We start from the raw sequence: 121,896 nt of genomic DNA, 5'->3' as shown, positions 1-121,896 counted from the left end.
TCCTAATAATCCAGCCATGTGGGGACCATAATGCCTTGGGGAGGGGCGTTGCCTAGGCTTGAACTCAGGGCCTGGGCACTGTCCCTATCTTTTTCACTCAAGGCTAGTGCTCTAACACTTGAGCCACACATAGCTCCACTTCCGGCTTCTTTTTGCTGGTTAATTGGAGATCAGAATCCCGTGGACTTTTCTGCCTTGGACTAGCTTTGAACCCTGATCCTCAGATCTCAGCTTCCTAAATAGCTAGAATTACAGGTGTGAGCTACCAGTGCCTGGCTCATGATGATTGAGAGGAAGCTGAGTCTCACCCTGACGGAGTCCCTGTGGTGTGCCAAGCCATTAATAGGGACAACTTGGCAGTGTCCCGGCTCCTTTCAGCTCCCACAGCAGATGCCGGGAGCACCTGATTACTCCAGGGCTAAGAAACGACCAGAGAGGGCAACTCCTCCTGTAGGACCACACAGCAGCTGCTGAGGGCCAACTTTGTCTCACTTTGATCTCAGGAACCGTGTCAGGCTGGACACTGCTGCCGTCCCTCTGAGCAGGTGCTGTTCCAGGAATGGTTTTGGTGGAGACTGGCACAGGTGTGGAAGACTGAGTTTTCTGTCCTCTTCTCTCTTCTCCCCAGACACCCCCTAAAGTCCTGAGGAAAGGGAGTGAGCAAGACCCTCATACCAGGTCTCTGCCTGAACCCCCAGTCCTACCAAGAGCCCCAGAAAGTGGTTCGAAGACAGCCAGTCCCCCCCTTGCCCACGTGTACTGTGATGACAGGAAGGTCTGGTAGGAAACCATCAAGCCACTCGCCAAGAAAGCATCTCCAGAGCTGTAGAGACTCCAAAGAAGACAGTGGGACAAGGTGGGGCTCTAAGAAATTTCCAGAAATGGACTGGGAAGGTGGCTTAGTGGTAGAGTGCTTGCCTCAGATGCATGAAGCCCTGGGATCGATTCCTCAGCACCACATACACAGAAAAAGCTGGAAGTAGCACTGTGGCTCAAGTGGTAGAGCGCTAGCCTTGAGCAAAAGAAGTTCCTGGACAGTGCCCAGGCCCCGAGTTCAAGCCCCAGCCAGCTGCCCAGCCTGCGACACTGCAGAGGTGAGGCACAGCCCCACGACCGAAGAGGGGACAGGGGCTGAGCAGTCTGACCTCAGGAATCAAATGTCCAGCCTTTGTAGAAATCCTCTGATACATGATGGGACAGACACATGTGGTTCTGAGAGATTCTGGTGGGTTCTAGTAGGTTCTCATGAACCTCCCTCAGCTTCTTTGCCTGTATTGATCATTTTGGGTGGCCCCGATGATGTTATAAATATCTGAGAGTCCTGAGCAGTAGGAAAAGCCCCTCACCCCTGAAGAATTGGAGAGGGAGCTGCTGTTTGGGGCCAGGTCTGAGTGGGGAGCCCCCCCCCCCAGAGATCATTTTTCCTCAGAGCACGTGGGGGCAGAAGTTGATGGGTTCCAGTTGTTCCAGGATTGGGGGGGGGGAGGGCCTGGCAAGCCCTGGTGGGCGGGGAGGAGGTGGGTGTGGACTGTAGTCAAGGCTGGGCCCGCCTCTCCTCCTTCTCCTTCCCTCTCCTGCCCAGTCACACTCACAGTCCCGCTGCGCAGAGCTGCCTGACCATGGCGGTGATGGTGGCCGCGGACCCCGTGCTCCCCGCCTTCATGCTCTGCAGCACGCTGCTGGTCATCAAGATGTACGTGGTGGCCGTCATCACCGGCCAAGTGAGGCTGAGGAAGAAGGTAGGTGGTGCTTCCCGGCCCCTGGTGCGGGGGAAGCAGGGGCTCTGCAGAAAGCCAGGGAACCGCAGGAAACAAGGCCCCAGCTGCTTGGAGCTTCCTCACTGGCTTGGGACCAAGCTCCAAGCACCTTGGGTCTAAGAGCCTAGCCCGGCACTCACTGCCCGGGCCTCCAGGTTATGTCTGGGATGCCTGCAGATTTGGGTGGTCCTGCAGGGCTTCTGGGAAGCACAGAACTTGAGCACTGATCTGCCCAGTCCCGGCAGGGAGATTCAAGATCTGGGTGGAGAAGAAAGCGGAGGAAATCTCCCAGTGGAAATTCCCAGCTCCCAGCAGATGCTGCTCCGAAAGCCAGACAGCCTCAGGGGCCAGGGCTGGGTACAGGCCCCTTTGGGGGGCAGAACAGGGGGGGGAGGAGGGGGAGAGAGGACACCCTCTCCCCACTCCAGGCTCTGAACCCAAACAACAGTGAAGAGGCCAAGACTGAGCCAGGGTGGATGCACAGCCCCCGGCCACACTCCAGGCTGTCTGCCGAGCACGCTGGAGGCAGAGAGGCCCCAGGCCACCTGTGCTCTGCCCTCCCCGGGGATTTGAATAGAGGAGCCCCCATCCGTAAACTGCACGTGGGCCCTGGGGTGGGGCTCTTGCGTGCAAGCCTGGCTCAGCCAGGTATGGGCAAGATTTTGGGTTGGGCAGTGCCCAGGACAGCATGCCTGGAGGCCACTTCTGAATCTCCCACTTTGGCCTGACCTGGTATGTGGGTACAGAGCAGGGGTCCCAGCTCAGCCCTGAGCGGGGAGCAGGAGTGGAAAGAAAGGAGCCAGGTTCCCGTGGGTTTGCAGAGGGGAATTTATACAGGTCCCACAGTGTGCTTTGAACCCAAGTTGTCCAGTTCCTGAGCCCACAGCCTGTGCCAGTGCCTGGTGCTATCCTGTCGCTTTTTCTGCTCAAGGCTGGTGCTCTACCACTTGAGCCACAGCTCCGCTTTTACTTTTTCAGTGGTTAATTGAAGATAAGAGTCTTGTGGCCTTATCTGCCCTAGCTGGTTTTGAACTGTGATCCTCACTCAGAATCCCAGTCTCCTGAGTAGCTAGGATTACGGGTGTAAGCCCCCAGCACCTGGCTTTGTCCTTGATTCCCTGGGGGGCTCCTGGCGTCAGTCACGCCTCCTCCCGCTTCTGCTCCCGCACTCAGTAGCAGTGCGGGGAGAGGCTGGGGACCCGCGGGGCAGATCTCTGGCTTTTCCACCCTCCAGACTTGGGTGCGACCTTGGGTAAGTGTGAGTTCCGTGTCCCCCTCCATAAGCCCCCTCAGCAGGGCCCGAGGTCAGTGCTTAAGCACCCCACAAATCGTGGTCCGGTTCTCCGTCTCTGAAACTGACATAAGCAGGTGCGGCTTCTGGTCCCTTCCTGGTTGTGCGACCCGAGGCGTGGGCCCTTCCCCTGCAGCTGTCCACCCAGCCCGGCCAACAACTAGACTCAGGTTCAGCCTCAGGCCAGCAGCCCTGTGGACTCTAAAGGCAGCCCCTGTGCTGAGGCAAAAGCCAGGGTGATTGTTGGGGAGGAATTGTGGCCTGGGGGTTCTCATCTCTATGCGGGCAGGGCTGCCCTGACCTCTGTCCCCAGGGGGCCCTCGGGGCTTCCTGGTGCACAGCCCCGGCAGGAGCTCTCCCTGGCAAACTACTGAGCAATTCCCAGGCAATTCCCACCTCAAACCAGCACTTCCTCAGAGCCGGCGGGACTGAGCATTTGCACTGTGAGATCAGCACCAGGCAGAGTTGAGGAGGCTCATCAACATGGGCTAAATTGGGGAGAGGCTGCCCTGGGGATCAGCCACTGTGAACTGTGATCTTCAAATAGAGCCTGCACCTCAGGGCCCCTCTCACCAACAGTAACCCCTGGCTGATGTGTTTCAGGCTTTTGCCAACCCCGAGGACGCCCTGAGACACGGAGGCCCTCAGTTCTGCCGCAGTGACCCGGATGTAGAACGGTGCCTCAGGCAAGTACTGGAAGGTTGCTCTTGACCGGAAACTGGCCCTGTCTTCTGAACGTGGAGGGATTCTAGGGGGCAGGGAACAGCCGAGGGTCTCAGGGCCCAATGCCTCAGATTGTTTTAATTTATTCATTGCGTTGGTCTTGGAAAAGCACAATGTGCTCGTGACTCAGAATCACAAAGTTGGCAAAGGGAATTGGGTGAAAAGCCGGTTTCCCTCCTGCCTCCAACTCCAAGTTCTAGCCAGGACAAGGGTGCAGGGCCCTTGCTGGGACCAGTGTCTTGGGCCTCCTGTCCCCCCCTCCTCCCCCCCCTCCCCGCAAGGCCCTGTGCATCCAGACAGAGAAGGGCTCACCCACACCCATTGCTGCCGGAGCACAGACACTTCATTCCCGCCACAGGGCACTGGGGCTGTTGAATTTCCCCTGTTGCTCTGATGAGCGGTCGGCCCCAGCTGCGCTCCGGGCCTCTCCGTTGTGGATAGACCACAGCGGCACCGCTGCCATCCATCGTGTACGTGTGCACAGGATGCAGAACTATCACCCCAACCCCCACGCACAAGTCTATCCCCCCCAGGAGACGCTGAACTGTTTGTCCACATCCTGGCCAGCTCAGCGTGTGGTCATATTTCTGGCGCATCATTGCCAGCAGAGCTTTAGATTTCTTTCTCCTCTCCATCCTTTGTTTTTGCTTTTTTTTTTTTTGGTGTCAGCACTGGGACTTGAACTCAGGGCCTGGATGATGTCCCTGAGCTTTTTCACTCAAGGTTAGTATTCTACCACTTTAGCCACAACTCCACTTCCAGCTTTTTACTGATTAATTGCCGCAGATCCCAGCCTCTGAAGTAGCTTGGATTACAGACTTGAGGCACCAGTGCCCAGATTTTTATTTTATTTTTTTTGTGAGAGCATTGTGGATGGAGAGATTATGTAGCCCAAGCTGGTGGTATGAAATTTATTGTTTATTACTGATGGAGCCCAGGCTGCTTCAGCCTCCTGAGTCTATCACCGTACCTGGCTTGTGGTTTTGTTTTTGTTTTTGTTTTTTTGTCAGTCATGGGGCTTGAACTCTGGGCCTGGGCGCTGTCCCTCAGCTCTTCAGCTCAAGGCAAGCGCTCTACCACTTGAGCCACAGCGCCACTTCCAGTTTTCTGAGTGGTTTATTGGGAATAAGAGTCTCACAGACTTTCCTGCCTGGGCTGACTTTGAACCGTGATCCTCAGATCTCAGCCTTCTGAGTAGCTAGGATGACAGGTGGGAGCCACTGGCGCTGGGCTGCTGGCTTGTGTTTCTTTTATTATTTATTCTGAGGGAAGTCAAACATCTTTTCATATGTCCACCATTCCGCAGACAATCAAAAACAGTTTTTCTTAGCTGGCTGCTGGTAGCTCTCACCTGTCATCCCAGCTACTCAGGAGGCTGGAATCTGAAGATCGAGGCTTGAAGCCAGCCTGAGCAGGAACGTCTGTGACCACACTCATCTCCAATGAACCACCAAAAAGTTGGAAGTGGAGCTGTGGCTTAAGTGTTAAAATGCTAGCATTGAGCACAATAACACCCAAGTCCAGAGTTCAAGCCCTAGGACTGGAACACAAACACACACACACACACACACACACACACACACACACACACACACACACACACACACACACGTCTTAAAAAAATAGCTGAGAACTGGTGGTGTGGCTTTGTGGCAGACACTTTTCTAACATGTACGAAGCCCCAATTCCACCCTCAACATACACAGAAAGTTTTTACTGGCTGTGCAGAGTTCTTCAGAGGCTAAATACGAATGTGATTGGAAGGGCAATACTGGGGTTTGAACCCAGGGCCTCCTTGGCTGCTATGTGAGCCACGCCCCCCATGCTTGGGCCGGCCCCCGACCCCTGCTTGTTCTTTCCATAACTGGGCTCGGTCTGCCAGTCTTGGCCGTTCCTGCTGTGGTTTTCCAGCCGGCAGCAGGAGGAGGGGGTGCTCTCAGGGACAGTTGTCAGGTTTGGGGGGTGGAGGATGGGAAGCTGTGCAGGGGTGAGGCATGAGGCAAACCTGCCACACAGTTCTCAACACGTCCTGTGTGTGCGTCACTGGCAGACAAGGGTGGGACACTGTCGCTTTAATAACAGAAAAATCTCTTCTGAAAAGGAAGGCTGTGGGGTTTTCCTTATGTTTGTCTTAACCATCCACAATAATATACAAACTTGCGGCTGAAAAAGTTACAGTGATGTGTCATAGGGAGTGAAGCTTCATGCAATCCAACCTCTTCTGTGTGTGTGTGTGTGTGTGTGTGTGTGTGTGTGTGTGTGTGTGTGTGTGTGTATGCACACATACACGTGTCTGCATGTTTGCTCAAGGCTGGCACTCTACCATTTGAGCCACAGCTCCATCTCTGGCTTTTTATTTGCTGGTTAATTGGAGGCGCTCAGATTTGTCTGCTCAGGCTGGCTTCGAACCAGGATCCTCAGATCTTAGCCTCCTGGGTAGCTAGAACAACAGATATAAACCATTGGCACCTGGCTTCCAGCCCCTTCTAACCTACCCTCAGTATATGTGGCTTAGCTTGAGCTGCACTCCTCCACCATCCATGTCCCCAGATAGTATATTTAACAAGCACCTACTATGCACAAACACCTACTATGCGCCTTGTATGTGTGAGCAGCTCCTATGTGCCAAGCGCTCACTGTGCTTTTGCAAACAGAAAGCCTTTCCCAACTCCCTCCCCCCAGAGGTAACGTTTGTGGCTGCCTCCGCCCTGGCCCTGGTTTCTGGAAGATGGTGGGCAAGAGACGTAGCCGCCCCAACCCCTCCACTGCAGCCACCAACAGTGCGTTTTGGCTCCTTCCAGGCCCACAAGAGACGACAGACCTGTGTGGGGCTGAGATATTTCCAGCCACAGTATATCATTTCTCACCCCAGTAACCCGTCTCCTCTCAATGTGCTTCATTTTACAAAGATCTCACCGAACACTCTTGATGTCCACGCAGGGAGGACTCACGGGGTACCTAGTAGGTACAGGGGTGGGGTATACCCAGCCTCCTGGGCTCTTCTGTCACCTGACTTCACAGACCAGCATGGAAAGTTGAGGGCACAGAACTGCAAGAAGGGCGGGAACTGGTGGTCACGTCTGTAATCCTAGCCATTCAGAAGGTGCAGAGCTGAGGACTGCAGTTCAACACTGACCCGCACAGGAAAGTCCCTGAGACTCTGATCTCCAGTTAACCACCAAATAATGAAAAATCTGGAAGTAGAGCTGTGGCCTGAGTGGTAGAGCTCTAGCCTTAAGCAAAAAACACTAAGAGACAGCACCTAGGCCCTGAGAGCAAGCCTCAGTACCTGCACACACACACACACACACACACACACACACAAGCCTCAGTACCTGCAGACACACACACACACACACAGACACACACACAGACACACACACACATGAGCCAAGCTACCTTCTTCCTGTGCATTGACCAAAGTCTGTGTGGGAAGTTCACGAGGGGTGAAACCCCTCCCCACACAGCCCAGGAAGGAATCCTCACTCCTCCTTTGAAAAATGTCTGTTTGGAGCCCATAGCCTCAGCCTGAGGAAGCTGCTTTGTCCAAATAGATTTGGGCCCCCAAAATGCTGGTCCCTGGGACATCATCTCACCCCGCAGGATGACTTTGTAGGTGATGAACTCCACCCCAGAGCTGGAGAAAGACTTTTCCAGGGCCTCAGGGCTCTTGAGTGACACAGCAGAGCCGGGGACCCCAAACCTCTGGTTTATTTGGTCTGGGCAGCTGAGTTCAACCACTCTCAGTGAAATTGGCACTCACAGCTGGACCAGGCCTGGCCTGGCGCTAGCATGAAAGGGAAGGGTTTGTTTGTTTATTTGGGGTTTTTCTTGCCTGTTTTGTTTTTGTTTTTGTTTTTTTGATGCAGGTACTGGACTTCAACTCAGGGCTTCACACTTTTTTTGGTCAGTCATGGGGCTTGAACTCTGGGCCTGGGCGCTGTCCCTTAGCTCTTCAGCTCAAGGCAAATGCTCTACCACTTGAGCCACAGCACCACTTCTGGCTTTCTGGAGTTTTTTTTTTTTTTTTTTTTTTTTTTGGGTCCGGTAGTGGGGCCTGAACTCTGGGCCTGGGCGCTGTCCCTCAGCTCTTCAGCTCAAGGCTAGTGCTCTACCACTTGAGCCACAGCGCCACTTCCGGCTTTTTTCTTATGTGGTGCTGAGGAATCGAACCCAGGGCCTCAGGCATGCAAGGCAAGCACTACTACCACTGAGCCATCTTCCCAGCCCATTTCTGGAGTTTTTTGAAGATAAAAGTCTCTAGGAGTTTCCTGCCCAGGCTGGCTTTGAACCTCAATCCTCAGATCTCAGCCTCCCGAGTAACTAGGATTACTGGTGTGAGCCACCAGCGCCCAGTAGGGCTTCACACTCTTGCTTGGCTATTTTGTTCAAGGCTGGTGCTCTTACCATTTAAATAACAGTTCCCACTTCCAGGTTTTTGCTGGTTAATTGGAGATAAGCATCTCATGGACTTTCCTGCCCAGGCTGGCTTTGAACTGTGATCCTCAGATCTCAAGCCTCCTGAGTAGCTAGGATGACAGGCATGAGCCACCACACTAGGGGGAATGAATTTAAGAACTGCACTGGTGCTATCCCAATACCACCCTGAGGAGGGCGCTGAGGTCCATAGAGGAAGAAGCAAGCCATGGGTCAGAATCCCCCAGCTCATGCCAGTGAGCTGTGTCAGATCACTGCAAGAGAGTGTCAGGCCTGGCTACTCACAGGACCCGGGCCTCTACTGGGGTGATTTTACCCTACCCTCTGCCTGTGCCCCAGGGCAGCTGGCCTTCCCTGAGCTCAAGGGCACGGCCCAGCTGGCTAGAGAGCCGAGGGGCTGCAGAAGTGGGCCAAACAGGTGGGGCGGGGGTTAGCGCGGCCCTGGGCCTGGGGTGGCACCGGTGGCGTTTCCCCCCTGCTGTCACTTGTTGTTTCCAGTGTCACAATGTCTCTGGAAGGCCCCGGGCAGGCCGGGTGAGGCAGGAAGCCATGCAAGTCCGGTCTAGTGGGAGCTGGCTCTGGGTGGCTTCTCCCTTAAACACACTTTTCATTGGAATGACACATTGCACCCAAGCGTCTCCCGAGGACGTGACTCCATCCGGGTCTGTAATTTATTATTTTTTTTTTTCTTTTAAATCCTGGAAGTGGGGTCAGAGAGAGGGGAAGGTGTTTTGTTTTGGCAACATCCTGATTTCCCTGGGGCTTCCCATGCCTGGCACCAGACACACACACACACACACACACACACACACACACACACACACACACACACACGGGCAGGAAGTCCATAGCACACACACACACACACACACACACACACACACACACACACACACACACACACACACGGGCAGGAAGTCCATAGCAGAGCCCTGGCCTCCAGTTGGCCAGCCTCTATGGCATCTTCTAAGAAGCTGCTGGAGCTGGGGAGTGACCAGCCTCCACACCCCAGCGCCTGCCCAGCCCCTCATTCCTTCTCAGCACCCCGGTGTCCCCAACTTCTTTCCCTTCCCTGCTCTGTAATTGGCCTTGCAGTGTATTCTGCGATTCTCTCAGCTTTATTGGGTGCGGGAACATGTACCAAGGCTTGAGTCAGGGCCTCACACTCAACTCACAGCTGGTGCTCTGCCATGTGAGCCACGCCTCCAGTCTGGCTTTTTGCTGGTTAGTTTGGAGATAGAGTCTTGCAGACCTTTCTGCAAAGGAGGTGGCAGGATACAGCTGTGAGCCTCCAGTGCCCGGCTGCTGATTCACGTAGGGCTGTGACAATAGATTTGCTTAGTTTTAGCTTTAGTTTTGCCAGTCCTGGGACTTGACCTTCAGGCCTAGGTGCTGTTCCTGAGCTTTTTTGCTCAAGGCTGGCGATCAACCACTTTGAGCCTCCGCTCCACTTCTGGTTTTCTGGTGGTTGATTGGGGATAAGAGTCTCACAGACTTTCTGCCTAAGCTGGCTTTGAACCTTGATCCTCAGATCTCAGCCTCCTGAACAGGATTACAGATGTGAGCCAGCAGCACCTGGCTTCTTTTTTTATTTTATTTCTTTGGGTCCAGTCATGGGGTCTGAACTCTGGGTCTGGGCGCTGTCCCTCAGCTCTTCAGCTCAAGACTAGCGCTCTACCACTTGAGCCACAGCACCACTTCCGGCTTTTTTCTTTTTGCTTATGTGGTGCTGAGGAATCGAACCCAGGGCCTCAGGCATGCAAGGCAAGCGCTCTACCTCTGAGCCACCTTCCCAGCCCGGCTTCTTCTTCTTTTTTTTTTAATGTGGTTAGTTGGAGCCAAGTCTCCCATGGGCTTTTCTGCCCAGGCTGCCTTTGAACCATGGTATTCTTTTCCTTCAGTGACTCCAGAGGAGTCATGAACGGAACTAGCTATTTGAGGAATCACCTTGGATTCCCCTTTACCTTCCTGGAGGTCTGTATCCCAGGATCCCCTCAGGCCTTGAACTGGAGAAGCCTCAGGCCTCCCTGCAGCCAGCTGAGGCCCCATGACTGGGCCATGGGGTCAAAGTTCAGGACCAAAGAGAAGGATGATCTATCATCTTGGTCTTAGAAAAACAAGAGTGGCAGCTGCAGACCCCAAAAGAGACCTGGACCCCACTGTAGGGGGGAGGGGCGGGGGTTGACTTCTGTTTCCTTCACCTGCACCACAACGCCTGCACACTGGAGCACGTGGCTCACAATTCTGGTGTTTCTACCCCAGGACCTTTGCATGGGTGAGCTGCTCAGTGAAAAGCTCTTCCTTTATTTGTCTGGCTCCTCACCATTCAGTCTGGTACTAACGCCCCCTTCCCTGATTGCCAATGCCCCAATCACGCTGCAGAGCCTCACAGAACTGGGGCTCAGGTGCTTTAAGCCCTACTCTGCTCTGCCCACTCTTTCTTTCACTCTTGTTGCATGCTGAGACCCTTGCTTAAGACTCATCTTGTCAGCTGGGCACCAGTGGCTCACACCTTTAATCCTACTTACACAGGAGACTGAGATCTGAGGACCATGGTTCAAATCAAAGCCAGCCCAGGCAGGAAAGTCCGTGAGACTCTTTATCTCCAATGAACCACCAGAAAGCCAGGAGTGGGGGGCTGGGAAGGTGGCTCAGTGGTAGAGTGCTTGCCTCCCATGCACAAGGCCCTGGGTTCAATTCCTCAGTACCACATAAGCAGAAAAAGCTGGAAGTGGTGCTGTAGCTCAAGTGGTAGAGCGCTAGCCTTGAGCTGAAGAGCTGAGGGACAGCGCCCAGCCCAGAGTTCAAGCCCCACCACCGACAAATAACTAACTAACTAAATAAATAAAATAAACTTACAGAAGAAACCCAGGAGTGGAGCTGTGGCTCAAGTGGTAGAGCACTAGCCTTGACCCAAAAGGCCAGGGGTAGTGTTCGGCCCTGAATTTAAGCCCCAGGATTGTCATGTGCGCACGCGCAGACACACACACACACACACACACACACACACACACACACACACACACACACACACACACCTTACCTGTGGCAGGCAGACAAAGTCCCTCAGTGGCGTGCATTGCTAGTGACTGTCCGCAGCCTGGCTGAGGCCTGTCCTTGGGGGAGGGCGAGGCTCAGCTGGGTTTGTTGATTTCACTATGGAAGGCAGCCATCCGTGGCGTAGGCCGCGGCTCGGTGTCTGGTTCGCAGAGCACAGACTGTCCCCAGGCTCATGGAAATTGTGGGGGAATTTCAACAACTAGTGGGGAGAGCTTGCTTTCTTGGTCATTTATTTACAACAAGCTTATACTCAGCTGCCCCCCGCTCCCCCACACACACTTGGCATCTTTAAACAAAACAAGGAGCAGGAAGGAAGGGCTTGGCAGGCTGGGCCCTGGCCCGTCCCAGCAGGTGGAGGCTGGTTGATCAGCCCTCTGTTGCTTAGACTTTGGGGCAGAGGGACACGGAGGCTCAGCCTGCTGCGTCAGCTCAGATCTCTGCAACGCCACTCCTGAAGAACCCCCGCACACTGGAGTCCCCCAGCTGTCCCTCCACCACGGTAAGAAAACCCAAGGCCAGCCAGGCACCGGTGGCTCACGCCTGTAATCCCAGCTACTCAGGAGGCTGAGATCTGAGAATTGCAATTCAGAGACAGCCTGGGGAAGGAAAGGAAAGTCTGTGAGACTTTTATTTTTATTTATTAATTTATTTATTTATTGAACTCTGGGCCTGGGTGCTGTCCCTCAGCTCTTCAGCTCAAGGCTAGCGCTCTACCACTTGAGCCACAGCGCCACTTCACCACTTCCAGTTTTCTGGTGGTTCATTGGAGATAAGAGTCTCACAGAGTTTCCTGCCTGGGCTGGCTTTGAACTGAGATCCTCAGATCTCAGCCTCCTGAGTAGCTAGGATGACAGGCGTGAGCCACCAGCGCCCGGCTCATGAGATTCTCATCTCCAATAAACCACTAGAAAACAGGAAGTAGTGCTGTGGATAAAGTGGCAGAGTGCTTGCCTTGAGCTGAAGAGCTGAGGGACAGTGCCCAGGCCCAGAGTTCAAGCCCTGTGACCCACCAAAAAAGAAAGAAAAGAGTCCTGAGTTCAAGCCCCAGAACTGGCACAAATGCAAAGCCCGCTGCTGGTGCTCCATGATCACAGGTGCCTGCATCAGAAGCAAGGCTTCACCGTTCTCTGCTCTCAAGTACTTCCTTTTCCTAGACCTGAATAAGTGGTCCCCTCCCCGTAGGTTGGGGGGCCCCCAGGCAGAGCCCTAGCCATCCTCACAGCATCAGGAGACTTGATGCAACTGACCGCACCCCTCTCTGTCCCCTAGAGCTCACCGGAACGACATGGAGACTATCTACCCCTTCCTCTTCCTGGGCCTGGTCTACTGTTTCCTGGGGCCGTCACCCCTGGCCGCCTGGCTGCACTTCCTTGGCTTCTTCATGGGCCGCGTGGTGCACACCATCGCCTACCTGGGCAAGCTGCGGGCGCCCATCCGCTCTGTGGCCTACACGCTGGCCCAGCTGCCCTGCGTCTCCATGGCCCTGCAGATCCTCTGGGAGGCAGCCCGCCGCCTGTGACCCCAGCGGACAGGGCTGTCCCTGAGGGCCCAGAGTCGCTTCCAGACACCAAGGAGCTCTTGGGATGGCTCAGGCCTGGCCTGCTTTCCTGGCTGACCACTCTGTGTGTGCCTGTGTGTGTACATGTGTATGTGTGTGTCTGCACACACACGTGTTCAGACAGCATGTATATGTATTTCTGAGCCCTTTGGAGACTGAAGTCAAGTGGCTGACTGGAAACTACTTAAGAGACCATTTCTCAAGATGAATAGAAAACCCTTCTACTGGACCAGCACTGGTGGCTCACGCCTGTAATCCCAGCCACTCAGGAGGCTGAAATTGGAGGAGCATCCCAGGCAGGAGAGTCCCAGAAACTTATTTCTAATTAACCAGCAAAAGGCTGGAAGTGGAACTATGGATCAAGTCATAGAGCACCAGCCTTGAGCAGAGTAAAGCAACTGAAGGACAGTGCCCAGGCCCTGAGTTTAAGCCCAGTACCGCACTCACAAAATAAACCCTTCAGCTCCAATAACTGCACCGAAGTCATCATTTCCTGTCTGTCCTTCACAGAAAAGCAAGGGCGGAAGACTCTGTTTAGGGTTCTTTAGCTCAACTCTCATCTAATCCACATGTCTCAGACCCACCAGAGATTCTGGCCCACCCTGTCAAGAGGCCATGTGGTTCTGGTTTTTATTTGGTTTGTTATTGAGGCAGGATCTAGCTGTGCAGCCCAGGCTGGCTTCAAACTCACCCCCCTGCCTCAGCCTCCCGAGAGCTGGGATTACAGGTATGCATCACCAAGCCCAGCCCCTGTGTTAGTCCCACCTCTGGAGATGGGACGGGGTCAGCAAGGGAGTTTGCGGGCTCTTTTATGGAGGAGGCTCCTGAGATGGGCGGACCTGTGGCTTGTGCTCCCCATGGGTCCTTCTGGTCCTTTGGTCCCCAATCCTCCAGGTCCTCTTCTTGGGCTCCGTGTGGGAGGGAAGGACTGACTGTCAGCCAGGACCCAAGGCTGTGAGGAACCAGCCACTAAACTGAGCAGCAGAGCCAGGCGCTGGTGGCTCACACCTCTCATCCTAGCTACTCAAGAGGCTGAGATCTGAGGAGCACGGTTCAAAGCCAGCTCCAGGCAGGAAAGTCCGTGAGACTCTTATCTCCAATGAGACACAAGAAAACTGGAAGTGGTCCTGTGGCTCAAGTGGTAAAGCGCTCGCCTTGAGCTGAAGAGCTGAGGGACAGCGCCCAGGCCCAGAGTTCAAGCCTCATGACTGACAGAGAGAAAAAAATGAGCAGCAGAGGTGAGAAATGGCCATGTCTGTCCCCGTGGGGGAGGGTGCATGCTTGGGGGTGTCCTGAGGACCCCCTCCCATGCTGAATCATTAAATCACAGTATCTGATTACCTCTGCCTCCTGGGCTTTGCCTTCCTCCTGTCCACCGGGCCTTTGGGGGCGACTTGCTGATGCAGCTTCTAAGTTTGCACCACCGCAGGCTGCTGCAGCACGCCGGCCTCCAGCAGGGGGCGTTCCGGACCGGCACTGCTGCTGGGCAGACCCTGAATGCTCCGATCCTGCTCCATCCCCCGCCAGGCTTCCCTCCTCACCCCTCACCGGGCCTCCAACACCCCGGGCTGCTGTTAGCAGATTTTTGTCTGTGTGTGTATGTGTGTTCTCCCCTGCCAGTCCTGGGACTTGAACTCAGGGCCTCCAGCTCTTGCTTGGCTTTTTTTTGCCCAAGGCTGACTCTACTACTTGGGCCACAGCTCTACAGCTAGCTTTTCGCTGGTTAATTCAAGACAATAATCTTTTCTGCCCAAGCTGACTTCAAACTGGGGATCCTCAGAGCTTAGTCTCCTGAGTCGCTAGGACGGCGGGTGTGAGCCATGGCAGATTCATTTTTAGAGCCAGGGATGTAGCCCGGAGTCTGGGGCCAGAGGTCAAACTATGGGGCCGGGTCTGTGTCCACATGTCACCAGAAGAAGCAAAGTGAGCTTCTCCTCAGGCTCTAGGCACTGGCTTCAGGCAGATTGGAGGTGGGGAAAGGGAGATTTGCAAAGTGTGATCCAGCAGATCACTGTCCCAGTTCTAGGGGTTCAGAGGGGATCGCACACAGGGTCCCCTGAGGCCGCTGCCCCGCCGCTTCCTCCTCCTCACAGGTGACTGCCCTCTCTGGGAAGTGGTCATCCTGCCAGGCCCTGCTGCCCCTCCCCCTGAAGCGGTTTCTGTTCCCGGTTATAAAGATGTTATCCACCAGTGCGGTGCTGGAGGCAGATCCAGAACGAAGGCAGGGAGGCCAGGCCAGGCTCCCCTGCTGTTAGTTAATTTATGGGGCCAAACTAAGGAGTTGATGCTTTTAGCCAAAAACACTTTTGGGGGATTTTGTTCTACTCTGAGGTTTGAACTCTGGGCCTCATACTTGCTTAGGCAGGAGCTCTACCACTTAAACTACACCCCTTCGCTTTTTATTGCTTTAGGGTTTTCTTTTTTCCTAACAATATTTCACGTGCTTGAATGAGACTGGCCTCAGACTACAATCCTCCCATCTACAGCTTCCTGCATAGCTTGGATGACAGGCGTGAACTACCACGCCCAGCTTATTTGTGGAGATGGGAATCTCACAGGCTTTTTGCCTGGATGGGCCTGGAACTGCGACCCTCCAGATCTCTATGTTTGGGAGAAGCTAGGGTTATAGGCATGAGCCACCATCCTCAGCCACAAAAGCAGTTTCTTCTTTGTTTGTTTGTTTGTTTTTGGGTTTGAGATGTGGACTGTTGATGTTTTCAGAACAACTGTTCCAGACTGCTTTGAACTCAATAAGCCTTAAAAAAAATGTTTTTTCTTCTCTTGTTATTAGAAAGGTGATGTAGAGAGGGGGGTCACAGTTCACAAAAGCAGCAGTTTCTGGGCGCCTGTAAGAGGGACACGGAGGCTCTGGAAGTGCAGGATCTGTGCTGTGACCTGGCACTCCCGGGCTCTGAAATATCTGTTCCTCTCTTAGCCCCAGTGCCGCTCTGTCCCCAGAACACGTGGCGGCTGTGTCTCTGCAGACTAGAAAGTCTGGCTGGGCTGTGTGTGGAGCTGGCACTGGGCAGCACTGCCCCCTGGTGGCAGCAGGATGCCTATGTTCTTAGTCTGCAGAAGCCAATTTGGAGCGCGGGGTATGTGTGTGAGGTACAAAACAACAACAAAATCCAGGAAGCTTATTTCCAGTGCTTTTTGCAGAACACTGGGTTGGATATAGTGTTTATATTTTCCCCCACTGAATCCCTTTGAAAATTCGTAAGGGAGATGTGCTTTTTACACGAGAAAGTAAGATCTGAGAGGAAGAGGAGGGGACTTGCAGGGATCTCTGGGCTGAGGTGGATGAAGGCCTGGGGGTGGAAGCAGCTTAGAGCTGGGACCACCTAGGGGCAAACTTGGCCTGTGTTCATGTACTTTTGACTCTTCTCTCCTGGTGAAGATGAGGCTTGGCGGGGTGGGGGGGTGGAGGGGGTGTTGCATGCACCCTGCTCAGAACCTGACTGGTACCTGGCGCAGGCATCCGTTGCCATGGCAACCTCACAAGCTGGGATGATGGAATCCCCTCCCTCAGCCCCCAGGCGCATCACCCCTTGCTCACCTACTGGGGAGGTAAACTTCAGCCCTTGGAGCTCCTGTTGGGGAGCAGGGGCTATAGTCTGTGATGCCAGGTTCTCCAGGGGGCTTGACGCTGGCCCTGAGCGATGGGGATGTGCAGAGGAAAGTTAGAATGGATCCTGTGATCTCCTGTTTTCTCCCTGGGAGAAAACACGCCTGTAAGCCCAGCACCATCCTAGCTACTACTCAGGAGGCTGAGATCCCAGGATCATAGTTTGAAGCCAACCGACACAGGAAAGTCCATGAGTTTCTTATTTCCAATTGGCCATCAAAATGCTGGAGCTGGAGCTGTGGCTTTAGTGGTAGGGTATCAACTTTGAGTGGAGAAAGTCAAAAGGAAAGTGCCCTGGCGCTGAGTTCAAGCATACCAAAAGGAAACTGCCCAGCGGTTCCTTACACGTTGGCACCTGTGCTAGACCTCTGCACACTGCGCTTCTCCTCTTAGCCGGTTTCTCAGAGTATTTGAACCAACAGCCAGAATGTGCGCCTTTCTCCCAGCTGTTGGGACATTTGCCAAACACCAGAGCCATTTTCACACTGTGATCTCTGCAGGTGGCTTGGGGTGTGCTTGCTTCGTTGTCTTTCAAAAGGAGTCTGGATCAGGCTGGGAGACCACGGTGGGAGGGAGGGAACGGGCCAGGGTGGTCTGTGGTGACCCCAGGAATTCAGCGTGGGTGAGACAGTGACTCTGCATCGCCCCCTAGGCGTGGGTAGCGGAAGTACAGGAACGAGAAGCACCATTGTGGGTGGTGGTTTGTTTTTGTTTTTGTTTTTGTTTTTTGGGTCCGGTAGTGGGGCCTGAACTCTGGGCCTGGGCGCTGTCCCTCAGCTCTTCAGCTCGAGGCTAGCGCTCTACCACTTGAGCCACAGAGCCACTTCTGGCTTTTTTCTTTTTGCTTATGTGGTGCTGAGGAATCGAACCCAGGGCCTTAGGCATGCAAGGCAAGCGCTCTACCACTGAGCCACCTTCCCAGCCCCCCCCCCTTTTTTTAAACCGATTGGAATTTGAACTCAGAGCCTTGGAGGTGGCTTGCCTTGCTTACAGGGCTCGCACAATACCACTTGAGCTACTCCTGATTATTCTTATGGAGATGGAGTTTTCTGCCTTGTCCGACTGTTACACCTCCATCCTACAGATCTCAGCCTCCTGAGTGTGAGTCACTATTGTCTGCAGGAGATTTAGGGTTTTGTTTTGTTTTGTTTTATTGTTTGTTTGGTTTTTGGTTGGTTATAGGGCCTGAACTCGGGGCCTGGGCGCTGTCCCTCGGCTCTTCAGCTCAAGGCTAGTGCTCTACCACTTGAGCCATAGCGCCAATTCCGGCTTTTTTCTTTTTGTTTATGTGGTGCTGGGGAATCGAACCCAGGGCCTCAGGCATGCAAGGCAAGCGCTCTACCACTGAGCCGCCTTCCCAGCCCTGTGCTGTGTTTTTTTGATGCCAGTACTGGGGCTTAAACTCAGGACCTCACCTGTCACTTGACTCTTGTTCAAAGCTGGTGCTCTACCACTTGAACCACAGCTTCCACTCCCAGCTTTTTTTTGGAATTAATTGGACATAGGAATCTCACAGACTTTTCTGCCTGGGCTGGCTTCGAACCCAAATCCTCAGCTCTACATAGCTAGGACTACAGGTGTGAGCCACCAGTGCCTGGCTTGTTTCTCTAGTTTTAACTTTCCCGAGCGTGTCTTGAGACCGGTTTGCTGTAAGAATAAAGGCGGACACACCAGGCCCTTTCCCAGGCTCCCTTGGCCAAATGAGCCCACGGCAGCAGAGAGAAGTGTCCTAGCTCTCCAGGCCTGAGCAGAGGCCGTGGGTACCTTGACCCGATGGAAAAGCAACACCCCGGGCCAGGTGCCCAGGACGCTGCCCACACAGCCTGCAGCCGGAGCTCCCACCCCAATGGCCATGTTTGGATATTTTCTGTCTGGTAGAGACGGTGGCCACATATGTGAACAATTAGCCGGTTTATTTTCTCAAGAGCATGGGGGTGGGGGGGGGGGGAGGAAGTTGCATTGACAGCCTGGCAGCCCCAAGGCTGAACCAGCGCCGCCGTGGGAACAGGACCCTGGGCTGCTTCTAAAGTTGGCATTCCTAGGCCCTAACTAAGAAGCTCCCACACGGGGACTCCCATCTCTGCACTGCACTGGAGTTCTTCATGGCACCAGCAGAAAGGTCAAATGCAGCAGAAAGGCCTGGGACTTCGCTGGTGGGCCGCCCCTCAGCAGGGCCGGCCTGAGCCTGCAGAGGCCTCTGGGACCCCTCAGCAGCGGCTGGTGTCCGGGAATGCAGTCACACATCCTGACGCCTGCCCGCTCCCCACTCCAGGCTTGGGGGGCTCACAGGGGATTCTACTGGAAAACCTACACAGGTGTGGGAGGCAGCAGGCCCTCCAGGCTGTCAGTGAGCCAGGCCCAGGGCCCAAGGAGCTCCTAGAGGCTGGTTAGACCCCCCCCCTCCCCCAGTCCTAGCCCCATCTCCATTTCTGTCACCACAGCCTGTGAGATTATTTTTATTTTTTTATTTATAATTATTGTTTTGGTGCCAGTCCTGGGGCTGGAACTCAAAGCCTGGGCGCCATCCCTGAGCTTTTATGCTCAAGGCTAGCGCTCTACCACTTGAGCCATAGCTCCACTTCTGGCTTTTTCCGTAATTAACTGGAGATAAGAGTCTCGTGGGCTTCCCTGCCCAGGCTGGCTTCAGACCACAATCCTCAGATCTCAGCCTCCTGAGTCGCTAGGATGACAGGCGTGAGCCACTGGTGCCCAGCTCTCTCTGAGGCTTTTTTTTTTTAAGGTTTTATTTCTTCAAGACAAAAGCTTCGTGGCCTTAACACACAAAGTGAGTGGGGTCCTCAGTGGGCTCCTGTGCCATCTTCCGGTCCAGACCCTCAGGGGTCACAGACAACCATCTCGTTGCCTAGATGTCCGGGCCCCACAAGCCTCAGGAGGCTGGGCTGGTGACAAGGGCCAGGAGAGCCTGGACAGCCTGTTCTGGGCACAGGGGCTGGAGCCAGCCACGCCCGGTGCATGTCTCCCTCTTCTCTGCCGTCCTCAGGCTGGGGAGGCAGCGCTGGTCCCGGCAAGCTGGCTGTCAGTTCACCGTGGGCACCTGGCTGTGGTGCAGGCTGAATTCCTTGGCTTTGAGACGCAGGCTGGCGATGCTGCTGGCCATGCTGGCCCCCGGGGTGGCCGGGCCCGAGCCCCCAGGGCTGTAGGGCGGCACAGAGCTGGGGATGATACAAACAGGACTATGGCTGCCTGGCTGTCTCTGATGGTCCATATCCCACTTGAGCCCCCAGCGGGGCTGCAGGGGGGGGAGGGGGCCGGGATCGGAAGCAACCGGAGTGATGCTGGCTCAAAGGACCCCTCCCTCTTTCTGTGCTGGCACTGAGGCTTGAACTCAGGGCCTCTTGTTCTCCTTTTGCTATTTTGGTCAAGACTGGTGCTCAATCCCTGGAGCCACAGCTCCATTTTTGGCCCTTTGGTGGCTGGCTGGAGATAAAAACGTCATCGACTTCTCTGCCTGCGGGCTGACTTCGTACTGGTGCTCAGATCCTAGACTCTTGGGTAGCCAGGATTACAGGCGTGAGCTGCCAGCCCTGGGCACCCCTCCCCCCTTTTATTTGCTGGCTTTCCTGGCTGGACTGCGGTCCTCCTGAGAACAGAGCCTGCCGCCCTCCCACGCTCCTCGCCTGCCTGCAGGACGTAGGTGGCGTAGGTGGGATGAACACACCTGTCCAGGTAAGAGCAGGGCCGGGGAGATGCTTGCAAGAATGACTGAGTTCTCACAAGCCCACCACACTGCTTCCTGCAGCCCTGGGGGGGGCGCTGCACCCCTGGGGTTGTGATTTGGGGGCTCCCCCCATCTTCTCTGCATCACCGCCTTCCTTTCTGCCTGGCCACTTGGGTGCCTTCTCAGCTAGAATGTGAGGCCCTCGCCTGGAGGGCGGATGAGGGCCTTGGGAACATCCCCATGGGTGCTGACACCCTCCACCCAGGCCCCGCCCAGCACTTGCCCCGCCCCTGCCCCAGGCCCCGCCCCTGTACCCGGCCCCGCCCAGCACTGGGCCCCGCCCCTGCCCTAGACCCCGCCCCTGTAGCCCCGGCCCCGCCCAGCACTGGGCCCAGCCCCCGCCCCTGTTCCCCCTGGCCCCGCCCAGCACTGGGCCCCGCCCCTGCCCCAGACCCCCGCCCCTGTCCACTCACCGCCTCTCCATCGCGCGCGCTCCCCGCTCACCTGTAGGGGGACGACGCTGGCCAGGAGAGGTAATCGGGACTCAGGCCGGTGGGCCGGGGCGCCACGGGCTGCTCGATGGCGGCCTCCTGGCTGTAGGATTTGAGCAGCGAGGCAGAGCGGTTGGCCAGCATGGCACGTTCATTCCGGCGGAACTTGGCCCTGCGGTTCTGGAACCAGACCTAGAGCGGCAGGTGTGGTGAGCCGGGCTCAGCCAGACTGGGAAGGGGAGGGGGGGTCCCGGCCCTGCACTAACCCTGGGCCTAAAACCAGAGAACACTGCTTGGGAAAAGTCTTTGTGCTAGACACTGGGGCATTTCACAAAAATACTTCTGGTGGAACTGGGGATCAAACTCAAGGCCTGGTGTTTGCAAGTTCAGCACGCTACCAACCTGAGCCATGCCTCCAGCCTGGTTTTCGCGTTGGTCATTTTTGAGGTAAGGTCTTGCTTTTTGCCCAGGGGAGCCTCGATTGTGATTCTATTTGTGCTTCACCACCTAGCTAGGGATAACAGGTGTGTGCTGCCTAACCAGCCACTGGTTGAGATGGAGTCTCTCAAACTGTTCTGCCCCTGGCTGGTTTTGAAAAATGATTCCTGGTTCTCCAACTCTCAGGTAGCTAGGATTACAGACAGGCTTGAGCCATGTGCTCTGACCAGGACCTCACACCTGTAATCCTAACTACTCAAGAGGCTGAGGAGCAAGGTTCCAAGCCAGCCTGGGCAGGAAAGTCCATAAAACTCTTACCTCCAATGAACCAGTAAAAAGGTGGAAGTGGAAAGAATGTCTCTGTAGTAGAGACCTAACCAGCCTTAATGAAAAAGCTAAGGGACAGCACCCAGGCCTTGCATTCAAGTCCTAGTACTGGCAAAAACCAAAGCCAAGCCGGGCGCTGGTGGCTCACGCCTGTAATCCTAGCTACTCAGGAGGCTGAGATCTGAGGATCGTGGTTCAAAGCCAGCCCGGGCAGGAAAGACCGTGAGACTCCTATCTCCAATAAACCAACAGAAAACCGGAAGTGGTGCTGTAGCTCAAGTGGTAGAGCGCTCACCTTGAGCTGAAGAGCTGAGGGACAGCACCCAGGCCCAGAGTTCAAGCCCCATGACCGACAAAAAAACAAAAAAACCAAAGCCAAAAACCTCCCTGTGAAGGACTGGGTATTTACTGCAGGGAGGAACCTGAACACAGAAAGGTAAAGTAACCTGCCCCAGATCACACAGCTAGTTTGTAGCCAGGCTGGGCTTCGAACTTCAGCACTCCTGCTTTTTCACAACCTGGGTGAATGGCGGCGGCCTGGCAGGGCACAGGCTCCCACAGGTGACCCTGGATGGGCGGCGCTCACCTGGACGCGGGCCTCGCTGAGGTTGACGCGCCGGGCCAGCTCCTCACGCACGAAGGCGTCGGGGTAGTGTGTGCGCTCGAACACACGCTCCAGCGCCTGCAGCTGGCTGCTGTTGAACGTCGTGCGGTTCCGCCGCTGCTTCTTCTTCCGTTTGGCCGAGCTGCCGCGGCTGGGGCTGAGACATTCACCTGCGGAGAGGCATAGGGGTCAGTGTGGCGGCCGGCGGCCCTGGTGTCTGCAGGATCACTGTCCACCGCCACTCAGCAGATTCCACCGTGGCTTTCCAGTGTCTTCTGCTGCAGACGCATTTGGAGCCAGACCTGCAACACCCCTATACTCGTCCCCTCCCTCATGGACTGGTCCACCCATCCATCTGTCCCTCTGTCCATCCATCTATCCACTTACCCTTCCATCCATTTTTCTGGGGGGTGGGTCATTACCAGGGCTTGAACTCAAGGCACTCTACAACCAAAGCCACAGCTCCATGTCTGACTTTTTTGGTAGTTAAAGAGGGTCACAGAGTTTCCTGCCTAGGCTGGCTTCAAACAGTAATCTTCTGATCTCAGCCTCCTGAGTATCCAGGGGTGAACCACGGGCACCCACGCACACAGCCATCCATGCTTTGAGGCATATACACTGTATTACTGGTGCCTGGTACGTTCTCTTGAATAGTAACAATCATTACCATGCTGAGCAGTCGTGCTCACAGGTGTCCACTAGATGGCGCTGCCGCCCTCATGTGCATAGGTGCACACAGAAGCTCAGGACACAGGGTTTGGCCCAAGATCGAGCCTCCAGTGCAGTCCCAGGGCAGCGCCACACAGGACAGCCTTTGGCGTGCATGGTGCCCCGGTGCCAGCGCCCTGCTGGGGACAGGACAGTCATTCTGAGTTCATCACCAGGCCGAGTCTGATGTTGCAGTGCTTTGGGTTCTGTGCTATGCCAGGGGCTGGCCAGGGCTCAGAGGGACACAGGGCAAGGAGAAGGGCCCCTTTCCAGAGGAGGGTGCTTGAGCTGGGGCTGAGGGTCATAGCCAAGAGCCTGAGAGCAGTGGCCAGGAAGCTGCCGGGGCTCAGCCTGCGGCAGGTGGTGCAGAGCGCAGGTCTGGGAAGCAGAACCCCACAGAGCCCTGGCAAAGGCATGGTGCCCGCTTTTCCCGGGACATCACCTGGGCCTGTCCCTCCCAGAGCACCATGGACACATGAAATGTATCCAGTGACTCACACCTGTAATCTCAGCTACAAGTAAGGCTGAGGTGGGGGGGGGGATTAAAGTTCAAGGGCAGCTAGGCAGGAAAAGCTTGTGAGATTACCATCTCTACTGAGATCCCAGTGTGGTAGCACAAGCCTGTATCCTACCTACTATGGGGAGCCCGAAAAAGGTGGATTGTGGTGCAGGCAGGTGCTTGGCTGCCAAGGGAGATCTGATCTCAAAAATATCCAGCACAGAGCCTGACTGGTGTGGCTCTGTCATCCTAGCCACTCAGGAGGCTGAGACCTGAGGATCATGGCTTGAAGCCAGCCCAGCCAGGAAAAGTCCAAGAGATTGTCATCTGCAATTAACCACAAAAAGCTGGAAGTGGAGCTGTGGCTCAAGTGGTAGAGTGCCAGCCTTGGGAAAAAGAATAGGGGTGGTACCCAGGCCTGGGGGTATCACCAAGCCCTAGTGCCAGCACGCGCGCGCGCGCGCACACACACACACACACACACACACACACACACACACACACACACACACAGAGCACAAAAAAGGAGGCAGGAGGTATGGCTCCACAGCGAGTGTGCCTGCCCAGCAAATACAAGACCCTGAGATCAAACCCCGAGTTCAGGGCTGGGAAGGTGGCTCAGTGGTAGAGCGCTTGCCTTGCATGTATGAGGCTCAGGGTTTGATTCCTCAGCAGCACATAAACAGAAAAAGTGGTGCTGAGTGCTAGCCTTGAGCTGAAGAGCGAGGGACAGCACCCAGACCCAGAGTTCAAGTCCCAGGACTGACAAAAACAAACAAAAGAAACCCCAGGGCTGCCTAAATAAATAAATAAATGCCCAGGGGCAAAACTGCAGATATGTCACCCTCCCCGCTGCCTCCACTCTTCATTGCCCCTCCTCTGGGAAGTCTTCCCTTATTCCCCCAGTCCCCATGGAACACCCCCTTCCTCATGTACCTGCTTTTCTTACTTAAAAGGCAGAGTGATAAACCTGCATATCAAGGCAAAGCACCAAGCCCCACGCCCCATGGTTCACCAGATCACAAGTGCAAATCTAAAAGCCTGCCTGGCAGGATTCGTGCCGTGCACGCAGGGGCCTCCGCTGGCCTGTTTTTCTTCCCTGATATTCGATTTCCTTCCACCTTGGTTCAGCAATGCATTCTCAGGAATATTTCTCCAAAAGACATCTCCCTCCCTCCCTCCTTGTTCTGTATTTGCTCTTTTCTTTTTTAACTGGTGCCTAGAAGTTGAACTCAGGACCTGATCCTCAGTGGACTTTCTTGCTCACAGTTGGTTCTCTACCACCTGAACCGTGCCTCCAGCCCAGCATTTTGCTGGTTTCTTGGAAATGGAGTCTCATGGATTTGCCTACCCAGGCCAGTTTGGAACCGTGATCCTCCAGATCTCAGGCTCCTGAGCAACAAAAATGGTGGCATGAGCCACCAGGGCCTAGCTTAGTACTGGCTTTTGTCCCAACAACTTCTGGAACTTCTAGACCACCTCAGGCCTGGCAATGGGTACTGCTCGATTGCTTTTGCTTACTTATTTTAAGGTGCTGAGGATGGAACTCGAGGCCCTCACTCATATGAGGGCTGCACCCAGCCACGGCGCTACAATCCCAGCCCAGAGTCAGGGAGGGGGTGCTATGGTTCACAGTAGAGGTCGGGGTGCTGCTAATGATCCTCCAACACGCAGGGCAGGCCCCTATCACAGGTTATATGCTCCAGAATAACAGCAGGGAGGCGGGAGGACCGAGGCTGGCACCCCTAGTTTAGTGTGGTGAGCCTTTGGGGAATTCTTGCAAACACGGCAGAGGCGGGAGGGCTGGGCAGGGAGGGCCGGGCAGGGAGGGCTGGGCAGGGAGGGCCGGGCAGGGCTCGGGGGGCCTGCAGGGTGGGCCTTCCCCCCGGGCAGTGCGAGATGGATGAGCATGAAGTGAAGATGGAGGCTGGAGGTTGGAAGATGGAGGATGGAGCCCCGTGTCCCTCCCCAGCACGGAAGAAACCTGTGCTGGGCACCAAAAACTGGGGGCTGCAGGGGGGGGTATAAAGAGCCAGAAAGCAGAGATGGAAGCTTCTAGAAGTCCAGCCACTCCAGACCTGCCCTCCTTCAGGCAGTGCTGCTTGGGCACACGCCCAACGCAGTAGGCATTTCAGCCAAAAAAGGAGAGTTTTTCGGGAAATTTCTGAGCAATTCCAAACCCTGGGGGGTTGAAAGCCATTTTGCACTGTCCCCCCCTCCGCCCCCCCCCCCCCGTCCCCACGCAGGGGAGGAATCCCTGGCTGTGGTGCTGGCCGCTGTTCCCCCCACACCCAAGACCCTGAACAACACTGAATGGTGTTCACAGACACTCCCTGGCCAGCCCCTTCCAGAGAAGATGCTATGTCAGCGTTTGTGTGCACATTCACATGCATGTGCGCACGCGCCAGTCCTGGGGCTTGAACTCAGGGCCTGGGTGCTGTCCTTGAGCTTTTTTGGCCTGCTCTGTCCAAGCAAGCCTGAGCCTCAAAGTCTCTTTTTTGTTCAATAAAGGCTCCTCCTTTCTTGGAGATTAAAAAAAAGTCCAGGGCTGGGAAGGTGGGTTAGTGGTCGAGTGATTGCCTGCATGTATGAAGCCCTGGGTTCCATTCCTTAGTACTACATACACAGAAAAAGCCAGAAGTGGCGCTGTGGCTCAAATAGTAGAGTGCTAACCTTGAGCCAGAGAAGCTCAGGGACAGTGCCCAGGCCCTAAATTTGAGCCCCAGGACTGGCAAACAACAACAAAAAACAAAAAACAACAACCAAAGTCCAATGCTGGGCATTGGTGGCTCACGCCTGTAATGCTAGCTACTCAGGAGGCTGAGATAAGAGGATCATAGTTGGAGGCCAGCCCAGGCAGGAAAGTCTGTGAGCTTCTTATCTCTAATTAATCAGTAAAAAGCTGGAAGTGGCTGAAGTGGTAGGGTGCCAGCCTTGAGTAAAAAAAACCCATGTGATAGTATGAGGTCCTGAGTTCAAGCCCCACCAGCACTACCAACAAACAAGAGTCTGAAACCTCTTCTATTTGAACCAGACATTGAGACCCCAGGAGACCTGGTGAGGAAGGGAATGCATTCAGAGGGAAGACGCTTGCGGCCGGCACCCTCTCCCGTACACCCCCATGACATCAGCCCCAATTTCATCCTCCTGTCAAAACGGCCAGTGTATAATTTTCTGCCATGAAATTATTTCACACTCACCATTTATTTGGCCAACTGCAAGCTAAAGACATTTAAAAGCTCTGTTCTAGGACAAATGATCAAGAGTCCCCCTCACACCCCCCCCCACCCCTGGTTTCTCTTATTTCGAGTAATTAAGGGTCTAAATAGTCTGGAGGGAATTAACTGTAAATTCTTCTGAAGACAAATAAACTCAGCCTCTTCCAGCCTGTCTTTCTCAAGCTGTGGAGAAACACTGTTTGTTTTTGCTTCAAATAGAGTCAGTTTGCTCCTGACCCCAGGGGCCGGGGCCAGATCCAACCCAAATAAATAGCTTTTATTAATTAGCATTAATTCTAACCAAATAAGCAGTCTCTTCCCCCCCCCCCCCCGCCCCCCAGGTGCAGTTGATCGAGGCCAACCCCTGCTCCCTGGGACCCGGCTGAGGATTTCACAAATTAACACTGGGCTTTGTCAGAGGCTGCAGGAGTATTTATGGCTGGGGACACGGCTGGAAGGCAGGACTGGGCAGGCGCAGGCAGTGCGGCCTGGTCCTGGGCATGCAGGGTTGGCCTCTTGAGTCAGTCACTAGCACAGTGGCATGGCGCACGCATGCGCACACAGGGTTCTGGGCCACCTCCCCCAGAAAGTCCTCCCCGCAACCACTCAAACTCCCAGAGTCCTGTGCGCTCCAGGTTAGAGCTCTGACCCATAGCAGGGCAAGCGTGGCCAGGCAAGCAGTGGGCTGGAATGGCTTTTCTGTCTCCTTGGCACAGGTAAACCAAACCATTGAATGAATGAATGAATGAATGAATGAATGAGGACTCGGGTGTCTGCCCTGCTGTCCAGAGCAAGTTCCTCCTTGTGATGGGTGGGGTGGGAGGAGGCTGGCCACTGCAGTCACAGCCGGAGCAGCAGTGGACACCTGACATCTGAACCCCCTCTCCCCCAATGGGGAAAGACCAGATGGGGGCTGGGGGGCGGGGGCAGCCCAGCAGGTTAAGATCCCAGGTTCAGGGGCCACTGCTGCCTGGGACAGAGTCAGGAGCCCAGTGTGAAAGACGCTTCAGCCAGTTTGGGGTGGTCTTGGAGGCTGGCAGGAGCTGGGGTCCCTCGTGTCCCCCCAGAGCCCCATGCGGTGCCCCAGTCTCTATGAGGTCAGGGGCCTCATTCTTTTTTTGTTTGTTTTTGTTTTTGGGTCCGGTCATGGGGCCTGAACTCTGGGCCTGGGCACTGTCCCTCAGCTCTTCAGCTCAAGGCTAGCGCTCTACCAGTTGAGCCACAGCGCCACTTCCGGCTTTTTTCTTTTTGCTTATGTGGTGCTGAGGAATCGAACCCAGGGCCTCAGGCATGCAAGGTAGGCGCTCTACCACTGAGCCACCTTCCCAGCCTCAGGGGCCTCATTCTTAAAGGCATGGGATATTTCCATGGGCCACTAGATGCCCAGGAACCCCCAAGGAAGAGGCCAGCGTGTCTTTAGCAGGGAATAGTCACCCCTGCCCACCTCAGAGCCTTTGCACATGCTGCTGCCTCATTTGGGCACTCTTCCCCAGCCCACTGCTCTTCTTTACTAATGCTTACTGGACCTTCAGGGCCACAATTGGGGGCCTCTTCTTGGGGGGTATGCATATGTTTATAGATCGATGATCCCAGCTACTTAGGAAACAGGGATAGGAGGATTGGTATTGGAGACCAGCTGGAGCAAAAACATTACCAAGACCCTGTCTCAAAGAACAAGCCAGGCTTAGTGGCGTATACCTGTATAGCAATCCCAGCTAGTCAGGAGGCAGAAATAGCAATATCTCAGTCCTCCTTGTCACAAAGGGGAAACACACACACACACACACACACACACACACAAAGAACCTATCTGAAAAATCACTGAAGAAAGGGCTGGCAGAGTGGCCTATATAGGAAGCACCTGCCTAGCAACTGTGGGGGCCTGAGTTCAAACCCCAGTATTTCCAAAAATAAGTAACTATTGGAAGCTGGGTGCTGGTGGCTCACGCCTGTAATCCTAGCTACTCAGGAGGCTGAGATCTGAAGATGGCGGTTCAAAGGCAGCCCGGGTGGGGGGGGAAGGGGGGGGTAGGGAAATATCTCCAATTAACAACTCAAAACTTGGAAGTGGAGTTGTGGCTCAAATGGTAGAGGGTTAGCTTTGAGCACAAAAAGATTCAGGGACAGCATCCAGGCCCTGAGTTCAAGCCCCATAATTAACAATTAAATGCATTAATAACTATTGAGGTGGTGCTCACACACCAAATACCCTGGACATACTAGAAATCATTTCCCTGCACGCTTGAAGCCCGTGAATTACATCTCAATAAAGTTACATAGAACAGAAGGGAACAGAAAGAAATCTGGGGTGGAGAGGAAATCAACGAAACTCTCCTTCCCCGCCCTCCCCCCCCTGCAGATCACCAGCGCTCAAGGCTGGGTAGAGCTGGAAGGGGTGACAGCAGGGAAACCAGGGGGTTTCAGACGGGGCGGGGCTCCTCATGGTGGGGGAAGCCAGAGCCCCACTCAGGGAACATTGCCAGGACATAGGCAGCGCTCCACCACTTGCACCACAGCACCACTTCCGGTATTCTAGTGGTTAATTGGAGATAAAGACTTTCTTGCTTGGGCTGGCTTCTAACCATGATCCTCAGATTTCAGCCTCCCAAATAGCTAGGATTATAGGCGTGAGCCACTGGTGGGGGCAAAGGTCCCTCAAGGGCAGCCGGGAAGGCCACAGCCCCAGGCGCCCAGGTCCCCCCTGACCGCGGCCCTCCTGCACCAAGACCAGGGCTCAAGGTTCCAGGAGCCTCTGGCCACATTGTGGTCAGCCCTGACTCCAGTCCCGAGACCCCCAGCCCCAAGATCCAGACAACAGGGTGCAGGGCTAGTGGGGAGCAGAGTCACCGGGAGGGAAAGGAGCAGAGCTTCTCCAAATCCCGCTGGAGAAGGGGTTCACGCCTGTCCGGCTGGTTGTAATCGAAGGCCGATGGCCAAGTGCCAGATTCATTGTAGAACCCCCGAGGTAATGAGGGGCAGGAGTCTGCCTCTCGCAACCATTTCCAGACCAGTGAGGTTGCTGCTTTGGACCAGTTTTCAGGTTTTTCGTTTTTAGGGTGTCTGGGTCTCTCCCAGGCTGCAGCCAGCAGGGAGAGGGCTGGCCACAAAGGTGTGTGTGTGTGTGTGTGTGTGTGTTTTAGGGTGTCTGGGTCTCTCCCAGGCTGCAGCCAGCAGGGAGAGGGCTGGCCACAAAGGGTGTGTGTGTGTGTGTGTGTGTGTGTGTGTGTGTGTGTGTGTGTGTGTGTGTGTGTGTGTGTGTGTGTGTGTGTGTGTGTGTGTGTGTGTGTGTGTGTGTGTGTGTGTGTGTGTGTGTGTGTGTGTGTGTGTGTGTGTGTGTGTGTGTGTGTGTGTGTGTCCTAGACTTGAATTCAAGACTGCTCTTTTTTTTTTCTTTCTTTTTGCCAATCCTGGGCCTTGAACTCGGAGCCTGGGTGCTGTCCCTGAGCCTCTCTGTGCTAGCACTCTACCTACCACTTGAGCCACAGCGCCACTTCCAGTTTTTTCTGTTATGTGGTACTGAGGATTCGAACCTAGGGCTTCATGCATGTAAGGCAAGCACTCTACTACTGAGCCACCTTCCCAGCCCCTCTTTTTAAAAATTTTTTGGGGGGCTGCTAGAGCTTGAACTCAGGGTGGTCTCTGTCCTTCAGCCTTTTCACTCAAGGCTGGTGCTCTGCTACTTGAGCCATAGCTCCACTTCCAGCCTTTTGGTGATAAGGGTCTCAGGGACTTCCCCCCTGCCCACGCTTTGAACCACAATCCTCAGATCTAAGCCTCCTGAGTAGCTAGGATTACAGGTGTGAGCCACCAGGGCCCAGCTCACACCCACTTTTGACTGCCTCTTTAGCCACACAAGGCTAATAGCTGCCTCACTTAATCTGGGATTTCTAAACCTGCCTGTTTCCCAAGGAGTTCATCCTACATAGCTCATCCCCCCCCCCAGCACTTTCCACAGCCCCACTTGATTGAACAGGTAGACCCACATAAGTCTGAAAGGGGATTCCCCAGGCCCAGGGAGGTGGCTGCCTGAACTCCAGCTTCTCCACTGAGCAACCCTGAGGAAGTTAGCGGCTCTCTATACCCAGCTTTCCCTGATAGCAGCTGGGGCAAAAGCAAGGTCCGCCTTATCATAGGCTGATAGAATTAAATGAATGAATGTAGCCAAGTGCTGGGGCTCACACCTATAATCCTAGTGATTTAGGAAGCTGAGATCTGAAGACCCTGGTTCAAAGCCAACCTGGAAGATAAAGTCTGTGTGACTCCATCCCCAAAATAATCAGCAAAAGCCAAGCTGGAGGTAAAGCGTCAGTCTAGTAAGCAGGCTGAGGAAGCGTGAGTCCCTGAGTTCAAGTCCCAGTTGTAGTAGCAGCAGGAGCAGGAGGAGAAGAGGAAAAGAGAAGGAGAAAGAGAAGGAGGAGGAGGGGGGAGGAGGAGAAGAAGGAAGAAAGAATGCAAGTAAAATTCTTAAAACTGTCTGGGACATGGTGCCAAGACCAATGAATGGTCCAGATCCCATGTAAGCAAACCTCTTTAAACCGGAGTGTCTCTCTTTTTTTTTTTTTTTTTTTTTTTGCTAGTCATGGGGCCTGAACTCTGGGCCTGAGCCTGGGCGCTGTCAGCTCTTCAGCTCAAGGCTAGCGCTCTACCACTTGAGCCACAGCGCCGCTTCCGGCTTTTTCTGCTTATGTGGTGCTGGGGAATCGAACCCAGGGCCTCAGGCATGCGAGGCAAGCGCTCTACCACTGAGCCACCGTCCCAGCCCGCAGAGAGTTTCTGTGTAGTGGAAAACTGCACTGTGGAGAAGCAGCAGCCTCCTTCCGCGCCTGGCACAAGGAGGTCTCCTGACTAAGTGGCGCTGTCAGTGCGGCCTCTCCCTGGTCTCCCCAGCCGCCGGTCCCGGCACTCCCGGTGGGGACGGGCTCTGCAGACAGCCGTGCTTTCCTGCCCCACAGCACATGGGGGAGTGGCCCTGGCTGGGCTGGTGCCCCCACACCTCGGTCACCTTTGTGAGGACGAGGCAGGCTGATTTCCCTTGGACAGGCAAAGCCTCCTAATGGGTGACCCCCACATGCGCTGGCCTCCAAGGGGCTGGGGCCCCTCCATCTCATCTAGGGTCTCCCACACACCCTGGTGGGCTTGGTCCACCTGGGTGAGGGGGTCCTGGGGGCCCCGGGGCGTGAAGAGCAGGGCGCCTGGGGCGCAGGCGGGGGTGCTGTGAGGCTGGACCCTGGCACTCTGGAGGGTGACGGCCCCCACCCCGCGGTTCCGCCCCGTCTGGCCTCCGGGCGGCCCCACACCCGCCTTGGGGGAAGTTCTGACTCACTGCTACGAAAACGCCTCATGCACAAACTTAAAAATCAAACTGGGGAGGGGGGTCCCCAGCCTCTGGGGTAGGGGCTGCGTCTCCACAGGGCAGGGGTCCCTGGCCCCGTGCATGCCTGGGCTGGGCCGTCCAGGATGAGACACAGGGGGTGCGGGGCGCATGGGGTGTGGGGTGCGGGGCGCAGGGGGTGAGGGACGGGTGCGGGGCTCAGAGGGTGGGGGCGCATGGGGTGCAAGGGTGTGGAACGCATGGGGTGAGGGCGCTTGGGGTGCAAGGCTGAGGGATGCATGGGTGAGCGGGATCGGGGTGCGGGGCGCAGGGGGTGCGGGATGCAACATGGGGTGAGGGGTGGGGACTCAGAGGGTGGGGACGCATGGGGTGAGGGACCGGGTGCGGGGCTCAGAGGGTGGGGGCACACGGGGTGAGGGACAGGGTGCGGGGCTCAGATGGTGGGGGCGCATGGGGTGAGGGACCGGGTGCGGGGCGCAGGGGCGCGGGTCACCGGGGGTGCGGGGTGCCCGCCGCCCCGCCGGCCCCGCCCCGCCATGTGCGCGCCAGCCCGTGCGTGCGAGCGCGCCCGTCGGGGCGGCCAGAGCGGCGCCGCCGCACATCTGGTTCCCGGCGGCCGCTGGCGCCGGCCTCGCCGCAGACCCGCGGCCCAGACGCGCTCGCGTTAATGGCCCGGCGCGCCCAGCCCCGGGGAGTCGCCCGCCCTCGCCACCGGCTGCCCGGGCGCAGGCCGACCCCCACCGAGGCCGGGCGCTGCCAGGCGGGGAAACTGAGGCTGCCCCCCCCCCCGCCTCCGTTAATAACTACAGACCTGGGGCCCAAGGTTCAAGTTGGAACATTGCGGCCGCCCACGTGGGGCGCCCCCCTCCGGCTCTTTCCTGGGGACCCTCTGGGGACGGGAGGCTCTGCAGGGCAGCCTGGGAATGTGGGGCCTCCAGCCACAGGAAAGATGGTTGCTTGGGGATCCCTTACCTCCCCTCCATATCCAGCCCAGCAGCAGGGCACTCAGGGCCACCCTCGATTCTTTGTTACTGGGGGTGGGTGGGCTTGAACTCGGGGCCTTGTCCTGGCTCACTGGAGTCCAGCCACACCTTCCCCCCTGTTTTCTAGCTGGTTAAGTGGAGGAGTCTTATGGACTATTCTCCATGATCCTCTGGACCTCGGCCTCCTGAATAGGAAAGATTACAGGTGTGAGTCACGGGTGCCTGGCTTCTTGCTTGCTTGCTTCCTCCTCCATCACTTGATTTTTTTTGGGGGGGGGGGGCGGAACACAAGGTCTCACTATAGAGTCCAGACTGGCCTCAAACTCACACTCTTCCTGCCTTGGCCTTCCTAGTGCTGGGATTACAGGCACGTGTTAGCCTGTGAATGGGACAAGTGTCTTTCCGTGTTCTGTCAGGTAGGACTAATTCTGTTTTGGGGAGGGGTTCTTGGTATCTCTAGGAACAGCCCCTCCCACTAGGCTGGAGTAAACAATCGTAGATTTGGGCTGTCCAGCAGCAGCATCAGGTGGAGGCCCCAGCCTTCCACTGCCTTGAGCTAAACACTGGTCCTTGCATGGAATTTGTCCATGGCATGGCCCTCTGTCCCCTCCTCTCTGTGGAGGGGGCTTTACTGGGAGGTGTGCCCACATCAAAGGCTCTCACCCACCCTTACACGGATAAGGAAAGTCTCCCTGCCCCCAGCTGCTTACACAAAGGCCTGTGTAGAACTTTCCTATTAATACCCCTTGAATTCACATGGACTGCCTGTTAACTGGGCCTGTCAGAAACTCTGGATTTTAGAACAAAACCACTTTCAAAGGCTTGGGGCCTGCAGGTAATAATCTTTCCCATGGTCACAGTGAACATGTCAGACATCCAAATGGGCAGGGAGAGAGGCCTTTTTACTTTCCAGCCACGTCCTGCATTAAAGGTTCCAAGCTGGTGGAGCCCCCCCCCCCCCCCCGCCTCCCAGCAAGGATGTAGGGGCCTGGGATTGGAACTCAAGCCACCCAAGGAGAGGGTCGGCTTCTCAGACCCTTGCTTTCCTCCCCAGAGGGCTCCATGTAGAAGAAGCCAAGCTGCAGTCTGGTCAAGAGGGATCTGGAGCCAGTGACAGAAAACCCAGGAGGAAACCACTTCCATCTGTCTGTCTGTCTTTTGTCTGAACAACAGAACAACAGAGCTCGTAGCCAGGTACCAGTGGCTCACGCCTGTCATCCTAGCTACTCAGTGAGGTTTGAAGCCAGCCAGGACAGGAAAGTCCATAAGACTCTTATCTCCAATTAACCACCAAAAAGCCAGAAGTGGAGGTGTGGCTCAAGAGATAGCACTCCAGGCTAGAGCAGAAAAGCCAAGGGAGAGCATCCAGGTCTTGATTTCCAGCCCCCATCCAATATGAAAGGAGTGAGACTCAGCCACAAGACAATTCTCACAGACTGCGCCTGTATGACTCTGTAGGCTGGTTGAGGGCCTCTTGCTGGAGATACCAAGGGCACAGTCTTGGGGTATCAGGTAGCTGAGCTCCAGCTCTACAGCTGTGGACTCCTCACTCCAAATGAGCCTGTTTTTCCTCTGCAGGGTGGCTACAGAGGTAAGTAGGCTCAGCAGGGTCCAGAAGGGAGAAGTCTGCAGGTGGGCGGGGCATCTCGCTTCCCAGCCTTTTCATTGGAGCCTGGCCTGCCCCGCCCCCCAGAAGAGTTCCACATCCAGACTCTCATTATTCCTAAGAGGAGCCTGGGCTGGCCGCTTGGTGATCAGCCTGGAGGACCGACTGGCCAAAGCCATCCAGCCATTGAGGGGAACCAGCAGGATTCAAAGCAAACCAAGTGCACTTCATACTGAAGTCTGGACTGCTCTAGAAGCTCAGAGCAGAACTGGAAGAAAAAGGGGACAGGAAGTCTGAGCCTGGAGTGACAGGAATGCGCTAAAGGCCACAGGGGTGTCTCCCTGTGCTAGAACACCAGCACCCCCGAAACCTCAGTACATGCCAGGCCTCGTGAGACCAAATCTGGAAGCTCCACATATGGAGAGGCTTCGTGTGAAGCACTAACTGTGATTCAGGGCCGTTCAGGAGATCCTTCTCTCCCAGTTGTGAGCAATATCAGGGCCAGGAGGCCCCCTGAGGCCAGCCAGGGTCCCTGCAAGGGTCCAGAGAAGCCACACCCCACACCCATTTCAGCCAATCCGCACCCAGATTCTCTCTGTCACTGTGATTGGTTCAGAGCTGGGCAGGGACCCAATCAAAAGTACAGTGAGACTTTTGCTGGGACTTCACACCTCAAATCTGCAGTGAAGGGCTGGGAAGGTGGCTCAGTGGTAGAGCGCTTGCCTTGCATGCCTGAGACCCTGGGTTCGATTCCTCAGCACCACATAAGCAAAAAGAAAAAAGCCGGAAGTGGCGCTGTGTCTCAAGTGGTAGAGCGCTAGCCTTGAGCTGAAGAGCTGAGGGACAGCGCCCAGGCCCAGAGTTCAGGCCCCACGACCGGACCCCCAAAAAAAAAATCTGCAGCGAGGGCAGCACAGATGCGCCCTCTCCTCTGCTCCCAGCCCCGCCCCTGCCACATGGGTCTGTGGGTCGCTAGCCCAGCTAGGCCAACAGGTGGCATTTTGCAGGCTGCTTGAGGGGTGGGGGCTCCCCTAACAATCCTGCCTTGGGAGACCCCAATTAGGGGCACTCTGGAGTGGACTTGAACCCCACCTCTGCTGAGTGGGTGCTGGCTGGGTAGCTTTGGGGTGATGACACCCCACTTATAATGGCAAGCTTCCCAAGGCTGAGAGGAGGATGTCTCCCAGTGTCTGCCCAGGAAAGGGGGAGCGGGAGGGGGAATCTCGAGTGCTTCTCACTGAAATGCGGGAATGTGGACCTCCTTTCATCAAGGGGGGGGACGCCTGGTGTGGGAGCCCTTAGTGGGAGCTGATTCGCTGCGGTAGTGAAGGGAGGGACTCTCAGGAGGAGGGTGACTTCACCCTTCACGTTCAGGGTGCCTTGGCAGGCCCTGTTACAGCGAGTGGAGGGGACGGTGAAGCCAACGGCTTGATGGAGCCCGGAAAGCCAAGCCCAACCCAACTATCCCTCACCCTGCCCTCCACCCACGCTCTTGTCGGTCTGCTGTGCCAAAGGCTGTGTGGGTTGAGGATACCCGAGCTGTCCCCTGAGGAAGGGCAGAGGCTTGTCGAGAGGGGTGTAGACCCCCCAAAATCTCGGCCCTGACAGTGGGGTAAACAGCTCCGCCCCAGGGTGGGCTGGGGTGGAGAGACGGAGTTTTTCCTTAATATGGGCCTAAGTACTGAGAAGTTGCGGGTCCTTGGGGATCTGCAGTTGCCAAGGATATGGCGTCATCATCACCCCACTTTCCAGAAGAAGCAATTGAGGCTGGGAGGTCATAGCCCCTTGGGGAGAGGGGGGAGAGGACACTGATTCCCTGGCAGAGCCCCGGACCTCCCCTTCCAGGGACACCTCTGGCAAGTGATGGCCACAGCTCCAAATCAGGGGTATGCCTGTCCCCGTGGGAAATCAGAAAGGAAAATTCTAGATGTGGAGGGCAGCCCCCTCCCCCACACCACCACTGATGGGCGGTGAAGAAGGTGGTGAGCGGTCACACAGCAACAAAGCTGCCAGCGACTCCCCCAGGCCTGAGTCCCGTGGGGGGCGGGTGGCCTCACCCCGGCTCTCCAGAGCAGAGCTGGTCCCCTCTGGCCAGGGCCCCCCCCCATCCCGTCTGGCCCACCCGCCCTCAGACCTCCCCCCCTTCACTCAGAGTCCATCTGGTTCTAGTTTGGGGTGGAGGGCGGGCGGAGGTTTATGGAGAAGCTGAGAGCTGGCACCCAAACCCAGATGTTCACCCCTTTCCTCGGTGCCCCCCAGCTCTGTGCCTTTCCCTCCTCTGGCAGGACCTAGGAGGCTCCTGATCAGCAAACCCCAGCGCCGCTTCGCATTGGGGGGATCTTGCTTTGACACTGAGGTCCTGGGTAAAGGAGGACCATGCAGGACGGCACAGAAGCTACGCCTGGCTGTCTGGGAGCGTGTGCGCATGTGTGGGCCTGGGCGTCCCAGGCCTGGAGTCTGGCAGGCTGGAGGCGAGCACGCATGTGCCGACCTAGTCTGCACCAGGCCCCGGAGTCTGCACATGTGAAAGTCAGGCGTGTTATCCACAGATCTCCTAGAAGTTGCAATTAATCTCTAATTTGAATTTTTAACCTCAAACACCACATTATAAAAATAGTTGTGCTGTGTTTTAGTGATGGTGTTGGTCACGAAATTAGACATGGTTACTTGGGAAATAGAGCACGCTGCCTCCTTTCTGCACAGGGGCGGCGGCAGTGGTGGGGTCCAGCCGCAGCCAGGCTGGGCTGTGGACAGGGGTGTCTGTCTTGGGGGATTTGGGCCACCAGGCAATCATCAGGGCAGGTGCAGAGCAGCTGGATCCTGAGGGCTGGGAACACTGAGGCAGAGAGTCAGCTGTGTGTGTGTGTGCGCGCACATGTGTGTGCACTTGTGTGTGTGCATATGCGCGCGCACCAGAGCCCTAAGCTTTTTTGCTCAAAGCTAGCACTCTGCCACTTGAGCCACAGCTCCACTTCCAGCTTTTTGCTGGTTAATTGGAGTTAAGAGTCTAACAGACCTTCCTGCACTGGCTGGCCTTGAACTATAATCCTCAGATCCTAGCCGCCTGTGTAGCTGACAGGCGTGAACCTCCTGGGCCTGGCAGCTTGTCCCCCTTTGAATACCAGCAAAGCCCCAGCACCAGCTCTGTGGGACATGGAATTCTGATCCACTCTCTGCTCCTAGGAGCCACTCCAGAGTAGCTCTCCATCTGGGAAGGAAGTCTCCCCTCCTCCCAGCAATAAAGCAAGCCACCACCCCTGGTGGGGCCCCCACCCACCTCCTCATCCTCTCCTCCCAACAGCCAAAGGCCCCAGGGGCAGCGCCCAAGCCCACACCCACACCCACTTTGCCAAGGCGGAATGGGAGGCTCGGGGAGAGAAATGGTTTCCCCAGATCACTCAGCAAGCAAGACAGAGGTGGAGGCCAGAATCTCGTAGCCCAGCCAGACCACACCCATCACGTCCCACCCCCAGAACGGTTGGCCCTCCCACCCCAGAGGACCCAAGGGAACTATCTGGGGCTGATTCTCAGTTCTTTCTGGCTGCATTGGGACAGCTGGGAGGGCCCTCCGTCCCTGCCCAAGGATTTTGCCTGCTGCCTGCCTGAGCCAGGAACAGCCCTGCTCCAGTGTGGGGAACCTTCTCACTCAGCCTCCTCTGAAGGAGGCGGGGCTGAAGGAGGCGGGGCTGGAGGAGGCGGGGAGAGGGCAGAAGGGGCTCAGCCTGAGGCTCCAACCAGCAGAAAGGGGGACAAGAGGAGTACAGGAGGGGCAAAAAGAGAAACTGAGGCCTGGAAGGTGGCTCACTGGTAGAGTGATTGCCTAGCATGCATGAGGCCCTGGGTTCGATTCTTCAGTACCACATACACAGAAAAAGCCAGAAGTGGTGCTATGGCTCAAGTGGTAGAGTGCTAGACTTGAGCAAAAGAAGCTCAGGCACAAAGCACAGACCCTGAGTTCAAGTCCCCAGGACTGGCAAAAAAGAAAAGAAAAGAAACTAGCTCAAGTCTCAACTTCCCAATCTGGAAAACGGATCCATAGACTGTCTATATAGCCAGGTGCTGGTGGCTCACTCCTGTAATCCTAGCTACTCAGGAGGCTGAGATCTGAGGGTGGCAAAGTGGTACAGCATAAAGAGGCTCAGGGACAGCACCCAGGCCCTGAGTTCAAGCCCCATAGGGGATGGATACAGGATCTGCAGCCTGACTGGCCAGGACAGCCTTCCTCCTCGCGTTAATGATGTTTCTACCCGAGTCACTGTAGACTTGTAACACTCGATCCTGGCGTTAGGTAGTAAGTTCATCACCAGCCATGGTTGCTCAGGGCCTCTGTGCACATGCTCCTCCGCTACCCTCCCAGATAGGTGCAGTGGGTCTCGCAGACAGGGGTGGGTGAGCCTGCCCTGCCTCTGGCTGGAGTCGGCTCCTAGGCCTCCCCACTCCCAACTCAAGATCTGGGCTTCCTGAAGTAGTTCAGACCTCAGACTGAGGTAGACCAGCCCAGATGGCCGGGTAGCGGTGAGTGAGACAAGGATATCCCAGGAAGCTCGGGACTACAAGGACACAACTTTGGTCCCCACACCAGCCGCTGGCTCCCCACATGCTGGGAGACCCTTGCTTATAGCAAGGGCTCCTGGGGAGAGGCTGATGACCCCAGGACCTCCTGTTCCAGCTCCATTCTGCAGTTCCGTTTCCTCTAGGAGGCAGACAAGCTAGGGGTCATAGGCCCTCAGAGTAACCAGGACAGCTCCTTCACTCTAGCCCTACCTGTCCCTGCGTCCTGCAGGGACCCATGATGCCACTCCCCACTTTCCACACCTTGACAGAGAGACTAGAAAGTGGTCCCCTTAGCTGGGCACCAGTGGCTCAGGCCTGTCATCCTAGCTACTCAGGAGACTGAGATTGGAGGATTCCAGTTCAAAACCAGCCTGGGCAGAAAAGCCCAAGAGACTCTTATCTGTACTTAGCCAGTAAAAACAAAGCAACAACAACAAAAACAGAAGCGGAGGTATGTGGCTCAAGTGGAAAAGCTCCAGCCTTCAGCAAAAAAAAAAAAAAAAAAAAATTGAGGCTAAAAGACAATACCCGGGCCCCAAGTTCAAGCCCCAGTACCAACACAAGAAACGAAAAGAAAAAGTGGCTTTTTATCTCCCAATTCCATCCAGACATGAAATTTCCAACCCCTGCCACGGGATTCTTTAAACAAGCCTGCTTTCGGCTGACATTAGAGCCCTGCCTTTTCTTTTTTTCCTTCCCTGTGAAACAAGAGCAGTCCATTTTTACTTCTTGTCTCCGGCAATTTCCCGCTTGGAGCCCTGACAGTCTCCTGGCTTGGCTATGGTGGCCAGCGAGCTGACGCTGCTGGAGGATCTGGCCTTCCAATTAAAACATCATGTCGCTAGGAAACACAGTTTCACCCCATCCCTGCCCCACAAACACAGAAGGACCCAGAGTCCCCTCCCTGATTAGATCAAGGTCAACTCAGGTGGATGCAAGAAAAAAGGAGCCCAGATTCTGGCCCTGTGGCCCTCTGAATGTGGGATCACTGAGTCTTCCCGGGGTGACCCAGGGGATGGTGTCAACTTTCTGGGCTTCTGTTTTCTCAGCTATGATAGGATAATGCTGTTCCTCACTCATAAGATCCTATATGGGAGCACTAGGAGAATGAATGAATGGATGAATGAATGAGTCCCACCAGCTTTCTTAGAGGTAGAGAATGGAGCCTATCTTGGTAGGAAGGGGGAACATGGAGTAAAATGTTAGTCTCTTAGAATAAGGCAAGAAAGCCAGGCACCAGTGGCTCACGCCTGTCATTCTATCTTCTCAGGAGGCTGAGATCTGAGACTCGTGGTTCAAAGACCATCCCAGGCAGCAAAGTCTGTGAGATTCTTATCGCCAATAAACCACCAGAAAACCAGAAGTGGCGCTGTGGCTCAAGTGGTAGAGCGCTTGCCTTGAGCTGAAGAGCTGAGGGACAGCGCCCAGCCTAGAGTTCAAGCCCCAGGACCGGAAAAAAAAAAAAGAAGGCAAGATGTCTTCGAGATGCGTTCTCTGGTTTTCGCTGCGGTCTGGAATGTAGCCCTTCCTCCTCCAGGTTTGAACTGTGAGACCAGACTTTGGGTTCCAGGAGGCACCAGGCCTGCGCAGCTCTGACCTGGAAAGTCTGCAGCTTGAGGCCTCTCCGGCTTCCAAGGAGTGGGGGTCACAGACAGGGCTTTGCAGAGCCGCCAGCCTCCACGTGGGCAGGGAGAGGTCCCCCTCTCTCATATAAGCACCCCTTGGCTGGGAGTCCTCCAAGGGCTGGACTGTGTCTCATCACCTCTGAGCCTTGGGCTGCAGGGTCATTCAAAGTGTATTGTAGGGTTGGGAAGGTGGCTCCGTGGGTAGAGTGCTTGCCTCGCATGCATGAGGCCCTGGGTTTGATTCCTCAGCCCAGCATCAGCAGAAAAAAAGCCAGAAGTGGTTCTGTGGCTCAAGTGGTAGAGCGCTAGTCTTGAGCTGAAGAGCTGAGGGACAGCGCCCAGGCCCAGAGTTCAGGCCCCAGGACAGACAAAAAAAAAAAGTATATTGTAGCCCGACACTGGTGGCTGATGCCTGTCATGCTAGCTCCTCAGGAGGCTGAGATTTGAGAACTGAAGTTCTAAGTCAGCGAAAAGCCAGAAATGGAACTGTGGCTCAAGTGGTAGAGAGCCAGCCTTGAGTGTAAAAAGCTAAGGGCCTTGAATTCAAGCCCCCACCACCATCAGCATGGGTGCATTTGCATGTGCGTGCGCGCACACACACACACACACACACACACACACACACACACACACACACACACACACACACACACACACATATGCAAAAAAAAGTGTGTCCTGGACTCTGGGTCTAAGAAGAAGCCTGGCTTCTCCACTGGCTGTGTGACTTGGAGCCAGTCACTAAACCTCTCTGTGAAAACTCTCTTTCAGAGTACTTCTACCTGCCAAGCATTCTGCAACTACTCCTTCTCACACCTCACAAACCTCCCTGCGGGGGCCCGATCCTCCTCCCTGCATGGGGAGCACAGAAGAGGGACATGCCAATGTCACATGGCTGGTCTGGGACCAGCCAGGCCTGTGCCACGCTTACAGTGGAGAGCTGCAATCCAGGGACACGTCCTTTGCATTTCTGAGTGCAAAGTGTTTCAGAGGAAACACTGAGGCAGAGAAAGAAAAGGAGGAGATCCTGGGGCCCACGGGAGCCGGCCAGGGCCTTGGCGCACAGAGGGGCCCCCAAACCTGCGCCCTGCACGCCGGGCTGCCACGGCCCATCTTGAGAGCATTAGGGGCCTCTGTGGACAGCTGTTTTGTGTTACGTGTTATTTGTTAGTCTAATGAGACGAGGTGCGCCGGCTTTCAAGACGCGGTCTGCGTGCTGCGGGGGTTTTATATGGCGGCAGGGAGCCCACGAGGCCCCTGCCAGGCCCGCCCGCCCGGCGGCGCCCGCTTTGATTCTGACGTTCGCAACCATCGGCGTGGTAATTCCAGCTCTGGTTAAATGTCATTTTTAATAACGCCATCTCTGGGGTGTGCATGTCTGTGCCCACAGCAAAAAAGGAAGGCTAGCCACGGGGGAGGTGGGGGAAGGGGGGAGGGGACCGCAGCTGAGAGGCCAGGCAGGGAGGTGGGGGGAGGGGGTGCTGAGGACAATCTGGGGAGAGATGGCTGTCTCCTGGGGGGGGGACAGTGGATGTCCAACCAAAAGTGGCCTCTCCAGGGGAGCTGGGAGGTGTGACGAGCAAAATGGGGGTAGGATAGGCAGGAAGGGTGGGCAGGAGGCCAGAAGATCTTTCCAGAGTGGCAGAGATCCTCCGCTCCGGAGTGAGGTTCCTGGCTGGCCCAGCTCCTCCCTGGCTCTGTGATGCTGGAGTCAGACTCGCCCCTCAGGATGCCCCTCACCCCGTGGGCACAGTCTGAGTGCCACACAGCGAAGGCCCACAGCTTCCCCCTGCACCGCACAGCGCGGCTTCCAGCCCGGCCAGGCTTCCCGGGCCTTGGGGCCTGGCCCCGCCTCTCCTGTACACTCAGTCCTTCTGGATTCTCCAGATCTTCCCAGCCTTATTTCCACGGGGCATCTGCCGGGTCCCTCCCCACAGGGTGGTTTCCTACTTGGGTAAACTGAGGGCAAGGGGGTGCAGCCTCAGCTCTGGGAGAGGCTTCAGCAGAACACAGAAAACACCCCGTGGGCATCAGACGTGCTGTCCAGCTGTGGGCCCCGAGGGATGCAATCCTCGGGCCTAGAAACCAGCATTTCAACCAGCTTCACAGGGCTAACTCTGCGACTCCCAGGGCCTCAAAACCATGGCAGAGCCGGGCACCGCGGCTCACACCTGTAACCCAAACATCTGAGGATCAAGGTTTGAAGCCAAGCAGGTCGGACAAATCTGAGAGACTCCTATCTCCAATGAACCAGCCAAAAGTGGGAAGTGGAGCTGTGTGCAGTGGTAGAATGCCAGGCTTGAGTGAAAATGCCCTGAGTTCAAGCCCCAGGACCAATACAAAATAAATAAAACAAAGCAGAAATAAACAGTCCACCCTTCATTTACACACGAGGAACGCAGGCCTAGCAAGGTGGGCTGGGCAAGCAAGGGGAGAGCCCCGATTTCGTGACTCCTAGTCTGGGGTCCCACTTGCTCCTCTTGAGCAGTGACGTCACAGATGTGGCACCTCCCACAACCCCAGCCACGGAAGCTCTGGTTCCATCCTGGGTGGAGCTGCCCCAGCCCTCCCTGCTTCACACCCAGGACCACCAAAGATGACAGCCCTCGCCCAGCAGTCCCCTGCCCAAGCCCAGCCTTCTGGGCTTCTTGGCTTCTCTACAAGTCATATCCCCCTCCGAGACGCTCCCATCGTACCCCCAAAACTGGAAGGTGCCGGCTGCCATCTCCCCCCTCCCAGCCCCAGAAACACAAATCCATCACAAAGAAAGACCCAAAATAATGTCTTCCAGAGCCTGCCTCATTTTTAGGATACAATAAAAGCTATCATTACCCGTAAAGGGCCTCGTGTGGGCCGGGTCCTGTCAGCGCCGAGGCCCCGGGAGCCCGGCTGGGAAGGAACAGCTTCCCAGATGTGGAACCGTGGGACCCGACAGCGCACACACTGGCGCCTGTGCCCGCCTAGCTCCAAGGTCGGCTTGAATGGAAGCAGCGCCGGGGGTGACCCGGACGGCTCTCCCTGCTGAGCCTGCCACCGTCTGCCTGGGACGTGGAAGTAGTTCTGTCCCTCCCCCCCATGAGTGCCCCCTCCCCCACCCCCTGTCACCTCCCTTACCTGCTGAAAGCTGGTGATGCCCTGTCTCTGGGCCAGGGCTCAGCATAGCCTGGAAGTTGGCTCCTGGGTGCCCCGCTATCTCCTGCACATGGCTGGGTGTGTCCACTTGGCCACTCCCCGGCTGTCCTGGCCGCCCTGGTCTCCAAGAGCCTCGGTGTGATCTTCCAGGCCGGGCTGGAGCTTCGTGATGAGGGAGGGTGTGTATGTGTGTGTGTGTGTGTGTGTGTGTGTGTGTGTGTGTGTATGTGTGTGTGTGTCTGTGCCTGACACAGGGTGGGACTCTGTGACCCCACCAACAGCCTATGACAGGCTCACCCTGACTTGACCTACCTCAGCTTCCAGACTCTTCCTTTGCTCTGAAATTACCACACTAAAGATGTGTGTGTGTGTGTGTGTGTGTGTGTGTGTGTGTGTGTGTGTGTGTGTCAGGCAGGACTAGGGTTTAAACTCAGGGCCTAGGCACTGTCCCTGAGCTTTGTCACTCAAGGCTGGCTCTCACCACTTGAGCCACAGTTCCACTTCCAGTTTTTCCCTGTAGGTGTAAAAGACTTTCCTGCTTGGGCTGGCTTTGAACCACAGTCCTCAGATCTCAGACTTCTGAGTGGCTGGGATTACAGATGTGAACCACTGGTACCCAGCAAGCTAACTCTTCTTAAATCACCCGCCTGAGTCTGCTTCTAGCCAGAATCTGCCCTTGTCCCAGGTCTGGGACTCCATGAAACTCTGCCAAATTCTGTCTTGTCCAGCCTGACCTCAGGGCCCTGCACAGGACAAAGCCACCAAAGCCCCTGCCTTCTTGTCTCAGATGTAGAGGGAGATGTAGAGGGCCCATCCCCTGCCTCTCTACCCTCCCTCATTCCCAAGCCCAGCAGGGTGTTCCCCAACCACCAGGAAGGGGAGGCCTGCTCCCACTTCCCCCAACTCTGCTGCCGCGGGGGACCCTGGGCTGCACGGCAGAGAAAGGCCGTCCTGGCTCCCAGCTGTGGGGCCTCAGGCAAGTTGCTTTACCTCTCTAAGCCTCTAAACAACAGGACAGAAATCGCCAGCACTGCCTGGCTGAGGAGTTACGGCTTGCACCTTAGAAGCAAGAGACCCTTTTTTTTGTCAGTCATGGGGTTTGAACTCTGGGCTGGGCGCTGTCCCTGACCTCTTCAGCTCAAGGCTAGCGCTCTACCACTTGAGCCACAGCACCATTTCCAGTTTTCTGGTGGTTCATTGGAGATAAAGAGTCTCATGGACTTTCCTGCCCAGGCTGGCTTTGAACCTCGGTCTTCAGCTCTCAGCCTTCTGAGTAGCTAGGATGACAGGCGTGAGCCACCAACAATGCCCAGTCGCAGAGACCCTTTATGAGCTTCTACTCTATGCCCCGTGGTCCCAGCAGGCCACAACCACTCAGAGCTGGCCAGGAGGGAAGTCAGTGAATGGCCACACTGAGGTTCTTTTTAGGTCTCCAGGTGAGCACACACAGGTGTTGTCACTGATGCTCCTAAAGACAGAAGAGCAGAAGGTGGAGGGGAAGGGAGTCAGCCACCTTTCAATGCCTGGTTCTGGAGACCCTCTTGTTTGTTACACCATCTCCATCAGAGCCCCGCTCCTGTCCTGAAGGCCAGCTTTTGTTGATGCCCTGTTTCAAACTCAGTTATGAGAAATCCAGTTAAAACCTGCAGCCAGAGCCGAGTGCTGAGGCTCACGCCTATAATCCTAGTTACTTGAGAGGTGGAGATCAGGAGATGGAGGCTGCCCGGCATCCCAGCTATAGGGGAGGTGCCGTGTCTGGGCTCTGTGCCGGTTACCCCTAGGGATACAGGGAAGCACAAACAGGAGGATCCCAGTCCAGGACAGCCTGGGCAAAACTGAGACCCTATGTCAAAAATAAACAAGGCCAGTGTCAGTGATTCATGCCTGTAGTCCTAGCTACTGAGGGGGCTGAGATCTGAGGATCGAGGTTCAAAGCCAGCCCGGGCAGGAGAGTGTGTGAGACTCTTATCTCTAATTAACCACCAGAAAACCAGGAGTGGCACTGTGGTTGAAAGGTCTAGAGCACTAGCCCTGAGTAAAAAAGCTAAGGGACAGCACCCAGGCCCTGAGTTCAGTTAATTAATTAAGTAGCCAAGTGATTGTAGCTTATGCCTGTAATCCTAGCTACTCAAGAGGCTGAGATCTGAGGATTGCAGATAGCAGTTCAAAGCCACTCAGGCAGAAAAGTCCATGAGACTCTTACTCCATTTAACCAGCAAAAAGCCATAAACGGGAGCATGACTCAAGTGGCAGAATACCAGCCTTAAGGGCAAAAGCTAAGGGACTGAGTTCCAGACCCAGTGCTGGCAAAATAAATAAATAGCCAAGGTAGTGCTGCGCTGATGGCTCACACCTATCATCTTAGCTACCCAGGGCCTGAGATCTGAGAATCAAAGCTCAAAGCCAGCCTAGGCAGATAAATGTGAGAAACTCTTAAGTGGATATATAGTTCAAGTGGTAGAGCACCAGTTGTGCTGGGAAAAGTTAAGAGAGATTGAGAGGTCCCAAGTTCAAGCATGCACACATACTATCATGTACACACACACACACACACACACACACACACACACACACACACACAGTCAAAAGGGGGCTCGAGCGTAGCTCAAGTGGTAGAGTCCTGCTAGCATAGCCAACCATGAGGCCCTAATTCAATCCCTATTTCTGCAAAAAAGAAAGAGAGAGAGAGGAAGGAAAGAAAGGAAGAAAGAAAGAAAAAGGAAGAAAGAAAGAAAGAAAGAAAGGAAGAAAGGAAGAAAGAAAGAAAGAAAGGAAGGAAGGAAGGAAGGAAGGAAGGAAGGAAGGAAGAAAAAGAACGAAAGTGAATTATTATATGGTCCAGTAATTCCACTTCTGGAAACATATTCCAAAGAATTAAAAGCAGTTATTTGCACACGGTGCTGACAGCCATACATGCTGACACCAATGTTGTTTATAATTGGTAACAACTCAAATACCTACCGCTAAGTAGGTAAATGAACACAGGTACGTTACATCAACGCAATGGAACATCACACAACCTTCAAAAGGAAAGAAATGTGGATGCAGGCTCCATCGACAAACCTTAGACATTATGCTACATAAAATATGCCAGACCCAAAAAGCCAGAGTATAATTTCACATATATGAATGACCACGATTAGTCAGTTCACAGACAGGAAGCAGAAGGGGGAATGCTGGGTGGGGAGAGGGGAGACAGGTTTGGGAGGACGTGATTTCAGGAGATGGGTGATGGCGGTAATGCTTATGTAACAATGTGAACATGTTCAATGCCACTGATTTGTACTCTTAGCAGAGGAAGGAAGGAAGGAAGGAAGGAAGGAAGGAAGGAAAGAAGGAAGGAAGGAAGGAAGGAAGGAAGGAAGGAAGGAAAGAAGGAAGGAAGGAAGGAAGGAAGGAAGGAAGGAAGGAAGGAAGGGAGGAAGGGAGGAAGGGAGGGAGGAAAAGAGGGAGGGAAAGAGGGAGGGAAAGAGGGAGGGAAAGAAGGAGGGGGAGGAATCTCTTCAGGAACTACCACGACCTCCTGAAGTGCATCCTGGGCTTTTCCCAAGCAGGTTCCAACCCTGTGCCATGCACAAGGGCTTCCCTGGCTGGGGGCCTCACCCCTGCCTGGCTCCAGGGGCTGTGTTTATTTGCACAGTGTGTCCACGTTCCGGTTTCCGCCCTGCCCACAGGAGGGAATGCTTTAAAGAAACTCTGGATTATTAATGTGGTTTCTTTTGTTGTAAGTCACTGAAAAAGGCAGCGGACGAGGGTTTATTTTCCTATCGCGGTTGGCGTATTTCAGCGCCCAGGCACAGCTCTTGGCGTTTGATTTGGGAGGAACCCGAGACCCTCAGTTTGTTTTGAGTCACCGGTGAAGCCACAGCGGCCAGGGCCAGAGGAGGGGGCGGGAGCGGATACTGGGAAGCCTTTGGCAGGAGGGTGGGACTGGATGGAGGAGCAAGATGTTAAAACAAAAGCCACGGGGGTGACCCTGGTTTTCTGAACTAGCTACACTGGCAGACTGAAAAAGCATCCCTTTTCTACTTCATTTGTTTCTCCAGCAACTTTTCTTTTTCTACGAGAAGGCCGCTCATCTCTCTGCCAGTCTCTCTTGTTGTACCTCAGAAGGGCCCCAGAAGTCACTGGAAAACCCACTTCCAAGTGTGCGTGGGACCTCACTGTCAGAAACCCAAGATGGGGAGATAGCACCCTTGTGACCCGAGTCCTGGTACCGCAGGATCTGGCTACTGTGTACAGGCACACATGCGTGTGGCAATGGAACCCAGGCCAGGGTCACCAGCCTGGGCCCCCTCTTGTCTCTTTTTCTTCCTGTCCCTCCCCCTGCAGCGTCTTCCTCTCTCCCCACCTCGATCTTACTCGTCAGAGGTAAACCAGGGCCTCCCTTACCCGGGGGGACCTGGTCCTCATCCCCAAGGAACTGTGAGCTACGAGGCACCCTGCTCTCGCTTCGCCCCTGGCTGCGCTGAACCTTTCCATTGGGGCCTTCAACCCACACCTCCCAGGGCACGTGAGCCAGCCGATTATCACCAGAGGTGGACAGGGCAGCCTGGCACCTGTGCCTCGGGGAAGGTGGGTACGGGGTAAGGGAGTGTGCCTTCCCTGAGCATGGCACATGCAGGCTGGCACAGCGAGGTCAGGTGTCCCCGGCACTCACAGGATCCTGTCTTAGGGGTCTAGATTTGTGATTATAGTTTTTGTCCATACTGGGGCTTGAACTCAGGGCCTTGTACTCTTGCTTAGATTTGCCACACAACCCTGGAGCTCTATCACTTGAGTCACAGCTCCACTTCTGGCTGTGTGTGTGTGTGTGTGTGTGTGTGTGTGTGTGTGTGTGTGTGTGTGTGTGTGTGTGTGTGTGTGTGTGTGTGTGTGTGTGTGTGTGTGTGTGTGTGTGTGTGGTTAGAAATAATAGTTTCACAAGCTTTCCTGCCCCAGCTGGCTTCAAACCTTGATCCTCGGATCTCAGCCTCCTGGGTAGTTAGGATTACTGTCGTGGGCCACCAGTGCCTGACTAAAACCAGTCAGGTGACTGAGCTGCCATCCCCTCCATCTGTCCTGAGAAGCTGAGACTCCCAGCCAGCCTGGGACCCTGAGGTGCAGAAAGAGGGTTCCCTGGGGATAGGGAAACTGCCGGCCCTTCCTTTCTCACCACAGATGTTTTGGAGCGCATAAAATAATCAGGTGGCACTTCTTCCTAGTCCCCACTGTAGGGGACAGGGTGGTGGCTTCAGACCACGCCAGCTCTCAGGACTTGGGTGAGCTGCCGACCCTGGCCCTCCAGGCTGCACCATCTTCTCCCCACCCCCCACGCCTTCCTACCCAGGCCTCAGGACTCTGTGATCCTGTTAGTTTTTTTCTTTTTTTAAACAGCCACTTGGGTGGATTGTTTGTTTTAAAAGCCCCTTCCTGATGACCTTTAACCTCTGCAGGGACGAGAGGCCTGGGGGAGGCTCAGCACCTAGGAGGGGCTCCCTGGGCAGACTAGGGGTGCCCCCCCCCAGCAGCCTCCCTCCAAGAGCCCAGCCCGGTAGTGGCTGCGGGGGGGGGGGTGCACGGGGAGGGAGGAGGACCGAGTTTGAAGTCGACTCTGTGATTCAGTCCCTTTGTCCCTCCGAAAGCCTCAGTTTCCCCGGCTGTAACATGCCAACACTTGCATTAGACCTTCTTCCAAGCTATGCGGGAATGGAGAGGCCGGGGCTGCCCTGGGCCCAAGGGTGGCCGCTTCCCCCGCGGTCACGGGGGTGGGCCTGACCAGGAGCCGGGCCGAGAGCTCCGACGGCGCGGTCCGCGCAGCCGGGAAGCCTGCCGGCGTCCGGTGCCCTGGGGCGGCGCCCGGTAGGTGCCCCGCCGGGGCCGCGTGGCCCCCGCGCCTCCCCGGGCCCCGCCGGCCCGCGCCGGCTGCGGGCTCCGGTCCCGCGCGCCCCGGCCCGCCGCACTCACCGTCCTGCGGCGCCGCCTCGCTGCCGCTGCTGCCCCCGGACGGCTCCCGCGCGGCGCCCGCCCTCGCGCGGGCCCGGGCCGCGGGCTGCGCCGCCAGCCGCCCCGCCGCCTCCTCCAGGTCCAGGAGGTGGCTCACCGAGAAGTTGGTGCGCGCCTGGGCGCAGTCGCCGGGCCCCGGCGCGGGCGCGGGCGCGGGCGGCCCCGGCCCCGGCCCCGGCTGGTCGGGCGCGAAGGCGGCGGCCGCGCCGTCCATGCCGCCCCGCGCGTCCCGGCCGCCCGGCCCCGCCGGCCCCGCGCTGACGCCCGTCGGGGGTCAAGCTCGTCCTCCTCCCGCGCCGCGGGCGGGACGCACGGACGCACGGACGGACCGCCAGCTCCGCGCTGCGGCTCGGCCTCGCGCCGGCCTCCGGTCCCCACCGCCCCGCCCGGCCGCGGGGAGGGGGCCGCGTCCCCGGCGGGGCGGGGCGGAGCCCGGGGCGCGGGGGTCCTCCCCCCTCGCAATTTAGTGGGTGGGCAACTCCCGCAAGGAGGGTCCTGGGCCGCCGTAGGGGCTGCAGGTGGGGGCGACCCGGAGAGGGCGCCCCGGGACCGACCCGGCCGGAGCCCCAGCACCACCTCCGTCCTGATGGACAGTCCAGGGCCCCCCGGACCACCGGGTGCCGCACCCGGCCTCGGGCTCCCCCCTGCAGACCGCCAAGCCCACCTACCCGAAAAAGGGCAAAGGCTGTCTCTTGGGGCCAGACGCACGCCTGTCATCCTGGCTACCCGGGAGGCTGAGATCTGAGGATCACAGTTCAAAGCCAACCTGAGTAAGAAAGTCCATGAAACTCCTATCTCTGATTATCCAGCAAAAAGCTGGAAGCGGAGCTGTGGCTCAAGTGGTAGAGTACTAGCCTTGAGCAAAAGAAAAAAACAAACTCTGGGACAGCATCCAGGCCCTGAGTTCAAGCCCCGGAACTGATCACACACACACACTATCTCTTCTGTCCCATCCTCCCTCCCCCCCCCCCACTGGATGACACCTCTGTACCCCTCAGACCTCCTAATGGAAAAACAAGCTGGGAGCTGGGTGTTGTCGTGAAGAATTCCTAGTATACACAGGAAGGGACAACCAGACTGACAGGTGACGGGGAGAGAGGGACAGACATTGTTTTTGTTTTCCAAGGAAAGCCAAGAAACGACACACAGGGTGAGCTGAGCTGAGCCTCAGCCCTCAGCTGCCCGGGGTCTCAGCCAGCTGCTGGCCAATCTTTGACCCATGCTGTTACCACACAGGCTATACTCATAGCACCCAAACTGGGAACTAGGGGCTCATGTCACTAGTCAGCTACACAGGAGAGGAGACTGAGATCTTACCTACACAGGAGATTGAGATCGAAGATCATGGTTCAAAGCCAGTCTGGGCAGGAAAGGCCATGAGACTCAAGATATGTCTCCATTGAACCAGAAAAAAAAAAACAGAAGTGGAGCTGTGGCTCAGTGGTAGAGTACTAGCCTTGAGCAAAAAAACCCAGAGACAGGGCTGGGAAGGTGGCTCAGTGGTAGAGTGTTTGCCTTGCACACATGAGGCCCTGGGTTCGATTCCTCAGCACCACATAAGCAGGAAAAAAAAAGCCGGAAGTGGCACTGTGGCTCAAGTGGTAGAGTGCTAGCCTTGAGCTGAAGAGCTGAGGGACAGTGCCCAGCCCAGAGTTCAGGCCCCACGACCAAAAAACAAAAACAAAAAAGATCCTTTACTGTCAGCCACACGAGGACCAGGCCATTAGCCCATTCCACAAATGGGGAGACAGCCTAAGAACAGGTGGGCTCAGCCTGTGGCCCCCAGGAACCTGGTGAGAGGAGTTAGCTGAGCAGGCAGAACTCACAAAGGCTCCTTAGATGGAATCCTACTCATGGCTGCATGCTGTAAACGGTGACGGGCAACGGGCAACAGTGCTCTGTAAACATTGTGTCAGGCTGCCGGTGTTGTGATCCTCCCAGGCCTGGATCTATAATGTGGGACACAGAGCACAGCTGGAGGGGGCATGCTCTCCAAACCTGTCCAAGCCTCAGTTTCCCTCTTGGCCCAGATCCTCAGCTATACAATGACTGGCTCAGTGCTGGGCCAACATTATAGTCAGCCTTCTAGATACACAGGATTCCACCAATCATGCCTCGTGCCAGTGGCTCACACCTATAGTCCTAGCTACTCAGGAGGCTGAGATCTGAGGATTAAGCCTCCTATGAGCCACCAAAAGGCCAAAAGTGGAGCTGTGATCAAGAGGTAGAGCACTAGCCTTGAGCAGAAAAGCTAATCGAGGGTGCAAGGCCTTGAGCCCAGTACACACACACACACACACACACACACACACACACACACACACACACACACACACACACACACACACACACACACACACACGTTGCAAATGAGTCTCCCAGCTTAATTGGGAGACAGGATGGTTTTTATTATTTATAACTTATCTCACCAGGGTGGGGTGGGAAGTGTTCCCAGCCTGCCCCAACCAGGTAGGTGCTAAATTATGAAACCCCAGGTCTGATGGACAGTCAAACTCCCTGGGGGAAACCCACTTCCTTAGTCCGCTGATGGCTGATCTTTTGGAGCTGAAATATGACCATTTTTACGATCAAAGAGATCAGAGTTCCAAAGCAGGGTGCAAGAATGGAAGAAGTGGGGGGGGGGGCCTTCCACTTTGCCTCTCCCTCAGACTTAACTGGTCTCCTAAAGTTTTTTTAGACCTGCAAAGATTTACACGCCTTTCTGCTGGGAGCTTTAAATTAGCCCTGATCCGTCCTGCCCTGCCCCGGCACTAAGTCATTGAGAAATGAACCGGCCTCGCTTAATCGCTCCGGCGGCCTCTGAAAGAGGGGAGTTCCTAATGACTTTTTTTTTTTTTTTTGAAGTAGAGGTCAAGGTTTTTTAAATAAAACAATCTGTATTAATGCGATTTCCTTTTAAGCTGTAGCACTAGGTTTTTTTCTGAAATAAGACACAGCGTGGGGAGGGGCATGCTTGTCCTCCCGCCAGACAACGCACCTCTAATGAGATACATTTATTTAAAAGTCTGTATATCATCACCTTGTCAGGGCCTCCCCCGCCCCGGCCCTGGCGCTCTGTCTTCATTTGTGTTGAGTTAGCGCGGCTGCAGGTCTGACCCTTTGGTTGGGTACTGGCTCTCTCCAGGGCCCCTGGGGGACCTCAGGGCAGCCTTTGATGACTGCTTTTGTCCCCCAAACAGCCTCCGTCCCATATAATCACTCACATTTTTTTTATGCCAGTACTGGGGCTTGAACTCAGGGCCTGGGCTCTGCCCCTCAGCTTTTTCCCTCAAGACTGGCACTCTACCACTTGAGCCACAGCTCCATCTCCTGATCACCCACAACTTTTTTTTTTTGTCAGTCATGGGGCTTGAACTCTGGGCCTGGGCACTGTCCCTCAGCTCTTCAGCTCAAGGTGATCGCTCTATCACTTGAGCCACAGCACCACTTCCAGTTTTCTAGTGGTTTATTGGCGATAAGAGTCTCACAGAGGGGCTGGGAAGGTGGCTCAGTGGTAGAGTGCTTGCCTTGCATGCCTGAGGCCCTGGGTTCGATTCCTCGGCACCACATAAGCAAAAAAGACTGGAGGTGGCACTGTGGCTCAAGTGGTAGAGCTCTAGCCTTGAGCTGAAGAGCTGAGGGACAGCGCCCAGGCCCAGAGTTCAGGCCCCACTATCGGACCCAAAAAAAAAAAAAAAAAAAAAAGAGTCTCACAGAGTTTCCTACCCGGGCTAGCTTTGAACCATGATCCTCAGATCTTAGCTTCCTGAGTAGCTAGGATTACAGGCGTGAGCCACCGGCACCTGGCCATCACCCACATTTTACTATGTCTTGTCCCATTCAAGCCTTCCACCCATGTCCTCCCGCCCTGCCTACCTCTGCCACTTAGCTGTGGCTCCTCCAGATTCTTGGAGGACCCCCCTTCTCAGCCCATGAGGAAGGATGGCTCAGAGGTCCTATCTGTAATTCTACCACCCACAGATCTGAGTTCAAGTCTGCAAGATGTGGATAAGAAGGGTGGGGTGGGTGGGTGCCTGTCTCTGCCTGTCTGGCCTCTGACCTATGGTGCACAGCCACTGAACCAGGATCTGGTCCAGATCTGCCGGGCAGGACCCAGCCTGCTTCTCTCTCTTCATCCAGGGCACAGATTCCCCTGCAAAAGCCCATGCAGGGGCTGGGAAGGTGGCTCAGTGGTAAAATGCTTGCCTTGCATGCATGAGGCCCTGGGTTCGATTCTTCAGCACCACATAAACAGAAAAAGTCAGAAGTGGCACTGTGGCTCAAATGGTAGAGCTCTAGCTTTGAGCTAAAGAGCTGAGGGACGGCGCCCAGGCCCAGAGTTCAAGTCCAATGATCAACAATAACAACAAAGAAGCCCGTGCAGGGCTCCGACTGGGCACGAGGGACTGAGTTGAAGCAGACAGTTGTGGTCATGGAGCTGATTTTGAGAAAGAAGTAGGAGCAAGAAGACCAGGGCCCTGGAAGCCAGGTAACAGGAAGGACTTCCCGGGTATGTGGGAGACGTGGCTCAACTCCTCTGCCTTGAAGAACACACAGAATAGTAGGCAGAAGGTGGCCAGGCTTCAGTGCAGCCGGGCAGGAGGCCCACCCGATGGGAGTGAGCATGGGGCAGCCCCTGGCCTCCTCCGCTGGCGACAGCTTTTGGGTGTTTCTGCTTCTGTTTTCATTTGTGCTTTTGTTGTTTTTGCTTTTCTAGTTTTTGCTTTTGCTTTGGTCTGGCTTCTGTTTTTTTCTCTTTGCTTTTGTCTTTACCACTCTCCCCTCCATACCAGAGAGTGCAAAGGATTTTTTTTTTTTTAAACTACTTCGGATCCACCAAGATGACGGGACATCATTTCATGAATATATACCTAGTTCATTCCTCTACCTGCCCTGGGCTGGGTCAGGGTCCGTCCAGTCAGGGGCCTGGGGACTGAAGAGGCCTCGACTTCAGCCACCCTGTCAGAGCAGGGCCAGAATGGGCCACAGCCCAGGTCACAGGGGAGGAACTGGGCTTTTGGAGGCATGTTGGCACCCTGGTGGTGGGGACTTGGCCCAGGTTTGGGCCATGAGTCTGGGACCTGGGAAGAAACCAGCAAGTGTGAAGCCAGGGCCAGAGTCATGGTGGGAAAGTGGCTGAGAAGAGGTTAAGGCTGAAGACCTCTCTGCTCCTTTCCAGGCCCAGAAAAGGCCTCCCACGATGGAACCCCATCCTGCAGGGGCCAAGAGAGACTGTCTCTTCCCATCTACTCCTGCCCAGTGCAAGGCCCACATTATCCTCTACCCACAGCCCAGGGGGAGGAGCTTGCCTGAGCCCTGCCAACACCCTCTGGGAGCTGACTACCCATCACCCACCCTGCAGCCTCCTCAGATCCAAGCACAAGTGTGGAACACGCTGATGCCAAGCGACGTCACCTTAATCAGAGGGACCCACACCACACACCGAGACAGCATGTAGATAGTCCCGACCAAATCCCACTCCGCCATCTGTGCATCCCTGGTGACCTCCCCTCACACTAGGAACAAGTGACTTGATACCCACGGGCAATGAGAGGTCTCACCTGCCGAGGAAGTAGGGGCAAGATGCCTGGTAAGTGCAAAAGGCTTCTTGCCTTGGATATGGAGCTGTGGCTCACGTGGTAGAGCACTCGCCTTGAGCTGAAGAGCTCTGGGACAACGCCTAAACAAAACAAAAAAAAAAAAAACACAAACTGCTGCCTGGGCATGTTGGTTTCTAGAACTTTCTGGGACTTACTCTTTCCATCTGTAAAATGGTCCTGGGCTTCCCAGCCACACAACCAGCCCCCACAGCCCGCCTGGCCCTGTAGCCCTCTATTTTCTTACGGGCCTCCGTGTCCCGGCCTCTGTCTCCTTCACTGTGGGGATTGGGGGCCTGCCTGCCTTGGTTGGCTCTCGCCCATCTAGTCTGCCAAGAATCCTGTACCCTGGGGAACCAGGTCTCCATGGCTCTACCATATTCCCTGCTGTAGTCTCCAGCTAGAAAGGGGGGGGGGAGCTAGCAAAGCCTGCATATTGGATCCAGATGTGGTCTCTCTCCCAGCCGCTCCAGCAATTTAATTAAGTCCCCCCCCCCAGCAGGAGGGACTTTTAATGATCAGATTCCCCTCCTGGGCAGCGGCTCTCTGGCCCATTCCGTCTCCCTGATGGATGGATGGCCAGCCACGGGATTTTCCTGTCCTGCCCGCAGCCTCATCAGGCAGGGCCAGAAGGCTTGGAGGAGTCTCCCCTGGAGCACAAAGGCCCTGGGCCCCATGCCTGCCTTCCCCTTCCCTAAAGAGGCTGAGCCCTCCACTGGCTTTTGGCAAAGTGACTGACTGGGCTGGGCTGCAGGCCCCTCCCCTGATCTCTGGCCCTGGAGCTGGCCTGCCAGGGCCTGAGGCCAAGTAGGTACTGGCAGGGTCTCTATCTTGGGGTCCAGGACTCCGGCCTAATCAATTACCAGAGATGGGGCAGGTATAGGCCCCTGTGGGCCTCCTGGGCATGAGGATGCTCACCTGCTAAGCTCTCAGCAGGACCCTGGCTTCTGTGGGATCTTCAGTGCCTCAGTCCATCTCCTTGAGCAGATGGGCATTGTGGCTGAGTGAGGCCCAGGGCCAAGCCCGGTCCTAGACTCCCTTCTGGGGTTCTTCACACCTCCCCATCCTCCTAGGTGTCTGGGGCCTAGCGCCTCCCCTTTCCAGGGAGCAGCTGGCCAGGTGGGGACTGTGATGGGAGGTGACACACAGCTAGGGCCACGGTGTCCTCTGAGGCTCCAGCTGCCCACTGGGGGCTCAGCCCGGAGCTGCTCCCTGAGCCCCCTGCCAAGCCCGGCTGCAGGAGCCACAGCAGAGGGGACAGCTGTGAGGACTGGGCGGTGGGGGGAGGTTCAGGACAGCCACTGGGCTCACAGAGCTTCTTGGGCCCCTTCCCAGGCCAAGCCAATGGCCTGCCACTCAGCCCAGCCTCTGGTGCCTCAATTTCCCCTGTGAGCCTACAGAGGGAGCTCATGACTCAGGGCTCTCTCTTTCCACACAGGACTCTGAACAAGCTGGAACTTGTGGTCAGTGACTCAGTCCGGACGGTTTAGAGGTGGGGGGGGGTCAGAGGGACGGGAGGAAGGCAAGGGAAGGGGGATGGTTCTGGAGAGGTGCAGGCAGGAGAGGGCAGGGGGTGGCGGCTCTCTGCTGCTCGCCTCGCAGCCCAGACCTGGTCACAGTGGGGAGAGAAGCTGCCCAGAGCCAGACAGCGCACTGCACTGCACGGAGCGGCCACCAAACGGAAGGACAGGAGGGCTAAGAGACAGAAAAGCAGAAGGAAGTGGGGGGAGGGAAAGGAGAGGGAGGGAGAGAAAGGAAGGAAGGAGGGAGAGAGGGAAGGAGAGTGGGAGACATAAAACATGACTTCTCAATCAGGCACTGGTAGCTCACACCTGTAATCCTAGGTACTCAGAAGGCTGAGATCTGAGAATCCTGACTTGAAATGGGCCCAGGCAGGAAAGTCTATGGGACACTTCTCTCCAATTAATCAGCAAAAAGCCAGAAGTAGAGCTATGGCTCAAGTGGTAGAGTTCCAGCCTTGAGTAAAAAGGCTAAGGGACAGAACCCAGGCACTGAGTTCAAGCCTCAGCCCCCCCTCCTGACACACCCACACATCCCCAAGGCCTCTCCACAAATTCCCCCTTAAAAAAAAAAAAAACCTCCTAAGTGACACACCTGAGCCCACTCACCCGGGGGAGGGGGAGGAGGGCCTGGATAACACCTGCCCCTGAAGCTGCACACCTGGGCCCGGTGAGAGGGAGAGGCGCTTGTGGTTATGTGTGTGAGAAGCTGGGAGAGTGTGGAGGCCCTCTGTGTGAGAGAGAGCGAGCCTGGGGTAGCATGAGGACGAGTATCTTGAGTGTGACATGTGTGGGACATAGCACATGCATTGGGAGAGTGTGAGGGCATGAGAGGGTCTGTGTGTGAGCCAGCAGTGTGTGTGCGTGTGTATAAGCGTGTGTGTGTCAGAGGACCCCATGATAAAAGCCCACTGGGAAGTGGCCTCCAGGAGAGATGGGAGCTGGGGCACCTGGTCCACCCTCCCTGGGGCAACCCTCCCTCCTCCTGCTCGCTCTCTCTCCCTCCCTCCGGGCCTCAGTCTCCTGGGCTGTGACGTGGGTCCTGCTTGGGGCCGTGCTTGGGGACCTGGGCATGGCCACTGTGGCGGCTGAGGCTCTCCATGGCTGCCCGTGGAAACCTGAGCACCCCCGCTACTAGGGAGAGAGGCTGCAACAGCGGGCTCACCGGAAGTAACCCGAGTCCCTCGCCTGAGTCTGGAGACAGAGGACACCTGTGGGGACACACCTGGACCCCACCTTTGGTGTGTGTGTGCGTGGGGAGCACCACAACTGGTCTGTCTCAGCATGGGGTCCTCAAAACTGACCCCCACCATGAGTGCCCACTGTACCCCCAAAACAAAACCTGGGCTGGTACAATGGGAACTGTAATTTGTACATTTTTCTTTGTCTCATGAAGTCCTATCTGTTCGTTTTTATGGAGGCTGCCCATCTCTCCTTATGTTTTGGGTTGTTTGGGGTATTTTTTTCAGTTTGTCACGTCTTGTGACTCTCCCGTGCAATCCTTTGTTCCTGTTTTCAATGGTGTTTTCGCCTGCTTCTTGTTGATGTTGACAGTTCTTTATATAGTGAGGTCTCCCGGCTCTGAGTACTGAGTAGCCAGACTGACTCCCTTTCTTCCTGGGGAGAAGGTGCTCTGGGTGTTTGACCCCTACTCAGCTGTGGAACTCTGGGGCTGACCGGCAGGATGGCGGCTCACTGGCCAGTTGAGGGCAGAGGCAAAGGAAAGAGAGAAGGATCAGAGCTCAATCAGAGGCTCTGAGGGACAGAGCCTTAATGGGAGGCAGATGGAGGAAATCAGGCTCCGGTTGCTGACAGGAGGGAGGTCAAGGGGCTCAGCACTTTCTAAAGCTAGGAGCCTGGGTGAGGGGCAGTTCTGGCTCCATGGCATGGTGCCCAAAAGGGCAGTGAGGGGTCAGAGGTCAGCTCCTCCCTACTGAGCATCCAGGTCTTCTCCAGCCCAGAGCCAGAGGAGAAGAGAGGAGAAAAGAAAGGACTCTATAAATGCAAGCCTGGTCTGGACCACAGTCCTCCTATTTGCATTTTCCCAAAGAGCTGGGAGATGACAGATTTGTATGGGCTGAGAAGGGATTTTGAGAACTTTTTTGCCTAGGCAAACAAGTCATCTAGAGTTAACGATTATGGAAAGATACGGGTAGTCCCTCGGCAAGCATGATGCCATTCTACCTAAGGGGCTTGGGCAGGGGGCGATGATGTGGTTTTGTGGAAGTGTGGGAGGGGTCCTGGAACCCCACCCCCACAGAACCGAGAACTGGCCGTGGTGGAGCAGCTTTTCCTGCCCTGCACCCACCTTCTAGGTAATGCCGGGGAGGCTGGGCGGCCGCACACTCCGCTGGGCACTGCGGTGGCGGGAGGCTGCCCGGATGCCAGCTTGGGTCCGCCTCGGTCCGCCTGTGGCGCGCTGATGGCCGTGCGCGCGCGCGCCTGTCTCAGGGCCTGGGCCGACGGCTCACGGCAGGCGCTCTACCACTTGACCCACTCCTCCACTTCTGGCTTCTTTTGGGCCTGGAGTTTAACTGGAGGTAAGACTCTCGCGGACTTCCTTGCTCGGGCTGGCTTCGAACCGCGGTCGTCCTGAGCGGCTGGGATTGCAGGCGTGCCCCGGCGCCCGGCCGGCAGCGCTGGTCCCGGGTGGGGGCGATCGCCCCATTTTACAGACCAGGAAGTGAAGGCGGGGCCCGGGCGGCGTGCCCGGGGGTGAGGGGTGGTCGTCATCAGCCGCGGCCTGCAGGGCGGGCCGAGGCCGGAGCCGGGCATCCGGAGGAGCGCGGGCCGGGCCTGGCGCCGGGGCTGGGTCGCCTCCTCCGGGGAGCCGGGGCCGTGGCGGAGCCGCGCGTTGGGGGCCGAGCCGCCCCGGGACGCCCAGGCTGGTCTTGGTCCTCCGGGCCGCGCGGGGGCGCCGTGGCGCACGCGCTCGAGCCCGGTCGGCGCGGACCGGAAGTGAGATGCTGAGATGCAGGCCACTTCCGGTACGGAAGGCGGCCCGGGCGGTGCGGCGGCTGGGGCTCCGGGACTGGGACCGCGGCTCCGTAGGGGACCCCGCGGGGCCGCGAGCAGCCAGCGTGTCGTCACGATGCCTTTCCTGCACGGCTTCCGGAGGATCATCTTCGAGTACCAGCCGCTGGTGGATGCCATCCTGGGCGCCCTGGGCATCCTGGACCCCGAGCGGCAGGAGCCCCCGGACGGGTGCGTCGCTGGGCCCGCCCGCGGGCCCGGCCCCTCCGCCCCTCGAGGCCCGCGGGCGCCGGCGGTGCTGGGTCGGGTCCGCCTGCAGCTGCGGAGACCGCGGCCGGGCGCCGGGGCGGATCCCGAGGGCCCCGGTTCTGGTCGCAGAGCTCTGCGGGGCTGAGCTTTCCGTGGCGGCCTTGCAGGCCTGTGCTCGGGCTGTTCGGGGCTGGGGAGCGGGGGTTCCCGGTGGAGAGCAGAGCCGGGGGTCATCAGCAGGCTCTCCCCGCTCCCTCTGAGGCCCCCCTGAAAGGAGTCGGCGGCTGGTGCTGAACCCCGGAGGCTGCCCCGGCTGCCCCGCTTATCGGCCTGCCCGGCGGCCTGCAGAGATGCTTCCTAGCTGTGCGTTTTGTGTCTTCATGCCGGGACACCTCTAGGGCGGACGCAGAAGGGGAGGACTCGGGTCAGCGGATAGGTGAAGCCAGGGGTGGGTGCGACTGTGGGAAGGGGCATATTGGGAGTTTCACCGAGCAGGATGCAAGCTTTGGGAGCTGTCCAGGGCCTCATCTTTTAGGGAGAAAAGCAGCAGTTCCTAGCAGGTGGTGCTGGCCAGGAAGGGCCCAGAGGCTTGGGGCTGCGTGGGGAGGGACCATCCTGTACATTGGTCGCTTGAAAGGTGAGGGAAGGGAGGCGGCTTCTGGGCAAGCCTGGATTCCTCAAAGGAGTGAGGATGGGTGTGTGGTATGCTGTGTGTCGTGGTACGGGGCTTGGACTCGGGGCCAGGGCACCACCCCTTAGCTTTTTCACTCAGGGCTGGTGCTATGTCATTTGAACCACAGCTCCACTTCTGGCATTTTGGTGGTTAATTGGAGGTAATAGTCTCCCAGACTTCTATCCAGGCTGGCTTTGAATTGAGGTCTTCAGATCTCAGCCTCTTGGGTAGCTGGGATTACAGGCGTGTAGCACCAGCTTCTGGCAAGGTCATCTCTCTAGAAAGGAGCACCAGGCTCAGGTTCTGGCTTCTGGCCTCCAAGGCTCTGAAGTCCTATCCCAGATCGGAGACTTTGTATCATTGCAGTGAGCAGGCGTGCTGGGCAGTGTGGTCTCTGTCTCAGAGCCTGCCAGAGGAGTGGCCTCCTTTCCAATTAGATGTCCCAGGAAAAAGTGTCCCAGTCCCACAGAGCCCAGGCCTTGTGTCTGTGGGTGGGTTCAGCGGAGCCCAGGCCTTGTGTCTGTGGGTGGGCTCAGGGGAGCCCAGGCCTTGTGTCTGTGGGTGGGCTCAGGGGAGCCCAGGCCTTGTGTCTGTGGGTGGGTTCAGCAGGTACCAGCGCCCACCCACTTGTGTGCAGCCAGACTGCTTCCCTGTCCTAGGCCCAGTTATGCTGCCAGTGAGGAGAGCCGAATCCTGGTCCTCACCGAGCTTCTGGAGAAGAAGGCCCACTCCCCCTTCTACCAGGAAGGCGTGAGCAATGCCCTGCTGAAGATGGCGGAGCTGGGGCTGATGCGGGCAGCAGACGTGCTCCTGAGGAATGGAGCCAACCTCAACTTCGAAGGTCAGTGGGAGGAGCCCAGGGCCGGCCTCTGCTTCTACTGTCCTCTTCGAGGCTGGATGATAACTAGAGAAAGAATCCTCCCCGGGTGGCCTCCCACTGCCAAGGCCTGCATGGCTGTTCGCCTGCGTGCCCGCGTGACACTGCCGCTTCTCTGTGTCCTGAGTTAACATTGCCAGGGTACCGGGCCAGTCCCGCTCACATCAGCAGCAGAGGTGATTTTCTCCCACTTGGAGCCACCCGATGGGTTTGTCCGTGCCACCGAGGGGGATGGGTGGACCGCCTAGGCAGCAGGCCTGTCAGCTTCTGCGGTCCTCTCTGGCTTTCACCAGGGAGAGGCGAGGGAGGCGAGACAGACAGCACTGCTTGCAAGAAAATGGGGGTCCGGACTGACCCCATGTACAGCTGGTATGTCTTGCCGGCCCCTCAGGACAGGCTCGGAGCTGCCGGGCTTCTCAGGGGCCCAGCAGCTGAGGAGGGCACATCCTGAAGCCCATCCCTTGACCGCCTGGCCGGGTCTCCAGAACCTGGCTGTTACCCCAGAGCCAGGAGGGCGGCCTTGCAGGCCAGACCAGCCTGGCTACAAAACGGGACTAAGCCAGAGCCCAGCAGCATGGCCAGCCCTGCCCAGCCTCTCTGCGTGCCCTCTGCAGTCCTGGAGCGGGATGGGCTGTTTTATTGCCCCCACGAAACAGAAGTGGCAACCAAGGCCCACATGCGTTAAGTGGGGAGCACTTCTAGCCGGGGAGGGCTCTTTCTGCCTCCAGAAGGTGTGTCGGGGGGGGGGGGGTGTCCTAAAGCAAGCCGCCTGTCCCCTCAGACCCTGTGACCTACTACACTGCCCTGCACATCGCCGTCCTGAGGAACCAGCCTGACATGGTGGAGCTGCTGGTCCGCCACGGGGCCGACATCAACCGGAGGGACCGGGTAAGAGCCAGCAGCCTGCTTGGGGCGTGCTAGGGTCCTGAGCAGCCCTGCCAGCTCCACACCACACCAACCTGGCTGGTGCTGTCCTGCCTCAGATCCACGAGAGCAGCCCCTTGGACCTGGCCAGCGAGGAGCCCGAGCGCCTGCCCTGCCTGCGGCGCCTCCTGCAGCTGGGCGCAGACGTCAACGCGGCTGACAAGCATGGTGGGTGTTCTGGGAAGGCGGAGGGGCCGGGGCCGGGGCCGAGCTGGGGCATTGCGTAAGCAAACTCCTGGGAGGCCAGCTTGATGCCAGCACCCCCCCCGCCCCCTCCCCACCAAGGGCCCAGATAAGTCTAGGGGCTTTGGGGGGCGGTGCACTCATTGTCCTGCGCTTCCCTCTGGCCGCCCGCAGGGGTGGCTAAGTGCACCCAGCCTCTGTGGGTTCCTGTTGAGACCTAGCTTAGGTCTTGGGCATCTTGGGGTGCGGGGAAGTGGTGCCATGCTGGACTGCCCCACTTCCTAGGGCACCCTCAGCCCTAGGAAGTCCATTTCAAGGGTCCAGTCCCACCTCCACTTGGTGGTCGCTGGCCTCCCACCCCTTTCCTTCCCTTCCTCCCTCCCTCTCTCTCAGGGAAGACTGCTCTGCTTCACGCTCTGGCCAGCAGCGACGGCGTGCAGGTCCACAACACAGACAACATCCGGCTCCTACTGGAAGGAGGTGAGGCTCGGCACCTCATCCTTTCGGCAGGGAGGGGGACCTGGGGGCTGCCCCCTCCAGCTTTGCCTGGCTGGGGCTGAAGGCCGCCCCCACCTTGTGCTAATGGTTCCTCCCAGGGGCAGACGTCAAGGCCACCACCAAAGACGGGGACACGGTGTTCACCTGTATCATCTTCCTGCTGGGCGAGACCGTGGGCGGGGACAAGGACGAGGTCCGCCTCATCAACCGCTTCTGCCTGCAAGTCACGCAGCTGCTGCTGGCCCACGGGGCTGACCCCAGCGAGTGTCCAGCCCACGAGTCCCTCACGTACATCTGCCTCAAGAGCTTCCGGCTGCACCTCCCGCTGCTGCGCTTCCTGCTGGAGTCGGGAGCTGCCTACAACTGCTCCCTGCACGGCGCCGGCTGCTGGTCCGGCTTCCACCTGGTCTTCGAGCGGCTCTGTGCCCCCCTGGGCTGCGCGGAGGAGGAGAGCTGTGGGGAGCTCCTGCGCAAAGCGGAGACTGTGCTGGACCTCATGGTGACAAACTCCCCAAAGCTGCGGCTGCCGGCCAGCTTTGACATCCACCCGGTAGGCAGCCTGGCGGGGCAGGTGCAGGCCCTGCACGCCTCCCTGCGGCAGCTGGAGCGCCACCCGCCACCCCTCAAGCACCTGTGCCGGGTGTCCATCCGGCTGCACCTGCAGCCCTGGCCTGTGGACACCAAGGTCAAAGCGCTGCCCTTGCCCGACCGGCTCAAGTGGTATCTTCTGAGCGCACACAGTGGCGCAGGAGAGGACGACAGCTGACCAGTCTTGGGGTGGCCTGTGCAGCTACAGCGGCTGCCAGCGGACTTAAGCCATGCCAGCCTCTGGGGGGCCTGGGATCTGGGCCACATGGGTGCGTCTTCCAGGGCAACTGTTGCCCCTCCCCTACAGCAGCACCCCAGGTTTCAGGCCACACCGGAGGGAGGCAGGTGTTGGGTGCAGGTGCAGGACGGTGCCAGTTGGCTTGTCCTGTGGGGGAGGCACCACTGGGTGGCGCCTAGCCAAGGCCCCTGTCATCACAGGTTCAGTCACAAAGTGCTTTTGGTGAGCTGGGGAAAGGCATTAAGGGCCAGGGGCAGGCCTTCCCCATGCTCAAGGCCAGCCATGGGCTGGGCGCCTTGCCACCCCCCCCCCCCAGGAGCACCAGGCTGTGGCAGGGTCTCTTGTGCAGGCCCAGCCTGGGTCTGGGGGACCATGCCTTCTAAGAAGCAATCATGAGTGTACCAGGACAGGCCTGGCCCAGGCTGGGCTTTGGAAGGACTCCTTTGGAGCAAGCCAAGCCTGGAAGGGGCTGTGCCACCTGGGCACACCCTGTCACTTGCAGGTGCCTTTGGGAATCAGCCAAGGTGACGCAATATTTATATCAGAAAATTAAAGTGGTTCTCTGGGCTGTCCGGGTCCTTGTGTAATAGTACTTTAGCCCCGCTGCTCTGCGCATTGGGAAAAGGAGCCACGGCGACCACCGAGAAGGGGCTGGGGGTGAGGGGGAAGTATTTCATGGGTGATTTCCTAGTCCCCCGACTTGCACCCCCAGGAAGTACCACACCAGATAGGTTCACCCCTTTTAATTGTTGACTAAAAATGCCTGCCCAAGAGGAGCCCCTGATTTATAGTGAAGAGGGGGGGCCAGCCTAGCTCCTGCCCTCCCAGGAGTCCACAGCCAAGGAAGAGGGGGCCGCCGTCCCCGAAGCGTGACGTGCATCTCCACGAGGGGAGTGCCTGGAGTCTCGGGCTCTGCCACCCCCTGCCCTGCCCGCCCCGCCCCTGTGCGGCAGGGCAGGCGCCTCCACACAACCCCACACGCCTCCCTCCCCGCTGCCTCCCTCTGGGCCTTTTTAAGAAAAGTCTTTTAGGTGTGTGGACAGCACACAAGTGTATTTAGTGGCTTGGCTCTCTGAGCCCTGGCATGGAGCCTGGGCCTTGCCACTACCAGCCCCTACCCTAGCTCTGGTCCCTGGCGGTCCCCGCCAGCCTGACTCATCTCAGGGCAAAGCTGTAGACGTGGTAGATCTCGTCGGGAAGGTTCTCCTGCCTCTCCTCGGCCAGGAGCCGGAGGCCGGCGCTGCGGATGATCCTGCGGACCACCTGGAGGTCGCGGCACACGCTGCTGTCCACGTCGTCCAGGATGACGCCTTCCTGCGCCATGTTGTCCTTGATGACGACGATGCCGTTGGGGCGCAGGCCACGCTGGCAGCGCCGCAGGAACGCAGCCAGGTGCTCATCTGTCAAGTGGCCTGGGGTGCAGAGGCGTAGTTACAGGGTGACACTGAAGGCACCCCTCTGCCCTTGTTTCGTTTCCCTCCCAGCCTCCTGGACGCCACTGTCCCTGGTCACATGGAAGGGGGCCACAGCTCAGAAGTCGCCCACACAGAACATGAGCCTGAGTGTGGGGAGCCAATGCCAGGTGCGGCCTGGCCAGACCTCCACACTCCCCCGCCACCCCGTCCATGGGCTCCGTGCGGCCACAGCTGGGCCAGGTGTGTGGCGCAGAGCAGTGAAGCACAGGACGGCAGTTCCTCACCCTGCTTTCACAACCTGCAGCTGGGGGGTGTCAGTAGTCGGCACCTGCCAAGCAACAGCTGGGCCCTGAGTTCAAACCACAGTGCCACCCCAGACCCTTGGTAGGCCTTGTGAAGCCCAACTGTAACCCCAGCACACCAGGAGGCTGAGGGGGGCCCAGGCCAGGGGGTCACCTGGGCTGCGCTGAGATCGAGGCTTAGAAAACTCCCTTCTTTTGAATCAGTGTCACTGATTATTTAAAGTTTTACAACAAAAAACCACCTGAGTGGCCAGCAGGTGTTCTGGTGAACTAAGCCCAGACCTTGGCCCCAGGGCCAGCAGCGGCCAGGGGCGGGGGGCGGGGAGGGCCGCGGGCGGGGTGCGGGGAGGGCCGCGGGAGCCTCACCTATCACCCACTGGATCCAGATGACGTCGTAGGAGCCGGGCTCCGGGCTGAAGTCCTGCAGCCCGCAGCAGAAGTAGTTCCTCACCCGCTTGCCCTCCTCCCCCAGGAAGGTCTTGGCTTTGGCCAGAAAGCCCTCGGTCACGTCCACCATGTCCACCACTCGGAAGAGCGGCAGGAGCAGCCGCTTGGTGATCCTTCCGATGCCCGCGCCGCAGTCCAGGGCACAAGAGGTCCCCGTCTTATTCGGGCCTTCCTAAACAGCAGAGGAGGCCATGGCACGGGGACCCCTCCCCGCGTGCCCACCCGCGTCAGGCCAGGCACCTGCCCGTGGGGGGCCACGCCTTCCTACGGCGGAGGCAACTTCCACTCAAAGTGGCATGCATCGCCCAGCTCCCAAGACCCAGGAAGATGGCAGCTCTGAGCTGAAGAACTCCACAGCATCAAGGCGGAGGGACAATGGTGGGAGGAGGGGGAGGGGGGCACCCCAGGAACCCCAGGCAGGCAGAGTGGGGCAGATGGGAGAGGCCCCAGAGACACACCGGCTCAGTCCTGCCACCTGCCCAGCCCAGCGCTCTGCCAGCTCGTGGGAGCCCGCAGTGGTGTGGACGTGGCTCCCACGCTGCCCCTCGGGAGCCACCAGAGCCTCGGCCTCTCCTGGAGAGGACATCAGGCCTGCCTACCCTCAAAAACCTCTGCAGGAACTTCCGGGAGCTGCTGAGGTCGATGTTGGAGATGTGGCCATACCCCCCAAGCATGCCGTCCACCGTGGGCGGGATCTGCTTCCAGTAGGTCTTGGCCTTCGAGTAGAACTGGGTCTCATCCTCGATCAGCTCGCTCGTCATGCTGGCACCGGCCGCGTCGCTGTCACAGCACTGGCAAGGGCAACTCCTAAGCCAAAGAGCGCCTGGGTCAGGACCCAGCAAGGTCACCGGGACAGGGCTGCGGTGGCCGGGCTCCGGGAGCCAGGAAACCACTCTCACACGCAGACTTGCTTCTGCATCTTAGGTGGTGGCACTTGTGCCCTGCATGCCCATCCTATCACAGCAAGAGATCCTGGCATCTAGAAGCCGACATAGCTATGCAACGCCTAGCTGTAACCTGAGGTCCCAGGATCGAGACGCCTGATCCACATTGAAGGAAAAGGAAGCTACCCTGGCCAGGGTAGCTTCTCTATCTCCTCTACCTCCTCTACCTCGACAGCACAGAAGCAGCTCAGGACAGGGCTGGCCCTACCCACGTGCAGGATGCAATCCAGAACCCCAACAGCAGGGAGCACCCCAAGGAGAAGGGCCAGGCAAGGGCACTGGCAGGACGCATGCACGCCGCTGGCGGCCTGGCTGTCGAGCCCAGGGTGCTCAGGGCCTGAAGCAAGAGACAGGAAAATGGAAGCAGCTCAAACACAGAGGAAAAATGAGGACTCTGCACACTCAGGATGGAGGAGTTCTTTTGGGGTCCTGGGGGGAGAAGGCAGGGCCTTTGCACGTGGAAAGCAGCGCTCCACTGCAGAGCTGCACGCCAGCCCTGGAGGAAGCCTTTCTCAATGGTAGACGCGCAGCAGCTCAGAGAAGGGAGCCCAGGAGGAGTGCTCTAGAAGGGTGCACCCCAGAGGCGGCGTGGCGGCGGCCAGGGAAGAAGTGGGGGGGGGGGCTTAGCAGCTCTAACTGCGCAGCACCGCACCCGCCTCTGGCCACAGCATCAGCGCGGTGACTCTGAGCAGACAGACGGACACGCGTGGAGGCCAGGTGCCTCCCCTGGGCGCTCACCCGCCAGGTGGGCTTGGCTCGTGTCGCCTCAGAGCTTCTCTAGCTGCCTATCTGAAGTGGCCCGGGCCGCTCCCTCCCTGTGGCTGTCTTCAGCATGTCCTGACTCAGTTTCCCTCCTGTTTTGCAGCCTCCTTCCAAGTCAGCCCCCCCGGAGCAGGTGCTGCGGTTCTTCAAAGCTCACTTTGGGGACCCAGCTCCAAGCCCTGTGGCCAGCATGGCGTCTGCGGACTCCCGGTGGGTGGAGAGCCCCTGGAACTGCCATCCAGAAACAATTGCGGGGGACATGGGGGGAGTCCTCAAAAAACCCCAGGACCAAGTGACAGACTTCAGAAGACAGACCAGGGCTGTGGGCGCGCATGGGCCTTCAGACCATGAGAGGCAAAGGCAGGGAAAGCCCCAACTATTCTGAAAGCCGAACTGCATCCTTCTCCAGGGCTTGGCCCGCCCGCGGGGGCTGCCTCCGTCCTTGTCCCAGCCACTCCCCGGCACCCCAAAAAGGAACTGAATATACCCCAGCTCTCTCCCAGCCTGTGATCTAGACAGGGGTCTGCTTGAACCCCACTTTGGAATCTTGATTCTGGCAGTACTGGGGTTCTTCTTCACAGAGGTGGTGGTCCTAGGGCTTGAACTCTCAAAGCCTAGGTACTATCCAGGGCCCAGCTTTTGACTCAAGGCTGGCCTGCTACCACCTGAGCCACAGCTCCACTACTGGCTCTTTTTTCTTTGTTGGTTAATTGGGCTTAAAGAGTCTCATAGGCTTTCACTGCCAGGCTGCCTTCGAACGGTGATCCTCAGATCTCAGCCTCCCGAGTAGCTAGGATGGCAAGCGTGAGCCACCGGCGCCTAGCACACCACTTTGAATTCTGGTATGAGTCCAGACACCGCCTCGGCACAGGAGTTTGGAGCCACAGTGAACTTCCATCCTGTGGGGAACCAGGAAGGCGACCTGGGTTCCACACATGGCGTCCCCCATTCCCCGCCTCACCCCGGCCGCAGGGCCTCAGCGTGGGGAAGAGCGAGCCACGCTGCTGCGCACAAACTCGTGGCCAGCTGTAAACAGGTGCAGGCGCAAAAGCACGGAAGGTGCCTGTCCTCCAGGCTGCGCTGCAGGCCACCGGCCTGAGCTGTGTCCTGTGGGGGCCTGGCGGGGTGGGCGCCAGGGCAGCATGCCCCGGCCGCGGACCTCCTTCAAACCACCCTCACCCCACCAGCAGGGTGCCCCTGCAAGCAGAGACAGCATGATCACCCCAAACCCTCCTAAGGCCTGTCCACCAGGCGGGGCCCACAGGCCTACATCCCCACTGGACTGGGGCCCCTTAGAGAGATAGCGACACCCCGAGACTCATCTGCTAACCCACACAACATACTCGGCAAGGTTTACTCCTGAGCAAATGGGCCAAACATTTATGGGGTGTTCTCTCTGCTCACCTGTCTCCCCCCCCCCGCACCCCCCAAGCCCAGGCTTCCTCCTACATCAGTGGCTGAGGAATGCCTGGATGAGCTTATGCCTGTAGACACCTGCCACCTTTAAGAAAATGCTAGGCCAGGTGCAGGTGGTTCACGCCCATAATCTTAACTGCTCAGGAAGATCTGAGGAGCAAGGTTTGTTGTCAACCCAGGCAGAAAAGTCTGTGAGACTCCTATCTCCAATTCATCAGCCAAATTCTGGGTATGGTGGTGGGATTCAAGTGGCAGAGCACCAGAGTAGAACAAAAAAGCTAAGTAAGAGCAGAGCACCAGAGATAAAGCCTCGCTAAGAGTACAACAATGTTGCCCATGAAGGACAAAGCCTTAACTATTCCGAACTGGCAACACTGTGACTGGAACCCACAAGGTGATTTTTTTGCTTTACCCAACGCCCTACAACTGGATTCCTTCCAAAGTCAAGGTCTGCAGAATAATGTGATTTACAAGAATCCCACCAGCAGGCAGAAGATTCCAGGAAGCAGCCGGGGAGGCACAGCTGGCGGGAAGTGGCAAATCCCACGGACACTCACTGGCATCACTGGGGGGGGGGGGTCCTGTCCACCCAAGGCCCTCTAGTGGGAACAGGCGTCAGAGGGAACAGCCGACTGGTCAGGAAGTCCTCCCTACACTGTCCTCCAAGCATAGTGAGAGCCTGTAAGACCCAGGGAGGAGTCAGCCAGGTGCAGACAGGGCGGCTCTACATGCATGCTAGAAAAGACCCCTGGTGCATCAAGCTGGACACCTGGACTGGCACTCACCCCTCCCCACCCCCATGCAGCCATGCTCGGGCAGCCACCCAGCATCCCCTCTCCCAGGACCCAGGGGAGAGAATGGCCGCAGTGAGCCTCACTACCACCCTGAAAGGAAGGGGAGGGACAAAAGCCTTCCTGGAGTGACCACCCATGCAGTGCGCAGCTTGGGACAGGGAGGGGAGGGGGGCTGGGCCTGTTCTCTAGTATGGGTGGATGGGGGCAGACCACAGGAGATCAGGAGAACGCAGGGCTCCCCAACACTGAGAGGAGGGAACCCCCAAATGGTAACAATAATAATGTAAAACTTAAAGCGTGGTTCCCTCCTACTGGGATATGGAGATTGGGAGGGATTACAGTTCTGTAGAGACCCTCATATCAACTAACAAGCAGGTGTGGTGGTACATGCCTGTCATCCTAACCACATAACCACATGGAAGATCAAGGTCCAGTCCAGCAGAGGCAGAAACACAAGAATTTATTTTAAAAAATGCAAAAAGGGCTAGGAGCGTGGCTCAAGGGGTAGAGTATCTCCCTAGCAACTGTGAATTCAAATCCCAGTACTGCGCTAAAAGTATAATAAAATGAAATCATAAGTTGGGCAGAGATGGCTCACATTTGTAATTCTAGTGATTCCAGAGGCTGAGATCTGAGGATCACATTTTGAAGGCAGCCTGGGCAGGAAAGTCCATGAGACTCTATTTCCAATTAACCACCAAAAAGACCCAAGTGGAGATGTTCAAGTGATAGAGTGCTAACCTCAAGCAAAAAGCTCAGGGATAGCACCCAGACCGCCAGAACACCCCATCTTCAATGTTCTTTGGTTTCTTCTTTGTACCTGGGGAAGTGGCACTAATTTAGGGGACCGAGAAGGCCCTGAGGATTAAATGTGCACATGAAAAGCTTGGAGGGCCTCACAGAGACATATACATTCATTCTCATTCTCTCTCTCTGTCTCTCTCTGTCTCTCCACTCGCCCCCTCCCCACCCTTTCTTTTTCTGTCAATACTTGGTCTTGAACTTAGGGCATGGGAACTGTTCTTAGCTTTTTCCCTCAAGGCTGGCACTCTACCACTTGAGCCACAGCTCCATTTCTGGCTTTTTTTTGGGGGGGGAGGGGTAAGAGAATATAAGAGTCTCATGGACTTTTCCTTCCTGGGCTGGCTTTGAACCAGGATCTCAGCCTCCTGAGTAGCTAGAATTACGTGAGCCACCAAGGTTGGGCTGCCCGTGTTCGCTTGACCTTAAAGATCTTGTAGGAAGAAGTCAGTGAATCCCACGGGACGGTGGGGGATTGTTACTGCAGGGTGGGTGGAGGGGTGGGGGCGGGAAGGTTCACAGACCAGACCCCTGCGGCGGCCTCGACCCCCACACTCGGCCCGCAGCTCTGACTCGGCGGAGCCCAGGTGACACGCAGAAGACCTACCGCAAAGCCAGCCACGGGCCTGGAGGCCGCGCGGGCGCCGGGGCGCGCCGCTCGGCTGACCTAGGCCTCAAGGGCGCCCCACGACAGCTGTCCGGGCGGCACCTGCGTCCCGGCGCCGGGGCCAGGCCCGCAGTAAATCGGATCTACCAAACGGCGCTCCGGTGAGCCGGGCTCGGCACCGGGCCTCCACGCATCCCGCCGTCCGCCCCGCCAGGGGCACCCGCCCCAGCCCCGATTCTGAGGGGAAACTGAGGCTCGGAGAGAGGCTTGCTGCCGCCCGGGGCGCGCTCCCGGCCCAAGCCTGCGGAGCGGCAGGCCTCCTCCCCTCCCCGATTCCCGCGGCCCGGCCCAGGCCCGGGTCCCCGGCCCCCCCCCCGTGCCGGCCCCGGCCCGCATGGCCCTCCCGGCCCCCCCCCGTGCCGGCCCCGGCCCGCATGGCCCTCCCGGCCCCCCCCCGTGCCGGCCCCGGCCCCGGTCCCGGCCCCGGCCCGCATGGCCCTCCCGGCCCCGGCCCGCATGGCCCTCCCGGCCCCGGCCCGCATGGCCCTCCCGGCCCCGGCCCGCATGGCCCTCCCGGCCCCCGGCCCGCGACACCGGGCAGTTGGGGACGGGACCACGCCGCTGCCGGCGGCCGCCGCCCCTCGGGCCGCCTCCCGCTACTCACCCGCGCAGGACCCGGGAGCCGGGGAGAAGTACCAGGACCGGGAGGAGGCGGCGAGGACCCAGGAGCCACCGCGGCACGGCAGGAACACCCGACGCCTCGCACCGCGCCGTCTTTGTCCGCGCACATCACTTCCGGACGCGACGAGGGGCGTGGCCCGCTCAAGCCCCGCCCCGACGGCTAACCCCGCCCCTTCCCGCGGGCCGCAGCCAACCTGCTTCGTCTCCGGTTCCGGGCGGAGCGCCGAGCCGGGGCGCGCGCGCAGGCGCGTTCCGGGCGCCCGCGGGCCCGCCCTGGGCTCGAACTCAGGGTGCGGGCGCTGTCCCCGGGCCTTTTTCACCGAAGTCTGGCGCCCCCTTGAGCCACAGCTCCTCTTGGGGCTTTTTCCCTGGCGTATGGCTGGCTTTGACCCGCGATCCTCCCGTCTCAGCCTCCCGCCCGGCCGGCCTTTCCCTTCCGACTTGTATTATTGGAGACCGTACAGCCCAGGCTGCCCCAGCTTTCCAGGTCTGGGACTGCAGGCGTGAGCCCCACGCCCAGCCGAGCTGCTGGGCTCCTGAAAGTCAACCTTGCATGCGTTTCCCACGGGGTAAAAAAAAGAGGGAAACATGGGGCTGGGAAGGTGGCTCAGTGGTAGAGTGTTTGCCTTGCATGCATGAGGCCCTGGGTTCGATTCCTCAGCACCACATAAGCAAAAAGAAAAAAGCCGGAAGTGGAGCTGTGGCTCAAGTGGTAGAGCGCTAGCCTTGAGCTGAAGAGCTGAGGGACAGCGCCCAGGCCCAGAGTTCAGGCCCCAGGACCGGACCCCCCACCCCCCCCAAAAAAGAGGGAAACAGGCCATGGGTGCTCGAAGTCACCCATCTCCATTAGCAACTTAATACTCCTGCAAAGAAAGAAGCCAGTTCATGTATACATAAGTTGCCATACTTTCTAGACTATTTCTAGATCACGTTATTGTCTGGACGGACTCCTTTAACAGGCTTCATTTTACATCTTTCTAGATCCCAAGAGTGTCTAGAATCCTTTTTAGGAATCCAGCTCAGATCCAAACCCATCTCTACCCTCTACCCTACTTCCACTGCCAAGCTCCAAGGCCTTTCCAGGCATGGCTAGTGGATCTCCAAGGTCTGCTCACGTAGACCTTTGAATTCTCAAGCCTAGCCCTTAGGACTTGCCCAGTGAACGTTTGTGGAATGCAAAGGCTAGGGGTTAATGTAAGGTCTGCTGCCCTAGGCCAGGCCCTGCCCTCCCCACCTCCTGCATTAGTCTCCACCCAGTACCTGCATCACCTAGGTAACTGGCACACCTGGAGGCAGTCACCAGCTCCCTCCTCCGAGGTCACCTCCTGGTGGAGTCCTGGCTTAATTGATAGAGTGCTAGCCAATGAGCAACAGTGTTAGCTACTCAGTCTTGGGGGTAGGAAGGAAGGGAGGGAAGACAAGGGTTAGAGGGCTCTTCAGATGCCATCTGGTTGCTCTGGTAGCTTTCACCCATGTTTTAAATCCCCACCAGAAACTACACATGCACACACTGTCTCATACGTGAAATTCAAAACTTCCTAGCTTCCTCACTCATTATTCTAATTGCCAAAGGAATTATGTTCTTTCATTCCTGCAGAGGAACTTTCTAGAAAACAAATTATCTTTTGTATGCCTCTGCCAGGCTAATACTCTGTAATTTGAAAAAGTCTGTGTGTGTGTGTGTGTGTGTGTGTGTGTGTGTGTGTGTGTGTGTGTGTGTACTGGAGCTTGAATTCAGGGCCTGGTCACAGTCCCTGAGTGTGCTCGAGGTGGGTGCTCTACCACTTGACCCACAGATATACTTTCAGATTTTTTGCTGGTTAAGAGTTAAGGGTCTCAGGGATTTATCTTCCCAGGATGCTTTTGAACCTTGATCCTCAGATCTCAGCCTCCTGAGTAGCTAGGATACAATTATAGGAGTGAGCCAAGGTAACAGCTTAGCCTAGACACTTAGTGACAATGCCTTCAGCTCCTCTAGAACTGCCCACAAAACACCACACACACACCATCCCCCTCTGTCTTCCCAAGTGTAGGAAGCTGAGCCCTTCCCTGGCCGGGGCATAGCTGCCCTAACCAGGCATCCCAGGGCATCTCCTGACCTCTGCCTAGCAGTGACTGTGGGTGATGTGCAGATCACAATGGATCAGAAGAGGCCCCTGGGCAGCAGGGAGGGGACAGACAGGAAGATGAGGCTCTCCAAAGGGCTGGCCCATCTGCTCAGAGATCCAAAACTCACGGAATCTTCAGGGGCCTCTCCCCAAAATCCAGACACAGTGAGTGTACCACTTCCCAAGCTCTGGGTCAGAGCTGACCTGGGCCTGGGCGTGAGGGCGTGTGGGGGAGCGGGCCCTGGAGCTCAGCCTCCCAAGGGGGTGTTGGTTCAAAGCGCTCTATCTGGGCTGGGGGGGTTCCATGGAGGTGCAGGAGGTCCTGGGCTTCTGCCCGACCCATTGCCTCTGCATCTGTACAGTGGAGGCTGGAGGGGTCGGGCAGTCACGTGACTGGGGGCGCAGGCTTCCTAACTGCAGCTTGACTCAGGGTGACTGCAGGACACTGCTGGGCCCCTCCACCAAGGGAAGAACTTTTGCTCCAGGGGGGACGCGTCTGTCCAGTGCTGCTCGGCCTGTCCACCAGGGGGCGCGCGTTCACTCACCGCTGCTCTGCCGGTCCACCAGGTGCAGTTCACTCCGTGCTGCTCTTCCTGTCCACCAGGGGGCGCGCGTCCACTCTGCACTGTTCCGCATGCCCACCAGCGCTGCTCGGCCTGTGCACCAGGGAGTGAACATTCACTCCGTGACCTGTGGGGTTGGACCTATCTGCCAGGGAGCACGTATCCGGTCTGCGCTGCTCGACATGTCCCGCATTGCTCATTTTGCCCACGAAGGGGCGCGTGTCCGTCCTGCACTGCTCTGCATGTCCACCAGGGGGCGCGCGTTTGCCCTTCAATGCTCCACCTGTCCACCGGGGGGCACGCGTGCACTCATCGCTGCTCGGCCTGTCCACCAGGTGCAGTTCACTGCACGCTGCTCCGCTTGTCCACCAGAGGGCGCGCGTCTGCCTTGCGCTGCTCGGCCTGCCCACCAGGGGGCGCGCGTTAACTCATCGCTGCTCGGCCTGTCCACCAGGTGCAGTTCACTGCACGCTGCTGCTCCGCTTGTCCACCAGAGGGCGCGCGCCCGCCCCGCGCTGCTCGGCCTGCCCACCAGGGGGCGCGCGCCCGCCCCGCGCTGCTCGGCCTGCCCACCAGGGGGCGCGCGCCCCCTCTGTGGCCCCGAGCGGCCGGGCGGCCGCGGCCGAGGGTCCCGGGGTCGCCCCGGGCTGCGGCGCTGACCCGGCGCGGCCCTGGGCCGACCCGGGAGTCACGCGGCGATCGGGCTCTAGGATAACCGGGAATTGTTTTGTTTTGCAGCCCTGGGGCCCGACCCCGGGGCGCCCCTCTGTGCTCCAGGCGGGCGCTCTGCCGCCTGAGCCACGGCGCCGCCACGGCCTTTTCTGTGTATGTGGTGCTGAGGACTCGAACCCGGGGCCTCGTGCACGCGAGGCGGGCGCTCTGGCTCCGGCCCACGGCCACCGCGCTGGGTTCCGCTCGGCCGGCGGCGGGGCGCGGCTGCCCCGGGCGCCCGGCGGACGTCACAGCCCCGTCACGGTCCCCACGGTGAGGACACAGAGGCCGGGCCGGGGCCGGGCGCGCCGCGGCCGCGCCGGGGGCCCCGAGCCCGCACACCGCGCGTCCGGCGCCATGGCCCGCGCGCCGCCCCGCGCCGCCGCCGCCGCGCGCCCGCGCCGGCCGCCGCTGCCCCGCGCCCGCCGCTGAGCATGGCCCGGCGCGCGCCCGGCCCGCTGGCCCAGGAGCGGGGCCCCCGCGCGGGCCCGTGGAGAACCCCGCTGCTGCCCGAGCTGGTCGCGCCCGAGCCGCGGGGGCCGCCAGGTGCGGGCGGCGCGTGGTGGCGGGACCGCGACCCCGAGCCCCGGGCGGGCGGCGGGCGCCCCGCGGCCCGGTCCCGGCTGCCGCCGCTGCGCTTGGCCGGCGGCCCCCGGGGGTCGCGGTCGTGGTCCGGGGAGCCCCAGGCGCCCCGCGGGGGGCCCTGGCAGCCCCCCGACTCCCTGGGCGGGCTTCTGGGCGAGCTTCTGCCCGGCAAGTTCCAGGACTTCCTGCGGGAGCTGCAGGCCAAGTGCGCCGACGCCCCGGGGCCGCGGCGCGAGGCCGGCGGCGGCGGCGGGGCGGGGCGGGGGGACGCGGCCGGGCCCCCGCCGCGCGCCCGGCGCCCCGGGCCCCCGGCTCCCCGCGGGCCCGCCCGCCCCGCCCCGCCCGGCGCCCCCGGGCCCCGGCGCCCGCCGCGCCCCGCCCGCCCTGACGCGCCCCCCCCTCCTCCCCGGCTCTCAGCACAGACATGCGGCCAGGGCGGAGCCCCCGCGGGCAGCCGGAGCCCCCGGTGCCCCACCTGCCCCTTCCTGCCCGACCTGTGGTGAGTGCGGCGCCCCGGCGGGCGGGGGCCGGGCCGGGCCCCCCTCGGCGCCGCCCAAGCCGCCGCCTCTGTCTTGCAGGCACCACCCGACCCATTTCCACCACCTGCCGCCCGGCCACCCGCACCCGCAGCCCGCGCTGGGCCGAATGACGGGCGACCGCCTGAAAAAGGACAACCTGTGAGTGGGGGGCGGGGCCCCGCCCTGAGCTAGCCCGCCAGCCAGCCCCGCCCCAACCTCCGCGCTCCCATCCCTCCACGCACCCTGGCATCCACCAAACTATAAAGCCATCCACCTGCAAACCCAGGACACTCTGGGCCTTGTAAAAGAACCATCCAGAAATCCACGTGCCCGCTCACCTGCCCTTCAGTTCTTCTTTTCAGATTGTCTTATTCTTCCGCCAGTCTGTCCACCATCAACCTGCCCACACCAGTCCTCCGGGGGTTTTTTTTTCCCTTCCTACCCTCTTTCATACCCTTCTTTTTCCAACTTCCATTACATTTTACTAAAAGTAAAATAAAGCAAAGGATGGAGGCGAGCTGGGCACCTGCGGCTCAGCCTGGAATCCTAGTTACTGGGGAGGCTAAGATAGGAGGATCGCAGTTTGAATCCAGCCTGGGTAGAAAAAAGTTCAGGATCTTGATCCATGGGTGGGGTGGGTGAAGTGTTCCTGTCACCCTCAGCCACGTGGGAAGCTGAGATTGGACAGTCGTGGCTCACAGCCAGCTCAGGCAGAAAAGGCCTTAAGACCCTGCCTCAGCAGAGGAAAGCCGGACACCAGTGGTCCCGACATTCCAGTTGGCAGGAAGCCCTCACAGGTGGATTCAGTCCAGTGCACGCCTGGGCAGGAAGGAAACCCTACCTCAGAGATGATTAGCAAGGGGCTGGGAAGGTGGCTCAGTGGTAGAGCACTTGCCTTGCATTATGAGGCCCTGGGTTCAATTCCTCAGCACCACATAAGCAAATAGAAAAAAGCCGGAAGTGGCGCTGTGGCTCAAGTGGTAGAGTGCTAGCCTTGAGCTGAAGAGCTGAGGGACGGCACCCAGGCCCAGAGTTCAGACCCCACTACCGGACCCCCCCCCAAAAAATAATAATAATTAGCAAGCGGGGTACCAGTGATTTAGTCTGTAATCCCAGCAACTGAGCCTAAAGTAAGCAGATCACAGTTTGGGTGCATGACCTGGCAGAAAGCACGGCCCTAACCAACAGAAAACAGAGACATGGCTCAAGTGGTAGAGTGCCAGTCTAGCAAGCTCAAGTTTCTTTGTTCAACCTCAGTCCCAAGGGTAGGGGTGGGTCAAAACAGCAGAACTCAGGGCTGGAAGAGCAGCTCATCAGTAGAGCTGCAGCAGGGTTTCTTTGGGACTAGATACCAAACTTCTTAACAGAGGGGAGAAATAAGCCAGGAACCATTTCATCCAGACTGAAGGAGAGGTGAAGAGTGAGGATCTCTGCCCATGAGGTTAGACAACATCGCATAAATAAATCACATACCATTCTTCCTGCTCCCATGCCATGGCAGACATTACTAGTCACATACCATTCTTTCTGCTCCTGTACCATGGCAGACATTACTAATGGATCATAGCACAGAACCTTCCCAGCACAGTGCTCCAGGTAGACACCATGATGGACCAGAGTAGAGCTCAAGTTTGCCCTACATGTATGTGAGATTCCCTGATCGGCCCTGGGGGAACCCTGGGGTGCCCTAGCCTGGGCTCCAGCCCTCCTCCCTGGGTGGAGATATTCAGTCTCCAACTGGCAGCAGAGCTGAGGAATGAATGCTTTTGCCTGGCTCAGCAGCAGGCCTTGGCCAGCAGCATCCCTCTCCCTGTAGTCGGGCTGTGTCCTCGTCACCTCCCAGCGTCCCCTGTGCAGCTGCACAAAGGTGTGGCAGGGCAAATGGGCAGTGAGTGACAGAGGAAACGTGTATACCTGATGTCATTGGAGTGACAGAGCCACGGGTGACCCTTGAGACTGAAATTTAACAATAAGTGAAACAATTGTATCACTAACCTAAGCAGCACAGCTACACTGTGTGTGTGTGTGCGTGTGTGTGTGTGTGTGTGTGTGTGTGTGTGTGTGTGTGTACTGGGGCAGAACTCAGGGCCTCAGGCTTCTCGCTTGGCTCTTTCTACTCAAGGTTGGCCCTCTATCACTTGAGCCACACCTCCAGTTCTGATTTTTTTTTCCTGCTGGTTCACTGGAAATAAGATTCTCCTGGACGTTTCTGTCCAGGCTGGCTTTGAACCACAATCCCCAGAGCTCAGCCTCCTGAGTAGCTAGGATTACAGGCGTGACCACGAGTAGGACGTAGCTATACCTATGGCACGTTCCATCCCTTCCCGGCCCTGTTCAGGGGTGGAGCCGGTCTCCGTCACTGGCTAAGGAAACAGGCTCACAAAAGAAAGCTCGGAAACCCAGAGCTGTGTGGGCCTGGGCGCATGGGCTCTTTGCTGCTTGCTTGTTGGTTCTGAGTGTTGGCTGTCTGGGACCCAGCCCTTCCCCGCTGGGAAAGCCTCCACACCTCAGTTTCCTCATCTGTAAAATGGGCCGTGTGGGTGTGGTGCCCTGGCCCACCAGGAGCGGGAAGCACTCAGCTGGGCCGCCGTGTCTCCCGCTGTCCCAGGCCCTGGCCTGCAGGCCAGACCAGGCCACCTGTCCACATCCTCACCTCCGGCCCTGGTCTGCACGTGTTGTTGGGGTTCTAAGGCTCAGGCTGCGCTCCCCCACTCTCTCGGCAGGCTGCAAGGCTCACAGGTGCCCCGGATCAACACTGTCCAGATCCCCAGCCCCGGGGAGGGCACTGCCCCCCGCCACCGACGCTACTGCCCGTTCCGGGTGCGGTTTGAGGATGAGACCCTGCGGGACTCAGAGCGCAGATACTGGGAGCGCAACTGTGCGGGTAAGGAACTGGGACCCTGACGGCCGTCTCGGCACGGGCAGAAGCCAGGGCTCCAGGCCCGGGAACGGCCCGGACCCCCTGCCCAGAGGACACAGGTGACTGATGGTGAGTTCAAGGCTGAGATTGCGCGCACGCATGCACACACACACACACACACACACACAGTGGTGAGGCCCAGGGAGAAACAATCTCCGCTCCACCCAGGGCAATACATTGCCCGCGGAAACTTCCAGAAGCATCTTCCTCCCATGTCTGCGGGGAGATGCCCGGGATGGTTGGGAAGAAGAGATCGCGCCCTGCGCCTCCAGGGCCCAGGCAGAACTTGCACTCAGCCCTTGGGGGCCGGGGCGATCTTCAGGCCTCTGACAGCTGACAGCCAGGGTGGTGGAGAAGGCGGCGGCGGAGGCCTGGCCTGGCTGGGCCTTGACACACGGACTGACAGACAGACAGACAACAGACAGACAGACACACACACACACACAGAGGACCCAGGGCTCCTGGCCTCAGACAGACACACACACACACACACACACACACACACACACACACACACGGAGGGCCCAGGGCTCCCAGGCCCAGCACAGGACACCAGGGCCCTGGAGGGGCCTGAGCTGGGGTTCCCCCGCCGTTTCTGGGGCGGTAAGAAGGACCTGCTGCAGGAATAGGGGGACATGAGGCGGGGACCGGGCTCTTGAGTGGCCTGGGCCCGGGGAGCAGCCCAGCCTGGCGTCCCTCCTCCCGGCCCCTGGGCTTCTTGAGTGTCACCTCTGGGCTCCATAGTGGGTGCCCTGCTCCCCCTTCGGGCCAGGGCCCCCGCGCTGGGCTGGATGCAAGTGCAGATATTGGGGTGGGGCCACCGCTTTGGTAAGGATGGCAGACATGTTTTTAAGCCCAAGCTTTCCCAGAAGGCACTGGGGAGCCTGGCGTTGCCATGGAGACAGGCTCTGCCTGGCCTTGGGGGGGAGAAGAGGAGGGAGAGGAGAGGGGGAAGGGGGGAGGGCTGGCAGGGAGGGAGGGTGCTGAACCCCCTCCCCCCCAGCTAGGAACTCAGTCGGGCCTTCTCTCCCTGTAGTCCACAGGAACATCTTCGAGGAAGAGCCAAGCACGCTTCCAGAAGGTTCTGTGCCAGAGCGGGTGTTGCGGAACGTGGGGAAGTGGCTGGAGAGTCTGCCCAAGGCCGTGTACCCCAGACTCAAAGAAGCCATGGGCAGCAGCAGCTCGTCCTGGGAGCGCACTGGCGTGTGAGGCTGAGGGAGGGGCTGGGGGCGCCCGTCCAGCCCCGGGGGGGCCGGGGGGGGTTCACCAGCTCCCTCTCCCCTAGACCCGCCCAGGAGCCGCAGCGCCACCGCCTGCCCTTGGTTGCCAGAGCCAGCACGTCCAGACCGCGGGGGGACTACAAAACCTTCCTGGACGCCTACGGCACCCTGGGCCGGAGGTCCCCAGCACCCTGCTCCTGCACCCACAAGCAGGTGAGCACCAGCCCCCCTGGAACGGCCCCGGGCGCTGGGGAGGGGGCCCAGGTTCAAACCCAGCCCACCTTCCTCGTGGAGAATGGGGCTGGAACCCCTTGGGGCGCAGGGGGCCTGGGGTCCTCACAGCCCAGCGGGTCCCCCTTCTCGCCCCCCAGGAGCCCTTCCTGCCCAGCTTGGTGCTTCAGTCTCTCCTGAGGCGCGGCCGGCTGTAGGGCGGCGCGGGCTGGGTGAGGACTGCCCCCCCGGCCGCCGGCCCCGCTGCACCCCACCAATAAATACACCACCTGCGTGGGTCTCACCAAACCTGACTTGGGGTCTCCAGAGGTTCTTGGGGGCTCTGATGAGGCTGGGGTTTGGGGGCCCAGGGCACCTTCTTCCTGGATGGTGGGAAACCCACACACACACCCCACCCATGCACAGCCTTGAGCTTGGGTTGGCAGGGACCGGGCTCCGAGCTGCTGTGTCTGGGATGGAGATCTGGTGGGCGCGGGCTGAGGTGCTGCGACCAAATCCACACTGCCCCAGGTCAGGAGTTCAAATCCACACTGCCCCAGATCAGTTCAAATCCACACTGCCCTGGGTCATGAGTTCAAATCCACACTGCCCCAGGTCATCTGTGGGCTGCACCACCCAGACCCAGCCACCACCACACCACACCTGTGCTGGGTTAGTAAGCTCTGTCACACCTGGGCTCAACGCTAGGCAGTTCTGGGCCGGGCCTCTCTCCTGTGTGTGTGTGTGTGTGTGTTAGTCCTGGGCCTTGAACTCAGGGCCTGAGCGCTGTCCCTGAGCCTCTTAGTGCTCAAGGCAAGCACTCTACCGCTGGAGCCACGCACCACTTCCGGTTTTCTGCTGGTTTATTGAAGATAAGAGTCTCACGGCCTTCCCTGCTGGGGCTGGCTTTGAACCGCGGTCCTCAGCGCTCAGCCTCCCGCTGGGCTTGCAGGTGTGAGCTGCCCTGGGCCCCGCATCCCGGCGGCGGGGCGCACGGAGCCCGGGACCGGGGCGCAGCTCTGGGCCGCACCCCGGCGCCCGCGCCTCAGTTTCCCCGCGGGCCGCGGCTGCAGCGCCCGGCGCCGCCACGCGGGGGCAGTGTTGGTCCGGCTTTGCGCCGCCGAAACTCGGCGTCCCGGGCCGGTGGGGAAACTTGGCCGGCGGGCGCGGGGGACCCCGGGCCCGGCCCCGCCCCGCCTGCCTGCCCCCAGCTGCCGAGGGGCCGCGGCCCGGGCGGAGGCGCGCTGGGGGGGGGCTGGGGCGATGGGGGTCCCCAACACACGGCCCGCAGCGCCCCACCCCCGCAGGACTGCCCAGCGCCCACCTGTAGGGCTCGGCCACCCCGGAGCCCGGCGCGGGGGGCGATGCGGGGATCCCGGGTGCGCCCGGGCTCGGAGAGGGCGGGCGGCGGCCGGGCCGCACCGCACCGCGGCCGGGAAGCCCGCCGGGATTTCCGCCGGCCCCGGCCCCGGCCCCGGCCCCGGGCCGCACCGGCCAGCCACCCGGGTCGGACGGGCTCGGAATCACCGGCCTGGGAACCCCGTTTCTCGGGGTTGGGGGCCCGGGGCTGTGCGCCCCCCTGCAGGCCGGAGGCCACCTCAGCTCCTTGCGGCCTCCGAGGTCGGGGGGGGTTTGCTTTTTCAAAACACCAGCTCTCCCCAAGCCAGATGGGAGCCCCGACTTTGACCCCTTACCCCAGCTTCCCCGCGCGTCAGGGCCGCGGTGGGACCCGCCTCGGCTCCTCGTTTCTCTGGAGCCTTGGTGGGCGCTGGGTGGGGCTGTGGTCTGCTTCCCTGGAGCTGGGGTGCAGGGGTGCGGCTGGGGGGCCCGGGCTGTCACCTGGCCTGGGGGTGCCGCGCCACCCCTCAAAAGTCTCCTGAAGCCCGGGCGCCAGTGGCTCACACGTCATAGCCACTCAGGAGCTGAGATCTGAGGGTCGCAGTTCAAAGCCAGCCCAGACAGGAAAGTCACCAGACTCTTATCGCCAAGGAACCAGAAAAACACACACGTGGAGCTGTGGCTCACGGGATAGAGCGCCAGCCTTGAGTGGAAGAAGCCAGGGTAGCAGCAGCGTTGCAGGAGCCGGGCACCTCCTGCGCCCCCCAGCGCCCACCCAGCCTGACGCACCTCCCACTGGCTCCAGGCCTCAGTTTCCCTGGCCTGCAGGCGGGGCGCCCCCAGCTGTCTGATGGCTTCCCACTCTGGGTTTCATTTCACGGTGCTTGGCTTCCTTCATTATCTGATTTTCCGGGGAGGAACGCGAAGTCCCGCTGGGGTGGGGTCTGGGGTGGCGTCTGCGGGTGGCGGGCGCCGGGCTGGGCCTGGCACGGGGCGCTGGGAGCCCCGCCTCCGCCTTACCCAAGGCCCTGTTTTGGTCAAAGCCCCTCAGAGGAAGCGCAGGAGCCCCTTCCCAGGCTGAGCCGGCGCCCGTGGCTCCCGCCTGTCATCCCAGCCACTCAGGAGGCTGAGAGCTGAGGATCTCGGTTCAAAGCCAGCCCGGGCAGGAAAGTCTGTGAGACTCATCTCCAATAAACCACCAGAAAACTGGAAATGGCACTGTGGCTCAAGTGGTAGAGCGCTAGCCTTGAGCTGAGGAGCTGAGGGACAGCGCCCAGGCCCAGAGTTCAGGCCCCACCACAGCACAGGTCACCTCTGAAGCCTCAGTTTCTCTGCTGCATACCAAGCATCACTGCAGTCCTTCCCAGCTAGGGTTTCCCGGGGTCCCCGGGGGAGGGGGCAGGGCAGCCACCCCTCACCCCCCCCCCCCCAGTCCTAGGAGACAAAACAGCTCTGTAAGGTGGGGCCAACACAGCCGGCTCCTGCTGCGCCCACAGCCTCTGAGCACAGCACCAGGTGTGAGGGGGAGATGGCGCCGCCGGAGACAGTGGGGGTCCCTGGCCACTGTCCCTCCCTTCCCCTGCTCTAAGGAGACCAGAGAAGGGGACACCCAGAGCCATCCCCCTCAGCTCTCCACCACTAACCTCAGCGGCCCCAGGACCTTTTCTAAGGCCACTAAGCCCTGGGCACAGACAGGAGGGGCGGGGCCACGCAGCAGGCAGCGGCTGGCTGGGGCCAGTGGGGACCAGTGGGCCTACCCCCCACCAGGTCTGTGGGGGCCCATGGGGGGGACGAAGGGAGCCGCCAGCCACCTCTGAGCCCTTCTCACCTCTCAACTACCCCTCCCCAGGGGTCCCAGGACACCCCAGGAAGTGGGAAGACCAGAGACACCCCCTCCAGCCCGGCTCCTGGCCAGGCAGTAACTGTGGTCCCCTCCCCCCCACAGCTGCCCCCAACTCACCCTTGGCCCACAGTCCCCTCCCCACGGTGCCCTCGGTCCCCCCCTTTCCTGGGGGAGGGTGTTGGAACTTCCTGTGAACCATCCGGAGCTCATCCTGGCCTGGGTGAAGCACTGGGGACCTCAGGTGGCCTGGGCCCGAGCCGCCCAGACACGCACTGGGGGGCTGGGGAGCTTCAGGAGTGCGGATCCGGACACTGATGCTCCGTCTCCCCTCCCCCTGCCCCCCCACCTGGGCCAGCCGCAGGCCCAGGACAAGACCCCCAGGAGCGGGACTGGTGGCTCACACCTGTAATCCCAACTACTCAGGAGACTGAGATCTGAGAACCCCAGTTCAAAGCCAGCCTTGGGCTTTAGGACAGTCTGTGAGACTCTAATCTCCAGTTAACCGCCAAAAAGCCAAAAGTGGAGCTGGGGCTCAAGTAGAGCACTAGACTTGCGCAATAAAGCCCAGGGACAGCGCCCAGGCCCCGAGATTTCCATAGGGCTGGACAGACTCTTCTCCATGAACAATGTTAATGGAGCATCTACTATGAGCTCGGCCCTGGAGAAGCTCAGCGGGCCGGGACTGGAGGCCTTGCCTTTAAGTGGCGGCAAAAGCAGACCTGACCCGTCACAGACCACAGGGAAGACTTCCTGGAGGAAGGGACCGAAAGCCAGGGAGAACAGTGCGGCCCGTGGGCAGAGGCCCATGGGCAGAGGCCCGTGGGCAGAGGCCGTGCTGCTGCTGGCGGGCGGCTGGGGTGCAGCGAGGCTTGTAAGGACACAGCTGGGGCAGGGGCAGCAAGGGTGCCGGGCTTCCGGGGGCCTGAGGGCACCCCAGCCCAGAGAGAGCAGGTGTCCTGGGGGCACGGGGGGGCATGGCCCTGAGTTAGGGGAGCAGAAGGGGCGACAACTCACACCGCGCTTCTTCCCGCAGCCTCCGTGAGAACCCCCTGAAGACCCGCTGCCCTCCCGGGACACGCCCCTCCTTCCAGGCGTGGCTTCCACAGAGCGCTGCTGTGGAGACCTACTCTGTGTCCCGACGGCCTACTCTGTGTCTGCTGCTGGCCCAGCACTTGGTCTCAGAGGGCAGCGGCCTTCCCAGGCTCCACCGCAGGGCCCAGGGAGGCCCAGGACGGGCCTCTAACGGGCAGGCACAGCTGAGCCCTTCCAGCTCGGGCTGGGCCTTAAGCCCCTCCTACCTGCCCGAGCCCCGCCCTGCCCCCAGCCACTCCCTGCTACATCCCCAGCCAGGTCACCTGAGTTTAAACCAGAAGTTTACAAGCTGGGCATTAGTGGCTCACACCTGTCATTCTAGCTACTCAGGAGGCTGAGATCTGAGGACCAAGGTTGAAAGCCAGCCCCAGCAGGAAAGTCCGTGAGACTGTTATCTCCAGTTAACCACCAGAAAACCGTAAATGGCGCTATGGCTCAAGTGGTAGAGCACTTGCCTGGAGCTAAAGAGCTCAGGGACAGAGTCCAGGCCCAGAGTTCAAGCCCCGTGACGGAGAAAAAAAAAAAGTTTTCAGTTTTGCCCAGGGTAAATACAGGTATTCCTGGGCTGGGACTGGGGCTCTGTGTCCCCTGGGCACCTGGGTTCCTGTGTGGTGGCTCTGCTACCCTCGACACACATGTGCTTCAGCCTCACAGGGCAAAATGGCTGCAGCGGCACCAGCTCTGTGCTCAAGGTCTGGTCAAGAGAAGGGGGGCGGGGAGAGGAAGTGTTCTTGTCTTCTCAAGCCAATTCCCAGGAAGTGGTTCAAACCATTTCTTCTGTCAGCATCCCATTGGTCAAAAGCTGGTCACATGGTTATGTTGCCACTCTGCATAGAACGCTGGGAAATGTAGTTTCAGAGCCAGACAGCCCCCACCGGGCTAAGAACTGGAAGAGGATTCCTGCATCCATCAGGAATGTGGTTCTTTGTCTGGGGGCCCAGTGCCTGGCCTGGGACCCTGCCAGAGCCCTGGATTGAATGAATGAAGCAGGGTGTGGCGTGGCGTGTGCATTGGTGTGTTCTGGTGTGCCATCGAGGGGCCCTGGGCGCCCCTCACTCACTCAGGACGGGCCTGGTTCCGTGGTCCCTCCTGCAGACTAGCCTTCCCAGTTGCTTGTGAGGGAGGGCCCAGAGGGGAGAAAGGGGTTTCAGAGGCCCCCAACACAGCTGCCCCGCCTCCCTGACCTCCCCGCGACCTCCAGCCCAGGCCCAGCTAAAGGGAGGAGGAGGAGGGGCAAAGGCCTGTGCCCCCCAGCCCTCCTGCCCCTCCACCTCCCCCTCCTAGCCCCACACCTGCCCGGGTCATGCTGAGGTCACAGGGGCTCCTGGGAGATCGAGCCACAGCCACACGCTGGAAGCATTCCTGTGTGTGTGTGTGTGTGTGTGTGTGTGTGTGTGTGTGTGTGTGTGTGTGTGTGTGTGTGTGTGTGTGTGTGTGTGTGTGTGTGTGTGTGTGTACGTATACACACAGGCCTGCATGCATGCAGGTACAGTGCCCTGGGGCTTGAACTCAGAGCCTGGGCGCTGTCTCTGCACTTTTGTGCTCAAGGCCAGTGCCCTACTACTTCCAGCTTTTTTGTCGGTCATGGGGCTTGAACTCTGGGCTTGGGCACTAGCCCCATCCCTGAGCTCTTCAGCTCAAGGCGAGCACTTTACCACTGGAGCCACAGCACCACTTCCGATATTCTGGTGGTTAATTGGAGATAAGAGTCTCAAGGACTTTCCTGCCCAGGCTGGCTTTGAACTGTGAGCCTCAGATCTCAGCCTCCTCAGTAGCTAGGATGACAGTGTAAGCCACTGGTGCCCAGGCTTTTTGTTGTTGTTGTTGGTCCTGGGGCTTGAACTTTGGGTCTGGGCGCTGTCCTTGAGTTCTTCAGCTCAAGACTAGCACTCTACCACTTGAGCCACAGCGCCACTTCCGGTTTTCTGGTGGTTCAGGGACTTTCCTGCCCGGGCTGGCTTTGAACCGTGATCCTCAGACCCCAGCCTCCGGGAGCAGCTCCCGGTGAGGGCAGGTGCCCCTGCTGCCCCCTCCCTGAGAAGGGGTTCTGAGGAGCTCTGGGGAGTCCCGGGGCAATGAACCTGAGGGAACCGGGCCACCACCATCCCCCTGTTTTCTGGCGGGCTCCAGGGCGTTTGGTTTTCTACCTGCGGAGGTCTCACCCGACAGGTGGGGCCTCCCTCAGGAGCTGGTAAGGAGCAGAGTTCTGGGGTCCCTGCAAAACCTCAGCTCCTTCCTGGCTGTGTGGTCCTGGGTGAGATTCGTGTGTGTGTGTGTGTGTGTGTGTGTGTGTGTTGGTAGTGGGACTTGAACTCAGGACCTAATGCTCTCACTTGGCTTTCTGGGTCAAGGACGGTGCTCTACCACTTGAGCCACACCCCTCTAGCCGTTTCTTGCTGGTCAGTGTGGGTGAGAATCTCCTGGGCTTTGCTGCGGGGCAGCTGGCAGCCGCCACCTCGGCTCCTGGGGTGGCAGGACTCCCATGAGCCACGGGGGCCTGGCTGAGCCTTGGTCCCCGATCCCCCCATCTCAGTTTGTGGGGTTGCAGGGACTAAGTGACATCGCGGTGCGACTGGCCTCAGTGGCAGGGCGCGGAGGCCAGGCCTGCCCAGTCCCCCAGCAGGCAGAGCCGTCCTGACCCCCAAAGACATGGAGTGGGGGGAGAGAAGGGGTGGCGGGGCGGCCCCCTCCAAGAGCAGTGTTTGTCCAGTATTTTCTGAACGGTGAGACGGTTCGGTAGCTGGCTGGACAAACGGACCGGCCGGCTGCTGGGTGAGACTTGGTTCTGGATTGTTCCACACCCCAGCTCCCAGCACATGTCCTGGTGTGCACCTTCTCCCTGCTGCCCGCGTGGTCTCCGTGCTCAGCCTGGCCTCCCGACCTGTCCCTATGGCCCCCCTCCTGCCCCATCCTGCTCCTCCTGCCCCCCTCCAGCCATCCTCCTGCCCCCTCCAGCCCCCTTCCAGCCCCCCTCCTGCCCCCTCCAGCCCCCCTCCTGCCCCCTTCCAGCCCCCCTCCTGCCCCCTCCAGCCCCCTTCCAGCCCCCCTCCTGCCCCCTCCGGCCCCTCCTGCCCCCCTCCGCCCTCCCTCGCAGCTCCCGCGACCTTGCACAGCCTGGGCGGCGGCCGGGGGTTGGGGGTTGGGGGGTCTGCGCCCCGCGGTGGCCCCGGGGGCCCCGCCGCACCCACTCTCTGCCCCCTCCCCGGCTCGGCGTCCCCCGGGGCCTTGGGGAACGGGGTGCCCTTCCTGCTGCCGGACAGCCGGGGAAACTGAGGCAGGCAGCGGCGCCGGGCTTCGAACCCGGCCTCGGCTCTGCCTCCCCGGCCGCGGGGGCCGGGCCCGGGGCGGGAGCCGGGCCGGTCCGCGCCCCGCGCCGCATCGATCCGCCGCCCGCGCCGCGGCCGCCCGCGCGCAATTATCGGGAAAAACCGGGGCGGCTGCCGCGGCGAAATGAGTTATCGATCCCGGCGGGCCGGGCGGGCGCGCGGGCGGCGGCAGCCCCGGGGGCCGCGGGGCGCCCGGACCCGGGCCCCGCCCCGCCCTCCACCCCGCCGACCCCTCACCCCATAACCCCGACCTCCCCCCGCCCTCCACCCCGCCGACCCCTCACCCCATAACCCCGACCTCCCCCCGCCCTCCACCCCGCCGACCCCTCACCCCATAACCCCGACCTCCCCCCGCCCTCCACCCCGCCGACCCCTCACCCCATAACCCCGACCTCCCCCCGCCCTCCACCCCGCCGACCCCTCACCCCATAACCCCGACCTCCCCCCGCCCTCCACCCCGCCGACCCCTCACCCCATAACCCCGACCTCCCCCCGCCCTCCACCCCGCCGACCCCTCACCCCGCCCTCCACCCGGCTGACCCCTCACCTCGCGGCCCTGACCCCCACCCCGCTGACCCCTCACCCCGTGGCTCTGACCCCCCCACCCCGCCCTCCACCCCGCTGACCCCTCACCCTGCAGTCCTGACCCCCCACACCCTGCCCTCCACCCCACTGACCCCTCACCCCACGACCCTGACCTCCCCCTGCCCTCCACCCCGCTGACCCTCTCACCCCTCAGCCCTGACCCCCCACGCCCTGCCCTCCACCCCACTGACCCCCTCACCCCTCAGCCCTGACCCCCCACGCCCTGCCCTCCACCCCGCTGACCCCCTCACCCCACAACCCTGACCCCCCACGCCCTGCCCTCCACCCCGCTGACCCCCTCACCCCACGACCCTGACCCCCCACGCCCTGCCCTCCACCCCGCTGACCCCCTCACCCCACGACCCTGACCCCCCATGCCCTGCCCTCCACCCCGCTGACCCCCTCACCCCACGACCCTGACCCCCCATGCCCTGCCCTCCACCCCGCTGACCCCCTCACCCCTCAGCCCTGACTCCCCACACCCTGCCCTCCACCCCACTGACCCCCTCACCCCACGACCCTGACCTCCCCTGCTCTGCCCTCCACCCCGCTGACCCCCACCACCAGAGCATAGGGTGCCCAGGGAAGGTCCTGTGCTCCCTGCCTCAGTTTACTCATCTGTAGGCTGGGCAGGGAGCATGCCAAGGAGAGCATGGCTGCCCAGAGGGGCAGACCTGGCCCCACCCTGGGTCCCCAGGTCTTGGGCGCACCCCAGCAAGTGGAGGGGAGCTCTATGTAGCCCCCCCGTTCTACTCCTGGCTCCAGGAGCAGGCACAGCGTGTTATGGCAGTGCGAGGCAGACCCTGCCCCCTCCCCCCCACGAGGCCAGCCAGGGCCTGGGACTCGGGCAGTGCCCAGAGTTCTGCCAAGCCCTGCCAGCCACGACCCCGGGCTGGAGCCACAGGGGTTGGGTCAGGATGTCCAGACAGTGAGTGCGGTTTGGGGGGCAGAGGAAGGGGCTCTGCTGGGAGCAGCATGGGGGAGGCGCCTGGCTAGAGAGGGAATCCGAGTTCTAATCCTGCTCCTATATTCACCAGTCTCACAGGTGTGCCCAGCCAGCCCAGTGGGGGGCAGGGCAGCACCTGCCCTCACCCCACCCTGGACAAGACAGGGATTAAACACATTACTGCAGTGCCCCCCCAGCCACAGTGCATCTTGCCTGTAATCCCAGCTGCTCAGGAAGTGGAGACTGGGAGAATGGAGGGTCAATGTTAGCCCAAGCAAGAAAACAGGAACAAAAAAGAAGGCGAGTGTGTTAGTGTGTGTCGGTCATCCCAGCTTTGGGGTAAGCATGGGAGGAGCAACGCCCTTCAGACGGGGGCTGGTCCCGGCAAAAGCACCAGGACTGCCTGAAAATAGACAAAAAGGCCTGGAGGTCTCAAACCCCGAAGGCAGTGGGAGGGGAGAAGTGTCTTCCCACTGGCCAGGTAAGAAAGAAAGCAGGACAGGGAGAATCAGAGACTGTGCTGCTTCTCCAAGAAGACACAGGCAGGGCTGAACAAAACCTGCTGCCAGGCTCTGAGGCCCAGGCCTTTCTGAGAGAACCCTCTGCTCCCTGCCCCTTCCCACCCCTCTGCAGGACATCAGACCAGACATTCAACCCTCTAGACCTGCAGGAGTGAGCAGAGGGGTGGAGGAGAGGGAGGGAGGAAGGAGCCAGCCTGCCCTAAAGGTAGCTCGAGGTCTTGGTCATCTGCACTTCCAGTTGGTTTTCTGGGCACATATGTGGGTGGTGGGTGTTTACAGCACTTGGGTCCAGCTTCTGTGAGTGCATGGAGTTGCATGAAAGGCCAAAAAGCATGCGTGTCTGCATGTGTTTGCATGCATGGGCACAAAACCTCTGCTGAGCTTCGTATCTCTTTCTATATGTGCATGTGTACCAGTGGAGGGCTCCTCTCGTGTACAGGCATCTCCATGGACACTGGTGTTTGTGCCTGTGTCAGCATTCGCCATGCATCCAGAGCCTGTGCAGGGAGCTCTGGGTGAATGAGGGCCGGGCTCGGGATGGGGCGGGGCTTCGCCTTGGTTGCCCCGAGGCGAGGGGTGTGGCTTAGGCAGGGGAGGGACTTGTGATGGGGCAGGGCTACAGGCAGATTGCTTGGGGTGAGGGGGCGTGGCTTGGAGTGGGGACCGGCTTTGTGGAGGGCGGGGCTCGGGATGGGGCGGGACTTCACGCTGATAGCCCGTCCCGAGGGGCGTGGTGTAGTGCTGGGCGGGGCTTGGGCGGGGCGGGCTTCCGCGCCGGTTGCCTGGCAGAGGAGGTAAAGGGTAGAGCCGGAGTCAGCCCCGCAGCCCGCTGCCCCTCACCCATCTGGGGCTCTGCTCTCCGGCTTCAGGGCTGGCAGGAACTGCAGACAGCAGGTGGCCCGGACCGAGAGGCTGAGGCCCCCTCTGGGCCCTTCTCCATGGGAGGCTGCCATGAGCCTCTGGACTTACAGCACAGGACTGTGGCCATGTGCGCCTCTCACACCTGCGGCCCAGCTCAGCTTGGAGCACCCAGCTTCCTGGCCAGGCTCCTCTAGATTTGGTCCCTGCCCAGAGCTTGGGCTTCCAGGCTCAGGCTGGGGCAGCATCTGGAACAGCCTGCAAAGGTCACGTGCGCAGTGCCACCTGGGTGATCGTGCCCCTGTGCACAAGCCAGTGCGAGCCCGCACCCCATCATCCCAGTGTGTTGTGAGCTTCTCGGGCATTTGGTGAGCCATGGACAGCTAATCTTCACAGCACCCAGGTGGCTCCTCTTCCTCTGCCTCTTGACTGGCCGCTGTTGGGGCTGGGGCTCCACCCCTGGCCCTTGCTCTCCCTGGCAGCGTCCAGAGCATCCATGGCCTCCTGTATGTCTATTGTGTCACTTAAACATCGTGTCTGCTATCCAATACCTCCATCCGTGCCCCCCAGCCTCCCACCCTGATCGCACACCACCTGCCCCACCTCCCAATTGTCCTCTCAGAGAATCTGGGGACCAGCCAAGGCCTCCTCCTGTCCTTCATTCTCCACATCCAGTCTGCTGGGGTTTGTGGAGCTTCTTGGCTACAGATTTCATCCCCCCATTCCCTGCCCCCCCCATCTTTGTGGGGCTTGAACTCTGGGCCTGAGCACTGTGCTGAGCTTTTCAGCTCAGGGTGAGCACTCTACCACTTGAGCCACAGCACCACTTCCAGTTTTGTGGTGGTTAATTGGGGATAAGAGTCTCACGGACTACTTTTCTGCCTAGGCTGACTTTGAACCTCAATCCTCAGATCTCAGCCTCCTGACTAGCTAGGATGACAGGTGTGAGCCACCAGTGCCCGGCTACAGATTTCATCTTCTGGAAACATTTCAGTTGTTATTTCTCCATGTCTGTCTGTCTGTATTGAGTTCCTGTTTCCTTCTGGGAGCTACCTTGATGCATCTGTGCTTTTTTCTCCTTCCTCCTCTGTGATTATTTGCTTCCTTTATTTTGGGCCCTTGAGTTCACCAATCTATTCTTCTGCCTTGTCTGATCTGCCAGTACTTCTCAGATATTGTCATTTTCATCAAGTTTCTGCTTAATTTTTTGAAAATATGGGATGTAATTATAATGGTTATCACATCTTTCTTTGCTATTTCTACTTTGTGTCCATTTCAGTTGATGGATTACAATCAAGGATGTGACCTGGAGCTCTCTTTGCCCCTGAAGCCTTCTCTTACTCAAGATCCTCCTGCCTCAGCCTCCAGAGGTGGGAATAAATGTGAGTGCTACCTGAATTTTTCTCTTCTGAGGCATACTTTCTCTTACTCACATATCTGGTACTTTTTTTTCTTTGCCAGTCATGGGGCTTAAACTCTGGGCCTGGATGCTGTCCCTGAGCTCCTTTTGCTCGGGGATAGCACTCTACCCCTTGGGCCACAGCACCACTTCTGACTTTTTCTGTGATTAATTGGAGATAACAGTCTCAGGGACTTTCCTGCCTAGACTTGCTTAAAACTACAATCCTCAGATCTCAGCCTCCTGAGTAGCTAGGGTTATAGGTGTGAGCCACTAGGGCCCAGCATGCTTAGTACTTTTTAGTTGGATGTCAGATATGATAAATTTTGGATATTTTTGCATGTGTGTGTGTATTACTGGGAATTGAACTCAGGAACTCATGCTTGCAAAGCAAATGCTCTACCACTTGAGCCACATCACTTAAGTTCTTTTGGTCATTCATTCATTTTTATGGTGCTGAGGATTAAACACAGTGTCTCATGTTTGTTAGGCAAGCACTCTTAACTTCTCTGAATTAAACTTTCTTTTCTTTTTTGTTTTTTTGCTAGTCTTGGGGCTTGAACTCAGGGTCTGGGCACTGTCCCTGAGCTTCTTTTGCTCAAGGCTAGCGCACTACCACTTGAGCAACAATGCCATTTTTCGCCTTTTCTGTGTATGTGGTACTGAGGAATCAAACCCAGGGCTTCAGGCATGCTAGGCAAGCACTATACCACTAGGCCACATTCCCAGCCCTAAATTTTGTTTCGGAGATAGGATCTTGCTAACTCACTTTGCTTGGCCTGGTCTTAAACTGGAGACACTCTGGATTCTACCTCCCAATTAGCTGGGATTACAGGTGTGCTCCACTACACTCCCTGCCCTTAGCACAGGCAATGCACCACAGCTGCCTGGGAAGAGGCCCCCCATACTGAGCCCTAAGAGAGCTTCTGAATAAAGGGGCAAAACTATGTCTGAGGCCCACGAGTGAAGGGAAGGGAGATGTGGGTCTGGAGACTCTCTCTGGTGCCTGCCCTCCGCCGTATTTACGGGCTGAGGACACCAAGGTGTGGGAGGCTCTGCTCCTAAAGCCAGAACTCCCCAGGGAGGTCACACAGGACAGTCTCACCTGTGACTCTCACACTGCTGCATGCAATCCATCCTCCCTTGTGACTGTGGGGAAACAGAGGCCTTGTGGTAAGTGGGGGGGGGGGTGGTGACGGGGCCTGAGGCCCGGGGCACCAGGGGCATTGCCCAGCAGGAGCCAGCGCTGGGGCTCAGTTCTCTCAGGAGTGTGGGGGAAATGCCTGTCCCACAGGGCTAGTCCTGGAAGGAATGGCCGGCCTCCGGGACCGTGAGGGGGCTGGGGTGGAAGAGGAAGAATGCTTCCTGTGGCCCACCCCAGGATTAGAGCTCTCCACACGCAGGGGAAACAGGTTCACTCCCTGAGGGAGGACTTCACAGGGCTCTGGAGGAGGGACTCACGGTCAGCCAGAGGCTGACCCTGTCCAGCTTCATTATTCATGAACCTGGCAGGTCTGGGCATTGAGTTAGTGGCCTGCAGAAAGAAGGGCAAATCTCTCCTGGGAGAGCAGGCAGGACCTGCAGGAAGAGCACACTGGGCACAGGCAGGGAGGCTCTTCCTTCCTTCTTTCCTTCCTTCCTTCCTTCCTTCCTTCCTTCCTTCCTACCTTCCTTCTTCCCTCCTTCCTTCCCTTCCTCCCTTCCAGCTCCTGGGTCATGCTGTGGCCTCTGGCTCATGCCAGCATGTCTACTTCTGTTCTTGCTTCTCTTCCAAAGAGGCTGTGTTGAGACTTTGTCCAACAGTCCACGGCTACTCTGCAGCCCCTGCCCGATGCCTGGTCCTCTGCCCTATTTATGGTCTGGGGGGACATGCCAAAAGCCCAGGCTGGGGTGGGGTGCAGACAGCTGAGGGGGCCTTGGGGAACTGTGGGGGAGAGACTCCAGGACCTGCTGGGGATCTGGTCCTCACACTGCCGTGGGAGGGGACAGCTTGGCCTGGGCATCCTGCCTGCTGGGCTGGCATGGGTTGGGAGCAGAGGGGAGGCTTTGATGGGAGGTAGAGAGGAAAAAAATGACTCAGCCGCAGAGGCCCCAGAGTGGAGTGCTGCTGGCTCACGCCTGTAATGACACAGGACACTGAGATCTGAGGATCATGGTTCAAAGCCAGCCTGGGCTGAAAGTCCATCAGACTCTTTTTTTTTTTGGGGGGGTCCGGTTGTGGGGCCTGAACTCTGGGCCTGGGCGCTGTCCCTCAGCTCTTCAGCTCAAGGCTAGCGCTCTACCACTTGAGCCACAGCGCCACTTCCGGCTTTTTTCTTTTTGCTTATATGGTGCTGAGGAATCGAACCCAGGGCCTCAGGCTTGCAAGGCAAGCGCTCTACCACTGAGCCACCTTCCCAGCCCATCCATCAGACTCTTATGTCCAATTAACCAGCAAAAGCGAGATGAGGAGCTGTGGGTGAAGTGACAGAGTACCAGCTTTGAGCAAAAGATCTAAGGGACAGCACCCAGGCTCTGAGTTCAAGCACACACCACCACCACCAAAAACACCAAAAACCTGAGCTGGGCTGGACTAGGGTGGAGGAGGGAGGGGCCGGCGGCGGGAGGGGCCGGCGACGGGAGGGGCCTGTGGTGGGAGGGGCCTGTGGTGGGAGGGGGCTGTGGTGGGAGGGGCCGGCGGCGGGAGGGCCTGTGGTGGGAGGGGGCTGTGGTGGGAGGGGCCGGCGGCGGGAGGGGCCTGTGGTGGGAGGGGCCGGCGGCGGGAGGGGCCGGCGGTGGGAGGGGCCGGCGGCGGGAGGGGCCTGTGGTGGGAGGGGCCGGCGACGGGAGGGGCCTGTGGTGGGAGGGGCCTGTGGTGGGAGGGGCCGGCGGCGGGAGGGGCCGGGGCCGGAGGGGCTGGCGGCGGGAGAGGCCGGCGGCGGGAGGGGCCGCGTGGGAAGCGGAGGTGGGAGGGGCCGGCGGTGGGAGGGGCCGGGGCGGGAGGGGCCGGCCGTGGGAGGGGCCGCAAGGGAAGCGGAGGTGGGAGGGGCCACGAGGGAAGCGGAGGTGGGAGGGGCCGGCGGCGGGAGGGGCCGGGGCCGGAGGGGCCGGCGGCGGGAGAGGCCGGCGGCGGGAGGGGCCGCGTGGGAAGCGGAGGTGGGAGGGGCCGGCGGTGGGAGGGGCCGGGGCGGGAGGGGCCGGCGGTGGGAGGGGCCGCAAGGGAAGCGGAGGTGGGAGGGGCCGCGAGGGAAGCGGAGGTGGGAGGGGCCGGCGGTGGGAGGGGCCGCGTGGGAAGCGGAGGTGGGAGGGGCCGGCGGTGGGAGGGGCCGGGGCGGGAGAGGCCGGAGGCGGGAGGGGCCGGCGGTGGGAGGGGCCGCGAGGGAAGCGGAGGTGGGAGGGGCCTGCGTGGGAGGGGCCGGCGATGGGAGGGGCCTGCGTGGGAGGGGCCTGCGTGGGAGGGGGCCTGCGTGGGAGGGGCCGGCGGCGGGAGGGGCCGCGAGGGAAGCAGAGGTGGGAGGGGCCTGCGTGGGAGGGGCCGGCGGCGGGAGGGGCCGGCGGCGGGAGGGGCCGGCGGCGGGAGGGGCCGCGAGGGAATCGGAGGTGGGAGGGGCCGCGAGGGAAGCGGAGGTGGGAGGGGCCTGCGTGGGAGGGGCCGGCGATGGGAGGGGCCTGCGTGGGAGGGGCCGGCGGCGGGAGGGGCCGCGAGGGAATCGGAGGTGGGAGGGGCCGCGAGGGAAGCGGAGGTGGGAGGGGCCGGCGGTGGGAGGGGCCGCGAGGGAAGCGGAGGTGGGAGGGGCCTGCGTGGGAGGGGCCGGCGATGGGAGGGGCCTGCGTGGGAGGCGCCGGCGGCGGGAGGGGCCGCGAGGGAAGCGGAGGCGCGCTGGGGATCGGGGTGTGAGTCACTGTGTGTCATTCGTGAGTCACCGGCCCTGGCCGCTGTGCCTGTCCGGACTGCACCCCGCCAGATCTGTGGGCAGAAGAGGGGCTGCGCCCCCCCACCCCGTTCTAGCTCAGAGTCTGTGCCCGGGGTGCAGCGCCCTGCGCCAGCTCCTCAGCTGGGCCTGGACAAAGATGGCTGTGGTCCCGAAGGCCTGGCCCGGTCCCCGGTCCCCTGTCCCCGGCCTGGGGCCTGGGCCCGGCAGGAGCCCCAGCGCGGCCCCGGAGCAGAGGCCAGCTCCAAGGGCAGCAGCTGCACCAGTGGGGAGCCCGACTCCCTCCTGGAGGCCCCCTGCTTGGGGGTGCATCTGGACTCTTGAGGGCCCCAAGGAAGTTAACCCCAAGAAGACAGAGAACCGGGCCTCCCCGAGGGGAGGGAGAGGGGGGAGAGGGGGACCGCAGCTCCCTGCTGACCCCCGCTCCCGGTGCCTGGAACTGGGGGAGGAGGAGGGGAGAGGTGACCCCAGCGCTGAGGGCAGGCCCCGGGTTCGCTCCGTGCAGGTGGGGGCAGGAAGCTGATTTCAAAGCGGTTTCGCCCTTTGCCCGTCTCCCGCCCCTTTGCCGGTCTCCCGCCCCAGCCGACTGCATTCCAGACTTGGGGGAGGGAGTCCCCCGGGGTTCAGGTTACGGGGCCCCAGACGACAGGATCCAGTGGCCCCGGGGTGGGCAGGGCCACGGGGGAGGGGGACGCCTCCTCCCCAGGGTCACAGGGGCCACGATTTGGGCGGGGAGAGAGGGAGGGCCCATCCCCACCGGTTCTGCCGGGTGGGGGGTGTTCCGACTTCGGTGCTGCCCAGGAGCTGGGTCCTTTCTCTTCATTCGAATCTATTATTTTGCTTGTTGCTGTTGTGTGTGAGTTTGTCCGGGACTTGCTAGCATTACATGAGCCACTGGCACCCGCCTTTGAATCCCTTCTTTTTTGTCGGTCGTAGGGCTTGAACTCAGGCTCTGGGCACTGAGCTCTTTTGCTTAAAGCTAACGCTTGCTCTACCATTTGAGCCACAGCGCCAATACTGGTTTTCTGGCAGAGGAGGTGCAGGGAGCATAATTGGAGATTAAGACTCTCAAGGACTTTCCTGCTCAGGCTGACTTTGAACCACAATCCTCAAATCTCAGCCTCCTGAGTAGCTGGGATTGCAGGCCTGACCCCCCTGCCCCCAGCCTTGAATCCCTTCTTTAGTTGGTAAAAGGCAGTCACAGACCCAAACCACTGAGGATTCCTCACTTCTGTGTTACCCTAAGGAAGACCCAGAACCTTCCCATCCTTCCAGAAAATTCCCTGGTGCCTCTTCCAGGCACATACATCCAGAGGGAACACAGACCGAATTCATCTTTGTGCAAATGGCCTCCTTTGCACACTATGATGGTTCTGGAACTCGGCCTGAAGAGCTGTCCTTTTTCATCACTTCATAGTCTTCACCCCATAAATAATGGGGACTTGCAGAGGGAAGTTACAGTGGAGGGTGACAAAGTTTCTGAACATGCTGTAATTAAACCCTTCTGGTTGCCAGGCGCTATTGGCTCACGCCTGTCATCCTAGCTACTCAGGAGGCTGAGATCTGAGGATCCAGGTTCAAAGTCAGCCTAGGCAGGAAAGTCCATGAGACTCTTATTTCAAATAAATCACCAGAAAACTGGAAGTGGTGCTGTGGTTCAAGTGGTGCTAGCCTGGAGCTGAAGAGCTGACAGCGCCCAGGCCTAGAGCTCAAGCCTCATGAGCAACAAAAGCAAAAAAAAAAAACCCTTCTGATCAGCAGGTGACCCCGCCCTGTGGGACAGGAATTTCTCAGGGCAATGTCAAGGGTTCAAGCCCCACAGGGTAACAAGGGGTTCTTACCAGGAAGATGACTCATTTCAGCCCATTGACTTTATCTGTAGCTGGTAATTAAACTCTCTTTGCTGCCACAAATTAAAAGCAGAAGAAAAGCCTGGCCTGACTGCCTCCATTTCCTTTTCCTTTCATTTTTTTGTGTGTGTACCAGAACCAGGGCTTGAAATCCGGGCCTGGGGCCTGGACGCTGGCTCTTGGGTGTGAGGTCTGCCCCAGGCCAAGTGCAGACACCTCCCGACCTTACATTGGGGTGTTTTGTTTTGTGTTTTTGCTCAAAGCTGGCACTCTACCACTTGAACCACAGCTTCACTTCCAGCTTTTTGCTGGTACTGGGAGGTAAGAGTCTCCCAGGCTGGCTTCGAGCCCCCCTCAGGCGCTGCTTCTGGGCAGCTGGGCTTACAGGTGGGAGCCGCCTGCACACCTGCAGGGTCTTTGCGCTAAGCCTTCCCCCCTGTCGCTGCAGGAAAGGCTGGGCTGGGCAACACCTTCCTGACAGGGGCCGAAACCGCCCCCCGGGATGGCGGGGCCTGGCGGGACAGGGCACTCGCCCGGGACGGTGACGCTGCACCGGGGGCCGGAGGCGCCATCTCAGACGAGCGCGGGGGCTGCCCTGGAGCGGAGCGACGACCCAGGGAGCCGGACCTGAGAGGCCCAGCCTCGGTCAGCCGGGGACCCGAAGGAGACCCCAGGGAGGGGTCCCTGTAACTGCGCCCCGGGAGGAGGGCGGGACCCCGAGCGGGGCGGGCGGCGGGGAGGGGCCGGGGCCGGCCGGGGCCGCCGCGTTCCGGGCAGAGGCGTGGCTTCCCGGCGGGGGCGGGGCCGGCGGAAAGAGGGGGCAGGGGAGGGCAGAGGGAGGGCAGAGGGAGGGCGCTGCCGGGCGGCGGGGAAATTCCACCGCGCCGAGCGCGCCCGGCCCGGGCGGGGCGTCCGGTCCGCGCGCCTCGGCCCGATCCTCGCCCCCGGCCCGTGCACCGGCCTCCTGCCCACTGATGGATTTGTCAGCACCGGTGGGCCGGGGGGGGGGCTCTAGCACCCAGCGATGGGTTGTCAGCAGTGCCCCCCACCCCTCCCTCCCATGGCACCACCGCCCTCCGTCTGCTCCCCATTTACCTCCCGCTGCTAGCTCAAGGCTGCTGCTCCACCACTTGCTTAATTGGGGATAAGAGCCTCTTGGGCTTTCCTGCCCAGGCTGGCCTCAAAACTCCATCCTCAGATCTCGGTCTCTGGAGTAGCTGGGATTACAGGTGTAAACTACAGGTCAGCTGGGAGGATTTCAGGAGAAAACCCCGGGTGGCTGTGGAATGCACACAGGCCAGCCTGGGGCTTGAACTTAGGATCTGGGGACTGCCCCTGAGGTCTTTTGTTCAAGGGTAGGGCTTGAGTTACACCTCCACTTCTGGCTTTCCTGATGGTTAACTGGAGATAAGAGTTTCATGGACTTTCCTGCCTGGGCTGGCTTTGAACTGCAGTCCTGAGATCTCAGCCTCCTGAGTAGCTCGAATTACAGACAGGAGCCACCAGAGCCCAGCCAGGGAGGCCCTCGTGGGAAATCTTAGCCATTTGGAGCTGGAAAAGTCTCAGAGACCTTTGCATGCAAACCAGAATTTTCCAGGTAGAGACTGAGTCCCGGTGAAGGCCAAGGGTCGCTTTGCACCCCCTCCCTGCCCCAGCTCTTTTCTCCCTGGTGGGGAGACGCCCAGCTCCAGTGAGGGAGATGGGCTGAGCATCCAGCAGCTGCACACAGTGCAGGGTTTTGTGATTCCTGGGCTGCAGAGGGGCACACCTGCCTGCGTTCTCATGGGTCTGTGGCCCTTGAAATGCTTGGCCCACCTGGTTCTCTGGGGGCCAAAGGGTGGCCAGAGGGGCAGAAGGTGGGAGAGGGAGGGGGCTGAGGGGACTCCTGTTGCCATCCCAGCTGGTGGGGTCCTTCATCTTAGAGACTGGGAGTTCGCAGGACTCTAAGCACCCAGGAAGCCCTGTTTGGTGCCACCCTCCCTCCACCAGGCCCTGCGGTCAGCCACCGGAAGGAGGACTCAGGACAGAGTCCCAGGCCCGAGCTCAAGTTCTCAGTGTTCAGAGTCAAATGGGGGCTGGGAAGGTGGCTCAGTGGTAGAGTGCTTGCCTTGCATGCATGAGGCCCTGGGTTCGATTCCTCATCACCACATAAACAGAAAAAGCCAGAAGTGGGGCTGTGGCTCAAGTGGTAGGGTGCTAGCCTTGAGCTGAAGAGCTGAGGGACAGCGCCCAGGCCCAGAGTTCAGGCCCCACAACAGACCAAGGGAAAAAAAAAAAAAAAAGAGGGCTGGGAAGGTGGCTCAGTGGTAGAGCGCTTGCCTTGCATGCATGAGGCCCTGGGTTCCATTCCTCAGCACCACATAAGCAAAAAGAAAAAAGCCGGAAGTGGCGCTGTGGCTCAAATGGTAGAGCACTAGTCTTGAGCTGAAGAGCTGAGGGACAGCGCTGCTGCCAGTGCCAGTGACAAATGCTTGTAATCCCAGCTACTCAGGAGGCTGAGATCTGAGGATTGAGGTTCAAAGCCAGCCCAGGCAAGAAAGCCCCTGTGAGACTCTTATCTCCAATTAACTACCGAAAAGTGGAATGGAGAGCCGTGGGTTCTGGTGGTGGAGCCCTAGCTTTGAGCGCAAAGCTAAGGTACAGCGCTCAGGCCCCAAGTTCTAGCCACAGGACTGTCACCAAAAAATAAAAATAAAAAGTAAGTCAGCCCAGATTGATAGGGAGAGTTATTTTTGTTAAGGCCCAGAATATTTCTGGAAAGCAGGAAAAGGGAAGAAGTGTGTGGAGAGGCCAGTCACCCAAAGACACTCATTTCCTGTTTACCTTCAGCACATTTTATCTGGGATCCACATACCTGCAATTCCCAATGGCCAGAACCCCCAGCTAGCAGCTAATGGAATAATAGTACGGCCTCCTCCGCAGGACCGTTCACTCAAGCATCGCAAATGCTCTGGGAACATTAATTAATTAAGCCCCAATTAAATAGTTATCATTGACCAAAAATATCCTTTCTGCAGCCCATTTGGCAGCCTGCTGCTTTGCTGACTGTGGCTGAGCACCGGCCTGCCCGGCGTTCACACCTGGAATAAACCTAATGGGAAGGGTTCACAACGGGGTGTGGGTTCCCACAGGCACAGGGCTGCTGGGGGGTCCGCTGCCCGCAGCCAGGATTGCCCCCCAGATTTGCCCTGGGCTCAGGTCTTGTCCAGCATCTGCCTGGCTGCTTCCTTCTGTGCTGGGCATACTCAAATAGACTCCCCTCTCCTCCCCTCCCCTCCCCTCTTTTCCTCCCCTACCCTTTTCTTCTTTCCCCTCCTCTCCCCTCCCCTTCCTTCCCCTCCTTTCTTTTCTTTTGTGTGTTTGTCTTCAACTCTGAGCCTTGGTATTTTCACTCAAGCCTGGCACTCTACCTCTTGAACCCCAGTTCCATTTCTAGCTTTTTGTTGGTTAATTGGAGATTAGAGCTGCACAGATTTGTCTGCTTAGGCTGGCTTCAAACTTTGATCCTTAGATCTCAGCCTTCTGATTAACTGGTTAACAGGCATGAGCCAGCAGCCAGCGTCCGGGCTGGGCTTGAACTTTCTACCAATGAAGTGGTGCCGTTCTGCGTGTCCAGTATCTCTTATTCACATTCACTGCAGCAGCGTCGCACTGTGAGCAGCTGTGAGCGCTGGCTAAGCATGGCCCTCTAGTTTCCATTACCCATGCTCCACCGAGGTCTGAAACTGTTGCATGGAAAATCCAGAAATAGGAATTCTTAAGTTTTAAATTGCTGACACTCTTAGTAGCAGGATGAAAGCTTGTGCAGGCTGCCAGGTCCGGCCTGGGACGCCGGCCATCCCTCCATCCAGTGTGTCTGTGTTGTACGCCCTGCTTCCTGTTGGTCACTTCCTGGCCACCTGGGCTGTGAGATCGGATCCATTGCCTGGGATTGGAAGACTGTGATCAGTAACCTGCACCCCCCTTCACAAGGACAGCAGCGAAGACCAGGCTGCAGGACGCCGTGGGGGGCGGAGGAGGCAACAAAATGCTCGGGCTGCGGGCTGGCTCAGGGGGCAAGGGAAGCAGATGGCTGGTTTGTTTTTGTTGGTCGTGGGGCTTGAACTCTGGGCCTGGGCGCTGTCCCTCAGCTCTTCAGCTCAAGGCTAGCGCTCTACCATGGGAGCTACCGCACCACTTGCAGATTGCTCTGCTTCTGTGGTGCTGAGGAATCGAACCCAGGGCTTCATGCATGCTAGGTAAGCACTCTACCATGGAGCCACCTTCCCAGCCTCAAACGCATTCATTTCTGAAATTGTCTGCATGTGCTCTACCACCAAGCTACACAGAGCCCTGATTCTCTGTTTCTGGAATATATATTCCCTCTTCAGCCTAACATTCCAGCTCTTTTAAACTTTTATTATTTGTTTGTCTGTGCCCACCCTGGGGCTCAAACTCAGGGCCTTGACAGTGTCCCTTAGTTGTTGTGTTTAAGGCTGGTGCTTTGCCATTTGAGCCATAGCTCCACTTCCAGCATTTTCATGGTTAATTGGAGACAAGAGTCTCAGGGAGCTGGGTACTAGTGGCTCACAAGCATAATCCTAGCTACTCAGGAGGCTGAGATGTAAGGATGGTGGTTCAAAGCCAGCCCAGGCAGGAATGTCCGTGAGACTTTTTTTTGTTGTTTTGTTTTGATTTTTTTGTTGGTCGTGAGGCCTGAACTTTGGGCTTGGGTGCTATCCCTCAGCTCTTCAGCTCAAGGTGAGCGCTTCTACCGCTTGAGCCACAATGCTACTTCTGGTTTTCAAGTGGTTTATTTGAGATAAGAGTCTCACGGACTTTCCTGCCCAGGCTGGCTTTGAACCGTGATACTCAGATCTCAGCCTCCTGAGTAGGTAGGATTACAGGCGTGAGCCAGCGGCGCCCGGCTTTGAGACTCAAACCAGAAGTTTTATTTTAGGCTTCTGGTCACACCTGGGATGGCAGGAATGCCCTACCACACCGATCCCCTTTCATTGAGATGGAGTCTTGCAGATACCAAAGCAAGAATTGAAAAGGGTGCAGGGCACTGGGCAGAAGCAAATGCAAACTGTCAGCAGAGGGCCAGGGCTGCAACCTGGCCTCCTCCGGGTTCATACCAGCACCTCTGCAGATGAGCTTTCAAGGAGAAAAAAATCACAAAACAAAAAACGGTCCTAAGTGAACTCCAGCAGGACTGGCTCTTCCAAGAACACAACAACTCAGCAAGAAGAGCTGAGCCAGGGAGAACACTTACCAAGCACATGGAGGCCCTGGATTCCAACCCAGCACTAACACAAATACATACTCACATCTTGAGAGGCGGAGATGTGAGGACTGCAGCTCAAAGCCAGGCTGGGAAGGAAAGTCCCTGAGCCCCTTTGTTTTGTGTGTGTGTTTCTGTCAGTTGTAGGGCTTCAACTCTGGGCCTGGGCACTGTTCCTGAGCTCTTCAGCTCAAGGTGAGTACTCCACCACTTGAGCCACAGCACCACTTCTGGTTTTTTGGTGGTTCACTGGAGATAAGAGTCCCATGGACTTTCCTTCCTGGGCTGGCTTTGAACCTTGATCCTCAGATCTCAGCCTCCTGAGTAGCTAGGATGACAGATGAGAGCCACCAGTGCCCGGTTTAGAGATTCTGTTTTTTGTTTGCTTATTTGTTTAAATCAGCACAGAAATATAAGGCTCTGAGTTCAAATCTCAATGGGGGGGGAGAAGGAGGGAGAGAGAGAAGGAGATTTTTTTTTTTTTTTTTTTTTTTTTTGCCAGCTCTGGGGCTTGAACTCAGGGTATGGGCACTGTCCATGAGCTGGCTTTGAACCATGATCTTCAGATCTCAATCTCCTGAGGACTGGGATTACGGGGAGAGCTGACAGCAGCTGGTTGGGTTAGAGAATGATTCTTGCTTTGGGAGTTTGCAGGGCATGTGGGGAGCACAGTGGTCTACACTCCAGTCCCACACCTTGAAGGCTATATTCCCAGCTCCCTGGCGGGAGGGGTGGCTATGGGGGAGGGGTCTGGGCAGGAGCTCTGTCGCTCACTGTGCAGCCCAAGGCCTTGTGTCTCGCACCCATGGGGGTTGTAAATGCACCCCAGCTCTGCTCAGCCCAGGTCCCAGGGCCTCCTCTGTGCATTCCCCTCCACCACCACCATCGCCCCCAGTCCTTCCACCACCCTGCACCTCCTTCCCAGCCCCCAGTTCCCGGGCTGGCTCTGGTTTTCAGTTCCTTCTTTGTGTCTGTCCCCAGGGAGTCCCTTCCTCGGCAGGCCCGGCCATGCATTTAAAAGGCTGTTTGTTAGCGTTGTCACTATTATTTCCAAGTGGACTTGGGGAAGGCTGTGCTGCGGTGGGTTTGGGGGTTTGATTCGGTGTTGGATCTCTTCGCTCCCCACCACAGAGCAGCCTCAGAACCCCCCCCCCGGCAAACATGGAGGAAACAGAACTGTTGCCACATTGCACGTGTTTGGTGATTTTTGCCGAGCTGTCTGCTGCCTGGAGTGGCTGCCTCAGAGGACCCTGCCTGTGTTCTCTTTTGGGGGTGCTGGGATGAAACACAGGGCCTCGTCCCTGCTAAGCACCTTAAGTCTTGCTTCTATTTTTTTTTTTAATTTTCTAATACCAGAATTTGAACCCAAGGCCTGGTACCCTGCCACCTGAACCAGGCCTCTAGTCTGGCATTGGGCTGGTTCCTTCGAGATAAGAATCTCACAGACTTTTCTGTCCAGGTTGACTAGGAAACCTTGATCCTCCAGATCTCAGCTTCCTGAGCAGCTAAGATTCCAAGGTGTGAGCCACCGGCACCAGGCCTTGTCTCTGTCCTGAAACACTGGACACTGGCGGCCCCTCCTGGCAGGACCCCCTGGCCTTGGCTTGGCTCTCCTGTCTGGACAGTCTGGTCACCTTGGCTATTCGCACCCCGCCCCTACCCCAGGCTCACTGCCTGGGCATCCTAATGGCTCCAGTCCTGTCTCAGATCTCCAGTCCTGTCTCCACCAGCCTGGCCCTCCCCAGGAGCGGGCCGAGGGCGCGTCCAATGCAATGCATCCAATGCGTGAATGGGCAAGCCTCACTGAAGTTGCTGCTGGGGGAGGGAGGCTGGTGGGGACCCCAGGACTCTGGGAGCATTGGCAGTGGGAACACCCTTCCCCTCTCCTGCCCCCACTGCAGAAGCTTGCTCCCTGCCTCTGCTCCCCACACCCACAGGCCACCCTGCCAACTTCAGGGTCTCCTCCCCGGAGACAGGGCATCCTCTGCGTGGCCGGGGGAGTCCCACAGGGCACAAACAGTGTCTGCCACACTTGCTAAAGTTCATAGACTCGGAAAACGAGTCGTAATTGCTACAAGAAATAGCCAAAGGAGGACCGGGAAGGTGGCTCAGTGGTAGAGTGCTTGCCTTGCTTGCATGAGGCCTGGGTTCAATTCCCCAGCACCACAGAAGCAGAAAAAGCCGGAAGTGGTGCTGTGGCTCAAGTGGTAGAGCGCTCGCCTTGAGCAAAAAAAGCAGATCCCCCGCGCCCAGGCTCTGCATTCAAGCCCCAGGACTGGCAAAAAAAGAGAAAGAAAGAAAGAAAAAGAAAGAACTAGAGGAAGGTGAGGGCTGGCCCTGGGCGCGGGGGTATCAGTTACCTGCAGGCTGTGGGACACCTCTGGACCCCTGCCCGAGGGGCTCCTGTTGGAGGCGGTAAGGAAAGCCAGTCAGCAAAGCCAGCCTGGGCAGCAGCCTCAGCCCTGGGAGGACCAGGGAGGAGCTGGACCAGCTGGGTCTTAGAAGCTTCTGGAAGGAGATACAACTGAATGTTACCTCCCTGCAAGGGCTCTGAGCCCCAGATGTGAGCTCCTGGCACAGACCAGACCTGGCTGAACCCCATCCACTGACTGCTTGGCAAAGCACACTGGCAAACGTAGGTTTACTCGGCCTTATTTGCATATCATTTGCATCGATCTGCATACTCGGTGGCACAGCCCAGGCTCTTATGCATTTAAATTGCGAGTTATTTGTCTCTCGGAAAGCTCTGGGTTTTTCCCCCCAGGGGGCTTGGCTCCCGTTCTCCTGCTGCCTCTGTAACTCAAGATTGGGCTCAGTGTGCTCAGCACCCCGCAAGATGTCAGTCTCAGGGTGCGCCGTGTAGATCGCGGGGTGCGATGTTATGTTCTGGTTTTCAAAGTACCTTATTGGTCCTCCAATAGAGATGGGAGTGTTGGCATAGGTGCCCTGTGTTACGGATGGGGAGACTGAAGCGGGCCACACGCATGATGCTGGAGCAGGACAGTGGTCAGAGGCCAGGACTTCCAGTCTCTACTCCTGCCTGGCAGCAACTGAGATCTTTGTTCTGTTCTTTTCCTTTGGTGTGAATCCTGGGGCTTGAACTCAGGGTCTTGCACTCTCGCTTAGCTTTTTCACTCAAGGCTAGCACTCTGCCACCTGAGCCACAGCTCCACTAGTATTTTGTTTTGTGTTGTTTTTTGGTAGCTAATTAGAGATCAGAGTCTCACAGACTTTCCTGCCTGGGCTGGCTTTGAACAGTGATCCTCAGATCTCAGCCTCCTGAGTGGCTAGGATGACAGGCGTGAGCCACCAGCACCACGCTTAAAACAGATTTGTTTGAAAGTACTGAAAAGTGACCCCAGACAGCAAACGAGGAGGAGCGGCTGGACACTCACCTGGCGTGGCATGGAGAGACGTGGACCCGAGCAGAAGCCAAGGCCTTGCTGGCTGGCAGCTGGAGCGGAGCCACGGAGGGAGAAAACCCACGCTTCAGCCTGGGGCCACCAGAGGCAAGAAATCCCAGGCAAGGCATGGCTGGAAGGAAGAGCTGAGTTCTGTGCTGCTGGGCTTTGGGGAGATAGATTTTTCTAGATCAAATCTCAGCGAGCTGGAGGGGTTTGTTAAACATAGGAAGCTTTCCCTGGAGATTCTGGGAGACCTGGACAATGAATTAGGAAGACAAACCAAAACAGACATAGGCCACACACACACACACACACACACACACACACACACACACACACACACACACCAAAACAGACATAATCCACACACACATACACACACACCCCAAAACAGACACCGGCCACACATACTCACACACACACACATACACCAAAACAGACATAAGCCACACATTCGCACACACACTCCACACCCCAAAACAGACATAGGCCATATACACACATACACAGACGTACACACACACACCAAAATAGACATAAGCCACACACACAGACATACATACTCACACCAAAACAGACATAGGCCACCCACCCACCCACACCCCAAAACAGACATAGCCCCCCCACACACGTACTTACACACCAAAACAGATACAAGCCACACACACACACACCATACCCCAAAACAGACATAGTCTACACACATATACACCACACCAAAACAGACACAAGCCACACACGCACACACACACACATACACCAAAACAGACATAGGCCACACACGCACATAAACGTGTGCCACCCACACCAACTATATGCCATACACACACATACTCAACAGGTATATCCCGCTCCACACACAGCCACATTCACACATCTGCCCTAACAAAGTCTAAACTCTAGCTAAGCAAAACTCAGCAAAATACCAAGGCACTACACCAGAGACAAAAGACTACAGGCTGCACAAGGAAAATGCTTCAGAACCTAACACCCACCACCAGAGCTTGCTTCTCTTTCTGTCTCTGTCTCGCTTTCTCTGTCTCTTTCTCTCCGCCCCTGCCCACTCCAGTTAAACATCAGTCAGGGGGGTTAGGAAGGTGGCTCAGTGGTAGAGCGCTTGCCTGGCATGCATGAAGCCCTGCGTTCCATTCCTCAGCACCATATAAGCAGAAAAAGCTGGAAGTGGCGCTGTGGCTCAAGTGATAGAGCGCTAGCCTTGAGCTGAAGAGCTGAGGGACAGCGCCCAGGCCCAGAATTCAGGCTCCAGGACTGTCCAAAAAAATAAATAAATAAAAATCAGTCTGGGTGCCAGGCACCAGTGCTCACATCTGTAATCCTAGTTACTTGGGAGGCTGAGACCTGAGGAACACAGTTCAAAGCCAGTTAGGGCTTTGAGCTCAAGTGGTAAAGCACTAGCCTTGAGCAAAAATGCTCAGACAAGGCATCCAGGTCTTGAGTTCAAGCCCCAAGACTGGCACAAAGAAGAAGATGGAGGAGGAAGAGGAGGAGGAAGAGGAGGAGGAGGAGGAGAGGAAGCAGCAGCACAGGAAGACACATGGTGGTCAGACTACTATAAAACAAAAATAAAGACAAGATCAGCTGGGGTGTGTGGCACACCACTGTAACCCAGCTACGTGGAGGTCCACAGCCTCTCAGGGTGAAAATGAAGAAGGCACTCTGAAAAATAAGCAAAGGAGAGAGGGCTGAAGACATTTACTCAAACCCTAGTACCACCAAAAATAAAAGGGAAAGAAAAAGGAAGAGGAAGAGGAGGGGAGGAAGAATCCAAGAGGCTGCTGGGGACATTTAAAGCCTGCAAGCAGAAGGCAGCGGTAATTTGAAGGACTGCAGGCTTCACCCGAGCACGCTGCACGTCAGAGGGCAATGGAACAATATGCAGACGTCAGGACAGAAAAAATGGCCCCCTGAGAATGGCACGGGCGACATTATCCACCAAATGGAGAATCAAAACTTTCTGTTTTTGAAAAATGAAAATGCTGGGAGAGAGTGAGGGGTGACATTGTCCAAAAGAAATGCACTCTTACCCTGATTTATGTAACTGTAAACCCTCTGTATATAACCTGTATAATAATAAAGACAAAAAAATGAGAATGGAGAAAGCAACAGAAGCACAGTACAAGAATTTCTAATAGCTGGGTGCCAGTGGAACAGAATCTGGGTTTGGTAGCAATGTCTGTAATTCCAGCTAAGGGGGAGCCAGGAAGGAGCTCACAAGTCTGAGGCCAGCCGGGATTCTGAGGCCAGGTGGGCTATGTACATAGCAAGTCTCTTAAAAAACAGAAAACAGACGGGCACCGGCAGCTCATGCCTGTAATCCTAACAATTAAGAAGGCTAAGATCTGAGGATCACCGTTCAGAGTCAGCCCAGTCAGGAAAGTCCGAGAGACTCCTATCTCCAATAAACCACTCAGAAAAAAAAAAAACGGTGCTATGGCTCAAGCAGAGCACAAGCCTTGAGCTGAAGAGTCCAGGGACAGCACCCAGGCCCAGAGTTTAAGCCCCACAACTGACAAAAAAAAAACAAAAAGAAGAAGAAGAAGAAGAAGAAAGAAGCAAAGCAAAGCAAAGCAAAACAAAATGCTAAATAAAAGTGTTGAAGCTAAAGGGAAATAATACCAGACAACAGTTCAGGTTTATGGAGAATCAAAAAAACAGTGGGAGGGCTGGGAAGATGGCTCAGTGGTAGAGCGCTTGCCTTGCATGCATGAGGCCCTGGGTTCGATTCCTCAGCACCACATAAGCAAAAAGAAAAAAAAAGCCGGAAGTGGCGCTGTGGCTCAAGGGGTAGAGCGCTCGCCTTGAGCTGAAGAGCTGAGGGACAGCACCCAGGCCCAGAGTTCAGGCCCTACGACCGGACCCAAAAAACAAACAAAAAAAACAGTGGGAATGGTAACTAGATGTGTACATATAGAAGACTAGTTTTATATCCTTAGCTGCTGCTGCTGCTTTTTTTAGCCAGTCTTGGGGCTTGAACTCTGGGCTTGGATGCTGTCTTTGAGTTCCTTTTGCTCAAGGCTAGCACTCTACCACTTGAGCCACAGCACCACCTCTGTTTTTTTCTGTGATTAATTGGAGGTAAGAGTCTCATGGACTTTCCTGCCCCGGGTTGACTTTGAACCATGATCCTCAGATCTCAGCCTGCTGAGTAGGTGGGATTCCAGGTGTGAGCCACCAGCTCCTGGTGTTTATTCTTTTGTTTTTGAGACACTGTCTTGCTACTTAGACCAGGCTGCCCTCAAACTCTCGACCTTCCTGCCATAGCCTCTGGAGTGCTGGAATTACAGGCGTATACTCCCATGCCAGCTCATGGAAAACTTTTACTTGGTTGACACTAAGATCGCCAAGATCCGGGTGCCAGTGGCTCAAGCCTGGAATCCCACCTACTCAGCAGGCTGAGATCTGAGGATCATGGTTCAAAACCAGCCTGGGCAGGAAAGTCCGTGAGACTCTGGTCTCCAATAAACCACCAGAAAACTGGAAGTGGTGCTGTGGTTCAAGTGGTAGAGCGTTCGCCTTGAGCAGAAGAGCTGAGGGACAGCGCCCAGGCCCAGAGTTCAAGCCCCACGATCAACAACAACAACAAAAAGATCTCCGAGGGCTCCCGTGCAGTTATGAGAACAATGCACAGATGGAGTCCTGTGCGGGTTAGTCACGTGCTTCCTTCACCCAGGGACCCCTCCTCTGTCCATTCCATGAGGGCCCAGCCCCAGCTCCCCTCCCCTGTTTAGCCGGCTGCACCCCTGGCAACCTTGAGCCTGTCCTTCATAGAGCCAGCCCTGTGTGGAGCCCGGGGCTGGGGGCTGGGCAGCCCCCCAGAATAGCCTGCCTGGTCTCAGCCTCGAGGAGAGGGGGCCGCGTGGTGGGGAGGCCTCCTGCCCTCCAGAAGGGCCACCTAGCTGAGGCAGAGGCAAGGTGGGGTCCCCTTATGTCTTCCTCCGGGGACCAGGGGATCCCTGCTGGCCACAGCTACGGCCCCAAGCCCAGCCTGGCCCCTGGGAAGCAGGTGGCTGGAGCATCAGGCCGGCCCTGGGTGCTGGGGCGCCCAGCCCCTGCCTCCAGGAAGATGGGAGGAAGCCATGTGCCAGCACAGCCAGTGAAGGGCCAGGCGCCCAGGCCCGCGGGAGCCGCCGCAGCCGTTTGGCAATGAATTATGTATGGCCTTCTGTTGGCCCGTGCGGGCTGCCGTCCTCCTGGGCCGGGCCGCAGCATCCTTTGTCTCTCCCGTGGGGTCCCCTGCAGCCTCCCTGGTGGCATGGGTCCTGGACACCCATTTTCCAGGCCAGGCAGCCTGAGGCCTTTGGGGTCAGTCAGTGCCAGCCCCCTCTGCCCACGACCCTGGCATCCGGGCCACCAGCGGCGCTGCCCACAGCCTTTTCCACGGTGCCCAACAAAGAACCAGTCACCTGACAAAAATCAAGAGGAGGGCGAGCGAGCGGCCCGAGAGCCGGGCCTCCGAGGAGGCCGAGGCCCAGGGCCGGGTGTGCGGGAAGCCAGCCCAGGCACAGAAGTTGGTGAGAGGCTTTATCTCAGGTTAACCAGTAGGAAGTGGAGCTGTGACTCGAGTAGTAGAGGGCCAGCCTCCAATGAAAAAGCCAAGGGACAGTGCCCAAGGCCTGAGTTCAAGCCCAGTACCGGCATGCATGCGCGTGTGCACGCACGCGCACACACACACACACACCCGGAGGGCTGCTCTAGGTGTGAAGGACAGATGGGCGTGGTGGGGCAGGCCCATCATCCCAGCCATTCTGGAGGAGTGGTAGGTGGATCAAGGATTTGAGCCCAACCATGACAGAACCAGAGCCCCTATCTGAAAAGGAAAGCAGACGGGCTGGCATGTGGCTCAGCAGTAGCCCCGACCCAGCAAGCACTAGACCTGAGTTCACACGCAGACCTGGAGGCAGGGAGGCTGGGAGAAAGCCTGGAGGAGGCTGCTTTTGAGCAGCAGGGGTCCGTCCAGCCGCCCCTCCTCTGAGGCTGCCAGCTGTCATGGAAGGAGGGGTCCTTGTCCTCCTCGCCCAGGGAGTCCGCTGAGCCAGAGCTCAGCAGTGTCTCTGTCAGCTGTCAGCGTGGGCTCCACAGTGTCTCTGATCCCAGAGGACCCAAAGCTTGGCTTTGAGGCTGCGTGACTTCAAGCGAGTAACTTCTCTGTGCGTGCCTCCCTCCCTTCTTTCCTCCCTCCCTTCCTTCCTTGTTGGTTGTGAGGCTTGAACTCTGGGCCTGGGCGCTGTCAGCTCCTCAGCTCAAGGCTAGCGTTCTACCACTTAAGCCACAGCACCACTTCTAGTTTTCTGGTGGTTTATAGGAGATCAGAGTCTCACAGACTTTCCTGCCTGGGCTGGCTTTGAACCGCAATCCTCAGATCTCAGCCTCCTGAGTAGCTAGGATGAGAGGTGAGAGCCACAGCCCCTGGCTTCTATTTTCTTTCTTTTTTGTCTGTGGTGGGGTTGAGCTCTGGGCCTGCTCGCTGTCCCTGAGCTGTTTTACTCCAGGTGAGGCTCTACCACTGGAGCCGCAGCTCCACTTGCGGTGCCTCCATTCTCTGATCGGTAAGATGGAATCATCCAGGGCCATTCTCTGTCCTCTAGGCCATCAAAGCCATTAAATCCGCCCCACCCTCTGCCTCCGTCGCCACAAGTTCTCCCTAGCAGCTCTTCAGTCTTCTTCTATGCTCGCTGAATCTGGGAAAGTGATGGAAAGAGCGAGAAGGTTGTTTCCAGGACTAAGTCCAGAACTTGCAAGCTCTGCCCACCATCCAGAAAGGGGAGACACGCCAGGCTTCTGAGCAGCCAGGAGCTGGGGGGGGGGGTGGGCTCCCTGGGCTGCTTCTTCAGCTTTCCAGCTGGTGCCCAGGGCCAGAGCCAGGCCCCCTGCGCCCCTCACAGGCCTGTGAGGAGAGGGAGAGGGAGAGGGAGGCTGAGGAGGGAGGCAGGGCGGCCGGGCTGCGGGGAGGAGCCCCAGGGTGCGGGGCAGGGGCCGCGGGGCTGGGCACCGGAGCCCGGGGGAGGCCGGCCAGCCGCAGAGAAAGAGCCTCAAAACCAGACATTGTCTAGACACAGCAATTATGCTCAGCTCCCAACACCCAGGCTCGGCCGCCGGGCTGAAAGCGAGCTTAACAAAGAGCCTGAGACAAGGAAGAAGAAAGCGGGCGCATGGTGGCTCGGAGCCCGGCGGCCCTTCCTTTCTCCATTGGCTCCCCCTTTGCTTAGTGCCGGGGGGAGGGGGCGGGGGGAGGTGATGGGAAGACATAGTGACGGGATCCTGGTGGAGATGGGACCCCAGCACCCCAGGTGTGGCCAGACCATTGTGTGGGCTCAGGAAGTGGAGAGCTGAGACAGGCTAGGGAGTCCCCCCCCCATGATCTTGGTCTGCACCATGCAGCTCTGGACTGCTAAGAAACATCTCTGAACCTCACTCCTGAGGCTTCAAAACCGGGTGGCTAATTAGATGTAAGAGGCTTGTGGACTTTTCCTGCCTGGGCTGGCTTCAAACCATGATCCTCAGATCTCAGCCTCCTGTACAGCGGGGTTCCAGGGGTGTCACCTCCGCCTGCCAGCCCACAGGCAGCTCCCCTTCCTCTCGCCACCGTCCTGGCAGAGCCTGTTAGCGAAGCATGGGGACCCTCTAGGCACTGTGGTTTTGTGACTGCCAACAGAGCTCAGCTGACCCTCGGATGGGGAAACTGAGCCTCGCGGTCCCTTTCCTCCTCTGCTATGTTTTGGAGTTTCAGTGATTCTGGCTGCATGGAGCTGTGATTCCCACAGTATCCCTCCCAGGGTCTCTGGCTATGGAGGACACCCCCTCCACCAGTACCCCCTGCTCAGACCAAGGCCCCACCCAGCCCCTAGGTCCCATCTGGGGTGAGGTCCCTCCAGCCTTCCCCCTGGAGCACGGCCATGGGCTGGCGCAGCAGCAGCTGCCCTAGCACCCTGCGGAGGTCTGGCGGTGCCCAGGGCCTGGTGGCTGGGGACGACTCAGATGCTGGTCAGGCTCCACAGTGGCTCAGTGGGGCGGCCTGGCTCCTCAAGTCCATCCCAGCGAAGCCAGGGCCCTGGCAAGGGGCTCCCCACAGCGCCGGCCACACCCACGGCTGCTCCGGCCACACCTCCAGTCCAGCCTGGTCAGCCCCTCACAACAGTTGCTGCGGCCAGCTGCCAAATACCCCCCTTTTCCTCAGCTGCTCTGCACCCCAAGATCAGACTCAGCCCCACCCAGGAAATTCCAGCCTTTCCCAGGGCCGGTTCCCTCCTCTCACCTCACACCCTCCCTGCCGGCCAGGCCCGGCCTCGGAGGCCACCTCTGGGGACCCGACGGGCTCCGGCCAGGCGCAAGCTACCGCCCAGAAACCACCTTCGCCCGGTCCTGTCCTCAGCACCCCCCAACCGTGCCCAGGCCAGCCCCTGACCTCCGGCCCCTGACCTCCCACCCCACTCCCAACTGACCCCACTTCGCCAGCAGCTCTGTGGATCTGGTCTCCCCGGCCCCGGCTCTGGGGTTGAGGCTGGGGTCCCCCACCCCCATCCAGTGGGCGTGGTCTCCAGCACCACCTTTGACCCATGCAGAGGTCAGAGGTCAGGCCCCAGGTCTCAGGTCCCGGGCTCCCGACCCTCCGCAGGCTCTGCTTCCCAGTCATTGTTTCCTTCCCCGCTCCGGGCAGCCAGGGCTCGCCCTCCGGGCTCCCCGCCACGGCCGGCCCCGGGCGGCCCCTCCGCGGCCCGCTCGGAATGTTTGCCGCCTGGCAGCTTTCGGGGGCGCGGAGGCCCGGCTCCGTCCGGCCGCCCGGCCCGCGCCACCCACCCCGCGCAGGCCCGGCCCGCGTCCCCCCCCCCGGCCCGCGTCCCCCCCCGGCCCGCAATCCCCCCCGGGCCGCGTCCCCCCCCCGGCCCGCGTCCCCCCCCCGGCCCGCGCCCCCCCCCCCGGCCCGCGTCCCCCCCCGGCCCGCGTCCCCCCCCCGGCCCGCGCTCCCCCCCGGGCCGCGTCTCCCCCCGCGGAGGCCCGGCCGCCGCCGCTCCCCGCCGCTCCCCGCCGGCCTCCTCTCCTCTCCCCCGCGCTCCCTCCCTCCGCCCGTCTTTTGCGAGTCCTTCTCCCCGGCCTCCTTCCTTTCTTCTTCCTGGGTTAAAAATAATCAACTTTCTGGGAAGCAGCCGCTCCCGCTGCGCCGCCCTCCCCGGGCCGAGCCCCCGAGGACGCGCTCCGCGGCGCGGCGCCCAGCGCGCCCGCCCGGCGCCCTCCCCCCCGGCGCCCTCCCCCCCCGGCGCCCTCCCCCCCCGGCGCCCTCCCCCCCCGGCGCCCTCCTCTCCCTCCCCCTCCCCCCGCCGCCCTCCTCTCCCTCCCCCTCCCCCCGCCGCCCTCCTCCGCCGCCCTCCTCTCCCTCCCCCTCCCCCCGCTGCCCTCCCCCTGCCGCCCTCCTCTCCCTCCCCCCCCCGCCCGTCTTCCTCCTTCCCCCTCCCCCGCGCCGACCCCCTCCCCACCGAGTCCCGCGGCCGCCGGCCGCGGCCCGCTCAGCGCTCAGCGCGCGGGCCTTAACCGCTTCGTGCCCAGAGGGAGGGAGGGAGGGAGGGAGAGAGGGAAGAAGGGGAGGGGGCAGGGGGATGCGGAGGAGAGAAGGGGGGGCGGGGGAGAGAGGCGTGAGAATGCGGGGCGGGGGGGGGGAGAGACGGATGGGAGGGGGTGCGGGCGGGAGATCCTGGGGCGGGAGGGGGTGCGGGGGGGAGATCCTGGGGCGGGAGGGGGTGCGGGGGGGAGATCCTGGGGCGGGGGGGAGATCCTGGGGCGGGGGGGGTGCGGGGGGGAGATCCTGGGGCGGAGGGGGTGCTGGGGGGGAGATCCTGGGGCGGAGGGGGTGCTGGGGGGGAGATCCGGGGGCGGAAGGGGTGCTGGGGGGGAGATCCTGGGGCGGAGGGGGTGCTGGGGGGGAGATCCTGGGGCGGGAGGGGGTGCTGGGGGGGAGATCCTGGGGCGGAGGGGGTGCTGGGGGGGAGATCCTGGGGCGGCGGAGGGGGTGCTGGGGGGAGATCCTGGGGCGGAGGGGGTGCTGGGGGGGAGATCCTGGGACGGAGGGGGTGCTGGGGGGGAGATCCTGGGGCGGAGGGGGTGCTGGGGGGGAGATCCGGGGGCGGAAGGGGTGCTGGGGGGAGATCCTGGGGCGGGAGGGGGTGCTGGGGGGGAGATCCTGGGGCGGAGGGGGTGCTGGGGGGGAGATCCGGGGGCGGGAGGGGGTGCTGGGGGGGAGATCCTGGGGCGGAGGGGGTGCTGGGGGGGGAGATCCGGGGACGGGGGGGTGCTGGGGGGAGATCCGGGGGCGGAAGGGGTGCTGGGGGGGAGATCCGGGGGCGGAGGGGGTGCTGGGGGGGCGGGAACCCCAGCGGCCCGGCCCGGCGACCCCGAGCCCTGGGCTCTCGGGACCCAGCAAGGCGCGCAGTTCAGTTTGGTGCGGGTGAACTTTGACCCGGTCGCGGGGTCCCCGGAGCTGGGTCCCTCGAGGAGCGCCGGGACGGTGCGGGGAGCGGTCACCAGACGTCCCGGGACCCGAGAGCGTGCCCGCGGGTGGGGAAACTGAGGCCCGGCGATGTGACTCGGGCTCCCCGAAGGCCGATTTGGGGAGCTCCGCCGTCCTGGGGTGCAGCTTGGGGGGGGGTGGGAGCCGGCGTCCGCCCCGTGGGCGTGGGGGAGGGGGCCCCAGGGTCAAAGGTGAGGGGTGACGAGGACCGCGGGAACCCGGCAGGCAGCGTGCTGGACACGCCCACCTAGCCCCGCCCAGCATTACTTCACCGCTGCGCGCGCCCATTGGCTGGCTTCCCCGGAGGCGGGCCCTGTGTGGTCGAGCTTGTTAACCCTTTCGGCCCCGTGGGGCTTGGTCCGGGCCACGCTCGAGGGCTTCAGAGACCTGGAGAGGCCAAGTTCCTGCTGGGCTGGTGACTGGGAGCCAGGTGGTTACAGCCCAGAGCTGGCCCGGGCCCCTGCCCTGCTGGCGGGCTGTGTGACCTTGGACAGCTGCCTTCACCTCGCGGAGCCTCTGCCTGGCTTGTCAGAGGCAGAGGCGTGGATGATGTCAACTCCTGCCTTTGCTGATTCCCTCCCCAGGGCCTGCCCAGAGCGGGGCACACGTGGGCGCCGCGTTCCACATTGCCTCCCTTTTGCAAGGACTACATTTGTTATTAGAGGTTTTCAGGAGAGGATACAGCTCCTAGCAGTGGAGTTACATCCCAAGGTCACTCGGCGAGAACATTCCAGAGCAGAGGCTCAGACTCCAAGCGGCAGGGTCAGCTCCTTCCCGCAGGAGACCTGGGACTGGTGTCCAGCGAGGCTGACCACAGCGCATGCCTCTGTGACCAGCTGAAAAGCCAGGGCCTCCAGAGATGCAGAAAGAGGAAAGGCTGGAGTTGAACATTCAGACCAGAGACAGAGGATCCCGACCGCCCCCCACCCCAACAGCCCCCAGACAAAGGCAGGGGACAGCTGGAACACAAAGGGGGTTCAAGGCAGCTCTAAAGGAAATGGTGAAATGGGGGGGCGGGTCTGCTGGCTAAGCTCTGGTTACTGAGGTGGTAGTGGGGAGTCCAGGGAGGCTGCCTATCTCCTGGTAACTGGTGGGTCAGCCCAGGCAGCAGAATAAACTGAGGCTCACGTGAGTTGTGTTTTAAGTGTTTGCAACTTATAATCAGGCTATCACACTGCTAGATCAAATGCATCCTGCCCTGCTTCCTTGACAAGCCTCTCTTGGTGAGGACAGGCACACCTGGAAGGCTGAGTGCCTGCTTAGAAGGCCCAGCAGCTGCAACATGGAGACACCCCCTCCCCCTCCCAGCCTTCCCCTTTCTGCCCCCTCCCACCTCCCCATTCTGTCAGATCCCAGCTCAAACCCACCAGCTTCGTGCAGCTCTGTCCACAAAAAAAAAAAAAATAGAGATAAGAGTCTTATGGAGGGGTGGGAAGGTGGCTCAGTGGTAGAGCGCTTGCCTTGCATGCATGAGGCCCTGGGTTCGATTCCTCAGCACCATATAAGCAGAAAAAAAAAACCGGAAATGGCGCTGTGGCTCCAGTGGTAGAGTGCTAGCCTTGAGCTGAAGAGCTGAGGGACAGCGCGCAGGCCCAGAGTTCAGGCCCCACAACTGGATCCCCCCAAAAATAAAAAAAAAGTCTCATGGAGCTGGGCACCAGTGGCTCACGCCTGTCATGCTAGCTACTCAGGAGGCTGAGATCTGAGGATCACGGTTCAAAGCCAGCCCGGGCAGAAAAGTCTGTGAGACTCTTATCTCCAATAAGCCACTAGAAAACCGGAAGTGGCGCTGTGGCTCAAGTGGTAGAGTGCTAGCCTTGAGCTGAAGAGTGCAGGGACAGCACCCAAGCCCAGAGTTCAAGCCCCACGACCGACAACAAAAAATAAAGTCTCATGGACTTTCCTCCCCAGGCTGACTTTGAACCGCAATTCTCAGATCTCAGCCTCCTGAGTAGCTAGGATTACAGACCGGAGCCATTGTGCTAGGCTGCTCGGGGATTTTATGAAGCCCATTCATGTCCCACTTGCCCTGGGGTCCAGGAGGCCAGGCCTGAGCAGCCTTGCTGGCTCTGGGTCTCCCCACAGTTCCGGACCTGGGGAAGGGTCAGTGGACATTGAAGAGGGATTGAACCTGCCTTGGATTCAAGACCAGGAGACAAGCCAGCTCTTATCCCAGCTACTCAGGAGGCTGAGATCCGAGGATCCCAGTTTGAAGCCTGCCCAGGCAGGAAAGTCCATGACATTTTTATTTCCTATGAATCACCAAAAAAATGGAGGTAGAACTGTGACTCACATGGCAGAGAACCAGCCATGAACAAAAACGTAAAAACCCAGTGAAAGCCGGGCGCCGGTGGCTCACGCCTGTAATCCTAGCTACTTTGGAGGCTGAGATCTGAGGATCAAGGTTCAAACCCATCCTGGGCAGGAAAGTCCCTGAGATTCTTATCTCCAATAAACCACTAGAAAACCGAAAGTGGCACGGGTAGCTCAAGCGGTACTGAGCTCACCTTGAGCAGAAGAGTGCAGGGACAGCGCTCAGGCCCAGAGTTCAAGCCCCAGGACCAACAAAAACAAAAACAGTGAAAGTGGAAGACTTCAAGCACCAGTACTGTACAAACAACAATAAGAATGGGAAAGGGGCAGCAAACGCCACACTCATGCCGCGGCGCACCAAGGCCTGTTTGAAGGCACGTCCTATGCATTAATTCACTCATCTTAAACCCCTTTAAAACAGCAGCTATTCTTCCTTCCTCTGTTCGATGGAATGAGGAATGGAGATGCAGAGGCTCAGCAAGAGGCCCGTGGAAAGCCAGCAACAGAGGAGTCCAAAGCTGAGCCATGTCCCACTTGTAGTCAGGCCAAGGCCTTTGTGTAGGCTGCAGGGCCCAGCTCTGAGCAGAATGAAGCTTGTCTGTGTATGCATATGGGGTTGTCCAGGGGTGTGGGAGTGGGGGGGAATCCTTGAAGTCTCTGGCAGGTGACATCCTGGGGTCTGGTGACCTTTGGGCAGTCCTCTGATAGTTTGTCCCGCAGCTTACACCTGGCCTGGCGGCTTCCCAGAGCGCACTGCTCCCCTTCCTCCAGGGCAGCCTGGTGGGCGTGGCTTGGGCTCCTCCAGACAACAATGTGGTGGGGTATGCAGCCATTGTCCAGAATGCACCTGGATGCTCAGGAAGAGATAGGGCCTTGTCTATGCCTCAGGCGGAGGTGTTCAAGAATGGGCTTACAGATGGGGCAAAGACTCTGGGGTTTACCGGTGGGAGGAGTGGCTGCCCCCCCCTTGTCTGCTGCCTTCACACTGCACACTCGCCGTGTTCACACTGCACACTCGCCGTTGTTTCTGTTAGTCTGAGCAAGGTGAGAGGCTGCACTCAGCCTGCTCTCACTCCAGCGTGCAATCCCCTTCCAGCACCTGCCTGGGGAACAGGTGCCAGCAGCAGCTCATTTGCCTACCTGCCTTTCCCCCTAGGGCCTCAGCTTCTCCCTCTCTGCGCCTGGGGGCTGCCCCACCCTGAGTGAGGACTCTGGAGCAGCCAGGTCCCCCTCTCCCAACACATAGGAGAGGTCAGCCAGCTGGGCAGGGGGCTCACAGGGGTGATTGTGGCTGCAGGGTCCGCCTGAAGAGGCCCCTGGGGAGCTGCTAGCACTGGCCTTCCCCCAGCCCCAGCCAGCTCTCAGGATGGGCTGGCTCAGGACGCTCACCTGGGAGAGGACCTGTACCCCCACTCCCACCAAGACTCAGGGTCCCCAAAGCCCAGCCTAGCAGGAAGCTGCTGGACAGACTGGCTGCCATGTCCAGTGAAGACATGTCTAGGTTTCTGCAAGACCGTTTCATGTTATCCCACGGTGCAAACCAGGAAACAAACCTCAGAGCCGTGGCCTGGGCTGGGCTGACCCTGTCAAAGCCGGCGGGGAGGGGTGGGGGAGGGCTGCATCCTAGCAGCTCTGGAATGAACCTGAGGCCTGAGGGGTGCAGGAGCCGCCTGGGGGGGCCAGGGAGGCTGGAGGAGGGGCAGCTGTGCATCCTTGGTGGGCAGACGTGATAGGCACATGAGTGAGTGTGTGTGCTATGTGCGCGTGCACGCGTGTGTTGTGGAGTGGTTCTAAGTAGGACACTCCCCGGGGGAAGCAGGAAGGGATGGAGGCGGAGGAGTTAACCAGGAAAGCGAGAGGCAGAGTGTTCTGGGGAAGGGAACAGAACGTGCAAAGGCCTGCAGGCATGGAGAGCCTGCGAGGGGAGGACTTGAAAGGGCTCCAGGAGGGCTGGGGGGGAGGGAGCGGGCTGCGGGGGGCAGCGGGCTGTGGGGGGGTGGAACGGGCTGCGGGAGGGGGGAGCGGGCGGGGGGGTGGAGCGGGTTGCGGGGAGGGGTGTGGAGTGGGGGGGAGCGGGCTGGGGGGTGGAGCGGGCTGGGGGGGGAGCGGGTTGCGGGGGGGGGGAGCGGGCTGGGGGGGAGCGGGCTGGGGGTGGAGCGGGCTGGGGGAGGTGGAGCGGGTTGCGGGGGGGGGGGGAGCGGGGGGGCAGCGGGCTGCGGGGGGGGGAGCGGGCTGGGGGGGAGCGGGCTGCGGGGGGGGAGCGGGCTGGGGGGGCAGCGGGCTGCGGGGGGGGGGAGCGGGCTGGGGGGGAGCGGGCTGGGGGGGAGCGGGCTGCGGGGGGGGGGAGCGGGCTGGGGGGGAGCGGGCTGCGGGGGGGGGAGCGGGCTGCGGGGGGGGGAGCGGGCTGGGGGGGAGGCGGGCTGCGGGGGGGAAGCGGGCTGGGGGGGCAGCGGGCTGCGGGAGGGGGAGCGGGCTGGGGGGGGAGCGGGCTGGGGGGGGAGCGGGCTGGGGGGGAGCGGGCTGCGGGGGGGGGGGAGCGGGCTGGGGGGGCAGCGGGCTGCGGGGGGGGGGAGCGGGCTGGGGGGAGGCGGGCTGGGGGAGGGGGAGCGGGCTGCGGGGGGGGGGGAGCGGGCTGCAGGCACGCGGCGGCGGCAGGGCAGGCCTTTGTTGGCCCGGGGCGTGCAGGGTGTCCGCACCCCGCCGGCCCACATCTCCCCCCCCGCCCCCCTCCGCCATCCCGCCCCGCGGGCTGAGGCTTGCTCAGAGCCTGGAAG

General features: G+C 58.9%; 5 protein-coding genes across 7 annotated transcripts; 3 read left to right on the top strand and 2 right to left on the bottom strand.

Annotated features, from left to right (window-relative positions):
* Window positions 1-1,581: 1,581 nt before the first annotated feature.
* Window positions 1,582-13,298, top strand: Ptges (prostaglandin E synthase). Its single transcript, XM_070014823.1, has 3 exons — window positions 1,582-1,739; window positions 3,652-3,734; window positions 12,538-13,298. The coding sequence occupies exons 1-3, from the start codon at window positions 1,620-1,622 to the stop codon at window positions 12,785-12,787; spliced, it is 453 nt and encodes a 150-aa protein (XP_069870924.1). The 5' UTR covers window positions 1,582-1,619; the 3' UTR covers window positions 12,788-13,298.
* Window positions 13,299-18,660: 5,362 nt separating this feature from the next.
* Prrx2 (paired related homeobox 2) lies at window positions 18,661-74,907 on the bottom strand. Its single transcript, XM_070014822.1, has 4 exons — window positions 74,775-74,907; window positions 21,973-22,160; window positions 20,635-20,813; window positions 18,661-19,624 (listed from the first exon to the last, which is right to left on the bottom strand). Exons 1-4 carry the CDS (start codon window positions 74,905-74,907, stop codon window positions 19,489-19,491), a joined length of 636 nt encoding a protein of 211 aa, XP_069870923.1. The 3' UTR covers window positions 18,661-19,488.
* Window positions 59,746-64,520, top strand: Asb6 (ankyrin repeat and SOCS box containing 6). 2 transcript variants are annotated; one of them, XM_070014818.1, is made up of 6 exons: window positions 59,746-59,953; window positions 61,304-61,485; window positions 62,303-62,409; window positions 62,505-62,613; window positions 63,022-63,108; window positions 63,225-64,520. In XM_070014818.1, the coding sequence occupies exons 1-6, from the start codon at window positions 59,841-59,843 to the stop codon at window positions 63,890-63,892; spliced, it is 1,266 nt and encodes a 421-aa protein (XP_069870919.1). In that variant the 5' UTR covers window positions 59,746-59,840; the 3' UTR covers window positions 63,893-64,520. The 2 variants fall into 2 exon arrangements, with proteins under 2 accessions (XP_069870919.1, XP_069870920.1); XM_070014819.1 differs by lacking the exon at window positions 62,505-62,613 and having other exon boundaries at window positions 63,225-63,723.
* Ntmt1 (N-terminal Xaa-Pro-Lys N-methyltransferase 1) lies at window positions 64,681-72,227 on the bottom strand. 2 transcript variants are annotated; one of them, XM_070014820.1, is made up of 4 exons: window positions 72,105-72,227; window positions 66,716-66,923; window positions 66,036-66,288; window positions 64,681-65,364 (listed from the first exon to the last, which is right to left on the bottom strand). In XM_070014820.1, the coding sequence occupies exons 2-4, from the start codon at window positions 66,875-66,877 to the stop codon at window positions 65,108-65,110; spliced, it is 672 nt and encodes a 223-aa protein (XP_069870921.1). In that variant the 5' UTR covers window positions 66,878-66,923; window positions 72,105-72,227; the 3' UTR covers window positions 64,681-65,107. The 2 variants fall into 2 exon arrangements, with proteins under 2 accessions (XP_069870921.1, XP_069870922.1); XM_070014821.1 differs by having other exon boundaries at window positions 66,036-66,284; window positions 66,780-66,923.
* Window positions 74,908-75,937: 1,030 nt separating the features above from the next.
* Window positions 75,938-81,266, top strand: CUNH9orf50 (chromosome unknown C9orf50 homolog). The gene is made up of 7 exons (XM_070005143.1): window positions 75,938-76,049; window positions 76,506-76,587; window positions 76,667-76,765; window positions 79,330-79,490; window positions 80,563-80,731; window positions 80,812-80,959; window positions 81,118-81,266. The coding sequence occupies exons 1-7, from the start codon at window positions 75,938-75,940 to the stop codon at window positions 81,172-81,174; spliced, it is 828 nt and encodes a 275-aa protein (XP_069861244.1). The 3' UTR covers window positions 81,175-81,266.
* Window positions 81,267-121,896: the final 40,630 nt, after the last annotated feature.

Source organism: Dipodomys merriami, unplaced genomic scaffold (assembly GCF_024711535.1).
Source record: "Dipodomys merriami isolate MVZ:Mamm:240054 unplaced genomic scaffold, mDipMer1.0.p SCAF_11, whole genome shotgun sequence".
NCBI classification, from domain to species: Eukaryota; Metazoa; Chordata; class Mammalia; order Rodentia; family Heteromyidae; genus Dipodomys; species Dipodomys merriami.
The sequence above is the reverse complement of the archived record's forward strand: the minus strand, read 5'-3'. Positions and strand labels throughout refer to the sequence as shown.

What these genes read in the sequence shown, in the direction of transcription:
- Ptges (XM_070014823.1), top strand. Translation starts at nt 1,620, where the DNA reads ATGGCGGTGATGGTGGCCGCGGACCCCGTGCTCCCCGCCTTCATGCTC. An exon ending in AAGTGAGGCTGAGGAAGAAG is followed by an intron (nt 1,740 to 3,651) that starts GTAGGTGGTGCT and finishes GATGTGTTTCAG; the next exon opens with GCTTTTGCCAACCCCGAGGA. An exon ending in GATGTAGAACGGTGCCTCAG is followed by an intron (nt 3,735 to 12,537) that starts GCAAGTACTGGA and finishes TCTGTCCCCTAG; the next exon opens with AGCTCACCGGAACGACATGG.
- Asb6 (XM_070014818.1), top strand. Translation starts at nt 59,841, where the DNA reads ATGCCTTTCCTGCACGGCTTCCGGAGGATCATCTTCGAGTACCAGCCG. An exon ending in ACATCAACCGGAGGGACCGG is followed by an intron (nt 62,410 to 62,504) that starts GTAAGAGCCAGC and finishes GTCCTGCCTCAG; the next exon opens with ATCCACGAGAGCAGCCCCTT. An exon ending in CCGGCTCCTACTGGAAGGAG is followed by an intron (nt 63,109 to 63,224) that starts GTGAGGCTCGGC and finishes GGTTCCTCCCAG; the next exon opens with GGGCAGACGTCAAGGCCACC.
- Ntmt1 (XM_070014820.1), bottom strand. Translation starts at nt 66,877, where the DNA reads ATGACGAGCGAGCTGATCGAGGATGAGACCCAGTTCTACTCGAAGGCC. An exon ending in TCCTGCAGAGGTTTTTGAGG is followed by an intron (nt 66,289 to 66,715) that starts GTAGGCAGGCCT and finishes TCTGCTGTTTAG; the next exon opens with GAAGGCCCGAATAAGACGGG. An exon ending in CTGGATCCAGTGGGTGATAG is followed by an intron (nt 65,365 to 66,035) that starts GTGAGGCTCCCG and finishes TCTGCACCCCAG; the next exon opens with GCCACTTGACAGATGAGCAC.
- Prrx2 (XM_070014822.1), bottom strand. Translation starts at nt 74,907, where the DNA reads ATGTTCACTCCCTGGTGCACAGGCCGAGCAGCGCTGGTGGGCATGCGG. An exon ending in TCAGCGAGGCCCGCGTCCAG is followed by an intron (nt 20,814 to 21,972) that starts GTGAGCGCCGCC and finishes CTGCCGCTCTAG; the next exon opens with GTCTGGTTCCAGAACCGCAG. An exon ending in CCAGCGTCGTCCCCCTACAG is followed by an intron (nt 19,625 to 20,634) that starts GTGAGCGGGGAG and finishes TATCATCCCCAG; the next exon opens with CTCTGTGCCGCCCTACAGCC.
- CUNH9orf50 (XM_070005143.1), top strand. Translation starts at nt 75,938, where the DNA reads ATGGCCCGGCGCGCGCCCGGCCCGCTGGCCCAGGAGCGGGGCCCCCGC. An exon ending in CGAGCCGCGGGGGCCGCCAG is followed by an intron (nt 76,050 to 76,505) that starts GTGCGGGCGGCG and finishes CCCGGCTCTCAG; the next exon opens with CACAGACATGCGGCCAGGGC. An exon ending in CGCCTGAAAAAGGACAACCT is followed by an intron (nt 76,766 to 79,329) that starts GTGAGTGGGGGG and finishes CTCTCTCGGCAG; the next exon opens with GCTGCAAGGCTCACAGGTGC.